General features: G+C 41.3%; 9 protein-coding genes and 1 non-coding gene across 23 annotated transcripts in view; 5 read left to right on the top strand and 5 right to left on the bottom strand.

The window, feature by feature from the left end:
- The window catches only part of zfand2a (zinc finger, AN1-type domain 2A), a 5917-nt gene extending 2241 nt beyond the window's left edge, over positions 1–3676 (top strand). The window contains exons 7-10 of one of the 2 annotated variants that reach the window (XM_053851834.1): positions 353–428; positions 493–560; positions 1696–1823; positions 1969–3676. In XM_053851834.1, coding sequence (XP_053707809.1) covers positions 353–428; positions 493–560; positions 1696–1807 — 256 coding nt within the window. In that variant the 3' untranslated portion in view covers positions 1808–1823; positions 1969–3676. The remainder of the gene's footprint in view (positions 1–352; positions 429–492; positions 561–1695; positions 1824–1968) is intronic. The other variant, XM_053851833.1, reaches the window with a different exon arrangement.
- A 23163-nt stretch (positions 3677–26839) lies between these two features.
- On the top strand, positions 26840–40339 carry galr2b (galanin receptor 2b). The gene is made up of 3 exons (XM_053852842.1): positions 26840–26899; positions 29551–29932; positions 36949–40339. The coding sequence occupies exons 2-3, from the start codon at positions 29559–29561 to the stop codon at positions 37700–37702; spliced, it is 1128 nt and encodes a 375-aa protein (XP_053708817.1). The 5' UTR covers positions 26840–26899; positions 29551–29558; the 3' UTR covers positions 37703–40339.
- Positions 40340–48650: 8311 nt separating this feature from the next.
- On the bottom strand, positions 48651–72195 carry axin1 (axin 1). 2 transcript variants are annotated; one of them, XM_053850819.1, is made up of 12 exons: positions 71960–72195; positions 70409–70567; positions 66423–67361; positions 62322–62450; positions 60302–60398; positions 59631–59762; positions 55262–55764; positions 54714–54857; positions 54410–54649; positions 54243–54350; positions 52051–52200; positions 48651–51563 (listed from the first exon to the last, which is right to left on the bottom strand). In XM_053850819.1, exons 3-12 carry the CDS (start codon positions 67268–67270, stop codon positions 51437–51439), a joined length of 2478 nt encoding a protein of 825 aa, XP_053706794.1. In that variant the 5' UTR covers positions 67271–67361; positions 70409–70567; positions 71960–72195; the 3' UTR covers positions 48651–51436. The 2 variants fall into 2 exon arrangements, with proteins under 2 accessions (XP_053706794.1, XP_053706793.1); XM_053850818.1 differs by lacking the exons at positions 70409–70567; positions 71960–72195 and adding an exon at positions 68807–69118.
- On the top strand, positions 60831–93209 carry zc3h7a (zinc finger CCCH-type containing 7A). 6 transcript variants are annotated; one of them, XM_053850813.1, is made up of 24 exons: positions 60831–61005; positions 72636–72725; positions 82178–82283; positions 83311–83350; positions 83424–83627; positions 85254–85412; positions 85596–85676; positions 85752–85805; positions 85900–85939; positions 86009–86328; positions 86645–86897; positions 86975–87003; positions 87081–87225; positions 87303–87461; positions 87737–87942; positions 88248–88348; positions 88411–88592; positions 90241–90314; positions 90374–90507; positions 90591–90696; positions 90761–90869; positions 90932–91065; positions 92369–92532; positions 92603–93209. In XM_053850813.1, exons 3-24 carry the CDS (start codon positions 82216–82218, stop codon positions 92790–92792), a joined length of 2952 nt encoding a protein of 983 aa, XP_053706788.1. In that variant the 5' UTR covers positions 60831–61005; positions 72636–72725; positions 82178–82215; the 3' UTR covers positions 92793–93209. The 6 variants fall into 6 exon arrangements, with proteins under 6 accessions (XP_053706788.1, XP_053706792.1, XP_053706790.1 ...); XM_053850817.1 differs by having other exon boundaries at positions 72636–72682; XM_053850815.1 differs by having other exon boundaries at positions 72639–72725.
- Positions 74739–74810, top strand: trnat-cgu (transfer RNA threonine (anticodon CGU)). The gene has a single exon. It is a non-coding gene; the product is annotated as a tRNA-Thr (tRNA).
- pla2g10 (phospholipase A2 group X) lies at positions 76855–89792 on the bottom strand. Its single transcript, XM_053850820.1, has 5 exons — positions 89662–89792; positions 79353–79512; positions 78357–78516; positions 77267–77373; positions 76855–77115 (listed from the first exon to the last, which is right to left on the bottom strand). Exons 2-5 carry the CDS (start codon positions 79387–79389, stop codon positions 76967–76969), a joined length of 453 nt encoding a protein of 150 aa, XP_053706795.1. The 5' UTR covers positions 79390–79512; positions 89662–89792; the 3' UTR covers positions 76855–76966.
- A 1424-nt stretch (positions 93210–94633) lies between the features above and the next one.
- rmi2 (RecQ mediated genome instability 2) lies at positions 94634–95291 on the bottom strand. The gene is made up of 2 exons (XM_053852526.1): positions 94940–95291; positions 94634–94874 (listed from the first exon to the last, which is right to left on the bottom strand). The coding sequence occupies exons 1-2, from the start codon at positions 95220–95222 to the stop codon at positions 94720–94722; spliced, it is 438 nt and encodes a 145-aa protein (XP_053708501.1). The 5' UTR covers positions 95223–95291; the 3' UTR covers positions 94634–94719.
- A 1102-nt stretch (positions 95292–96393) lies between these two features.
- Positions 96394–100149, bottom strand: ubfd1 (ubiquitin family domain containing 1). 5 transcript variants are annotated; one of them, XM_053851770.1, is made up of 7 exons: positions 99279–99738; positions 98948–99202; positions 98671–98879; positions 98536–98601; positions 98363–98468; positions 97190–97272; positions 96394–96803 (listed from the first exon to the last, which is right to left on the bottom strand). In XM_053851770.1, exons 1-7 carry the CDS (start codon positions 99319–99321, stop codon positions 96693–96695), a joined length of 873 nt encoding a protein of 290 aa, XP_053707745.1. In that variant the 5' UTR covers positions 99322–99738; the 3' UTR covers positions 96394–96692. The 5 variants fall into 5 exon arrangements, with proteins under 5 accessions (XP_053707745.1, XP_053707746.1, XP_053707748.1 ...); XM_053851771.1 differs by lacking the exon at positions 99279–99738 and adding an exon at positions 100020–100149 and having other exon boundaries at positions 96395–96803; XM_053851773.1 differs by lacking the exon at positions 99279–99738 and adding an exon at positions 99793–99899 and having other exon boundaries at positions 96395–96803.
- Positions 99095–112128, top strand: LOC128751032 (UNC93-like protein MFSD11). Of its 3 annotated transcripts, XM_053851767.1 has the most exons (13): positions 99100–101857; positions 102161–102216; positions 102296–102403; positions 102468–102547; positions 103133–103229; positions 106531–106589; positions 106659–106803; positions 107983–108032; positions 109956–110021; positions 110086–110211; positions 110275–110449; positions 110519–110654; positions 111742–112128. In XM_053851767.1, the coding sequence occupies exons 1-13, from the start codon at positions 101768–101770 to the stop codon at positions 111892–111894; spliced, it is 1341 nt and encodes a 446-aa protein (XP_053707742.1). In that variant the 5' UTR covers positions 99100–101767; the 3' UTR covers positions 111895–112128. The 3 variants fall into 3 exon arrangements, with proteins under 3 accessions (XP_053707744.1, XP_053707741.1, XP_053707742.1); XM_053851769.1 differs by having other exon boundaries at positions 99095–101857; positions 110086–110449; positions 111636–111744; XM_053851766.1 differs by having other exon boundaries at positions 99097–101857; positions 110086–110449.
- Positions 112129–113989: 1861 nt separating this feature from the next.
- kdm8 (lysine (K)-specific demethylase 8) lies at positions 113990–119635 on the bottom strand. Its single transcript, XM_053852028.1, has 8 exons — positions 119602–119635; positions 118623–119074; positions 118261–118433; positions 117608–117740; positions 117478–117543; positions 115532–115681; positions 115347–115439; positions 113990–115269 (listed from the first exon to the last, which is right to left on the bottom strand). Exons 2-8 carry the CDS (start codon positions 119064–119066, stop codon positions 115105–115107), a joined length of 1224 nt encoding a protein of 407 aa, XP_053708003.1. The 5' UTR covers positions 119067–119074; positions 119602–119635; the 3' UTR covers positions 113990–115104.
- Between the last annotated feature and the right edge of the window lie 23702 nt (positions 119636–143337).

Genomic DNA, 143337 nt, shown 5'->3' on the forward strand with positions numbered 1-143337 from the left:
GCACGGTCAGAATCATTGCTTGACACAACCACCATGGACACATGCACATCGCATGCCTCTTAATAATGGAGGCATAACTGGCAACAACAAACACTAACTGAGGTCACAGGCAAACATCAAGATTCTTACTGCGATGCGTAGATGGAAAGATAATCTGCACACGGGTCAAATGCTAGTCTCTTCTGACGACAAGGAAAAACAAGTTTTGCCTTATATGTAATAAGTGCAAACATGGAATTAGGCAAGCTAAACTTGATAGTAAACTAAGTGTGAAGAGGAGTTTTAAGAGGCGCGCACGCCCTCAGACAACTTAAGATGTTCAGTCTCTGTTAATCTGGAGTTTGTTTGCCAGATCTGTCCAGCGGATCCCCACCTCACTTTCAGCACAGAATGTAGTACCTCCTCCAACATCCTTCCAAGCCGGCCTGGTAAGTGGCTTTGTGTGAAGTCCTGATGAAATCCTCATCCTCACAACTGTGTTTCGTCTCTCAGACCGAGGAACAGGCTCTACAACGAGCGCTGGAGATGTCTCTGGCCGAGTCCAGGCAGCCCACTCCGAGGTGAGAAACCACCCCATCACTCTGTCGTTCGTCAGCAAAATAATAATAAAAAAATAATGTTCTAGATCCTGGTGTTATTGTTACTTGACTGCTCTAAGTCAGTTTTCTGCTTTTCCTCATTTTGCAAAGTCAGTGTTATTCACTTTACTTTGACTGTTTGAGTTGTCAATTCTGAATTTCAAACAAAGAACAGATTGTGTCACGAAAAATGATTCCTTCAAGCTTCTACATTTTGTTGATATTGACTCGTGTCAAATCTTGGGGAGCTGTTTATGCATTTGAATGGTTCAGCCAAACCAGTCCAGTTTAGCTGCAGCATCATGGTGTTTGTTTTTCCTTCCTATATACAGTCGTGCACTGAGGTGCAGTCGGTAACAAACTTATTATTGTTTATAACAAGTACTTGAGTCGAGTACTACATAAACAAAGCTAACACTGGAAATATGGTATAAACAGGAGGCTGCCTCATATCACTTTGACAATGACATATTCATGTTGAAAAATATTACTGTTGTTGTCACTGAAATAATCAACTTTACTGTGTCTATTTCAACGAAAATGTGTTCTGCATGTTCAGCAGTTAGAGCTTGTTTGTACAGGGCTGGTCTGCGGCCTGGTGCTTGGCGCCTGTTGTGGTGTAGTGAAACGTTTCAAATGTAATACATGGAAGTGATGAGAGAGGAACTTTAGAAGATAGAAGATAGACGGGCACTTTTCCCATGCAGGGGGAAAGAGCTGTTCTTGTCAGGAGTGCAACCCCATCCTTTTTTTAATGGTGACAGTGGTCTGGATACATAAAGACATTTGGGAGAGGAGTTTGAGATATGACTTACAATTCCCAGTCGTGCGCAGTCATCAAAGAATTTTGTATTTTTTTGCATATTGTATTTAGTATTGTGGAGCTCCAACAGAACGTCTTGATCCACTGTGTGCCTTCACTCCAGTTAGTCAACATCCATCTTGAGTCAGTCCTACATTTATGTGAAGCATCTTTGACAAACAGTTGAAATCCATCGCAGAAATACGTGGCTGAGTGAACAGTGAAAAGTGTTGCGGTCATGTTGAGTGCAGAGAGTGAAGAATGTGGCTCATTTCTCGTGACTTGTACTGATGAACGCCTTGTGTTTGCCACCAGTCCTCAGGAGCAGGAGGATCTGGCTCTGGCTCAGGCTCTCGCTGCTAGTGAGGAAGAATACCGGCGTCAACAGCAGAGACAACAGGTACCCGGAACGCTTAGCCAGCACTAGCATGCTCGCAGTGCAGGTACATATGACCTCATGTCTGTCGACATTTCTTTCAATCTTCCTTTCTCTGAGAGACTGCACGGGAACTTTTCAGATCATTTCAAGTTCTTTTTTCATCTTTTCCTCAACGCTGGACGATAAATTTGTACTTTCTTTTTTTTCAGGGCAGAGAATTCAAACCGTCCAACTGCAGCCTTTGTTAAACCTCATGCTGGATATAACGCTCAGTTACAAACAGCTGCACAACTGTGGGACGTCGACTCTCCGACGCCGCTGTGATCTTACCGCCTTCACAAATACAAGCACACACTTTCCTACCTGGATCATTTTTACTGATCATCTGCTCTGTACATATTTTATAAAATTGTATGCTGATCATGGAAATACATAATTTTGTCATGTACGCATATTCAATAAATTATTTCACAATGGAATTGTGTTTGTATCTAAGATGAACGGCAGAGGGCGCTGTCTGCGCGTGGAATTGACTCCATGGATTACGAACGCGATCAATAGGAGGCAGTGCAACTGCATCTCGTCACGTATAAGCTTCGATAAATGTGTTTTTGTTTTTGTCTTTTTGTTTAGCACCATGTGTTATACAACCAAACAAATCCGGGGGACAGATTTATGGGCGGAAACAAAATCTGTGTTGAGTAAATATTCAGTGCTTTTACCGACTCAGTTGAGCCCAGCTGTGCAAATCTACATCTTAATGAGGCTTTGAACTCTTCAGAAGTGTTTCCTTGTCATTGTTATTCTACTCAGGTTCTGGTTGGGATTCTCATTATTTTCTCTTTCTAGATCTTGTAGTAGCAGTAATGCCCTGTAAACATGAAGGCCAAATCTGCTTGTTGCTGACTGGAAGACTAAAACAGCTGTTTGATGTTTTGACTCTTTGGTTGTGCAGTTGAAATATACTAGTCGGTGTATTCTGAATTATTAGGTATGGAACGTGCTGAGCATCCCTGCAGCTCACTGAACAGACTGCATCTTTGCTTTTAGTACCGATCACCAAAGCAAAGAGTAATGCGGTGATGTGACTTGACTAATAGAAATCCCGTTCAATAGGGCATTTCTTCTTAGCTGGAAGGTTCATCTTATCACTGAGACTGACCATGTAGTTTCTCTATGTGGCTTGCTGCCTTCTCTGAACCTCTCACCACTTGTGTCCTAGAAAGCTTCACTCCTGCTGTTCTTCTGTCTTTCCTTCTCCCTTCATATCTGCAAGGTTGACCTTCACCTCAAGCTCTTGAAGCTCTCTGAACTCTTGTCTTCAGGTGACTTCATGAAGCAACTGGTGCTGGTTTGAAGGTCTGAGGTGATCTCATGACTGGAGGCTCTCTGACAGGTGATTGACCAGCAAGACTCGGTTTCTCTTAGCGTTGGGACTGAATTCCTGTCTGGAGCCAGTTTCTGCTCTGAAACACAAGGTGGTGTTCCACTGTTCTGAGATAAATCTGGTTTTGTCTTGACGGATTTCCAGTTTGTGGTCTGAGAAAGAGATACAGGAAGTGACTGAGGAGTCGAAGCCAGATTTTCCTCTCTAAGCCCCTTTGAGTCAAAAGGTCCAGGGTTTTATTCTTATCAATCCTCAGAATGGAACAGAATCCTCAACCCTTGAGAAGGTAGTTGAAGACCTGCTGGAAAGCGTTGCTTTAAATGTGCTGCCTTTGTGTCAACATGACTGTTGGTTTCTCTGCAGGTTTGCCAGCTTTTACTTTGAAAGCAGGAAGCTGGTCCTGAGAAGAGCCATGGGATTGTTGCCCTGTGAGTATTTTACCGTGATGGCAAATGTGTCCTTGTGTCTGCAGGAGCTTCAGAGCCTGCTTTATTTCTCAACCCCCAAAAGTGACCGTCAGTTGTTTTGGACAGGTGAGTTGGTCCTGTAAATTTGGCAGATGCTTCAGTGTCCATTGTCCCCTCAGCATGACAGGAAGTTCAATTTTGGGTCCTGAAGATTCAGTCTCAGCAGATACTGGTGAGTCAGTCATGTCACTGCATTTTAGTTTGTCTGCAGGAGCACCTGATGTGAAACCCCAGAAGTGAACTTCAGTTTGCACAGGTGAGTTCTTCCCTCTACGTTTTGTGGTTTTATTTGCAGGTTTGTTCATGAGGGAAGACACTGATTCTGTGCGAGTCTTTTATTGACACTTGTCGCTTTGCTGAACAGTTTCCTGTGGAGCAAGGAAGGAAGAGACAACACCTCCAGGATGTCTTCAGCAGCTCAGCTCCTCACTATAACCTTGTATCTCTTGTTTTCAGACGCTGGAGTTTCTGCCTAAAACAAAATAATATTGAAATGGTAATAAAATATTTTTGACCACACTTGCTGAACATAAGGCTGTCCTTCTCACTCCTGCCTGCTCCCTTCTCAGCAAACACCCTGGAGGAGCAGGACTTGCCCGTGACAAGGTATGTGATGGTCCTGCAGGAACAACATGAACATCAATCATCACACACACCATAGCGAGACAAATTCCACACTTGGCGCAACGCAGTCCCAAATGTACCGCAGTCCTGGCAACCTCCAAACCCAGACTGGTCCATCATATTACCAGATGGAAAAGCCTGATTCACCACTCCAGAGAAGGTGTCTCCACTGCTCTATAGTCCAGTGGTGGCTGCTTTACACCACTGCATCCAGCGCTTTGCGTTGCACTTGGTGATGGATGGCTTGGATGCAGCTGCTCAGCCATGGAAACCCATTCCATGAAGCTCTCTGCATCCTGTACTTGGGCTCATCTGAAGGCCCCATGAAGTTTGGAGCTCCGTAGCAACTGACTGTGCAGGAAGTTGGCGACCCCTCTCTGGTGGTTTACATGGCCGACCACTTGGTGGCTGACTTGCTGGACTACTCGACAGTATTTTCATTGTGATATCAAAACAAATATGAGACTTTTTAGGGCATCACAATTCATATTCTTTCCATCCTTTTTTACTCTTCTCTGAAATACCAATCTTATCATTCACATCAGTGTTATCGTGAACTACTTGGTGATGAACACGGTGATCTATTCAAGTTGAAAATAATACCAAGAGTCAACCCTTCCTTCGACTACTCACAGATCACTGTGCCACAAAAACAATTTCATGGAAGCTACGCCATGATTTACGGTACAAAATTGTTTCACTGTAAACGTTCCATTTATTATATTCGTAAAGTTGCGTGGAATTAAAAAAATAACACACCGACTCACAAAAGCAAACAGATAAACAACGTAACTGGTGTTTCGCATTGGTGCTTGAAAGTTTTAAATATACTCACAAGACAGGACGAAATCCTGTTAGCCGACATTAGCAACTCGAACCACTTCTTCGACCATGAACATTCAAGCAGCGATTGTTGGTTAAAATGTTTTTTTTTTTTTTTTTTGCATAAGAGACGTTTAACTTTCTTAGAACTTGATACATGTTGTGGTACATGGATAATTCAGTGAGGACAAGCCAGTTTGAAAGATACGCTCTATTATTGAATCTATATTTGAAATAAATTGATTTTAAATATCAAAATATAAAAGAAACGGAATTTCCTACTTTGTCAAGTCTACATTCATCTCAGTTAAAGGGATGTTGTTGAATGACCAATACTCATTGCAACAGCGCACACGGTCTACTAGCTTTATTGCGTGAAAAAAAAAGTGTTTAAGACTTGTATTTGTGTGTTTGCAAACTGTTCCTGTGGCCAGTTGAAAAGCTTCTGCAATCGCTCATTTCCATCCATGACATTATGGGAGATGAATGTTCCTGCAGGATGGCGGTTAAATCATGCAGCAGTTTGTCTCCTGACAGATGGTGCCAGAACATTGGCCCACGCTCAGCTGGAGCCATAATATTGCAGTTTGAGTTGTTTGCTGAAGGACTAGATCGAGTGTTAGTGAAACATCCAACTGCCGAAGGACAACACACGTGGCAAAGATATTCACAGGCAACTGTTCTTTTACCCTCGACCGTGGAGGAGTGCGATCAAATATGGCTGCATAGATTTTCTCCAAAGACGGTGCCAAGGTCAAAAAAATACTTTTCACCACTGGGACTGCGATGGACAGAGGTCAGCAGGGTCACGAGGAGGCTGCTTTCTGATGCTGTGCGTCTCATAACAGTGGAGTCTTTTAAAGCCAGGAAGGTTTTGTTGCACAGCAGTATGTGTAAAGACACACAGTACTCACTCACACATCTTCTCACAAAGTACAGTGTCTCATTCCTTCAGAGCTCAGTAACCTAGTGCAAGAAACATCATCACAGCCCTGATGTAAACACAAGCTTCAGGAGAAACCCATTGTTTCTTTTATGAAAGCACCTCATTGCGGGAGCAGCGTCTAACAGCAGGAGAGAAAAGACTAGAGGTGAAAAAGTATTGACAGGTTTTGATGGAAGACCAACTCGGGTTCAATAAAGAGGCACAGTCCTTTGGTATCATGGGGAGAGCCATGATTTATGGAAGTGAGGAGTTCATGTTTATTACATTTATTAAAGGGCACCACTCTGAAAAGGTGGAGAAGGTTTCATAAAACTCTGTCAGAGCTCAGTAGGTGGCGCTCTTGCTTTAAAAATGATATGAGGTTTTATTGAAAGCCAAATATTGTATGTTCCAGGAAACCCAGCCATCGGGTCCAAAAACTGAAATATGTATTTAGCAAGATATATTTGGAAGCTAAAAACTGAGAATGTAAGTTGAATTGATAACGTTCATTCGGCTCAGTCTGCTCCAGAGATATTGCGTGTTTAATCATAATGCTGCTGGAGGTTTAGCCACCATCGGCAGAGTTGGAAGAACGGTCCTCCCTTGATCATGGTGCTGACTGCTGACGTGTGCGGCGCTCTCTAACTCCACCTCAGGTCCCAGATAATAACCCGTAATTCAGATGATGCGGCATGATGAGCACCCACAGCAGAGTGATCTCATGTTACGGTGGGAAGGGACCGAGCAGCCGTCAGCAAACACCATAGCTTCAGCTCTATTGTTCAGTATTTTTCAGAGCCATTCAAGCTTTCAACGTTTGAGTCTTGCTCTTCAGATCTACTTGTGTTCAGCCACTCTCTCTGCTGTCAGGCTGCCTTCAACAGACCGAGCTGGGGTACCAACATCAGCCGTGAAAACAACAGTCCTCCTTCCTTCAGTTAAAGCTGGTCTGTAAAAGCAAACCCCAAACAACCTAAACCCCATCCTCCTGTCTGGACTACTGCAGCACGACACCAACATCAGCCGTGAAAACAACAGTCCTCCTTCCTTCAGTTAAAGCTGGTCTGTAAATGCAAACCCCAAACAACCTAAACCCCATCCTCCTGGCTGGACTACTGCAGCACGACACCAACATCAGCCGTGAAAACAACAGTCCTCTTTCCTTCAGTTAAAGCTGGTCTGTAAAAGCAAACCCCAAACAACCTAAGCCCCATCCTCCTGGCTGGACTACTGCAGCAGCACAGCACATCACCTTAGCGTCACATCACTTCAAAATCGACTTGAAATTGAGCTTTTAACGTCTGTCTTGGACTGTAGAAATATGACCTCCACATGAGCCTGCGAGGACCCTCAGATCCTCAGGTGGGTTGAACCAATTGTCCAATAGTAAAATCCTTCTCTTTTTTCTTATTATTATTGTTGTTAATACTCATTTTGCTGTCATTATACTTTCATTTTAATATTGATAAATCTTCATTTTGGGATTTTTTTTATTTTTATTTTTATTTTTATTATTTAAAATAAACACGTACAATAATAATTCTCTTGTTTGTTTCCTAAATAAAATAAAATTAGACAGTTTGAATGCTTTCACTCTTCTAGCTTTATGCTGTTAGCAAAGGCAAATTTTACTTTAGCTTCCAAAAAATGTATTTAGACATGCTTTACAATAAATGTAACTTGCATTGAGACTTGTAATGGTGACAGCTTATGTCTTACACTTGATATCTCATTTGTTCTGGCGTGTTTTTGTGCAAGTAAGGAAAACAATTTGATTCTATTTGGCTCTATGATGCATTTTATGATGCTGGTCTAATCTAGTAGTCTCCCTTTGGTATGAAAAAAAAACAGGCATACTTTAGTATCTCTGGTCACAGAAATTCCTTTGAATCCTTTTTAAATGATTCCCCACACGACATGTTTCCCCTCAGTGCTACGGCAACATTGGAATGAGAATGTGTTCGGTTCCGTTCAGACCGTGGGGCTGCGGCACAAACAAGCCATTCGTATTCTCCGGGAGAGACGAGTGTGCGCTAATGTATTTTATCATTCAGCGGAGGTTTGGACATCGCTATCAATCAACGGTCAGGTGCAGAGGGTCATAAAAAAACATGGTTGCGACGTCGTGCTCGTGTCCACAAGTGCCCACTCCATCGCTCTCTGGGTTACGATTCATAAATATTATTATGTGGTGTTATTGCACTGATACCGTGCTCTTTTATGACCGAGTAAAACCTAGCAAAAATAAATAAATAAAAGCACCGATTGTAAACGTACAAACACTGCTCTTTTATTTGAACCAAAACTGCAAAGCCTCTTTCATGGCGCACCTGGCAAATCCCATTTGAGCTTCTGTTTTTCTGTATCCTGTCATTGTGCTTGGCTCTGTTTCCCAACAACAAACTTTTTAATGTCACCAACTCAGGCCAACAAATCGTAAAACCTCTGTCTCGATATAATTTGAAAGCAGCTGCTGTCACCAATTCTCCTGATTCGTCCTCCCGTGTGCTTCTTCACCACCCGCTGCTGCAACATTGATGTCAGCTAACACTCTACATGAACCCATCTGAGGAAACGTGACACGTTTTCTTCCGTTTTCCTTATTCCTATTGATGAGCTGTTTTCAGAGACCACTTCAGGGGAATCTTTCACATCTTATTTTCACCATGTGCGTTGCATCCAGTACATCATCTTTGGTATTTCCCCCCCCACCTCCTTCCATTAGCCCAGGAAAACTACAGACGTATATCTTCTCCAGTGTTCCCACAGTCTGGTCCAGGACCTACTTCTCACCCATACATGCAGTGTTTACATGGCTTTCAGAGAACCTAAAGATGGTGAGGGCAAGAACGCTGACCAGCCACCTATTCAAGACGTTGCCTTTGATCTTAGCTCTTTCTTCAACATTACGCATCAAGACTACAACCGCCATCTTGGATCTTACGCAGCGGATCATCATAATCTGCTTGTGAAGTGTCAAGTACAAATCTTAGAGGCAACTGAGACACATGCAGCAGCAGTTCAACTGAAACCCTCCTTAACCTGCTGACAACAAAGGACAGGGCCAGGTTCCATCCCACAGCCTTTAAAACCAGAGCACAAGAACCGAATATAAGTGGTACAATGATGTCACCCCTCCTGCTCTGAGTTGGGAACATGAACCTGCAGAGTGGAGGAAGCAGCTCTCTGATAACACCACAATAAATCTCAGCTGAGAAAGGTTTTATGATGGTGCCTTTATTTTCTTTGCTTTTCATCTGAGGGTAAGACTTGGGTGAGACTACTATGGTAAGTCACTGACTCAGTGTGAGAGGTGATGCAACCTCTGCAGGGCAGTTGGGTCATGATGGAGATCCAGGTAAGTTTCTTTAAAATTGCAGTGACTCATCTCCTGAAAAGCATCTTGTGAGGGTGCTGTCCTCAGCTGGAGGAGGGTGTTGACTGGTTCTGACCGGGTCTCTTGATACTGCAGAGCCTGGTGATGAGACCAGGGGCAACTTTTGCAGATTGCATGAAGCATTAAAGACGATGCATTAATAGCTGAGCAGCAGAGCGTCGTAGGAGATGAATCATGAGAGACAGTTTTTCTATCCACTACTGTAGAGCTCCAGTGTGTTGATGTGCTGATCTGTCAGTCAAAGCAGCGCTGCTGTGCTCTTCCCACACACTCACAGCCAAGAAGCCGGTCAAATGCGCAACTTCCAGCTGTTTTTAAACCTGATGCGCCTCTAACCTGACCACACACTTTCACCACAGAACCATGGTGGGAGGGATCCTTGTCGCACCCGCGACGCCAAAGACTGTCTGCAGAGCTAACGGCTAACATGACGTCTCACTTCAAAACTTCGACTGTCAAAGTTTGCTTTGTGGTTTAAAAGATGGCGAAAAACTAAATGAACAACAAAATAAATGTGCTCCAAAATGTGAAGAGAGAAAGAATAATTGTTTTTATGAAGCAAGTTCTGGCAAGGAATGCGAAGAATTTGTCTGGAAACTCAAAACTACAATAAAATCATGCAAAAGAGAAGCAATAAAATCGAAACACTTATTTAAAGTATGTAAATAAACGGACAAATAAATGGTGTGCCCCGGGATTTTCTCAGTGAACCAAGGGTGCTAGAATAACGCTGAAAAACACTGGCTTAAATAACCACTTGTAAATGTCCCAGTTATGAAAGTCAACTGAAATGAAAATGTAAATAAGGAAATGGTTTTCTGTCTCATGAAAGCAATGTGTACTTTTACTGACTGTCATGGTTAGGTTTGGGGTTGATGAGGCTTCGTGAAACAGTGTCACAATTTTCAATGCTCAGTTGGAGGCGCTCCTGGTTTAGAAATGGTGTAAAGTTTCACTGAAATAGTTGTTCAAATCCAAAGATTATACAGCAGGCAGTGCCATCTAGTGGCCTCTGACAATCAGGACACTGTTTCATGAAACCTCATCATCTTAACATCATATGAATTTCAAACATGTTGCATTTCACATTCTGATTGATCTGTCCAATTCTGTCTTGACAGGTGTAGGGGCCGCCACTCTTTGCATCGTCTATATGATGACATCTAATAACTGAGCTGTGAAAGATAACTTGTTTCCGTCTGAACATGAAGCTGTCGACGTCGTGTCTGAGGCGCTGAACGCAGTGCTCCTGGTTCTATTTCCATCCAGCACTCAGCAGAACGGAAATTGCTGGACACGAGAGGCTGAAATGAGTTTTCTCATTTAGGGAAGCAGAGCCGCCTCCCATTGTTCCGCGGACTCAGAGAGCACCTCGCGCTGAAGAGGCCAGAGTGTGCGATTGAGATGCTGCATCTCAACACACAGCATCCACTGTAAATGTAACAGACCTTGTTTAAAAAGGTTCTGGAAAACGGATGAATTAGAATCTAATATTATGACCATTCCTGTTGTTGTTGGCCATATTGAACATTAACTATATTCCGTCTTTATTTACCATGTACTGCATGTGTTACACCTGGGTCCAGTGATTTTAATAAAAAGGAGAAATTCTCTCTTTTTTTTTTTTAAACCATGTGAATTCCACACTTCCCAAAAAATCCTGGCGGTCCCTGAGACAGTTATCTCTCTGACATTACTAACCTAAAAACTACTATTACTTTCATGACTCAAGCACCAGTTCGGTGCTGTCCATGGTCCTAGAATGTGGCAGGTGGCAACCCTCCTCCTTGCTCGTAAAAGTACAGACACCCGAATAAATCTGCCCTATTTATATACAGTGATAAACAAGGAAGGAAAAACAGCCTGAAATAGTGATGGGAAGATGAGGTTCCGTGAAACAGTGTCCAGATTTTCCGGGGCCACCAGATGGCACTGTCTACGGTAAAATGTTTGGACTTGAACAAATGATTCAACGAAACCTCTCATCATTTCGAAACAAGTGCGCCATCTAGTGGCCCCTGAAAATGAGGACACTGTTTCATGAAGCCTCAACAACCCATGACTAGTACTGTCAGCAAATACGCTATTGAATCCTGCAAAAATAAACAGGCTCCAATAATAATGATATTAGGTAGCAATAACAGGTATTATGTTGCTGAAATGTGAATACGTTTTTGTTGACGGCAATATATGCTACAGTTTTAATAGATACAGACACCACATGATCTGTGTGGAACGCCACTTGTCCTACGGTTTCGATAGTAACTAAACATCTGCCATTGTGTCAAAAAACAGCATTTAAAAGCATTTAAACTCTCAGATAATGTCGAAACTCTCCTGCAGTTCCTTTTCTTTTCCTATTTGCTATTGTCATTAGTAACAACTCAAGATCGAAAATACATTTTCAAAAGGCAAAGCCTCAATGGGTCGATACTAAATCAAATCTGATATTCAGTACATGTGCAAGGAGGCATGTTCGCCTCATTCAGCCGCTCCCTTAGCAGTGCTGCCATTACCTTCAACCTTGTCCCAGGCTGCGACTGACTGCAGCCCTGAAGTGTCAAGACTCCACTCTCAAAACATCATTCAAAGCCTTTGGAATCAGCCAGCTGAGGCGACAGATGAACGAGTGCACAGCACCTTTAGAAATCATGAAAGTCAGGCCTTCCTCTGTATGCAGTTCAAATTCACCGACATCATGAGTGGAATGTTGGCTCATCTGAACATGGCGCCGGCTGACAGATGCAGTGTAAATAACACCGATGGTGGAGCGGCAGAAAGACAGATTCAAATACGTCATTCGAACATGTCAAAGGCTGTCGAAAAGGTGGACATTTATTCGATGAAAAATGTGTTTCGAAACCTTGTGGAAGCCAGTGTAGCTCCCTCCCAGTGAGGGAGTGAACAAGTGAATAAGATATCATTAAACTAATAAGCCAAGCACGAAAATAGAAATACTTATCATGCATTATGTATGTTTCAATTAGTCACTCAGAAAGATTGTTGATCCGAAAAGATCAGGCACATGGTGTTCCTCACATGGCCATGATCATAATTATAGAGAGATAATATCTACAGTAGGTGCTTGTGTGAGTGTGTTGCTTTATCAAACAGTAAATACGTGACTGAGACTCACTGACTTTCCTTTTTTGATGTCACACAAGTTAATAAGTCACATGTTTGTGTGGGCTGTTTGATAGTAAAAAAGGAGTTGGAAAACTAGTCCATTGCAGTTAGAAGGCTGTGTTGTTTCATGTTTTTTTCCCCCCCTTAAACTAAACAAATAGAAGTACAGACGTGAAGGTGTGAATATATAGAATAGTTCAGTGTTCAGGCTTCATGAAACAGTGTCGCACTTTTAAGAGACCACTAGGTGTCAGTCTTGGCTCTTACATCTTCAGATATGAATCACCAATTCAGAGAAACCTCAACAGAGAGCGCCATCTCCTGGGCTCTGAAAATAACGACACTGTTTCATGAAGCCTCGTTCTCACCATGCAGCCAAGTAAGAGAGAGCCAAAGTCAAATCATGACTTTGCTGACATACATTTTTATTTGAGCTTGACATTTTGGTCACTGCATGCGCTCACTGAATAGACCATGGTGCTCTGATGTCGCTTTCAACTGAACTATTTCATCTATTTCATACCAAGAGAACAGCATGAGAATGTGTGTGTCTCACTAAGCTGCAGAGTTATGTGATGAAAGACACAAAGTTTTTTATTTGACTGTCATTTAAAGATCATGTCAACAAACTCAAAAGGATTTTCATAAAAGCCGACAAAGCAAGTGTCTTATAAGTGAAAGCTGACTCATAGTTTGCCCTTGATCTAACCTTGAAATGTACTTATTCTATATTTTATTAAGTAGTCTGTGCTGTACAAGCCATATCTGTGTCCATTGATAAGAACTTGGACTGAAAAAAGCTGCTTACTTCTCAAGTAAGTACTTCTAACCCCTAACTCTAACTCTCCAACCCTAACCCTAACATTAACCCTAACCCTAACCCTAACATTAACCCTAACCCTAACCCTAACCCTAACATTAACCCTAACCCTAACCCTAACCCTAACATTAACCCTAACCCTAACCCTAACATTAACCCTAACCCTAACCCTAACCCTAACATTAACCCTAACCCTAACCCTAACCCTAACATTAACCCTAACCCTAACATTAACCCTAACCCTAACCCTAACATTAACCCTAACATTAACCCTAACCCTAACCCTAACATTAACCCTAACCCTAACCCTAACCCTAACATTAACCCTAACCCTAACCCTAACATTAACCCTAACCCTAACCCTAACATTAACCCTAACCCTAACCCTAACATTAACCCTAACATTAACCCTAACCCTAACCCTAACATTAACCCTAACCCTAACCCTAACATTAACCCTAACCCTAACCCTAACCCTAACATTAACCCTAACCCTAACCCTAACCCTAACTCTAACCCTAACCCTAACCCTAACCTAACCCTAACCCTAACCCTAACATTAACCCTAACCCTAACCCTAACCCTAACATTAACCCTAACCCTAACATTAACCCTAACCCTAACCCTAACTCTAACCCTAACCCTAACCTAACCCTAACCCTAACCCTAACCCTAACATTAACCCTAACCCTAACATTAACCCTAACCCTAACCTTAACATTAACCCTAACCCTAACCCTAACATTAACCCTAACCCTAACCTAACCCTAACATTAACCCTAACCCTAACCCTAACATTAACCCTAACCCTAACTCTAACCCTAACCCTAACCCTAACCCTAACATTAACCCTAACCCTAACCTAACCCTAACCCTAACCTTAACCCTAACCCTAACCTAACCCTAACCCTAACATTAACCCTAACCCTAACCCTAACATTAACCCTAACCCTAACCCTAACTCTAACCCTAACCCTAACCCTAACATTAACCCTAACCCTAACATTAACCCTAACCCTAACCCTAACTCTAACCCTAACCCTAACCTAACCCTAACCCTAACCCTAACCCTAACATTAACCCTAACCCTAACATTAACCCTAACCCTAACATTAACCCTAACCCTAACCTTAACATTAACCCTAACCCTAACATTAACCCTAACCCTAACCTAACCCTAACATTAACCCTAACCCTAACCCTAACATTAACCCTAACCCTAACTCTAACCCTAACCCTAACCCTAACATTAACCCTAACCCTAACCCTAACTCTAACCCTAACCCTAACCTAACCCTAACCCTAACCTTAACCCTAACCCTAACCTAACCCTAACCTTAACATTAACCCTAACCCTAACCCTAACATTAACCCTAACCCTAACATTAACCCTAACCCTAACCCTAACTCTAACCCTAACCCTAACCCTAACATTAACCCTAACCCTAACCCTAATCCTAACATTAACCCTAACCCTAACCCTAACTCTGACCCTAACCTTAACCCTAACCTTAACCCTAACCCTAAACCTAACCCTAACCCTAACATTAACCCTAACCTTAACCCTAACCCTAACCCTAACTCTAACCGTGACCCTAACATTAACCCTAACATTAACCCTAACACTAACCCTAACCTAACCCTAACCCTAACATTAACCCTAACCCTAACATTAACCCTAACCCTAACCCTAACTCTAACCCTAACCCTAACATTAACCCTAACCCTAACCCTAACCTAACCCTAACCCTAACCTTAACCCTAACCTTAACCCTAACCCTAACCCTAACGCTAACCCTAACCCTAACTCTAACCCTAACCTTAACCCTAACCCTAACCCCAACCTTCTAAACCTCTAACCCTAACCCTAACCCTAACTCTAAACCTAACCCTAACTCTAACCCTAACCCTAACATTAATCCTAACCCTAACCCTAACCCTAACCCTAACATTAACCCTAACCTTAACCATAACCGTAACTCTAACCCTAACCCCAACCCTAACCCTAACGCTAACCCTAACCCTAACCCTAACATTAACCCTAACCTTAACCCTAACCCTAACCCTAACCTCAACCCTAACTCTAACCCTAATGCTAACCCTAACATTAACCCTAACATTAACCCTAACCTTAACCCTAACCCTAACGCTAACCCTAACTCTAACCCTAATGCTAACCCTAACCCTAACCCTAACCCTAACATTAACCCTAACCCTAACATTAATCCTAATCCTAACTATAAACCTAAACCTAACGCTAACCCTAACCTAACCCTAACCCTAACCCTCCAACCCTAACCCTAAACCTAACCCTAACCTTAACCTTAACCCTAACCCCCTAACCCTAACATTAACCCTAACCCTAACCCTAACCTTAACCTTAACCCTAACCCTAACTCTAACCCTAACTCTACCCTAACCCTAACCCTCTAACCCTAACCCTCTAACCCGAACCCTAAACCTAACCCTAACTCTAACCCTAACCCTCGAACCCTAAACCTAACCCTAACCTTAACCCTAACCCCAACCCTAACCTTAACCCTAACCCTAACCCCCTAACCCTAACTCTAACCCTAACCCTAACCCTAACCTTAACCCTAACTCTACCCTAACCCTAACCCTCTAACTCTAACCCTAACCCTAACTCTACCCTAACCCTCTAACTCTAACCCTAACCCTAACTCTAAACCTAACCCTCTAACTCTAACCCTAATCTTAACCCTAACCCTAACCCTAACCCTTACTCTAAACCTAACCCTAACCCTAATGCTAACCCTAACTTCTAATCCCTAACCCTAACCTAACCCTAACCTTAACATTAACCCTAACCCTAACCCTAACATTAACCCTAACCCTAACATTAACCCTAACCCTAACCCTAACTCTAACCCTAACCCTAACCCTAACATTAACCCTAACCCTAACCCTAATCCTAACATTAACCCTAACCCTAACCCTAACTCTGACCCTAACCTTAACCCTAACCTTAACCCTAACCCTAACCTTAACCCTAACCCTAAACCTAACCCTAACCCTAACATTAACCCTAACCTTAACCCTAACCCTAACCCTAACTCTAACCGTGACCCTAACATTAACCCTAACATTAACCCTAACACTAACCCTAACCTAACCCTAACCCTAACATTAACCCTAACCCTAACATTAACCCTAACCCTAACCCTAACTCTAACCCTAACCCTAACATTAACCCTAACCCTAACCCTAACCTAACCCTAACCCTAACCTTAACCCTAACCTTAACCCTAACCCTAACCCTAACGCTAACCCTAACCCTAACTCTAACCCTAACCTTAACCCTAACCCTAACCCCAACCTTCTAAACCTCTAACCCTAACCCTAACCCTAACTCTAAACCTAACCCTAACTCTAACCCTAACCCTAACATTAATCCTAACCCTAACCCTAACCCTAACCCTAACCCTAACATTAACCCTAACCTTAACCATAACCGTAACTCTAACCCTAACCCCAACCCTAACCCTAACGCTAACCCTAACCCTAACCCTAACATTAACCCTAACCTTAACCCTAACCCTAACCCTAACCTCAACCCTAACTCTAACCCTAATGCTAACCCTAACATTAACCCTAACATTAACCCTAACCTTAACCCTAACCCTAACGCTAACCCTAACTCTAACCCTAATGCTAACCCTAACCCTAACCCTAACCCTAACATTAACCCTAACCCTAACATTAATCCTAATCCTAACTATAAACCTAAACCTAACGCTAACCCTAACCTAACCCTAACCCTAACCCTAACCCTCCAACCCTAACCCTAAACCTAACCCTAACCTTAACCTTAACCCTAACCCCCTAACCCTAACATTAACCCTAACCCTAACCCTAACCTTAACCTTAACCCTAACCCTAACTCTAACCCTAACTCTACCCTAACCCTAACCCTCTAACCCTAACCCTCTAACCCGAACCCTAAACCTAACCCTAACTCTAACCCTAACCCTCGAACCCTAAACCTAACCCTAACCTTAACCCTAACCCCAACCCTAACCTTAACCCTAACCCTAACCCCCTAACCCTAACTCTAACCCTAACCCTAACCCTAACCTTAACCCTAACTCTACCCTAACCCTAACCCTCTAACTCTAACCCTAACCCTAACTCTACCCTAACCCTCTAACTCTAACCCTAACCCTAACTCTAAACCTAACCCTCTAACTCTAACCCTAATCTTAACCCTAACCCTAACCCTAACCCTTACTCTAAACCTAACCCTAACCCTAATGCTAACCCTAACTTCTAATCCCTAACCCTAACCCCAACCCTAACCCTAACCCTCAACCTAACCCTAACCTAACCCAACCCTAACCCCAACCCTAACCCTAACCCTCAACCTAACCCTAACCTAACCCAACCCTAACCCTAACCCTAACCCTAATTTCTAATCCCTAACCCTAACCCTAACCATAACACTAAACCTAACCATAATCTTAACTCTAATCCTAACCCTAACCCTCTAACCCTAACCCTAACCTTAACCCTAACCCTAACTTCTAATCCCTAACCCTAACCCTAACCCTAACCCTAACCCTGACAACCATAATAACCCCATAAAACAACCCCTCACTAAAGTTTATTTCAAACAAACAGACACCCACTCTCTCCTCCATAAAACCAGCTACCATCCAAAACATGCATTCAAAAAATGTAATTCACTCTTCTACCGCTTTCGTCTCGTCAAAAACAGCATGACGTATTGAAGCTAAAATGGATCAAAATGAGGACGCAGTGACGGACAAAGCAGCAAGAAAATTGCTCATCTTGCTCTGCTGACCTGATTTGTATTCAATTAAATGCACTTCTGTAAATTGCTCCTGACATTTGGAATCCCAGTGAATTACCTTATTCCCTACCTTTCAATGCTTCTAACTGTCAGACACTTTTACGGCAGCGGAGGAATAACTGTTGGCCCCAAGATGGCTGAAGACAAGAATGAAGGTCTCATTGTCCCCCGAGAGTCACTAAAGAAAAAACCTCTACGGGAGCTGGCTGTGGTTGAAGGATGGTGGCTGAGATCCGATGCAACAAAATGCAATATTTGGGGTTGAAATCGTCTGCAGTTTCGAGAGCCAGTGAGTCATTTGGCAGCATGGGGAAGGTCTGGCAAACTGAAAGTAGGTCAGCAATGTTCTCCTGAAAACAAGAGGGAGAAGCCTACGGGAAAAACATTGCCCAAAAAAGCTACAGGAAAGAATCCATAAGGTTTTAAATTTCAATAAATGTTTACAATGTTCGATTTTTGGCATGTTGTTGAGCATTCAGTGCCTCTGAGGTAATTCTTAAGAATATTATTGACAGTATCTGCAGTGTTGGGTTGTTGTAGTAAACAAATGTTGCATTGGTGTGTTGGTGAGAACTTCCTTGAAGTTACATTTAGAATAGATGCTAGTTTACTCTGCTTTAGTGTGATTAGTCGAGATAAAAAAAATCTGTTCACAGGCCTTGTATTTGGTGCAAGCCAGAATTTATAGTCTCAAACTGAAGGTTCTAATAGTGATGAGTCGATGAGGTTTCGGCATTTCTGGCTGCCACTAAATGGCACTGTCTGCTCTATAATCCTTGGCTTCAGACAACTATTTCACTGAAACTTCACATCATTTTTAAAGCACCCACTGAGCTCTGAAAGTTAGGACACTGTTTCATGAAGCCTCATCAATCCACCACTAGGACCAAGGTACCAAATATTGGTCCTTGCCTCTGTGAGCCACAAAAACACCAAAGAAAAATCTGAAAACAAAGAGAGCAGGTCCTGGCAAATCCAACAGTCATATTTCTCTTAGTGACCTTTACGCACTAATTGTTTTCTTTATAGCCGTCTGCAAAGGCTATAAAGAAAATATTGAGCGCTTTAGATCCAAGCTTTGTGAAAGGCAGCCATGAAAGGTCCATTTTTCTCCTTTCAGCTTAGTCTGGCTACATTTTTTTTTACATTTTCCTGCTCTTATTTTGATTATTCTCCAGTCTTATTTTGATTTCTCCAGCCACCTTTAATTGAGTCATTTAAGAATAGATATTGAAAAAATATGAAGGTTTTATAGTTTCATCTGATGATTTATTATAGATAAATACGCACAGACTAAAAAAATACTTTTACCGTGACAACAATTTACCTACATTTTCCAGCAGTTCAGAACTAACTGAATACGAGTGCCTGAAATAAATATAGAAATAAAGCAGAGGTTGCCGTCAGGGATCAATAAACCAGCTTGTTTGTGCTTATTTTGTTTTTGTTTTTTTTCTTATGTTCAAAGTTTCAGTGGACAATATATACTTTTCACTGTTTTCACTGTCTTTAAACCCATCTATTCTGTTGTCTCATTTTTGTTTTCCTCTTTCATGCAATGCAAATAGAAGTTGCTGCATCCAACCAGGATCTCAATAGTATATTAAAAAAAAAAAAAAAACCCTCAGCAGACTGTGTGTCACAAACATAACAAAACACACCGGCAGCTGAGAGAGACGTGCATCTGTTCATTCAACAAACACAGCCTCTATATAGAACAACATCCGAAAAAAGGAAAAAAGGAGGGTGAGATGTTCCACAGCAAGAGCGTGACCTCACTGGAATAACATGAGCCGACATGCTCGGGTGGAAATCAGACATTTCGCTGGAAACATTTATGTCAGTAGAATCACCGCCATCCACTCCTACGCATTACAATTAATTGCTCATCAATATCCTTATTCCCATGTGACGGGCCCCGAGGCGAGAGGTGACAGGGCCCCTCCCCCACAGCCAGGGCGTTTTAATTGCATCTTCTGCCGGTGGTGGTGGTGGTGGCGGAGGTGGTGGTGGTCATGCAGATGCTTCCGACGTTCAGCTGCAGACCATTAGAGCCGACACCAGTGAGCAAACTTAGCCAAAAAAAATTCGGATATGACACTTCTAGCGACGCCAGCTTGTCAAGAAATGTGCTGGCAGAAATAACACAGTCTTAGATGTGTTCCAGGGCCACTCCTGGTTCATCGCTCGACTTGGGAGGTGGACATCGCTGCTGTGAACCTGCTTGTTTAAGTGAAGTGGAGTCCTCTTAGGTTCTGTCTGGATGCAGCTCAGCCAAGTCTCCAACACATTCTCACTTCCAAGGTGCTATTTTCAAGTGCTTCCCAGAGTATTGCCGGAGTCACCCTTCCATGTTTTGTGCTGACACATTAGGCTTTCAACTGAAGCACGCACGGGGTGAGTCACCTCACATCAGGTGTTATATTTACCTAGTAACATCTAGAAGTAGTGATGACAGTAAGGCTGCAGGAGACCACCATTATAGTGGTCAACTAGTCACCAACTATCTATAAGATTTTTTAACTTGTCGGCATGATGTGTTCAGGTTGACATGGACATAGACTTATGCGATTATACTGTTGTAAATAGAGTTTAGAAAATGTAAAGTCAAGTAAAGTCCATGTCAAGTCTTGTCTCATCGACAAATCTTTTCAAAAATCTAGTCTTGTTTGTGGTGCGTTTTATGGATTAAACCATGCTGTAACTCTGACTCTGAGATGATGTTTCATGAAAAATTATTTTTAGAAGGCTCTAGATGTCACTGTCTGATGTGTAGTGTGCAATAATAGGTCAGTTATGCTGTATTCATGTTCTTAATAACTGGATTTGAATGGCTTATCCAGTGAAAACATCATCAAATTAGGCCACTGTTTCATCACTGTTTCACCAATCACTACTCAACAATACCTCACACTTCCAATTCTCCTGGTCTGGACAGTTGGATTTAATCCCTGATTTCTCCAGCGAACACTCAGCAGGAGTGTGACAGTCGGCTGGTGCTCCAGCACATATGTTTAAGTTGAATAAGTTGCTCCTGAAAATGATGTGAGGTCGTTCAAATCCAAATATTGTTGATATTAATAAGGACGACACCGTTTCACGAAGCCTCACAAGGCCACCACTAGACAATACAATAATTTTAATAATAATTTACAACTTTATTCATGCAATACGCTACACAAATACTTTGCAAAAAGTGAAGAAATTGAGGAGGCACTTTTTATTTTCTCTGGTCTGCTTCATTGGAAAATAGGAGCGAAATGAATTCTGTTTTTCAGAGCCTCTGCATCATGCCGGAAAAGGCGCTTCTCAGCTTCAGATTTGTATCACTGTCATAACAACGAAATGTCCACTGCGAGTAGAAAATTGTTTGTAGCCTTAAGTGGATTTGTTACTCTATCCGATGCTTCCGATGTGACTATAGTGAGAGAAACCGATCAGAAAGAATAGAGTTTAATGTGAGGCAGAATTTCTTAAATTCCATCGGCACCTCTGCGGTCATAATCCCGGGTTTTGGGCTACAAGGTTGTTTCACTTTTATGTGACGTTTTCTTCAGAGGCAGGAGTCGTGTGTCTTGAATTCAGTGTGAGGAAAGCCTCTCATGGCTCCAGTGTATCCTTTAACCAAGGGTTTCTGTAACGCAGGATCCGCCAGTGTCCTGAGCGCTTCTCAGTGAGGCATGTGCGGAATTCAAAACATGCATCTAGTTCATCGATCTGTTTTTATATTGAACATGTGTTGCTAATGAAGCCGCTCTCGGCTCTTGATCTTTCAAACGTGAACGTTTTTCTCATGTTGCTTTCAGTTTTGCTGTAGGATAAACACTGAATGTCTTTTTTTTATGCAACAAAACTTGTCATCCATCACCTCTGTGTTTCACACCGTGTTGTTTAAAGTAGCCTCTGGCTTGCTCTTCAATTATTCAGCCGTCCTTTGCATTCCTGTGAGGCCCACTTTGCAAACCGCACGTAACTCCCTGAGTTCTGGGTGAATATCAATCCCATGTTTTTCTCCTGCCCCAGGAGAAATCCATCTAGGGTTGCTATGGAAACCAGTGATACGAATCAACACCAAGAAGAGAACATGAGCGTCAATTCACCCAACAAACTGGACTCTTGTACGGAAAGGTTGGCAATTCTTTCTTCCAATTCTACTTGATCCACACCACACATTCACACCAAGTTGTGTACACGTCAGTTGTGTTTCTGAGGGTCCAGAGTGACGCAGTCTGGCAGCTCTCCTGCCTCATTGTCAAAGTACAAATGTTTTCAGGCCATACACCTCCTCACACTGAGAAACACTTCATTCTTGCCGCATTTCTCAGCAATATGTTCTCAGTTTGGATGAAGTAAAGCTGACAATTCTCTCCAGAATGTCAATGCAAGAATTGTCACAAACCCTGACTGCTGTTAGTAAATAATGTTTCAGTACTGACTTTTATTAGCTTTAAAAGGAGATGGAGCTTAAAACAATCTATAGAAAAAAGAAGAAAGAATTTTGGACTCAGATTAAATCAGAGAAAAGACCAGGCAGGATTGTCTGGTGTCATAAAAAGATGCCACCCGGCATTTAACTGGTGTCTTCTGATGGTCAGCACTGGGGTAAATGAGCAGTAACACACTCGAATCACAGAGGAGAAGTTAAACAACTTCAAAGTATGTTGACCTGCATGCATGGCTGCCCACACGACCACTTTCTCTTCTCCAGCTTTGACCACCAGAAACCAAAGTAGCCCAAAACTCATGTGGCAGCTCTCAGAAAAGAACCCTCCTGGTGACCTGGTTGCTATAAATATCGCGGAACACATCCACAAAGTACATCAGACCTGCTACGCAGCAGGTCTCTTATGAAATAAACCACTAAAAGCAAACGCCTTGAATTGTGTCAAGAGTTAAGAGAACGTCGGGGATCTAAATAATCACTTCACTTGTGTCTCGTAATGGACCAGATTAGCCGCATCTTTGAGTGTGTCACTGAGACTCTGGTAAATGGACTGGTGAGACGGCTTGTTTGTCTGTGCGGCTGCCGGTGAATAATAAAGGTCAGGTCTTTCATTTGCTCCCAATATCTCATTAAACCTGCGCACCAGTCTTTATCTCGAATCAGAGCCAGTGGGCTTTTCATTATTGACCCTCCAACAGGTGGATTTATTCTATTCTGGAGGTTACATTTAACTGATTCCAGGGTTGAAGAGAGGGAATGAAAGTCATTTGGCCATTCCGCCTTTTTATTAGTGTCTTCTTTCAAAGGTGGGATTTGTATCATGTGGGTCATTCATTTAATGTCTTGCCCAGCAGACACAAGTCCCACAGTATTCTGATGTTCCTCAGTAAGTCATAATGCATGGTTATGTTCCGGATCCAGGAAGTCTTTTAAGCAGCGAAGGTTGGATGAGGCTTCATGAAACAGTGTCCTAATTTTCAGATGCCACTAGATGGTGCTGTAAAATCGTAGCCTTTGAACAACTATTTCAATGAAACCTCACATAATGTTTTAAACCAACATTACCACCGACTGAGCTCCAGTTTTGGTCCGTGTTGCCATGGTGAAACAACGAAAACAGCCCTCCTCTTTATTAAACCTCAATTTCAACCCAGTTGCCTGACTTTTGATGCAACATTATTGGTTGTATATTTGTCCATTTAAAGTTGCTGCAATCACTTTTTTATGATTTTACATTGAAGCCAATAAAATACCCCACGTTCAACCTCTGTGTTCTTTTTTTCTCAGTCACAGAAGAGGCCGACAAATACACCAGAGGCATCCTGTTTATTCCTACATGGAGTGAAGCCGTTGCAGCAGCACCACACTTTATAAGTGTTTAGCAATGGACTATAAAACCTTGCCTTTACAAGCCTTTTGGGTTCCCTCAATGAGGGAAAATGTCTTCCATAAAATTCAGTTTTATTTATTCACTGACTTAAAGGGGGGAAGCAAACCATTGTAGAATAATTGGTGCAGAAGCTCTTGTGTGGTGAGGTCAGGTTGGTGTCAGCCGACTGGGGTCATATGCTCAGTTTGGTTGCGATTGGTTTCACTTTGTTTTTGACTTGATGTTCGCCCAATCCATGTTCACCACTATGCAAACAACTCAGTGGTAGGTGATAACGCAAAATATGTCTGTGCTTGCTCTGACATTTATGATAACTGGAGTGGCCCTGGTGTTCCACTCGTGTTCTTCAGTGCGTGTCGAATGTCAGCAGATGTGACAGCTACACATGTCGACATGAGGAGTCGGACTCGCCAGAAATCGTGACTGGCTGTTGCGTTTCATGGAGATCCACTGGGAAAGACAGGCAGCTTTTCATTTGAGCGAATAATAGCTTTTGATGCTGGAGAGGACGATCATGCCTCTGAGTTTCAATGACTCATTTAGTTTGTTATCGTCACTGAAGATGAGTGTCAACCTGACTTTTATTAACTGATGCTTGCTGCTAAATAATAACAGACAAGCCAGCTGGTGCTCTGCGTAGATTAGTTACGCGACTGAAACCCCCGCGGGACTGTGGTCCGAGTCACGATGGCTGGATCAATATCTGGTGTGGGCGGCTGCTGGTGGCTCAAGGATGAGGCTGAGACCAGTTGTGTAATGAGCAAGGCGCTTCAATAAGAAGAGTCAAGAACTTTATTTGTTGTGGCTTTTCTTTCGTGCAGGTCATGATCGATTCGAGATCCTGCCTCTTTTCTGTTCAAGTCTTCGGATGAATCACCAGGATGCACTACATTTCAGTTTATACAGCAGAACTACAGGCACCAGCGTCTGGATCTCCTGAGAAATCTGAACAGGAATGAAAGCCTCCTACTGACCTGCTGATTCAGTTGGGCTTGGTCATATTCGATCCTCAAAACCTCATTCTTCTTGAATCTCTTGATGCTGTGTGTTGTATGGAAGCTGTGGTTTATCCAGGGGAACCTGTGTGTGTGGTGTAGATTGTGTACTTATCACTTCCATTGTGAACACAACATCCGACTGCATGCCAGTGATATGACTCACTACATCTTACAGCCAATAAACCCTCCTGAAAAATGAAAGTTGTAACGTTAAAGCCAAAGCAAGTTGTAGTTATGGCTGTAAAATGTCTCATTTTAAATGAAGCTTTCCTGTGGTGGAAACCCTCGACAGCCGCGGAGCAAAGCTTGTGCACACCCCACGCCTGCGGACAGCAGTCTCATGATCCATCGCCAAGTAAACTCGCTCTCCCGAATGAGACGGCAAAGACTTTTAGAATAGAAATGGGTCAGGAGGCGCTGATATCCCACCATCTGTTCCTGTGGTGGTGTCAGTTTCACTTTGATTTGGGAGTTTATGAATATTAATGGAGGCAGCAGTGGTGCTGCAGCATCAGGGAGTCTACAGCTTAGCACTCTGCTTTCCTCCCACAGCTCAAAAACAAAAATCAGTGTGTCTAATGTGACTGGAAAACTACAAGGCTACACGGTGCCTGAATTTACTTCCTTTTACAGTGAATAAGCATTCAGTCCTTGACGTCTCAAAGGAGCGAATTTCTCGCCTCTCGCAGACTGATAAAAGCTCAGAAAAGAAAAGGGCAGCCGTACCTCGCATGTTTGTTTTTCAAGTGATGCACTTTACCTATGCAAATGATGCGCTCCGCAGTTGCCTCTCCGTTCGTGCATTTGTTGGATGAGGAAATCACTTGCCGTGCAGCATGTTTACATTCAAAGGCAGACGATGGTGTTATGATACCGTCAAACTCATGGTTGCGTGGTATGGTGGACTACGGCGGGTTCCTCGCTGAGTTGTGTTGCATTTGAAAGTAGTCTCATCATAATACGTCCCCATTGCTAGTCACAATTCAAACCTGTTTCCTCCAGAGTTGACTGCCACGACTCTCTTTTATGCTCCTTTCACAGCCTTTATTGACAGAATTTCTAGACGCTGTCTTGGATGAAATGGCTTTGAAGTCGACATAGTTTGCAGCCAGGAGGAGGATAGATCCTTTCTTCTCCAAAGATAGGTTTCTTTCTATCTGTGGAGTAAGTCCCCTTTTGGGGGGGTGCACGGTGCGTGCTGTTGACTGAGGCTCGCTTCAGCCTCGTCCAGCCAATGCTTTAAGCCATTCAAGTGCTGTCCACCCTATGATTATTGCCATGTTGAGTAAAGGTGCAGTCTTCGTGTTGAACTCCACCTAAAGACCCCCATCCAAACTGCCAATCCCCCTGACAGCCATATGTTTTGTTGAAGAGAGGGCTCTGACAGAACCTGTAAAATGCTCTTTCTGACGGAAAGATTCTGACGGGACAGAGACAATGTGAATTACACGATAATGACAAAGTTGTCCCTCAAGGTCAAACCAACCAAGAGAGGATATTCCATAACCGATTCATTGTGTTGATCCAATCTTCTCCTCCTGACTGTCTTAAGTGAATCCGGCGACGTCTCGGCACATCATCATTTCCCTCCAGACACGACGACACTGTGCGTCGCCGATGAACAGGTCATCCTGACTTTATCGCTTATCAACTTAAGATATCATGTCGGTTGTGGCTGAAACGTCCAGGCTGTTGCTGCCCTCTGTCATATCTCCGCAGCATATTCCGTCTCCGCAGTGAAGTGTGAATGTTAGATTGGAGGAGGAGGCTGGGAGAGAGAGAGAGAGAGGGAGGGAGCAGCGGCATTGCACTGGCAGCTCTGATCATTATGAGCATCTCGGCGTAGAGTACGCACCACTGGGAGTGATCTGAGCCGAGGATCCCGTCTCCTCATCAACACCCCTCGGTAGGTCCTCGATCATCATCTTCATTCCAGCACTTCATCTGCATGGAAGCCAAATCTGCCTCTTAAAAGCCGCTGATTCGCAAAGTTCTTTTCATGAAGTCAATAAAACAGCCTTATTTGTCGCTCCCTCTGAGAGACGCCGTGTTGCTCTTTCATCCACAGACGTGGGTCTCCAGCACACGGCGGCTCTCCACAATGATTCATTTTCTTTCTTGAGCTATGTTGTCTGCTGCAGCTGGCATCAATAGAGGGATGATAGTTTGAAGTTCTTCCTTCGCACAATTGAATGTAAGGGAATGAAAAAAGGATGAGAGAGGTAGAGTGCAACACAGCGCTTTCATCCCCGGAACTCTCCGGGTGTGTGATCCTCTGTCGTCTGTGCCGTCGAGCCTGACCCAGTAATTAAGTTTGATTTATTATTTGAGGCAGACGAACAAGCAGTGTTCACTTCTGAATCGAGATGAAGATGCTTTAATGTTGGTTTGAGCGCAGCGTTCCAGTGGCGACTTTTCAGGTCGATAATTGGCGGTTCAGCATCTGTTGTGGGGATTCAAAGGAGCGGTGAAACGCTTGACAAAGCCTTCTGTTTTGTTAGATCATGGAGCGAATGAACACTGAAGCGGTGTTTACCTTTCTGTCTGTCTGATTTGCTAAATATACTTGTTTCACAGATCCAATGGGTTTGTATTCCCTTCACTTTATATAGAGATTATGTGTTCCTGAGGGCCCAAACATGACTATATAAAACAGCAGTGCGACAACTCTGCATCAGATATGGAAAATAAAGTCAGTTTTCCAATATACAAAAGACAGAAACAAGAAACAGTCCCATGTTTGATTGAGGCTTGAAATTTAAATATTAAAATACTGTCATGTATATGGAAATTTCAATTGTAATGGTTTGGACATGTAGAGAGAAGATGTTGAGGTTGGAACTGCCAGGCAGAAGGTGGAGAGGAAGGCCAAAGAGGAGATTGATGGAGGTGGTGAAGGAGGACATGAGGTTTGTAGGTTTGAGAGAAGAGGAAGCAGAGGACAGGGTGAGATGGAGGAAGATGATCCACTGTGGCCAAGAAGAAGGAGGAGGAGAAGACGGAGAGGAAGGTGGAGGAGAAGGAGGAGGAGAAGAAGGAGAAGAAGAAGATGTTGAGGTTGGAGCTGCCAGGCAGAAGGTGGAGAGGAAGGCCAAAGAGGAGATTTATGGAGGTGGTGAAGGAGGACATGAGGTTTGTAGGTTTGAGAGAAGAGGAAGCAGAGGAACAGGGTGAGATGGAGGAGGATGATCTGCTGTGGCCGAGAAGAAGGAAGAGGAGGAGAAGAAGAAGGAGGAGGAGAAGAAGAAGGAGGAGGAGGAGAAGAAGGAGAAGAAGAAGATGTTGAGGTTGGAACTGGCAGGCAGAAGGTGGAGAGGAAGGCCAAAGAGGAGATTGATGGAGGTGGTGAAGGAGGACATGAGGTTTGTAGCTTTGAGAGAAGAGGAAGCAGAGGACAGGGAGAGATGGAGGAAGATGATCTGCTGTGGCCACCCCTGAAGGGAGAAGCGGAATGGAAAAGAATTGTGAACAAACAGAAAATATTATTTTTGTAGTCCTTTATGAATAAGAATCAAATCACGTGACAAGAGCCACCTCTTGTTCTATGCTGAGCCTCTCCCAGATGACTGTATCACTCATTTCTAAGGGGAACTCCAGAGTCCCATTTTTCCATCAGGGCGTACCAATGCTGTCCATCTGTCTGTCTCTTACACCCTGTCTTTCCCTCACTCGTGAACAGGACCTCAAGATACTTGACAGAGCAAAAAACAACAACTGTGAAATAGATCTCATGACATCTACAATGATAATAATAATGGGAGAGTTCCCGAAGACGTTGGAGCACAAATGCAGATGTTGAAAGAACAGTCCAGGAAACGCGACGCGCGAGTTTAAAATTTAAGTTAAAAGTCAAAAATTCACATTCACAATTCAAAGTGTACACCAAACTGAGGATGCATTGACGCGGTAGAGAACAACAACCAAAAATACTCAGGCACCAGGTAAAAAAAATAAAAATAAAAAATCTGACACACAAGTCTGGGACCCTGGTGCTTCATGTAGCTGCCAAGGTTGATTGCAGATCGGTACCAGCTGTGCACAATTGCTGGATCTCAGAAACTGAGGAGAAGGAAGGAAGAAATATGGGGCCAAAATAAAAAAAAAATAAAATAAAGTAATAATAAAGTAAGTGGAAATGTATGCATTTGCAACACACTCTTCGATTGCTTTTTTAAAATGATCTTTTAACCAAATTCAGCATATCATCATATATATATGGTCTGGAAAAAGCTCCTTTAACATGCCACCACAGTTTGGTTTCATTGGTCCTGCTGTGAATGTCAATATTCGACAGTGATGCTTGTGTTTCATGTTCTGCCAGAAGTCAAACCCACTTCACCGGCTGGTGAATGGAATATGACATGGTCTGTTGGAGCTTGTTTGAGTGAAGGAACTTTTAAACATGGCTGATTAAATCCCAGTGTGTGTGGGTGTTCTCTAATAACCCGCCGTGTGTCTCAGTCGCTGTTGTTTGCTGAGTAACAGAAATGATTTGCAAGACAGCGAAAAATATCTGCTGAAATTTTCAAAACTAAATCACCGTTTTCTCGCCTCTAGAGTTCACGATGTCCGATTTTGAGGATTTCAGCAGAGTGGGAGTTCAGGCGAACGTGTCGGAGAGCTACCAACTGAACCCCGCCAGCGTGATCGTGTCGGTGGTTTTCTCGCTCATCTTCCTGCTGGGCACGGTGGGCAACAGTCTGGTGCTGGCGGTGCTCCTGCGGAGCGGCCAGGTCGGCTACAACACCACCAACCTGTTCATCCTGAACCTGAGCGTGGCCGACTTCTTCTTCATCATCTTCTGCGTGCCCTTCCAAGCCACCATCTACTCCCTGGAGGGATGGGTGTTCGGCTCCTTCATGTGCAAGGTGGTGCACTTCTTCATCAACCTGACCATGTACGCCAGCAGCTTCACGCTCGCCGCCGTCTCCGTTGACAGGTGAGACCCTCCCACCCTTTAAAGTCAGTCAGTCCGACAGGTCCGAAACAAGATTGTCGTGCTAATAGCTACCTGATAATGACAGTTTGAGCAGCGCTGAGTTCGCTCCAAATGTGACTATAAAACAAATTTTTAAAAACATACACGAATAAAAATGATGGCTAGTTTTCTCTTCACATATGTTCTGGGAGGTTATGATCTTGAGGTGTGACATAGAACACGCTGACTCAGCAGAGTAAGGATTCGCTTCTTCACAGTCTTGGTGTGTTGGTTTTTTTAAGAGCAATTGCTGTGTATATATGAAGCGAGGCCAGACTCATCTATTTCACACAACAGTTGGTGTGTTTCAGGGTTTGGAGAGATGCAAGTGTGCCTACCCCACCAACCAGATCGCTGTCAGATGTTTAGCTTTACAGCTGAAGGTTCAGGACTGCAGGGATTGAGCAGCACAGGAGATCAGTAGATGAAGGAAAAAAGAACGGAAAAAACAATACAACTTTTACAGTGCAACTTTCACAACTTAGATAGATAAAGCAGAACGTAAACAAGAGCATGTTAAGGAATAGAGTCTGCAAAGGCACATTTGGTGCAGAAGTAAGCAGGAAGTTCAGATGACTTTAAAGGTGGATATACATGGATCATGGACATTTGGAGCTCCTTTTGCAGGCTGTTCAATAGGCCAGGAGCCCTGACTGAAGACTATTGCATCCCTTGATTCGAATCATGACTGGTAAGGACTCACCTGAGTCCAGTCCTGGGTGGTAAGGAAAAGACAGTCCAATCGACCACTGAGATTTTGCGCGATATGAGTAATATTTTTTGGTACAAGGGGTTGAGGCTGGTATCAGTGAAGATAAGCCAGATTAGTGAGGCGGGGCCTAGGTCCTTATTCATGTGGTGATATCACCTGCGCCTCCCGCCTCCTTTGGTACGGCGGAGTCACTCCCTGTGCTGAGTTTCAGATTGGTTCAATGGAAGGAACTGTCATCTTGAAGGTGACATCATGAAGACATGTTCGGTCAGCAGTAACAACCTTGAGAATCCGCTATCGATAGGCGTTGAGAGTGGAAAGACACATCGTGCTGCTGATGTAAATGGAAAATAGACTGGGACCTAAAACAGAACCTTGAGGAACGCCACTGAGGATGAAGAGAAGTGCCGTGCCACGATATTGAAAAACAAAGATGTCCACCCTCTGCTGAACAGCTGGTTCAGATCCCAGATCGGTCAACGATCTATGAATGTTTGATGGTCCAAGCATGGGGTCGACCGCCGACAGCTGTGTGCACAAGCACAAATAAAGTTAATGGGCAAAAAAGTAAGACTTCCAGAGAAGCATTTTTTGTTATCAGCCTAACAATCTTTGGGGGCTTTGAACCTGCTGCTGGCTGCTTCCCAATAGTCCCCAGCAGGAGCCAGAATAGCGAACACATTAGTTCTGATCCGAGCCGAGGCGCCCTGCTGATTAAATGGCTGAGCCACCAGCTCATTGGCTCTGTCAATATAGACTTGGTCAGGGAGCCGCTGCCCCCTGTTCCTGATCTCATGGGGCTGTTTACACCGAGGGTGAGTCAATACATCATTTGTCGTATGCATCAGAGCGGAGAAGAACAAGAATGGTGGCTGAGGATCTGGTTAGCAGTCTTGTTTCCTGAAGACAAGACAATGAAGTTTACAGCGCAGACAAAAGCCCCGCAGGAATTAAACCACCGTTCAGCCTCCATGAACAGCAACAGTGACACGTTGAGCTCACAGAGGATCAGTGATGCACCCACAGAGACCAGATTCTGACAGAGACAAGTCCATTTCAACCACAGAGGAGGCGAAAAACATTTTGCGTTTCGTCGGGAAGCATAGATGCAGTGCAGTGATAAGCTAAGGAGGTTTCATGAAACAGTGTCCTCATTTTAGAGGCCACTAGATGGTACTGTATATTTGGCTTTGAACAACTGTTTTAAAGAAACCTCACATTATTTTTAAGCAAAGACTGCTACCACCTACTAAGCTCTGAAACTTGTGACACTGTTTCATGAAACTTCATCAACCCATCACTACATAATTTTCCTGTGGCGTCAGTTAAACATATGTATATCTTTAGGTTTCCAGAATATTCTCTGGATAGTGGAATATTGTTGCGTCTATCATGTACAAACTAAAATGCAGTCTACTTTACTTTCCCTCTTGTCACTGACAAGAGTGTGCCTTTATAAAAGCACTTGAGCATCACGGTGGAGAGCAGGACTTCTGTCTGCACCCTGTCTATGCAGAGGGACTTTTTTTTTTGTTTTTAAACACTTTCATCTTCCAATGTCTTGAAGGCGTGTGCGCCCCCGCCAGACTCTTTCAAGTGTTCACGCTCTCATGTGTGCGGCTCTCTGCCAGTGTCTCCGTGTGACTTCACATATTTTGATGACTCCGTGCAGTCACCAGCTGCCAGGTGTTTGAAAGCTTGATAACATCACATTGATCTCCGGTGCCTTATGAAATGTTTACGCCCAGAAACCCCGTTATAAAGATAAGAGAGGAGAAAACTTCTCAAAATCCAAATTCAGCTGCCTCGGAGTCTTTTGACTTCTACAGCAGAAGGACACATCCTTTTTCTGTTGCGCAGAGAATGACTCAGCAGTTCCCTCATGACTCCTGCCAAGTGGATTTTTAAAGCCAGAAATCAAAAGCCAAGAGATTCACCAAACGTCACTGACACATTTGAGCGAATCTCTTGATTCCGGACCTTCGCAATTCCGTTCCGGAGGAATTGTGAAGTTACGCACTGACGGAGGACCACTTATGCTCCCTTCATGTACAAAATTGTACTTTTTACATTTCAAACAATGTTCCCAGCACTGGTCACATGACTCCATACGTTCTACACGTTGGTGCGTTGGTAACACATTTCAGCAACAGCACAAATGGTCATGGCATACCCACCGAAACAGGAAGTAGAGATAGTCTTTGAAGCTGAAGGTTAGCTTATCTTGTACGTACACATTAGCAGCGAGTGACTATAATTTTTCTGTTACTTCCGTGTACAATCATTTAAGCCATTATCTTGAAATTTAAGAAAAAAGATATACTTTTACTTTTAATACAAATTCTGGATGATAGAGTCGCACTAAATTTAAGAAGGAAAATAGATCTTGTTCATACATAAGCCGCACATGTCTGTAAGCTGCAGGTGCAGTGGTGCTGTCTGCACCGTAGGAAGGTCAGTGGTGCACCCAGCTTTAGTTTTGAAAACAGGGTCCAGCATGGAGACTGACTCATGAAAAAAACTGGGCATTGTCCTGATCTTGAATCATGAACTCCTCACATCTTTTATTGACATGAAAGTGCTCAAAATGTGACGTTTTCGCCCATGTGTCCAAAGATCCGACACCTCAGCCGGTCTCAGCTGCTGCTTCTCGTCTGCGGTCCTCCGGGAGATCCTCTCTGTTGGTGGAGCTGACAAACACGCGGTCGAAAACAGTGCATTTTGAGCGCTTTAAGGTCAATAAAAGGCCTGTGATGCAATAGGGTGCGCTGTCCCATAATCCTATGCCAAGTTGCGTTCATGTGGCACTCGGAAGTTTAAATCCTCCTTCTGAATAGCGTCCAGAGGATTTACTTAGCGAGAACTCAAGATTTTACTGGAGAAATGCATGAGAAAGGAGTGTGACGTGAGTGTGTGAGACCAGCCTCATTTGCGTACATCTCATGTCACTTTTAAAAGGCACCGCATCATTGGTTCCCCTTGAAGCGTCAAACATCCATCACTTCAAAGGTCCATGTTTCCGCTAACAAGAATAGCAGCTAACAATTTAAGAGCAAGACAAATAGAGACACTTCAGAATGTACAAAAAAATCTTGTATCTTTGTGTGACTGTGATCTAAACACAAACCCTTGAGATGAGTTATCCGACTGTAATCTTCATTTTAGCTTATATTTCAATATCTGAGCAGGGCGTTTGTCATTTTTACTGCCGCTTCATGATGACTTAGGGCCAGAGTGAAGCGTGTTAAGGATTCAGTGTTGGAACACTGCAGTATTGTGACGGTGTATCAAAGTGTTTATTGCAGTATCCGAATATAAACAGGCAATAAAGAGAGTCGATCTTTGCATGATAATATTCACGCTGATGTTATTGTTGGTGAGGAGCAGGTGGCATCTCTGAATCAGACCTCATGGTTATCAGTTGAAAAGAGATGTTACGAAGAAAGAGATTTGCTTCCTCATGTGGGTGCTTTGGCTGGATACCAAGAGGGAGCAGAGTTTTCCTACCTTTAATTCGCTAGCCGTATAAATATTTACATTTCTAATGCACTGCAACAAATTGTGCTGTGATTATTGTGCTGCGTGACCTCGCCCTCATTATTAGCTTCCGCGCTTCCGGCAGACTCTAATGTGAGTTATTCACTCAGCTGCTTATTCTCATCGGCGCTACGGCACGTTCCCATGAAGGTCACAGGCGGCTGAAGCCGAAAGGGCAGCTTCATTTGCGAAAAGCAGGGAAGCGGTTCAGAAGGCAGCGGAACCATGAGGCTCCTGCCAAGGAATCCCATCCACCATGCCCCGCCAGGTCCACTGGCAAAAACATGACGTGTGAGTAGTGCTCAAGCCACGCGCAAAACATGACCCCGCCGTGGAACATGATAATGCAAATGCTAAGTGCTTGCTCGCTGTTCTCATTCATGATTTCAGATTCACGGTGCTATTTCCAGGAACGATTTTCATGGATAAAGTAGCGTAAGATGCGCTCGCACATACCCAAATGTGAGTGCTGTTCATGAGCAGTGGGAAATTATTTATGGCAGCCATCACCGTTGCTATGGCGACGTAGACCTGAAAAAATGGGAAGGTCTTCAACTTCGCCCCATTTGAGGACCATCAACATAGTTTCGTGCAGTGGCATCATTGAAAAAATAAAGGTCTTGATTTAGCAAGTGAGTTTGCGCAATGGTTTCTTTGCACATACTGTTTATGTTCACAATGTTCGGAGAGAGCTAGAGTGGCGATGCAACCCTTGTTCAGACATTTTGCATCAAAACGCGGGAAAAGTTTTCTGTTTATTTTTGCAAGGTGCTAGTAAATATTGCTGATGATTTTCTGGCCTTTTTTCTCCTGCCATCTTTTTAAAACTGTCTGTTTATCTTGATATTTTTCGCACTTCAAACGACTCAGTGTCTAAACTGTAGTGCGTGGTATCTTTCAGTAGTGCTCATTGGTCAGTTAGCCTGCTTTCCATTCCATAGAGAGCACTGACTCATGACACTTGAGCGTGATGTCAAACACCATATAAATAAGACATCTGACGCTAATTTCTTATTCTTTTCTTATTTATATTTTTCATGAAGGAAAAAAGCAATATAAGCGACATATTCATAGTTAAAAATATCTAATAATAACAATAATACTCAATAGAAGATCAACATTTTCTCCTATTGAAATGAAAATTAAAGTACGTTTTCTCGATCAAAGTCACACCAAATAACGTGTCCACGCCCACCACTGGGAAATTCTCACCATGTATAGACGCACAATTGCGAAGAGGACACTCATATCAAATGTTATTGGAAATACATGTGATTTTTGTTCACATTTTCTTGATAATCTACTCCTTTTAGATGAATCCGTGTCATTTTCAATTCAGCTGCTCTTCTAGCTTCCAATGAGGGTGTTGTGGACTTCTTTTCAAATGCATTCGAGTGCGTTTTGACGCATTTCTGACAAGCGAGGCTCTTCCTTTGAAAGTTGAGAGCTGGTTGAGAGCAGATGCAGGGATTTGGTGGAATAGGCCACACAGCTTTCCTGCAGAAGCTCCCCGAGTCTCATCCATAAATCATGGGCTGCTCAGTCATACAGATGAATTGCATTTTTAAACGGCAGCGAAAGCATGTCATGTCGCTTCAACTGATGATTTGTCTGCTTTAGCTTTATCACTATCACAGTCACAGACTGTATCTCTGCTGTCTACATGCCGTGAGGAAGAAGATGACTTTAGTGCTCTCTAGCAGTAGACTGTGAGGAAACGGTCAACACAACATTCTTTCAATCCTTCAGTCGTACCTTTACAAAGGAAGAAAAAAAACTCCTGTCCTTCCTCTAAAAGAGAAGCCTTTAAACAAAACTGATTTTTGAGTTTCAAGGTTGCTGTTTTTATTGGCAGCTTAAGGAGAATAAAAGTTTCAGCAAAGTTCTCCTCTGTGTATCCATTCATTCAGTTGTCATTTGTTTTTATTTATCTTATTCTTTTTTTTCTTCTATTCTAACTTAGTCTTGTGTTATTTTGCTTTTGATACTATTTTTTCTTTTGTTTTTTTATGCTTTATTCGTTTTCTGTTTTTAACTGTATTTTTTTTTTACATTTTTTTTACATTTAAAGTCTGTTTATTTACTTATTTTTGTCTTTTTACACTTTTGATGATGATATTTTCAAAATGTCTATATTCCCTGTTTAACTGTTTATTTAGTTTGTTATTCCTGGGGATATTTTTGTTGCAAATATATTTTCGAAAATTGGATTTGCTTTTGCCATTTTGTGTGTGCTATTTTATTATTATTATGCTATTATTAGTCTTTAAAAAATATTGAGCTACTTTTAAAAATTAATTACTGTTGTTTATAAATCTTGTTTTTAATAGTTGAGGGGGTTTTCTGTTTGTTTTTGGAAGGTGCTGGTGAACATTGCTGATGATTTTCTGGTCTTTTTTCTCACCCCACCTTTTTAAAACAGTTTATTCACCGTGTTTTTTTCTGGGGATATTTCTGTTTACAATATATGTCCTTTGTCAACACAAGAGTGATTTATTAATTCTGTTTTTTCCTTAAATATTTTTGACTTGACAGGTGGGCTACTGTCTGTAAGGGGTGATTTTAATCCTCCCTTTTAAACTATTTATGTATCTTATTATATGTGTAGGTATTTCCATCACACGGGTTTCTCTTCAGTTCTGCTCTTCACGAGAGCGGCGGCCATCTTGAAACTCACTACTGCGATTTCACCGCTCCTAACTGCACTGCACCGTGTCTCGTGCTGCAGGTACCTAGCCATCCGCTACCCGCTGCGCTCCAGAGAGCTACGGACGCCCTGCAACGCCGTCGTAGCCATGGTGGTGATCTGGGGTCTCTCTCTGGTCTTCGCCGGTCCATATCTCAGCTACTACGACCTGATCGACTACGCCAACAGCACCGTTTGCATCCCCGGGTGGGAGGAGCACAACCGCAAAGTCCTGGACACCTGCACCTTCATGTTCGGCTACGTCATCCCCGTTCTGATCGTGAGTCTCTCCTACACTCGGACCATCAAGTACCTGTGGACAGCGGTGGACCCTCTGGACGGCATGTCGGAGTCCAAGCGGGCCAAACGCAAAGTGACCAAAATGATCATCATCGTCACCGTGCTCTTCTGCATCTGCTGGCTGCCCTACCACGTGGTGATCCTGTGCTACCTTTATGGAGACTTCCCCTTCAACCAGACCACCTACGCCTTCAGGCTTCTCTCCCACTGCATGGCCTACGCCAACTCCTGCGTCAACCCCATCGTCTACGCGCTGGTATCCAAGCACTTCCGCAAGGGCTTCAAGAAGGTCTTCAGCTGCATCCTCAGTAAACACGGTCGGAACAAGGTCCACGTGGTCCACGTGGCCAACACCGTGCCGGGCTTCGAAGCCGCCTCCACCGAAGTGTCGCACATGAACGAGGAGCACGTGCGGCAGAACGAATGTGAAATGACGAACAGACGGGTGGTGGAGCCGAGAGAGGCTACCGTGTCGCTGAACCTGCGGAACACTTGACTCTCGCCGCGGCTTTTTCGGTGGTGACCTCCGAGTTCCATCCCCTCATGTGTAAAGCAGCAGCTGGAGTGCGCTTTCTTTCTCAGACAGTCAAGAAGCAATTTCTTCTGCCCTGAATCACTTGCTCTATGAGCGTCCCAGAGGATGAGGACCCAGAAAAAAAAAGATACTTTTGAATTAGTTTTGAAACGCCAATTCTCTAAGGAGAGAGAAACAATGCGGTCGCCTTGGAAACACACCAAAGTGTTGAGTAACCTGCCACATATTATTTCTCTCCTCTCTTCATTGAACGCTAAAAGGGACAGAAAATGACTTAAGATATAAATAAATGAATAAATGATTTGAGGAATACTGAAAGAAAAGACGAAATAATTGAATAAATAACTCAACAAATAAATATTTACCTGTCAATAATAACCTAAAATGTCACCATACAATTATTCAGTTATTTATATTTATTTAGAAATGCATTTGCTCATATAAAGATGCATTTTTAAATATGTATATTTTTTATTTATTTATAGTGTTCCATATTCCATTGTATTATTGCATTTCCACAATTATCATTTAAATTCGTTATTTCTATTCTTATTTCAGTCTTCAATATTAAAACCACTTTAACGCACAATATATAAATATGAATATATAAAAACTGCAAGCATAAACGAGAAATACATTTCTAAATTAATTCAAATATTTGGTTTTTTTAACGGCATAATATCAAATATTGTGTTTGTTTATTTATTCCAATATACTTTTATACTTTTTTTTGGATAATTTCTTTTTAAACATAACTTATGCTCTTCTTGCTTCTTGTGTTGTCCTCTCCACCTACGACAGTAAATCACGATACGAGACAGGTTTCAGGTTTATTGGCACAGATGCCATTGATGGAAAAATATTGGACGGTTTAAAAGGTCAAGTTTTTCCCCAGTCCTGCTTCGATCGGTCACTCGAGTTCATCAATGTTTGCATGTCAGCAGTCATCAATAGTTCGAATGGTGACATGAGAACATATCAGTTACTAATGGGTCATGGGTGTCAAAACCCTTGGTCAGGGGGCCAATTGTGGCCATACCAGTTCTTTTTATGTGGCCCTTGTTTGCCTTTAATGTTGATGCTGTTTGTCACCTACCTGTGGGATCAGAATGTCGGCGCCAGCCTTCACTTCAACCGCTTTTCCTTCCTTCAACCACTTTTGAATGGCAGGCTGGAAACACCTCCCAGGAAGTGCAGTATTAGCGGAACTTTACAAAGTGTAAATGGACAGCAGTACATGAACCCACGTCCTGAAAGAACAAGAAGAGAATCTAACACATATCTTTTTAAATACTGTCCATTCTTTTGCCACTTATCTTTCTGCAGGAGGGAGTCATCCTTTCATAGCTTCCTGTAGCAGCAAGTAGCAGACGTAGCTAGGTCTTCTGTCGATGCTATTGATCAAACTTGACTGACTTGACAGGCAGCGAAAAATGATCACGTTTACACTGTAGATGAGACTTTGGTATTTGCAGGAGTTATAATGTAATAATTTACAATCACTTCCGGTGTATATGAAAACAGTACTATTTATGCTAAATTGCAAAACAAAAGATTTCCTTTACCTTTATTGTTACATTTCTTTTGAAGCTAAACGTCAATATTGAATATGAGATATGTTAATGTATCAGATATTTGTATTGTTTTGAAGAACTAAATTAAGTATTTATTATATATGTATGCTATATTTACCTGTACTTCTATCTGTTGTGTCTCCTTTTCAATATTTACTAAGTCGCTGTCAGAATTGTTATTTTTTTTATTTTTGACCTTCTGATTGTATCAGCTATGTAATGCTACGTTAAAATGAAACTGAATCTGAATCATTTTTAATGTTTTGTGTTTTTGCCGCTCCATTCTTTCAAAAGATAGAAGGCGGAAGTTTGAACTGAAAAGATGATATAGAGTCATGGATCACACCAAAAGCATCGCATGCTCATGTTGTTCATCACAATTTAAGTGAGATATTAATTCAGGAAATGGAAACAGGGTTGCTTGTGTTTGGTGTCAGACCACCGATAGTCCTCAGAATTTCATTCCACCATTTGCCTTAATCGCAGCACTTTGACTAGTTAACTTGCCGTATCGGGATCGTTTCAACGCTTCAGCACTTTTTAACGGAACGTCTCAGACGTCGCAACTGTGACGACAGAAACGTTGCTCTTCTATTGCATGCAGATGCTCTTCTATTGTAAAATGTGATGACTCCGCTAAAGCAGAAATGATGCTGCTGTTTGACGCTAAAACGTAGTGGATATTGGATGAACTCACCTGCTGCTGTACTGTTTGGAAAAGACTCCTCTCATGGCATGTTTCTTCCGTCTGTTCCACACCGCGCTTTTAAGCATCTATTGTAGATGTTTTCTGTGCTTCGAGTTAAAAGCTTTTTCTGTCCATCTCTGTTGCAGTGTCGTGCTCTACCTCAGACGTGTGAAACATGAAGTTGTGATTTTCCACCTGAAGCTGCTCCTTTTTAACAAACTGCATCCCTTGCCTCCTTCATGTTTCGATGGTAGCTCAGTTTATGGAGCTGTAAAGTGTTAACTGTCCAAAATATGTATTTATTTCCGTATTTCGGCTATTCATCGGATGTTAAAAATGCCGAATAAATTATTTATTGCAGCGAACTGTGCTTCAATGGTGGTGCACAGTATGGATGTCCCACTCCCATCACCCAAGTGTGTATATATATATATATATATATATATATATATATAGTTTCTCATTGAGTTGAAGCCCACCTTTCTTTTCGAAGATTATTCAGATTACACTTTTGTTTGTTTTCACTTTTTGTTGCGCAAGAAAGACAGCTGCCTACTAAGTAACCGACAACTGAAAAAGGACAAACCAAAAGCATCAGCTTTATCTACCTCCCTTTTTACCTTCACTTCACTTTATTATGTCTTCTTTATTATGTCTTCACTTTATATAGTGATGGACAGACAAGGCTTCATGAAACAGTGTCCTCATTTTCAGGAGATCTTGGTTTAAAATGATGAGGTTTTTCTGAACCTTGTTGGCTCTGAAAATGAGGACACTGTTTCGTGAAGCTTCACCAGCCGATCACTGGCTGCAGGCAACATTGATCTGAGAAGTTTAACTTGGGATTTGAACCTATGTGGTTCACATGGGGTGAAAAGTCTTTTACTTGTTGTGTATTTATGCGTGAAATATCCTCCATCTGAGGATTAAGAGTGGAAAATGGATTCATTTAGTATAGCTCTTTTCAGAAGGGACTTGAACCCACCCCATCTATTTTTTTCTACCTGATCCAAACAAACATTTCTGAGGAGCCATTAAGAACCAATGCAGACAAACTGAGAGCAACATCTTGATCTTTACATCTACACTGTAAAAAACTCTTTGACTGTCAGGGATTCAAACCCATGCTGTTTTACTCCAGTATTCCCTTGCACCTGTTGCTCACCTCCAGGTACATATATTGTCCTCTTATGTGAAAGCTTGTTTGAAGGTTAATACACAAGAGTCTTGGTCAAGTCTGGGGCTCGAACCCATGCCCTGATTTGGAGGTCTGGCCTTTATTATATCCAGGGAACTATTCTCAGACCACACCACATTTTTTCCAAGTGCAAGACAGAGAACTATTTTAACTCTCTTGCACCAGACAAGACAGCGATATCAATAAAACCAACCTATTTGTTCCCAGATTATATTTATTCATTTTATTTTATTTTTTGAGTTTTTATGCTGAATGAATCTGAAATTTTAATGACTATGGTGCATTTTTCTGAACATTACTGCACGTTTTTTTTAGTGACAAGGGGGTCATAAAGCTTGTGAATGAGCCCCTCACACATAAATGGAAGACTGTCACTATCTGTCAAAGCTCTTCTCTGTGTTTTTTTTTTTATTTTGACACTACTTCTGAGGAAAGTACAGCTCCAAATAGAAAGCTCTTTGCCAAGCAGTCGTTGGATGCGTGCTGTTCCTGCCACTCTATGGCTCAGTTGGGAAAAGCCTTCTGCTATTTTTTCCAATTTTACAGAATGACGAACATTCAAGAAAATGTCAACAATGCCATTTTCAGTTAGAAGGTGGTGAAACCGAACATTTTAAGAGCGTTGTCAGCACATGCTCTCTCTATAATCCTTATTTAAACTCGGATCAACCAGCACTCAGCTCTATATTTGCTCTGGAGAGATTAGAAAAAGATAGATATCTTCCCGCTGTGGCTTTATTAAGTGCCATATGATAGCTGCTGCAACGTGCCGCGGGACTCACTGATGTTGTTACTGAGCACACCTGAGCAGATTGCTTCCTCCTGGGACTTTTACTGTTGAGGGGGCGGTGAAAACAAAACATTGGTGAGTGGTGGGCCGAGTGACAGTTACACTGCGGGTGAAATCCATTAACCTTTCTTCGCACTGATAAAATAAAATAAGTGAATCTTCTGAAAAAAACTTCTTTAAATGAAAGTTCTCACCGTCGCACATGTCTGGGCTGAATATCATTCCTCCCTAAATATTCTGAACTGAACTTCATTATCAATAAGTTTCAATCAAAGGATTAGTTAAGAGGACAGTGGCTCCACTAAGCCAGACTCTGGGTAAGAACCTGCTCTCATGCTCCTGCTGCTGAGCAAAGTTAAACAGTGAAAGCAAAAAGTGACTCTGCAGCAGCCATATAAACAAAGAAGAGAGGATGTTGAGGTGATGACTCACCTCCTCCTCAGGATGTGGCTTCGTACCAGACACGGCTCGGAAGATGACATTCTGTCTCTATCCCAACACAGATCCGCTGTTACTAGGGTCTAAAAACAGGAATACAGGACGGACAGGAGCCAGAGCACAAAATAGTGCCATGTGAATACCTTTAAAACTGGTCACATTTTCTGTTTGCTTCGTAATGTGATCGCTTTTCAGTGATCAAAATAAGCTCACCCAAGTCCAAGACACAAGACAGATGTTCAATACAGTTTCATCCAAAACAAAGAACTAAAGGAGCCTGGACAATGGAATAATAGTCCAAACAAAAGTCACAACAAAAGGCTCTTCACTGAGGAAGGATGTCTGACTTCAGAACAAAACAGACAACATGGACTTGACTTGACTTGGTTCTCTAGACTGGACTGAACCTGCTCAAATGCTCAAATGGGAGCCAACCATCATGTCCCTCATCAGGAAGGCCCAGCAGAGGCAGCTACAAAAACTATGACTGCCGACAAAGTTGCTGGTGGAGTTCTACGCAGCCATCATGCAGTCCATCCTCACCTCCTCTATCACCGTCTAGTACAGCAGCGCCACCTCCAGGGACAAGAGCAGACTGCAGCGCATCGTACGTTCAGCTGAGAAGGTGATCGGTTGCAGCCTGCCACCTCTTCAGGACCTGTATGCCTCCAGGACCCAGAGACGTGCAGGTGGGATCAGAGCCGACCCTTCTCACCCTGGACATAGACTGTTTGTTCCTCTTCCCTCTGGCAGGAGGCTACGGTCCATCCAGACCAGAACCTCCCGTCACAGGAACAGCTTCTTTCCCTCGGCCATCAGACTGTTTTGATTTGTGATCAGCCTTTGTTATTTTATTTTATTTTATTTTATTTTATTTTATTTTATTTACAGCACTTTATTTCAAAGCACTTTCCTAGTTGGTGGAACCCCCACTGACCATAATTCTGATTCTGATTCTGGTGTGACACACTCAGAGGACACATGAAAGGGACTTAAATGAAAAAAAAAAAAGATTGACATAATGATAGTGAAATCATGAATGAAATGAGATTTTAGTTTTTAGTTTGAAAAAAGTGTTTATGTGAAATAATTTCCAGAGACCACCAGGTGGTCTGCTGTATAGTCTTTGTCTTCGGATAAATATTTCAGTGAAAACATCATTTTTATACCAAGAGCATCACCTACTGAGCTCTGAAAATCATGACACTGTTTCATGAAGCCTCATAAACCCTTCACGTCTGAAGAATAGCGGCTGCTGGAGGCTGAATTGGTTTCAGTTTCTGGTCAAAGCTTCAAAAGGATTCCTTTACCGCTGACTTTCCAAAACAGTCTGACTGATCCAACCACGCGACTGTTGCCACTGAGTGTCCCTGCGAGTGAAGGTGGTCTGCGTTCCACCATGTTTACATCCTGGTCTCTGATGGAGACAGAATTCCTCTCCCTCCAGCGCTCTCACTTTTTCATTACTTCTTCATCTGTCGACTGCTGTTCACTGGAAAGCAAATATTCAAATGATTTGCTGATCGAAAAAGCCGTTATAAGGACCGGTGAACTACGACATGTGAGCGTCACTTCCCTGGAGGAACAAATGTGACAAGCTGACTTGAAGACGATGGACGTGATGACAGCTCAAACTAGCTCCTCATTTGCACAAATATAGATGACTGTGATATTTACATACGTCTGTGGGCGAGCAGCCCATCTAGATACGAACACAGCTGATCAATTAAAAGGAGAAATACAGATGCGTGGACGTGATTTACGTAATGTAATGTCTGGGGACGCTCTGTAATAGCCATGTTGTATCATGTTCCTGCTGGCTTTCCAACACCGTCATTTGTTTCCTAGAAAAAAAACCTTTTTTTGTCACCGTTTACGTTTGAGGCAAATGCATGCTGGCGTCACAGAGAGCCTTGACAGTTGCTGCTGCTGTTGCCTCGGCAACGGCGCGCCGGTTCATCCTCTGAGAGTTTTGGTTTAAGGGAACTCTGCTTTTATATCTTAAATAAATGGATTCTATCTCGATATAATTCATGACGAATATCAGATCCAATGTTTGTTTCTCATTCAGTTGAAGCCCACCTTTCTTTTCTAAGATTATTCAGATTACATTTTAGCCTTAGCTTCGTGCACCGTCCCGTATGACTCAGCAAAAAGAGCTGGTGATATGAAACTGGGAAGACAGTTTGTGCTCAAGAAAGCTTGACTAAGTTGGTCCATGCCATTCTATATGAGACTCACATATGATGCCACAACAGTGCCTAGCCTCTTTGTTTGAAGGACGAATAATATACATGTAACTACCTCCTATTGTGCAATAACCTTCCCAGCTGCTACGATGTTTCTGTTTTTGTTTGTTGGTACAGTTTTCTGTTTCGCCCTTTACTTACTTGCACTTACTTTGTAAGTAATAATAGTAAGCTTTTCATAATATTGAAAACTTACTATTAGCAAGTTTTCCATAACTTAGTAGTCTTATTACTACTATTTGTTCATAATAATAGTAGTAATAATAGTTTTGTTGGTATTTTATTATTATTTGATTTTGAAGCCAAGCAATGACCTTCCGTTGCCAAGGTCTCACTGCTGTGTTTTCTTTGTGCAATGACACATAAAGGAAGTCTAAAAAACATAATCGTCTCCTCTTGAATTCCACCTCCACGGCTGAAGGGATGCAATCAGTAACATCCATTCAGAGGCTGAAAGAATGTGACCTGTGGAGGAGTAGAAATGCCATCAGCTACGCCCGACCCCGAGTCGATGACAGAGACTTATTGTGTTGTCGTTCCGCTCAAAGATCGGACAAACTTCAGCAACGGAGAAAGAATTTAAATGTGTTCTTCCTGAGTGAGTTTCAGCACCATGGACAGTTCATCCCACATTTGACTCGTAGACTAGAAATGCCAATTTCGACACTGAGCCGCTGCAGGAGAGGCTTCATTGTGAGAGCCTGCCTGCACTGAGAGCACCTGCTGACCTTTCCCCATCATCTCCATCACACATAGCTTCAGCACAGCTCAAAAGAGACGCTGCGTCTCCAGGGAGGACTGAAGGCAGAAGGACTGGGATCAAGACCGGCTTCACTGTAGTGCCCTCCATGTCCTCTTCAGCACCTCAATGTATTCTGATGCCGGTTTACGCCTCAGATTTGCAACACATAGAAACCCTGTATTAGTAAAAGTATCAGAAACAGCCTGCTGAAGCACTCCTGTCTATTTATGTAACATCAGAGGTCTCTTGTGAAACTAGTTGTAACAGTTAAGGCTGCCACCACCGAACAAAATGCATGGTATCTCCGAGATATATGCATCAAAGTCAAGGCCAGGGGGCCAACTTTGGACAGCTATTTCATTTCATGCGGCCCAAAAGACTCATAATAGATCAAGACTTCGATGTGGACTGTAACCCATGAAGTTCAGCTCAGAAATTCCCGACAAATGTGGGAGAACTCTGGTTTCCTCCCACAGTCTGTCTCTGTATGACTTGAAGAGGAGACTACTCGGTGAGCTTGGACCTTGAATGATTTTTGAATGACAATGGAGGATAAGAATCCTCCTCAATTTACCACTTCCAGGTCACATGGGAAACATCTCAGCTCAAGATCCAACCTAACTTCAGTCCCACCTACTGGATCTGCCAGTACTCGTTCAAAGCCACAGTTGGATCATCAGTTTATTTCCAATATCCTCACCATAAAGTTCGGCTGTCTCTTGAGCACATCTCGCAAAGATTCTGAGAATAAAACATCCTTTTAGAGATAGTAGAAAACGCTACACAGAATTTCAGTTTAGATAACAATCCTCATTGAAGATAAAGGTAGACATTGATAATGTTTAACCACAGCAACCGCAGAATCCAATACAGTGGGGAATAGACTCTTTAGTAATAAATCTCTACACCAACCAGCTGTGCATCTAAAACTCTTCATCTTTCTCTCGAGTCTGATACCCTTAGCACCTCTGTCTTTTAAATGCAGTCCCTCTGCGCCTGGGCCAAGAGGTGTAATATCTTTTCTCCTGTTCCTGATGGCTCAGCGTGGAGGCAGAGAATTCAAGTCCATAATGCTGGCAGCTGTCAGTGGGGATGGCAGTCAGCAGCTAGCCCTGTGGGGCTATGCTTCAGATGTGAGTCGGTGTAAGTGACAGGTCAGGTACAGTGACTTGTAGAGTCTGCTGCAGGCACAATGGAAAAGTAGTTCACCAGAAGTCAGGGCATCACCAAGACAAGTTTGGAAATCCAATACAGGCTTTTAAGAGTTAGCACCACCCAGGGTCTATTGAGTGGTGTTGCAGTCGAGACCATCCAACATGAGGTCGAGACCAGACCTAACCCGGTCTCAGGTTAGGTGAGCTGAAGTACACTACTACCAATGAGAACTTTATAGCATGTGCTTTGCCTATACAGTTACTGAAGGCTAATCTTAGCATAGAGCAACTCAGTAGTCTCCCACTCTAGATACTGTGACGTTCGGCCATCTATGCCACACTATCAACGTATGATTCGGATTTTGAGAACCATTTAAAGCACTTGCTGGCCACATGAAATGAAACAGTGATCCAGATTAGGCCCCCGGGCCTCAAGTTGGTGCTGTAGAGTGAACTCCTTCAGGTGCTTGGTGAAGGAAAACAGGAAGGATAAAAACCTCCCCACAACTTCTCAGACTATTTCAATCCTACAGCCGCATTCCTGCACAGTTGGCTGTTGAGCCTGTGTTGATTCTGGGTGAGTTCCTGCTGGGATGTGTAGTTTGAACCTGCGGTTAGCTGCAGACTCAACAGAGCGAGGTGCATCCTGTTGTCTAGTCTGTGTTTGCAGTCTGGAGTCTCATCCAGCATTAGCAGGGATTGGGCGTCTTGCCATCTGCAGCCCTGCTCAAGGGAACTGCAGTAAATACCATCAGAAACCTGTGCAAAGCTGATCAAATGGAATGGTTGTATGACGTTTAACATTCTCAGCATGATGTTGCACGAGTGTGCTTCAGTTGTATGAACCTCACTTGTCTTGACAACTGGACATTAGACTTCAAACTTTGAACAAATGCAGACAGAAATAAGAATAAATTAAGGGGTGCCATGTGTGTGTTTTCATTGAAACATATTTACATCAGTCTACGTTTACCCATTTATTCCTGAATTCATTTTTGCACTTCCATGCATAATACACTTCACTCGGGGAAAACAACGTTGAAACAACGAAAAATTACAAGTATTGTTAGCTAAGACTTGAAATTGAAAGTTGCATAGTGGTGATATTTGGAGCATCAACGCCCCCTACAGTTCAACTATATATTCTACTCATCCATTGGTTGTATCATTGTACTATTATTTTACTTGTTTCAAATGTAGTATTATATTAAACTGCAATTATAAGTCTATATTAGAGCGATAGACGCTCGGACAATTCTAGTGTTTATATGTATATTTGTATTATATGTGTGCTACTAAACCAAACAGGTACATTCGATCTACTACATTTGATAAAATTTGCCGAAAAAACAACTACAAGAATTAGCACATCAGTATTCAAAACTATAGTTTCTACATTTAAAGAAAACATTACCGTATATTGCATATTGAAGTAAGCTGAGTACCGTAGTTTAACGCATTAATATAAGTCAAATGCCATTCTTGCCATAATGAAAATGTGAATGATGTATCATATTCATTTCAGGCTTTTCAAAAAGCCTGGCTGAAGTACTTCCTCTTCAGCAGTCTATTCTTCTAGGGGGAAAAAAAACTCCAGGTGGATGATGGATGGATGCATAATACACAAACATGACACTTCATCTGCTTGGTGGCTCTTGAAAGTGATAAAACAAATGTAGCTTTTCATTGAAACCCCATTGAATAACATTAAACTAGACTAAAACAATAGTGCTGCATTAAAAGTCCATGACCTTGAGTGGCGGAGTTGAGACCAAGACCGAACCAAACTCAATAAACTCAATCATGTCTTGTTCCAGTGAAAGCATCTGACTTCAATTTATTGTGGAAAAAAAAAAAAGAAAAAAAGAAAAGTATGTGCCTGTATGACTAATAAACTCGTGCACAGTGTGAACTCGTGTTCAGTTCAGTCTCAGTCTCCACTCAGGTTAGGAGGTGGACTCTCCACTGCAACACTATGAAACCAAACTACTGTCAGTCGCACAATAATCTGGGCCAACACAACACTCTTCTCCGCCTCATGTCCAACATGGATCACACAGCACAGACCACAGTTGGTTTATTGCATGATTTATTGTCCAGGTCACCATCACACTGGCCGCCATGCTCTGGAGTGGAAGTGCATCAGCTCATGGCCCGTGTTGTTGCTCGTATTTACACAGAATGTAAAACACGTCATGGAAAGGAAAAGCAGCAGCGTGTGGACTGCAGACATCATTAGCATCATTGGAAAGGCACTAATGTCTCTCTTTGCTAACACAACAGAAACTCATATCAAAAATGAAATGAAAGTGATGAGTCCACCGAGCCAGAGAGAGAAACAATAGCAATGGTTCTGTTATTGTTAGGACAGTCAAGAGCATTCATCGTCGCAACAAAGAGTCTTGCATCCAAAAGGTCACATTCAGGAGAAGCATGACTGCAATAACAGCAGAGCATCACACTCATGTATTGATCCCAGGATGCTTGTGAGCGCCGAGCCCAAGGCAGAAGCCATGTTTTTCTATATCAGCCCTTCATGGAAAGTCAGGTTGAAATATCCATCTGATGAACCAGAGGCGACTGACTATGAAACAGCACCGTTAATCAAAGACAACGCAGGGAAAACTACAAAATGCATGATTTAGTTATTCACTATTATGTATTCAGCGGTCCACAGCTATGATGAATAAATCATGTGAGGCTGATTCTAATGCAGGAATTCTCAGTATGTTGGTGTGAACAAGGTTTTCTCTTGAGCTTTAGAAAGTAAACAGGGCGACATCTGAATTAAATTCAAACAATAATAAAGATATAAAAGTCCAGAATCGCAGTTTTTGTATTGCAGTTGGTCTCTGTGAGAGACTAGCAAGGCAAACCAATCCATAAAAATAATATATTGGACATTTTATTACAATAAAAAAAATGTGTCTTCATCCTTTGCTGCAATTATTTTGCATATAGGTAGGTGACTGTTCTGCTATGAAAACTTTTTAAAGTATTTCAATGAGCCCAATGAAAAGGCTACAGTGGAAATAATGGTGTTTAGAGGGAAACTTACTGGGTAAAAATACAGTGGTGCCGAAGAAGACGCCAATAAATAAGTAGTTTATAATAATTTCTGGATAATACATGTGAATAAGTGGCCTATTAACGGTAATACACCTTCCCCAATCTAAAGTGCAACCATTTTAAGAAATAGAAATGATTTTTCCCGATAATAAAGCGCATTTTAAAATGGGACAATGTGCTTATGTTAGTTTGGAAATGTAATGCAATACACTGATATTCAGAAAAGTCAGTCCAGAGTGAATATAACATACAGCATAAGCCCAAAAGCAGAAGCTCAGTGTGTCAAATTTGCAAAAAAAAAAAAAAAAGTTAAATGAATGATTATGCTATGATCAAATTGAATCTGACTAGTTAATTCATTACAGAAATTATTCATTTTATTTTGATGCACATGAAAATATGTAGCCATGAATTCAATAATCGCAACTACCGATACATTAACTTGAAGCGTCTTCACTTTATCAATGATCTGTCGTCACATTTCAATAAATCCAAGTGAATGAAATGTGTATAAAACTGTCGGTGTATAAAAAGTATTGAATTATTAAGAAATGAGTCTGAATCAATTTGTGACATAATACAAGCGTATTGTCTATTTTTCCATAGTGCAAGTCTGATGGTATTTTAAAGACATTAATTTAGGCATTTGTTTGGAGAGTTTGGAACTCTTTTCTGTCAAAAAAACAACATTTTAGTGAAAGTGTTCTCCACTGTAGGACAAATAAAATCTTAATGAGTGAAGTTGTTTAAAGAAAATATAAATTTAAATAAAGTAACAGAGATGTCACATGACCTTTGGAATAACAGTGAACCTTAAACCTTGACATGTGGAACCAATGACAAAAAATACATTTTAAAAAATCATTCACATATAAAATGTCATTTCTTCATGCTTCTTAGCTTCAAGTATGTTTTAGCATACACTTCTTTTCATCAATGCTCCATGCTAACGTCTTAGAATACAAAAAAATATCGGCCTTTAACACGCTTTTTTTGGATTAATATAAGTGTTAACTTGCCATTTATTGGGATATTTATTTTCACTTGAAATGCTCACAAAGCTCCGCTGAAGTGCTACATAGTAGGAATGCTAATGGGCTACTGGGTCATCATTGCGCTCAGCAATATTTAGATTTATGCACTTAAAATCATGGTCATAAGGTGATTCAAAATGTTCAAAATTCAATCATTAATTGGGATTTAGCTCCTTCTATACTGCTAACTGAACATATAATGGTTACATTCCAAAACCTTTGTGTTAAATAACATGTTCCAGTCACATTCAATAAAGTAAAATGTTAAAGCATGAAGCAACACCAGGACAACCTTCTGCTCCGTCACTAAAATCAGCACTTTATATATATATATATATATATATATATAGCAAGTGCAGGCATTCAGGATGGAAAATAACTTGACATACTCATCACGCTTTCAATAAATTAGCATCCCTAAGAAAATCAAAAACTGGATTGTTGTCTTCAACAGGATTGTAAATGAGCATTTTAAATACTTAAATAGATATAAAATTTGTAATTCAACACAAACTGTACACATCTGTTATAATATAAAAAGGTGTGTTCACACATGGAGGCATCATATCAAAAATAATCGGCTTTAATAGCACTTTTTTTTTCCCCCCCAAGAGTCTAGTCACGTAAGTAGGCTACATCTCACTCTCAAGTTAGTGAATGAGGTCTTGAGTTCGCGTCCCTGCTTGGCTTTAAACTCCAAACTCAGCCCTCAACTTTCTCTTCACTCCAACTTACACTTGCTTTTCTCCAACGTCCACTTCAGTCGATCTTCTCCACTTTCCCGACAATCTTTTCCTCAAAGACGGGCAAGATGGCGTCATCTTCTCGCACCTCCTGGAACACCACTCCGCACTTGAACTCGTCGCTCGCCCTCTTGAAAAAGTACCTGCAGACAGAGGCGTTTTTAGCAACTGAAAATCCAGAACGAACGCCCCGTCTCCATAATATTCCCTTTGATTTTTTATAATTTATAATTGATAAATGATATTCATCATCCATCCATATTTTGGATACTTTTGAAAGAGCTTATGAACCATGTCATCAGTTTGAGTGAACACACCTTGCAAAATCACCTTGAAAGTTTCAGGAAAAACCAAACAAACCATAAGTAACTAACAAAAAATTCTACCCAGTGATAATTTTTTTTGTTTTTAAATCAAACATTACACACATTTTCTGATAAAAATGACCTGAATAAAAACCAAAACATATTATTTAATGTGCAAATAATCCACCCCAAAACTACTGAAGGGACAGAAGACATCATTAGAACTGGATGACAGCAGACAGTAGTGGTCTGCCATCACGGAACAACCAGATTCATAATAATAATAAATCAAACATGCATTCATTTTCAGGGAATTAAAACCCACCTGTAGTTTCCTTTCTTCGTGAGCAGCTCCTTAAACTGACCCAGAGTGACAATCTTCCCTTTCACAGAAGTTCTGTACGGTATGGGCTCGCCGCAGAAGTAATACGCGACTGTGATGTTTTCACATGGCAGCTTTTTAATGGTCTTGAGTCTGAAAGCAAGGAACAACAGAGTGGAGATTGAGTCATCTGACATTTATGTTGGAAAACAGCAATATTTTGTGGCAGTTTTAAGCAACTGTATAGAAGGAACCAGAACCACGCATTACCACATAAGAACCAGAGGACCGCTGTGTTGTTGTAGGAACTAAAATGGAGCCAAAAAAATTTGGAGAAAGGTGCTTCTGCACTGGAAATCGCATGATATAATTCAATCATTTCTGAATTCAACATGATGTCATCTCCTGAGCTCTGAAAATGAGGACACTGTTTCATGAAGCCTCATCTGCCCATCGCTACTATTTAAAGAAAAAGATTAAAATAATTTCTTTTGTGTATTTTTTTTTTTAATAATTTCATTTTATTTTCACTGTATTTCTTTGTAATGTTCACATTTTGCAAACAGAAATGATCATTGAGTCATGAATGACAAGTCTAATTGAAAGGAAATCCATAAAACATGTGCAAGAATAATCAGAATCAGAAAGAGAAATGTAAAAACAATTTTTGTTTTTTTTTTGTATATTCATTTTGGGGGTGTTGGGTACCAACAGTATCAAATAAAATAAAATGTTAAGATATTGTGTCTTGCTAATATGTGGTTTAATCGCAAAAAATATTACCAATAAAATAAGAAAAACTACTATGAAAAGGTTTTTACTATTTCAGTTTGAAAAGAATCACATCAGCATAATGAACTAGCCGCAATGAGCCGGCAGAGGAAAGCAAGCTCCTCAACAAAGCCTGTCTATTCCCCGACCTTTCCTGCGGTATCCTGCCCCGACCTCGACAGAAAGTGCCGCCCTGTGACGCAAACCTTCTGTCGGGATGATCTGAGGTCAGTCAGCTGACCTCTCTAATTGATCTCAGGGTGTGAGGAAAGCAAGTGAGGATATGAACTCATGTCCTCTTGTTTTCTGGTTCATGGCGCCGCTTTAATACTTGGCTTTGATCAGAATGGACATCGTGGATTATGACAGACCAGTGAGCAGACCAGTGAGCAAACCAGCTCACGATCGTTGGCCTTGGACAAAACAACTCACTAGGGATCTAAGGACAGCGGTGAATTCTGTATTGTCATCAGTGTTGACTGTAAAGAAATCAGATATTATGAGTTGATGTTTAGTTGGTGTTTGCAGGGGAGGTTTGGGGGGGATAATAAATGCTTTGTCAAAGGCACATCTCACGTGCGCGCACCAGAAAAGGATGAAAACTGACAGCTTCTCAGTGTTGTTACACAGAAGAATTCAGCTAAACCTGAGGCCGCCGACACACTGCTTAACGTCCGTCCCTGTGGTCTTTGCTTTCATGTTGCATTACACGTGAACCCACTGGACCTTTTGCTAGGCTTCCCCCAGCAATGGAGACTATCTTCAAATACACTTCTGATATCATAAAAAAGCCCTTCCCTCTCAAACTCCACTGAGAGGAGCCAGAAAGCCCATGAACTCGCTGGCAGGCTCTTTGAAGCTGTGACGAGAAAGACACGAGACCAAGAAAAAAAAGTTTTGCACAATACTTGTTGAAACGATATTGAAGTGTTTTTGCTTTTTTTTTTTAACTGGGAGGCACTTTTCGGGAGGTTGTTTCTGATTTGTGTACCCAGAATAAAAGCAAACTTTTACCTGCCTCACACATCAAAGCTCCACAGTTGTGTAACTTGACGGTGGCAAAATCTACTCACTGCCTGCAGCACACTTCTGAGCATTAGAGGAGAGAACAATTTACCACAGGAGGGGAGCAGAAGTGACAGTCTGATGTCAAAGACATTTCTAACTGTCTGATGTGAGCCTGACGCTGTTGTTTTGTGATGTCATGTCAAACTTGTTTCTCTTTCAAAGTGCAAAAATAGGACTTTAAAATAACAAACTTTGTCATTGACGCGCTGGATGTGACAGGCTCTCGATGCTGACTGACGTTGTTTTATTGTTGCGGCAGTAGTTTATGGAACACAACTGCAGTCACGTTTTATCACACAGAATCACTAGTTCATCTTTAACAAAAAAAAAGAAACAGCCAAGTATTTTGGACTTACTCAGACTCAGAGAACTCGCTGTCAGAAACACCAGGCACCACAGAGTGCAGGGGGATAAGGGGAGGCCGGACTGCAGTGCGCCCCCTCTGGATAACTTCCATCACGTACCTGACAGGAATCCCATAGTTAGACCTCAAGCTAGGTACAATAATAATGGACGGACTCACCTTTGCTTGTGCCCACTTTGGATCTGCTCCTCCTCCAGGCGTCGGCGCACCTCCTCCAGCTGGATGAGAGGGTTGGGGGCTGGGTTGGGAGGCATGGTGGGATCCTGGATGAATGGATGAGAGGGCTGCACGATGTTCCGTGAGTGAGAGCCGGCCCCAAGGACATGTGAGCCGGGCCTCTCGGCAGAACCAAGGCCGCTCCCCTCATGACCTGTGACCTTCTTGGGCCCAGTGGTACTTCTGAGAAACAAATCCAGAGTAAAACCAGGCCTCATGGCGGAGTTAGAAAATTCAAATTACTGACCCGTTCCTCTTGTGTCGGACCATCTCCTTCTGTCCTTCCATCAGCCACAGGAGAATCTTGTGGTTTTTCTCCAGCTCCTCTGCAGGCGTCGGAACATCGTCACCCTTCCTCAATGTTCTTTTACACTGTGTGCCGCCTTTAATGCTGCAACACGAATGACGTATGAGTGAGAAATTACAGCGAACATGTTGGTGGCATTAGTCCGAATATTGTGGAGATTCTGAGCCCAATACTGGTGTTTCCATTGGCTACTTAGGAAAAGGGAATAAGTGTCAGGAAGAAGAGTGAGATGGGTGCAAAAGACAAGTTAAATAAAGAAATAAGGAGCAGAGTGAAGTGAAATTATTCGGTAAAAAATAACCTTATAGTGGGTTAGGAAGCATTGAAGAATCGCCCTGGGGCACTTGTTCGGGTGCACGAGTCGTGTTGACTTCATATGTTTTGTACATATTCCGCTAATGTAAATCAGATGTATAGCTCCTGAATGTCCCTTGATGATAGACAGGCACTCTGCAGCTTGTGTGGAATTCATTCCCAGCAGAACTCACCCATAATTTGAGTGTTCATTGACATCAGATCCCATTCCATCAGCATAGGAGCGAGTCTTAGACCCATGTTGACCTGTCTCCCATGAGAAACTGCCTTGAATCCAACCGGCTCTGTCACCCTCCACCAGCTCTTTGGGCTTCACAGATGCAGCGTGGTGACTGCGGTGTGGCTGTTTGTGATGGTGGCCGCCCTCGCGCTTCAGACCCAACCATGACTGGTGTTTGGCCTGGCTCCAGGATTGAGACACATCCGGGCCCCCGCAGACACCATCAGGGGAGCGGGAGTGACGGCCGGTCCCTGGGGACTGGCAGACGGGAGACTTCATGACACGCTGCACGTGGTCATCCAGGATGTTCTCAGGGTTCTCCTCGTGACTGTCTTTCAGAAAGGGGCTGATGTCCTCGAAGTTGGAGTTGTAATTCAGAGGGTTAGCACTAGAGGGAGACCTGCTGTAGGGCAGTAACGACCCAGTGGGCAAGATGATGTCATCCCCTTTATCGTCCTGTAACACAACAAAGGGCTCTTATTTCATTAAAGAACAATAATGATGAACAATTTAAGTAACCTTATTCAGTAAAAAATAACTGATGAGAGATGAAACATCAATCCATATCTTTCTCTTTAGTGTAAATATACAGTATGACATCAATACCTGGTCATACGAAACTGTCTTCTGTTACTGACTATATGTGAGAATTTCGACATATATATATATATATATATATATATACATATTATTTTTGTTTAATTGCACCAATCAATACTAACCTGTAGATGGCGGCATTTTTCACATTATGTGGATCTGAGCATTTTCCATTTTACAAACAAAGCCTTACAATTTTAAGCTTAACTTCATGTCTTAATACACACATGCATTAGGAACATCAGGACAGATGATTGAAACGTTTAATACAAAGCATCTCTCAGCTCAAAATTTCTTAGTTTGTCGGTCACAATCAGACGGTAGTTTATGATGGATACTAATAATACAGTCTCCGAGCTTCTCTGCTTTGCCTTCATCTCTTAACCATACATCAATGGCAATGCTGCCCTTTAAAGCTTCCCTTTCATTCTAGCTGCGACTCAGCTGTCACAGATCACACCTGGCAGTTGTTTCCACTCTTCTCTTCACCTCTCTTGAATTTGACAACCAGCTTTTAAAACGGCCCTTCCCTAATACATAACTAGTCGAACTAAATCTGAACTAATCTAAGGCAGTGATGTGGAAGCCTTACACTCGCACTGAGCAAACAAACTCAGCAACTGTCCTTAAAGTCCAAACTCTATCCACCATCATCTTCCGCCCGGTTATAAAAAGCTTCTCATCGCAGCGGGGTGTTTCCCTCTTCACTGAGTGAAAAGCCAGAACAACTTTTGTGAGAGAAACAACAGAGACAGAGATTTGGTCGAAAGACAACAGTAGGAATCCAGCTTTTGTTTCTTGCCAGCGGATTCCTTTAAAGTGTGCGTTAATAATGAAATAAACTCGCCCTCATGAGCTGCCAATCTCTTGCAACTTTCTCTCCGCCGCGCGCTCATCGTTTATTTGCTTCAGTCGTGTCAAAAAAGCATCACACAGCTTCTCTGTCTGTTCCAAAATTCCCGCTGCCTCCTTTAATTGACAACACTGAGAAGTGCAGCTTTTAATATTTCATGCGTTTTTGGGTGGATTGAGGGGAGGTACTGAGAAAAAAAAATAGTTCACTATATTGCAGTCAAGCATTGATCTCATGAGGCCTTTCAAAGCAGCCACAAGGGGGAGTATTTTTATCTAGCCAATTCAAATTCCCAATAAGTGATGCTTCATTATGGTTGAAACCTGACCAACATCCTTTCTAACGTTTAACAGGTATACCTTTGTAACTGAAATTGCTTTTGCCATAATAGTCTATATTTAACTGTTTTACGATAAAGGCTTTACAATTTTTCGTGTTTCTCCAGCATACAATAATATATATGCTACTCCACAACCGCAGTAAAGTTATGCAAGGCAATGAATCAAGATTATGAACTCTGACTTTCTTGAACAGAGATTCACGCAGTGTAAGTCCTTAGAAACACATCTCCGGATCACCTGACTTGGAAAAAGTCTAACTCCTTTGGATTCATACCAGTTATACCAGTTTAATGGTACAAGAATATTTGCTACAACAAGCCTCATTTTTCAATTTGAATGAATTTGGTATATTACATTATACATTTAAACAACAAAATATTGTTTATTTTGCATCAGTTTGACAATAGCACAATAATATTCAAGTTTTTATATCACCTTATTGAAACTAAAGCTCTTTTAATGCCTTGAAAATATTTGTATAAGGATTTCAATTGTATAAGAATTTCAAGTACATTCAGAGTAGTGGAAACCCTGGAACATTGTGTAGAGAAAAACATCCCTGAACAAAAGCAAACATGCCTTCGTTTGCTTTTGTTCAGGGATTCCTCCATGTTTGTTGTTGTTGTTCTCATCCTAGCTGCCACGTGTCTTGTGCATCAGTGTGATCAGTGGACCAGGAACTCCTGCACTTACAAAGGTTCCCTGTTGTCTGGAGAGCAGACTGTTAAATAAAATTAAAATTCAATTATTTTAACATGCTTTTTTGTTGTCATGAATGAAATGAATAACTCTGTTGCCACCACTAATATATATTATATAATAATATATATCAAATATAATATATATAAATAATAAAATAACAAATAAATAATACGTCGATATCTGAACAATACACATTCTTCAGATATCCAAGTACAGACCGTCTAAAGCATATTGAAATAAATATTTGGTCTGATATTTGACCCTGAGTGGGTTAAGAAAGACAAGAGAAGAGAACAAGAGAACTATTCTCTCCCAGTGGTGTCTGCTCTGACTGCTTGCTCTGTAATCTTGTTTACACCAAATAAGCATTCAATTCAGACAAGTGATGACCATCCAGCTGACATGAGAATTTCTGCCGTGAATTTACTTTTATGAATAGCTAGCTGCAGCTCCTCTGTATTCAGATTAATCTGTTGGTAACTGGGCCACAATGCCTTTTGTTCCAAAGGAGAGAAGCCACATTTCTAGTCTCAGCAGGAAGTGTGGCAGAGCTGTGACCACAAGTGAACTCATACAACCAGCTTGTTTTGACACACCGAACAGTTTAAGTGTTCAATAAAACTAGTATTCTAGTTAGTAACACTTTGCAACTGGCTCATGCTTCTGATTTATATGGTTTAAAATGATTTTTTTGTCCTTTTTTTTAAGCGAGCCGTCTCCCTGGAGACTTCAAGCTTGGCTTGGTGTTCTGCGGTTGATTTTATCTATGATGGCAGTTATCGCTTCATCACCATTCAAGTGGCATCAAAGCGGCGTCACACTGTTCTCGGCTTTCAAACGCCCGAGTGTGCAGGTGCGCCATCTGATTCATGGACAAAGCCAGATCGCAGTCGCGCCAAACGTCAGAGTTCTCCAAACGATTCATAATAGTTTTGTTGTGGCTTTTTTTCATTCCAGACTAAAATGGCGGGGCAGGTTCATTTCATTGAGGGCAGGAAGATACAAGTCTCATTTGTTATTGTAATCTTTAATCCTGTGTTTATAGACCAGAGTTTAAATACCACAGTGAACTTTGACGCTTGAGACCCGAATCGCTTGATCACGGCCCAGATTAAAGGCAGTGCTGCCGGCCCCTACCTCACTCTCTACCACACTCAACAGCCAATGAGCTTCATCTAAAAAAAATAAAATAACATGGCTAACAAAGAAGCAGAATTTTGAACTGTGTTTTTGGTGAAACCCCGGAAACTACTATCACAACAAAAAAGCTACTAATGCAATTTTTAGAATTTGCGTGTTACAGGAAGACGTCCCCTTGTTAGCCACGTCTAGGAGAGAGTCCACTTCACCAGTACGTGGACCGCCTGTCCGACGCAGTTACACTGGTGGAACTCTGATATCAAGCCTTGGTGTCGTGTGCACCAAATTATTTTTGCTAACATACAGGTCTCACCTATGACTGACCAAACACCTCTAAAAAAAATTTCTCCATATTCAGCGGCTCAAAAAAAATACAGGAAAAAAATCCAACTCAAACCCTGAGTAATGATGCATAGTTAAACCCAGCAACAATCAATTACAAAAAATACTAAAAACTAAATAAATAAAAAAGAATAAACACCCGGGCTCAGACCTAAGACCCTCCCAGTTGCTGCTGCTCACATCCAAAAAAAAATGAGAGAAGGAGAGGAGTGAGGAGGAGGGCAGAGGAGAAAAGAGAGGCATCTATTACAGAATGATATAAATGATCATTTGTTTCATCAATATATCAGAAGACTGGGATGAAATGCTGAGATATAAGTACATAACAGAGAAGAATATGAACCTACCAGCTGGCTCTGCAGTCCCTCCTCCAGTTTCTCCTCATGCTCTCTCTCCCTCAAAACCCCCTCCAGTCTGCTGATGAGCTCTGCGGCAAACCTTTCCGGCTCCACATGGATGTTCTTAGGAATTCTTTCTTTCTGTTGGTAACAGATCAAAATAAAACATCTTTTGTTCTCAGGACTGTTTAAAAAGACGAGGGAAAAACCACATGAAACGGATTTAATCCGACAGATTTTTTGCAGCGCTCAATCTGACTCCCGATGATTTGAAAAGCAAAATATAGCGGGGGCAGAGTCGGATTAGCCCATGCTACTGAAGCGAGGTCATGATTCATTTGTCAGGGCAGGGAATCGCTCGGGTTGTACTCCTGAGATTTGTGCAGTCAATTCCTGCATCCTAATAGGAGGCTGCATGTGGAGTTCTAATTTGACTCCCAGGCCTAATTAGAGCCGGGGGTTTCCTACAGCAGGCAGCTTCAGAGGGAGGCTGTCACAGGGGAGGTTTTGTGTCTGCTCACCTTCACCACTCACAGCTTAGCTGATATTTCGACAGCCCCCGCCAGCACCTATTCTTGCGCTCGCTCGCACACTAAAGCCAAAATATGCTCATCTCCGACAGTACAACACAAGCCAGAGACTTGTGGAGCAGAAACAGAGAAAGGGGGAATTCAACTCACTGGCATTGGAGGTAGTCGCAGTCGCCCATTGGCTTTGGCGCCTTCCTGCATCTCCCGGCGATGCTGTTTGTGGCTTCTGTAGGGTGGAACCCCATCTCTGGAATTGACAACAGAGACGGTTACTGAACCATCCCCATGAATAATCATCACAGGCCGCTTTTGTTCTTCAAGGCTTTCGATCCCTTTTTAATATCAAAAATGAATCTTTTAAGTCTTGATTAGTCAGAGAAGCAGGGATAGGAATTCTCACAGGAGGTCTGTTTACGCTGCGCCACATGTAGTCTTAACCATTTTAGTCAGAGATTATCTCAGAGTTCTGGATTGTACTCGATCCCTATGTGCATGACATTTTGGCAAGAGCAGCGCCCGCTTATTGTGTTGTGTCCGTTTACCGACTATTTATTGATCTTCCAACAAAGGCGACACACGCGCATTAAAGCCAATATTCCAAACAGTATATGACGTCACAGAAGCAACAACGTAAAGGTGGTCAGATTCAATAAAAACACGGCACGGACCAAATGGAAATGTGGGGCATGCTCTCTCCCTCAGTCTCACAGAGGCCACCTGTTTGGATGATCTTTGAAACTAGGCGCCTGAATGGAGGCAGACACAATCCACTTTAAGTGCTCGCCTTTTGTTTTGCATTCAGGGCAGTGAGATTCAGTTGCAGGCTGCAAGGAAACGTCAGGCGGAATATCCAGGTGAGGGAAGAAAAAACACTAAAATACACTCACAGATAGCGATGAGTCCGCATTAATACCAACAACAATATACGTGTAAATATAAGCAACAGTATAGACTATTGGGGCATCCTTTCCTTCTACCATTTTGCAGAGATAGTATGCACATACAGAGGAGTTTGAACTTTGAGTTTTGTTGGTTGTTTTTTGCTGCTATGGAGTAAAGCACTGTCACATCAAACATCTTCCATTACTAGCAAGCTGTCAAAACATGACATATCACAGGAGTGTCAACTTAATAACGTGAGGAGGTCAAATTTAAAACGCAGTCCACCTGTATGTTTAGAGTTCAGAGTTTTAAAAGTCTCCAAATTCATTACAAGGCTAAGGCTAATTTCAGCATTAAACCTATTGAAACACAAACATCATCAGTTTTGCAAATTGTATTTAACCTCTTCGGACCTGAGCCATTGTCTTGTAAGGAAAGTTGAAGTTGAAAGTGATGAAGGCCCCACCTGGTCGTTTCTTTATGTGAAATGGCCACACTAACTGGTACATTTCTGTATTTTCTTGAATTGCATGTGAAGTGAAAAATGTAAAAGACAATATATGAATATCTTGTCGGACCATTAGTGAGCACTCAGTGGGTCCAATATTGTTTTTGTTTATTCTGACATTGTATTTTTCTGAATGGTTCGGCAGAAACGTGGGTGGTAGCCCACATAGCTCCCAAGGCAGCAACTGTGGTTGTGCGGCAGGTCAAATGCTACCAGTGAGAAAAATACTACTAGGATACTCGCTGAGATTGCGGATCCTAGCCTTAGGATAGACTTCACTTTTTGTGGATTATATTATTAAATTATTAAACCACACTTCTAGTTTCGGAATTATTCAAGAACTGTGGGACTTACTTTAGTTGACATATTTGCATTATACGATTTTCGATTGTACTTTTGATGGCAAGTGTGGTTTTGATCACGAAGGCTCGAATTTTTTGAACCCCCTTCCCCCTTTATCAATGTATAAACGGATAGTTCGCGACTGTCATCCACTATGAGAAGAAATCCACAAGGGCATTTGACTCAATGGCTCTGTCTAAATGGCTTTGAGTCTTCGTAACAAACCTAATTTATCTTTTTATTTGGGCCGCATTTAAGCATGAAAAGTGGCAACAGCATGTGTGTTTTCCAGCCAAAATATTATTTGGAATATACGAGCGTAGCTAGATACAAGTCATGTTTGTTAACTGAAGGTTTACCTCCCTTTTGCCTGCATTTTAAACCTATTCACAGCACCTGAAAATATGAGCTGATTTGTGTTGGATGAGGAAGACTTACGCGCTGCTGTCAGGGAGGGAGAGAGTGTCTGCATCACTGGACATGCTCTGTTGCTCGCTGTCATTGGTGCTGGTGGTTGGAGCAGGGACGCAGAACGGGTGAATGGGTTCTGAGCATGACGACGCCTGTCTGGATAAATAGAAATGTGAAAACAAAGATTGTGTTTTTATAAAGCCACCATTAACCACTTGAGGAAACAGAAAGGACTTAAGGATTCTGCTGTAATGACCTTAGAAAGGCCACCACAACAAAGATTTCAAATCAGAATAGATGTAGTGTATACAAAAATAAGGTGTGATGAACAAGCTAAAAGTAAAAAGGAGCGTGCGAAGCAGGGAGACGAAGAACTGTTGCTTTACAAGTTCCCTGATATATAAGATTAACAGGCAAATAAGTGAGAGAAAGTGCCCATGTAACTAAATATTTGTGTAAAGAAAAGCAGAAAACAGATGAATGTTTAGGTTCAAATTTAAGTGGGAGAATTGTATCCACAACAGTTGAATTGTTGTGTCAAAATCTACTCTCAATAGTGCACTAATAAGACCTAGGACCCTCCTTGATCTAACTCGATTAAAAAGAACCACGGACGACTAAATGGACCTTCAACGGTATATATGTGTTTTCAGTGTGTTTTCAATAGACAATAACGATAATCTTCTGCTGCTTCTTCACTCTATTGTGCCACATTCCGCAATTCATTCGCCTCATTTCATCATCCTCTTAAGATACACACATCCTTCACAGAAGACCGACAACATTATTTTCCAGTCTTATCACGCCCGTCTTTCCTGACCCACATCTGTGGCACGCAGGAGCGGAATGATGGAGCAGCCATTTACACTGTCAGTCATTGACATTGCTGATCACACTTCACACACATGAATTATAGATGTGAGGCATATTCAAATCAGAGTTCCCTAAAGCATTTATCCCCAGCGTGTTCCTTGTTTAGAATGCAGAAGCCCTATGTGACCGTATTAGCATTCAACAGTATTCCAATCTTCTACAGGCAGCTAAATATTAGGCAGATATTGGAAGTATCATACATGACTATTCAGAGCAATATTTCCTTCATAGTTTTTATTGGAGGTTTTATTAGATCAGTACTATTCAGGCCAGAAAAAAACACAGAAAAGCAAACAGAGATGCGAATGTCAATCAGCTAGCGTAGCTAAAATAATTACTTCATTCAGTTTCCTGTGTAAAAATAGAAAGCTGAAGTGCTAACATCGCTGAATTAGCAATGCAGCTGTAACTTCAGTTGTAATTCATTCAAAGCATTTCCTATGTAGAAGCGCTACCATGCATTATTGCGTCCGCATGATTCGACGTAGTCTACGCACAAGTGCTGCTAATGATGTAGCTGTACTGCTTTGTATACATGGCAAAATATGAATATTAATTCGGGGTGAAAAACTTGCTTACATTTGCTAAAGGAAAAAGACGAACTAGTGGATTACCGGTATCTTGTGTTTAGATTCAATCAGTTGCTTTTTATGACTGAACTTAAACAACAGACAAATAAAGAGACGAAACCAACAAATCCGTCTTCCAAATCCAGTCAAGCTGTCCAGGATGTACCTGCATTTAAAAATGTATTGTGACTTTTCTAGGCCCTGTACTATTTCGGCGCAGACTAAAACAATGTTATCAGCACAAAAATTTGGACCGGCAAGATGGCAAAAGATCAGCAGACTTGATCACTGGGTAAAAGTCCAGATTTTATCTCACTGGTATCTCTAACTGGTAGAAGATAGGTACCAGAATGTCACGGTTTGCCTCTCGCCCGGTGTAGCTGAAGCGAAATGCATCCAATAAAGACGCGACAAAGAAACAATGACTCAGAGAGAAACGTTTTGACATTTACAGCACTGGTGACAACAAAAATCTTCTTCAAGCAATGGACTTCAGTCATTGTGATGTTTCTTTGGGGATTTTTCCTCGAAAAACAAACCATTTACCATTATGTCCAAGTCCTCCTTCACAATGAGTTATGTGCTGTCAGTTTGTTTTAATGTTTTCACTTTGGTTCAATACGTTTGATCACATGACAGTTTATCTCACGCTTGTTAACATGTAGCAGAAACCCAATGCTTTCCCATTTCCATGAGCCTTTCACACCACCCAGCAACGTGCAGCAACTTCAGGAATAAATGGAAAACGTACTTCACAGTCCATCATAATATTTTGGTAACCAAAAGAGCAAAGTCTAGTAGCATGATTAAACCCGTCTCAATTCATTCATTCACAATTATAGTTTAGACAACACTTTAGAACAGAAACAAATGAAGTTTGCTTCAACAACTTCAATTCCTTCGACCCAATGAACATTAAATCACCCCGTGTAGAATGTTCAATAGTCCGTTAGGTTTGTTGATGCCACAGAATCTGCAGAAAGCTCAGAATTTAAATGCATTATTACACAATAAGAGTATGGTGAATTATACATTATAGAGATAGTTCTAATTAATCAACATACATACATGCTAAAACAAATGGGCAAAGTATACCTGAGTTGCATAAGAATAACAGGTTTTTACTTGTAATTTAAATCACTTTTTATAAGTAAAGGTTGTCATTTTTGTAACCTTCTTCCAAGGCAGCAGTTTCATTTACTTTTCTGAATATTGCAAAGAACTTTTTATTACATTGTTTTTGACCTAGAGCTGCACAAGTGATGGAAGTTTCCTCCTGATCACAACACTGGCTGCCAACTCAAATTTTTACCATGCATTTACAAGGCTTCAGACAGTGACCCAGATGCTCACATCTTGCCACTGAATTTGGTGACAGCCTTAGTAGGTCTCAGACCTGCTCTTCTACTCTACAGCCAACCAGTATGATCGTATAAATTACTCTCAAAATAAGTAAATAAAAAAGATATACATAATCAATTTGTCTTATTTAAAAGTCCAACCAATAAATGTGAGTAATTATCTCGTACATCTTAAGTCAATGAAATAAAGTTCATTTGCATGTTTTGAGTGCAGCACGGCTTCAGTTTTTAAAGTGCAAAATGGGAAAAATAAATATGAATCCTGGCAGATGAGAGTACTAAACCCACCGGTACTGATGTTGCGACACATTATAAACCAATTTTCTGCTCACAAATTAGCATGCTAAATCGACATGCAGGCACAAAAAATGTCGACAGGAAATGGAGAGGAACATTAAAAGAATCTTAATCTTAAAAGAATACAGCTTTAATACAGGGTAGTCTGTAATTGTTCCCATGAAGTTTAACCTCAGTGGTAAGTCATTGGTGAATCCTAAATTCTTGGGTAGTTTTACTTACATTTTTCAAATTGTCATTCATTGATATTTTACGTATCATTTCAGGACATTTTTTTGGGCTACTCGAAATACAAATACAGACATTTTCCCTCAGGGATGTCACCTGGCATGGCACTTGTATTTCGTCTTTTCATGACTCAAGGGCTGCTCGGCTTTTATGTAGCCGTGTTAGTACTAAACATAGTTCTGTCCTAACTATGGCTTGACTGAGGAGCATATGTATGGAAACAGTCTTGTACTTGGGGAAAGGTGGATAATGAATGAAGGTGAATCGAAATCCGAACCCAATCCCAGCTGACCATTTCAAAAGTTTTCGTCATCAAGATACAACCATCTGATCCTTAGTATTTTAAGAACACTACTTTAACCTTTTCAAAGCTCCCAGAAATAGAGACAGGAATATTAAACAGAGAAAGGCAAAGGCCTTAATTAACTATTCGACAGGAAATGAATTGGCTTCCCTTGTGAAAACCAAGTTAAAGCTCTTTTATTACAACACCCAGTCCAACGGGAGAGTTTCTGAGAGAACCGACAGCGGCAACCTTGTAAAATACGTGGGAAAAGTCGTTGCAGCCTCTAACACTTTCTCAGCACCTCCGCTGCAACTTCTTAGAACTACTTCAGACACCTTCTTCCTCTCATCTCAGCTGTCTCTCTTGCTGCACTTATTTCAGTTTAAACTTCAGGCAGCGTTTCATGCTGGTGTAGAGGAGTCAGGTTTATTTCTAATTCAGCAGCTTGCAGCTACAAGTTATGAAGCGCGAGAGCGACTGATGAAGTTTCCTAAACCTTGCCTGGAGAATTTACCTGAACTCTGGTCTCTCCTGCAATCTCGCGCTGTTGGCACCATGCTGAGATGTCGTCTCCATGAGCAGCTTCTGAGTGAGCCGGTGGCTCGGTGTGGGTTCATGTTGGGGCTGCTTAACTGGCTCTCGGTCACATTTCCAATCCTCCTCTAGAGGTGAAAAATAGCCCGAGAGACCAGCTTCAGACGCAGAGACGTGGCTTTCCTCATTGTACAGTTTCGGACTCTCCCCTCCAGTTTGCGCATATTCCAAATAAATATCAGACTTCAGAAACATAGGATAGGTGTTCTCCTCAATCAGAGCTTGTATCTCCGTCTGAGCCTGGTCGAACATCGCAGGATCGATATGAAGTTTGAGCACACAGTCTTTAATGAAGGACTTGGTGGCCGGTTTGATCCACCTGGACACAATACAACTGTTGTCCAAGATGTATTTCTTATAAATAGCCTTAGCCAGTTTGACCCGTTTCTCCTCATCGCTGTCATAGGCCTCCAGCTTGAATCCACTGCAAAGAAACCAGAAGTCCAAAATGTCCGCACACCTTTCCTGTTTGAGGAAAGTCTGAAAAAGTGGGATGCCATCTCGGTCATCAAGTAGGGAGTGGAGAGATTCCGCCCACTTTACGTAAGGTGGTGTAGGGGAAGCGCTTCCCTCAGGCTCATACCCCAAGTCCAAGTCGGGCCTCCTGGGCGTCGCGATGGAGGCCTCGCATTTAAGGCTCTCGGTTTTCAATGAGAAGCTAATGTTGCTCGGCTGCTGTCCATCGCTGCACACCAGCACACCTTCTTCACCGGGGACTGGAGGTCTGGGAGCATGCTCAGTGAAGCCCCCTTTGTCGCTGATGCTCATAGTCCCAGCATCCAAGTACCACGACCCCAAAAAGGCCAAACGCTTTAAGTAATAGATGTTGACCTGGACTCACGCCACAGCACATGAACCCCTGTGAACAGAGAACATGAATAATTAACAAAAACAAGTGGTTAAAAATTCATTTCCCAGGGAACATTACATAATATAATTGGTAATTACCAGTAGCAGCACGCTATGAACTGGATATTTATGGCATTCATAAAAGAGGCAACTACATAGAGATCATATTAAGATCAAATTTCTAGCAAAATCAATACTTAAGCGGGTCACTGAGGAAATAAATAGCCCACACAACACACGCACCAGATGTGGAACAATATATATGTGGCTCTTGGGTCGGGGATTCGACACACAACCCAGATAGCAAAAGAGTTAACGTTTACATTTTTGGTCAGAATTGAAATAAATTTCAGCGTTCAATGCTTCATAATGAGCACTTTCAACATTGAATCACTGTTGCCAATACTGTACCCTGATATTACTTCAATGTTGATTCAACGTCTTTTTATTATCTAGTTAGGTTTACCTCAGTGTGCTCAACAAATATTAGCTAAATAAAACAAGCATGTCATGGTTAAAATAAAAGCATCCAAACCAATAGAAGGTACTTAAAAATAAGTCTGTTATACATGGAAATGTGTAATTTTTATACTTCTATTCTGTGCAAGACCTAACAATGCCCTTCAGGTTTATATGTATCCACGAAAAAAACATGGAAAAATGTTGTGTTATTCTTTGAAAATCACATAAACAATGAGGAGCCCTGCTTGTCTTTGCTGTTGATGTTTGCTTCCACTGTCCCTTCAGGGCACACCCACTCTCTTGTCTTGTCCAATACAGATAAAACATTTTTTCCTGACTGAACAAAGACAGCAAACACAACATTGGCAACCACTGCTCTTTTCTGCGCAGTCCTGAAGTGTGAGCGGCACGTGCACTGCGCGAGGTCGCCATTAAACGTCAGAAATACTGATATTTTCTTTGGTTTACATCGTCTCATAACTGTAGTTTTATTGGTGTAAATACGTACAATACAGTACGGAAAGCACAATGGGACGTGCAGCTGGCGCAGTGATATGTCAGCGACGGTAGTGCGGTCACAGGTGTGCGCGCGGAGGGACTCGCTAAGTAAAGGACGGGTCAGCGGTGAAAGTGGACCTTTCATCCCGGTCGTGTCTTGCCCGCACCAGAAAGAACAGCGGTGGGGGAGGGGAGACCGCAACAAACTCCGTCCGGACACACACTCTCACGGCCAGGCCGCAGCAAGTGCACAACTTTGTCACACTATTCACCTATTAATATCCGCGCTGCCTCCGCGTTCTGCTCACGGACTAACCCGCGCAGACGGACGAGCCAAAACATTCCCCGAATGAAGCACATTGAAACACACAATCGTAAGGCGCCGACTAATAACCGATGCTAGATATATATATGTATATATGTATATCTCCCCGTCACCGCGATCTCTGAGCCGTCAGACACGGAGGTCGGGGGAAAAAGTGACCAATACTTCACCGGTGGGAACCTCCTCGCCGCTTCTGGAGCTCGGCACAGGTCGCTGCGGTTTGGGTCATGGTCCCGAAACGACTGGACTATGAAAATAACAAAAGAAGACCGTCGGTCCCCTCCGCTTCTTCATGACTGACTGACTGTTCGCAGCTGAGGCTGCTAACCGAGGATGCACAGCGCCTCGCCCGTTCAGCCCTCACATTACCGCTGGTGCTCAGTCGCCGCGCACCTCCCGAGCCCTCCCTGCTCCATCACTGGTGAGAAGCCCGTTCTGCCGAACTAAGACTTGAGATTGAGGGCTCGATAACGCGTCTGTTTTATCAGAGACATGCCATATAATAATAACAACAATAAGGTCGCATTCTATATCGCTCACCCGCCCTCTTTCTCTCTCTCTCTCCGTCGCTCTCACACACACTCTCTCACTCAGTAGCACACATTCCACTTTCACGCCTAACATTGCTGATCAAAGTCTGGCTCGGGGGCCATTTCGAATTCATGTTTAGTTCAATCTCCAATACATTGTAAATGCCTTACATGAAAAGTCATATGGCACTTGTTTAACTATTATATTACATGGCTTCTGAAGTGTTACATTGCACACACTTCTTATGAGACAGAAGAGAGCGGAGTAGAGAACAGTTTTTAGCATGTGCATGTTCAGGTTCTTCTATCTATGTGAGAGCTAGTATGCGTTTTTAACCATTTTGGTCTCTCCTCACTTCGTTTAGCCTGATTTTGAGGGTTAAAACTTCAAAACAACTAGGTACTTAATTGAGTTTTAGTTTGGTTAAGAGTAAAGATTAAGGTTTGCCCTTTGTTTCGGATGGTTAGGTTTTGGGCGAGACGCTAGGGAAAGCATTATGGCAATGACGGTTCTCCGACAAACACCACTCAGTGAATCAGAATTTATGTGCAGTTCTCTCTGAGAACTCACCATAACCACGCCTCCTTTGTTGTGATTGGTCAGAGGCAGAGGCTAGCGGCTACAAACGCAGTGGCGCGTTACTTCATGGCACCATACAGTACTGATATTTTAAGATTGCTGTATTGATATTTAATAAATAAATACTCTAATACATTGGTTGCGTTTCAGTCGGGTTAACCAATAGCAGCCATTCAACTTCCCTCTATTTCCCTCTATAGCAACATATTGTGAACATTCACCGTCTGCTAAGCTAACCATTAAGATGGTTGAATCTGAAAAGATAAGACCATCATCTGCAGTGTTCAAAGGGTACCAATAGGAGCCTTGTGATTTGTAAGATGTGCCACTCTAAATTCAAATACTCTATGATCTATGAATGCTCAATTATTACAATACGACAACACTGTAAATACTGTATGTTGCATTGTCACTCGAGTAGCGGGATATATATTCCATTGCCAGTACACTGCCCTTCTCTTCAGAGTCATTAAGGTACTTTCTCAATTTATATGAACATGTAATTCCATTGTTGTTGTTCTCAAATCCTGTGATAGAGGGCTGTATATATCCGGTACACTTAAAAAAATAATAATACTTTGATGGCGCCCATAATAAAATGGGCTTCATGTTTGTTATGTTTACACACTTCAATAGATGAATTTGGCCAAAATTAGGTTTACCTGAACTTTAGATGCCTTGCATTTCGTCGCAGAACATCGAGTCTCTGATGGATCCATTGCAGAGTTTGGAAGCAAGAGTAGCGACTTGGACGTCAAATCAACGCTCTTCGCAGAATCAACAAATCTGCTGAGTAATTTATCCTTTCCATACATTTGATGCTGAAAGAGACAAGATAGTGAGTTAGACTTTAAACTATAACTTGAACATTTCAGAATAAAATATTCAAGTATGGATGTTAACATGATGTAATGTAGATTTACGGTAGAAGGAGCTGGTCTACTGACTTAAAGTTCTGCATTTCCCTCGTCATGATTGAAGCACTGCCATACCATGAAGCTGGGTTCAACCAGAAAGAACACACCTCAAGACAATGCCCATGCGGTGCAATTTCGCAAGGAATGTTCAGAGTCACATTTGTCCGTCAGCGTTTCACAAGTGCATGACTTCGCTTCATCCTGGCCTTAAGTCCAGGAATGCCTCCTCACTAAGTGTCTTAGAGTCGAGATGCCTGATTTATGACATAAAGTTTTGGCCATACTAGATGGATTTGACATTATTTCTGTCACTGTTTTCAGTTGAGTTGCATGCTCAGTTGATAAATCAAGATAATTCTTTATGACACCATTGTCTGCGTGCAACATTCTCCAAAAAACGTGATATTTGGGCAATCTTTGTCATTTTCTTTCGACTCAGAACACGTGTCTAGAACAAGCACTGAAGATTTGATGCCAAATTTAGGGGGTTTTATGGCATTCTCATTCACATTCTCAAAAGTCTAGGTGGGGGTGAAGCGCACTGGTAGATAGTTGAGTCTGAGTATCATCAGATTTCGTCTTCCAGTCGTGCTCAGGACATTGGAGGCTTAAAAAATTTCTGGTCGCGTCTTTGTGTTTGCCCTTCATGAGTGTGAAAATGCCCTTGTTTCTCTGATATTATCTTAAATAGGCAACATCTGTTTACACCCATGTATATTTGGATCATCCCGCTACTGCTACAGACAATGTTTTGGCTCCAAATGGAGGCGTTTCTCTGCTCTTTTGTTCCACCTGTCAGTGAAGATCTCTCTTAGGCCACGGACCAAATAGGCTTATGTCTGCTCTGATCAACAAAAGAATATTAAGATGTCGCAGCTTGATTCACACGTCTAAAAGCGTGTTTGTTTTATACCTTGCAAGTTTTTTATAGTTTGATAAATATACTGGAAAATATATTCCCCTAGTCCTGCTATGACTAACAAACATTAGATTGGTTTGTGTGCACGATATTGAGTCCCAATTTATCATTCAGCTGGACCTAAATGTTTAGAGGAACGAAAACATAAAAGCTACTTGAATGGAGGTGGCATTGCACCGAGAAGTACGACATCTTCATAACATCGTCTTTGAAATAGAGGTCGTGAGATTAAAGGTCAACTATAGTGATTCGGTTTGCTTCTGATGAGACAACAAAACAGCCGGAAAAGAAAATGATAATGACAAAACAGATGGATGAATAACACAATGGAAGCTGCTAGCAGCAGCGTTCGCGCCGACGGACTCGTCTCATCATACCTGCTGGGTTACCTCGCTGTGTTCTTGGTTTTGTGGTTCATCGTTGTAGACTACTCCCACCGCTGTGTTATGGATCCAAATTGTTCCTTCGTAGTCTGCAGTGAAGAATGCCGCCATCTTTAATCACAACAGAGTCCATCTGTCGATGCTTCTTTCCTTTCTAGCCTCTTTCTGTGTTCCAGCCCTCTCTGTGTTTGTTGTGGGGGGTTCTTTTTCTCCTTCCAACATCAAACCACCATATCGACGGGCTCATGGGCCGCCCAGCAGGGGGGGTGTTTTGAACATGCCGCATTGGCTGGTGTCCTTTTCCGAGCTCACTTCACTGACCACATTTATTTCCCTCAAAATGTTAGCCCACAAAAAAACATTTCAACTCGCAGGCCTTTGATTTTAACAAGTCTGGATTTTCTGATGTATCATTAATGGGATTGGGAGCACTTCTTGATGGCCAGCACGTGTGCTATGTTTATATTTAGAACTGGGACTTCTCATTATCATATAAGCTTTGAGGCAAGTTTTGGAAAGCTATCACTCCAGCCAGCATCAGAGCTTTTCGTTTAACAAGAAAGTTCATCCTCAATTTGACCTCTTTATCTTTAGCACGATAGCCGCCTTCTACTTGTTTTATTTACAAGTACTAAGTCTAATTTTTCATACCACATTTCTGAATTTCTAGCAGACCTCACCGTCCTGTCCCGCTGGAAGTCGAGTCCTGTACCAGAGGTGACTGGATGAGTTCCCGCCCGTCTACCTTCTCACACTCTTGGTACTGTTCCGTACTCCTCCGGGTGTGTTACTGAAAGACTATCATCTTCATGGCCGAGCAATGTAGCTATGGCAACAGACCAATGAACTACTCAGTAAAAGAGAAAGTTTAAAAGAAAGGCAGATTAATCCAAAAAGAAGGAGAGATGATGTTTTCTTTTGTGAAGAGGCTTTATCATCTGCTTACCTTTCAAATGAATTTCACACTCAGCCGTCTGCCCGTGAGCAGGGTCAGATCCCACACCCCTCTCACAATAACCAATTTTCTCCCCACACTGCACCCACTCATACCCACTGTGTTGGCCGCCATGACACTGTGGAACATTCTAAAGCCCACCCCCCCAAACAAGCATGACTTCTTCCCAAACATTAGTCTGGGATTTGGGGTTCATACTGAAATCTCAGATCTTTGTATGTCATTAGCCACATTGCATTTTGTGAAGTATGTTCAAAGGAAATAAATAATAAAATAATAATAATGTTAAAACATAAACTAAAATAAAAAATATATATTGTTTTGCTTCTATTCTAAATTATTTTAATAAGAAATTGGTGTCATGAGTTTTGTGAAATATAAAGTGATGACATTACTCTTCCAGATTTTGGAAAAAAAAAAAAAAAAAAAAAAAAAAAAATATATATATATATATATATATATATATATATATATATATATATATATATATATATATATATATATATATATATATATACTACACTTGTGCATTTTGGTTTGTCATTTAACATAAATGATAACCATTCTTCAGTGTACAAAAATATTACGCTTAAAAATGTATCTACCAAAGAAAGATTATGTTATTATGAACATTTATAACGTGATGCAATGCTGCTGGAAGTTTTAAGTTCCATACATGGGCCAAATAGCTGAGGATTCGCTTGTCTCAATTGACTGAGTTGCCCCTCAAATACCTTTGAAACCGTTCACCATTTTTGGGACTTTTTTGGTGTTAATTGTGAGTTCTGATTCAAAGTTTTGGTCGTGATACAATGTTGTTGTCAGGTCCAGGGTGATATACAACAGTTGACCTGCCTCCCTGCGTCAGTGACTTCAATTTTTTTTCAGAATACTTTTGCATTTTTGGTTGGCAATGAGGATGGATGTTCAAGCCGGCGTCCAGGCCTCAGAAGAATATCTGTTGGGCGATTATTATGGGGTGAAACTCCACGTTGATGATGCTCTTCTGTAAACACACTCCCACTGCAGTCTTATTTATTTTTCAAACAGTCTGTAGGAAAACTGATCTCCCCCTTTTCTCCACAAAAAAAATGCTCACATGCTGACAAGAGTTTGTCATTGGTCTTCTTAAAAAAAAAAAAAAAAAAAAGTACAGGAAAGAAGTATTGATCTCATCCATTCTCCATGGCGTTGAGAAAGATTAAAAAATCAGATGGTTTGAGTTACAGCGCTCATATGAAAATACTGAAATGCAGTATTTTAAATGAAGGATCATGTGTGCAATAATAGTGGTAAACTTACTAGAGGAACCAAACCAGCTTCGTGGAAGTTCTACTCCAACACATCTTTAATGGAAATTCGGGCCATTCTTGTGAAGAAAACAGCATTTGGGTTATACACTTCCTTTGTGGACATAAAACAAACAATACTTTATTTATATTTATTTTTGGAGAAATCCAAAGTATTTCAGCTTTTTCGACATTTCTGAACGAATATGACTAATTCATTTTCGCCAATGGTTGCGCATCCGCCGGGACTCGAACTCACATCCTCAAGTGAGCAACCAACGAGACTGTGAGCGCGACTCTAGCTAGCAGCACCCTCGCGTGGATCGGTCACGTCGCTACCATTAAACTCAACGGCATCCACACACTGCGCTTCCCACGTTCACGCCAGCTGTTAGATCTGTCATTGTAAGAAGCTTACGTTGCAAACAGCTGACAACAATGAGCTCCCAATGTGAAACTAAGACAGGCCTTTTAGCATGTTTATGTAGCACCTGGCGACATAAACTGTGATGGCTTCAAATTTGGCGCAGGCGCGGTGGCCAAGTGGTAAGGCGTCGGTCTCGTAAACCGAAGATCGCGGGTTCGAACCCCGTCCGTGCCTTTTGTTGACAACCGACATCTAAGGTTTAAACCAGTTGTGATGAGCCCGACTTGATCCCAAGTGCGTTATAAGTCACGGCTGAAAAACGCTTGAATTATCTGCTTTTGTAACCTCAAACAAATATTTAAATGAATGCCTTTAAATGAAGACCAGTTTTAAACAGTCGATAACATCTACACATTTATCACATATTTCATATGTGGTTGTTTAGAAGAGTGTGAAGTCAGGTAAAACGGTTCCAGGAAGAAGTGATGAAGTCTCACTATATAGTGAAAAAGAAGGGTGTTGACTTTTCACTCTACATTGTGAAGATTAGCGTCATCAGTTTCCAGTACCCTTTTTGTTTAAATTCACGTTAATTTTACACTTTGCCAGCGAGTTTATTCCACTCAATATTTGAGCTCTCGCACACACTTAAATGGCTAGAAGGCAAATAACACATTCATTTAACTAATATTGCGTGAGGAATCGAATCAAAGTGATGCGTAGTGTACCGTCCCACTGGCAGAACAGGTTCTGAATGCCAAGCGATCGACTCATGAAAGCGCAAGCACACATACTAAACCAGCAATGAATAGAAAAAGAGAACATTTACAATCATTTTATCATAATGTATTTAAAATAAATACATAAAACATATAAACTCATTAATTTAAAGATAGAATAAAACTATAGTGTGAGTATCCTGGACCAATGTGAGTATGAACTAAGTATTTTATTATTTAATATTCATCTTGAATGAGGGCTTTATTGGGGGTAAAAACACATTGCTGTAAAAACACAAACGTAATCTAGTCAATAACCGATTAGTCAGTCAAAAATATGTTCTGTTATTTCACAAAGTTAGTGTAATAGTTAGTGAAATATTCCTTTTGAAAAATGATAAGGGAGCTTTTCCCTGATGAGAAATATTATTTATTTATTAATTAAAATAACCAAAGCACTTCACTTTGTCCTGAAATGATAGTAACACACTCCATGATTCAAAAACAAGTGGTCCACCAAACTAAACATCTGAGGAGGAACCTTTCTATCTTTCGAAAAAGGTCCCTGTTTTATCCACTTCTAGTGTATTTAACTTGAGCGACAAGGACGTCACCAGCTGCTATATAGACTGGCCGACTGCTGTGACTACCAAGCTTCTGTACACTGAAGGTCGCGGACAATCGGGCAAGTGTTTGTGGGCCATGACCCAGATACTTATTTGCAGGACTTTGGACCACTGCATCATCTCCCATTTCAGTCCACACATGAGCTTGGTCAACAAAGAGGCTGTGTGTTTCTTCTGCCGAATCATGGGAGGGCAGGAACTGAACGGCAGATACATTTCGGGTGCGTTGGAGACTTTGATTACAGAGAGAGGAAAGTGACTTTGCCAAGTGTTTCAAATGTGTGGATTTATTTCATCTTTTATACCAAAGAATTCAAGCTTTCAGTGTGCACTGTGCAATGTTACTTGTATGAACGACTTTCACCTTTAGTGTGTTTTCCCAAGGCTTTTGAAGTGAGTAATATTTTTGTAATTACAGCTAATTTTAATAAAGCTACTTTTAGAAAGGTAAGTAAAAGAAACCCCCAAAAGGCTTTTTAAAGGCAAATACTAAAGAAATATTTACACAAGAGTTGCACTTACATGAGAAACCCCTGGACATATTCAGGCGTAAATGTTTTGGGTGCACCTATTTAATGTAAGTCCCATAGAAACTATAGTAAAACTAATATATTTACAGATCTTAAAATGAAATGTATGCATTGAATGACTCAAGCAGCTTGACATAACAAACCAGATGGATCACATATTGACTTATTTATCTAACGTCAGGGTTAATTGCTCACAAACCCGGGGGTTACTGCCGCCTTTAAGAAACAGGAAAAATATAGAATGTATAAGACAACTGTATCTTAAATTTCAGGTGTGACCTTGAGTACTTGAACGCATCTGTTTTTACAAACTCTACTCAGTGGAGCTTTGCTATGCCATCGCTTAAATCCAGAGAAAACCATTTATATTACTTCAGCATTCAAACAAAACACAATTTCCTTTCACTTTTTATTACGTGCCTCTCATGGAAAATGCTGTTACAATGTCTTTGGTCAAGCTTCATTTTTAAAAACACATAATATAAAATTGTTCAGTGTTCTGAAGTGAAAAGACATCAGTATATGTTACAGTTCACCTCTTCGTCCCTGCACAAGACGTCTGGCCAGAGAACATATTTCTTGTTGAGGGGGGCTTTTTGCAAGCACTTGGCAGCTTCCCTGTCGCACTGGCACAGGAGCTTTTCACATCTGTCCTCCAAATCATCTGCAGTGGAAATGAACCGACGCTGATGTTTATAACCATGGCTGTTACATGTTTCAAGCATTTACAAATGTTTCACTAATTGTTAGCGTTACTATTATTATAGTAATATATTCAAAATCCTAGGAAATTAAAAGTGTAATGATTGAAGTACCACACTCTGCTTTCTGGTCGTCACATTTCCACTGATATCGGTCAGTTTTGGTTTTGCAGCCAAGAGCGTCAGCGTCTCCATAGCAACAGTCATGTTTGTGGCAGCACCTGTTCACAAGAGAAAGTTTCATGTACATAAACTACTTCAATCCTCTTGACATATTCGAATCAGATAAAAAAAATTCAATCAAGTTCAAATTTTGAAGTTTCTGCAGTTAAACTAAATTTTGGACTTTTTTTTACTTAAACTTTCCATCCATCAGCATTTATTACTTGAAATAAAGTCCCAACCTTAATTTTAACCCGGCCAAATTCGGTCCCTGCGCTTTGAGTTTGACACATGTCGACAAAATACTTACGGAAAAACAAATCCAAACAGATTTATCAGCAAGTCTTGTCGTGTTTTTTCCCCATAGTGAAGCACACATGAAGTAGAAACCCATTGTTTCCGGATGTGAGCCTGGTTCTACGAATGATAGGAAGTCATACTGCCCCTGCTTGGTGGCAAGTGCGTTTTTCTTTCACGGTGCCAAGACAATGCCTCGGAGGTAATGCCCTTAGTGAAGCCTGTTGCATTCTTATACAAGCAAGGGAAAAAAAAACACATTCATAGAACCAAGGTTACATCCAATAAGTTTTTCTCTTCATTTTGTGTGAGCACATCAATATAAAAGTTGGGACTTCTGGAGGAAACTAACTTTAGCCAGACATCGTAGGAGGCTGCGGTCAGAGTTGCCCAGCGACTATTTTAAAACAAGAGCAACTGATAGTTAAAACTTAAGTGGTTTGCGGGGGCTTGACATGTTGAGGTTAGCGGGGAAATTAGAATTTAGGTGTGGAATCTTTAAAGCATTCATTAGATCACGGAAGCCTGTGGACTTTCCCCATCATTTTCTCCAGCAGGCCTCTTTTGGGGTTTCAATGAAAAACCAGCAGGAACCAGAGACGAGGAAGTGAAATGCTTCAGGCTGGTTCAATAAGATCCTTTGCACCATGTAATGCATAGGTGGGTCACATATAGGGTGTCAAGTTTTCCTTGTAATTGGAGGGTCGGGGTGAAAACCAACATGGGGTTGCATTCTGTCCCTCACCAGTCGGCCCGATCCAGGGGCCGGCCCCGACCTCCCAGGCCACAGTAGCAGCCGTAAAAGGCGTACACCAGCGGAAATCGTCCCGTGCTGCATTTGATGGCTCCTGCCAGCTCCAGCAGTCCTCTTTTGGAACGATGAGGCCGCTGAGCCGCCGCAGACACTGCAGTAAACAACAATACAGAGTGAAGTCAAGTGAAGTCAAGTGAAGTGGAGTTTCAGGTTCAACAATCAAGAAGAGGATCAGATGGAGGTGTGCCTCGAGATATAGGATGTCATGCCACCACTCGGCATAGTTTGAATTGTTTAGGTTAAACAAGAATAAGACCAACACCCTCTGCATTGTTCTAATGGACTGTTTTTATTTATAATAAACCAACAAAAGGTTCATATTAATAGGTGTTTTAAGGCAATGTTATTAAGAAGCATTGATTTCCAAAATGAGTCATTATTTCAATTTAGTAATATGTCATATGGCAAACGTTAACTTGAAATAACTATAAGGTCCATTTGGACGGCAGCTAAACCTGGTATGTTATAAATTATGGCATATGTAATTGTTTATGTAAGGAAAAGAAACGGGAACGTTTATTTATTTATTTCGTTTTTTAAAATCAGCATTATTCAAAATTACTGAACTCGACACTGATGAGATAATTCTGTATGATACTTAAACATTTAGATTTTAAAAGGAACGTCGCCACTCTGTTAACATGTGGTCATGTGATCATTTATGTCTGAGTTGATGACTTTCTGAAACAAGGCAGAGAGGTTTCGGTGCAAAGTTCGGAAAGATGGACGTGTTAAAGTATAGAGATGGAAAAGTCAAGTTCACTTTTTCTCAGGAAAATAGTTGCTGGAGTATTTCAGCTGAACTTCTCAAACACCATACTATCATCATGAATGGCTCATGCACTCCTCCCAATAAGTTATTTTCCCATTATTTTGTCATGCATGACAAGTATTTAAGTCTCCTGTTTATTCTATTAAAACACATACCTGATAAGATCAGCAGCATCCAGTGAAACATGGTCATCTCATCCAGCTGCTCTTGTCTTCACGTGTTGCCACTCTGCTCTGAAGTGTGTGAGTTGTTGGCTTTTTTTAGAGGGCGCCTAAATAATCTCCCTGGGAGCTAATCCAGTGTAGTTAACTCCCCCTGGAGGAAGCAGACAGGAGGAGTACAGCCTGTGATTCACTTCAATGGGGAGATAAGTTTAATGACGGGTAATTTCAGGTTTGAAAGGGTTTCGTAATGAGTGTTTATAGCTTAAATCAGATGTGAGTCAAGTCAGAATCATTCAGACAGGTAGGTAAGGTTATTGGAATGAATCGATTATGTGCCGCCATCTAGTGGTTTAATAGGGACAATACAATACTCCTGCAGGTATTGTGATGGCTGTTTTTCTTTCCGTTGTTAATAATAATAATATAAAAATAAGAATATTGAGACAGAAGCAGTAGTCTTAGAATGATAACTGTGATAGGGCATTTTTAAATAGCAATTTCCTTTGCCAGGAGAAATGCAAGCGTTGCTGATTGAATATTTCAGTCATGGAATGGGATCACTTTCGATGACTTATTATTAATTTTACTATTAAACGTCTTACCATAATAACCATTTATCATTTTAATTGTAACAACAATGTTCAACCTGAATTGTTCCATATAATTTTAGTTGTTTCCGTTTCAGTTGCAATATTTAGGGAGAAGAAAATGGGTTTCTGTTATGATGACATTTATGTGTTTGTAAATGTTATTATGAGGCTTTCAGTGCTGGGCTTTTTACTAATATGCCCCGGTCTGCCCTTCAGGGAGGGCTGGCCCCACTTCGTCACAGTCAATATTTGCACACCATGAGGTCATTTAAAGAACAGGAAAAAAAAATGTTGTAGTAATATATGGCAATACGTTTTATTCAGAGAGTATTGAAACTAAGAGGAGAGTAGTTAGTGCAGTGGTTTCTGGTAAAAACAAAAAGGAGGTGCTGTGCCTTTGGAAATAGCAGTTTCAATTCTGGAGTTAGAAGACAATCTAGAAGAGGATCAGATGGAGGCATCATGACTATGAAGTCTGACTCACCACGACTTTGCATAGTTTGAATTGTTTATGTGAAACGAAAATAAGACCAATGTCCTGTTCTATTCTTTCTATTATATATATATATATATATATATATATATATATATATATATATATATATATATATATATATATATACGTTTTATACATTGTTTTCCAAAATGAGTCATTATTTAATTTAAGTCCATTTAGTCCAAGTCCATGAGTCCATTTAGAAATATGTCAAATGGAAAAGTTCACATGAAATAACAACTAAAACGTCAACTAAACCTGTTAAATATGTCATATGAAATTGTTTATGCGAATTGAATTACCAAAGAATACAAAAGAAACTGGAACGTTTTCGCATTTTACAGTCGGTGTTTCGAATATTTTCATTGTTGTATACCACTGTTGCCTGTAGGTGGCAGCACTATTGCATTCCGTCGTGTACAGTTGCCACCACAGAAGAAGTAATAATGGGCGGCCTTTAGCGATACAGCACATTCAGTTATTGTAGCAAAAACGAAAAGACACTTTCCCTCCATTTATACACGTCAAGACGGGTTTGTTTGGAATAAAGACCTGTTTATGTGAGTATGCGAAACCTCAACTGTGGCAGCATCACTGTGATATTATCGCGTGTAAGGCAAAATATTGTTGTGAGCGGCTCGCTATTGTTTTCTTGGGGAACTAGTTTAACTTGGACATGCTTTGTTAGGCTCTGCGCTTCTTGAAATCACCTGGTCTCCATTCATGTCCGGTCTTCAGTGTCGCTGTGGCATGTCAAGTTTGCCACGCGTTTGTTGTCAGCGCTGTAAAATCGTGCCGTTGGCACACTGATAATAATAATAATAATAATAGTAATAATAACAAGCGGTGGTACCCGGCCGTGGGTTGCACACGTGCGCTATATGTCATTCATCTTATATTCGGGCGAGTATGTCAATGTTTTAGATTTTATGGGATCATAACTTCTCCGGTCTGCCCGATTATTTATTCAGCGCAAGAGCTCAACTTCAAATGGACACATGAATAAAGCCAGTGTTGTAGGCATGTTCAAAAATCTCCCTGTCCGAATACAGCCACGGGTCCTGTCGTCATGGCCCGCTTTAATACATCACAGATTTATATTATAAATTCAAACTTCGGAGAAATCTACGCGAGAAATGTGCGATCAAATCCGCCACAGGCCGGGTCGCCGAGTGTATTTTTAAATTGCGTTACTTGTCTAAAGATTAAAACCTGTTTGATATTGTATTGTGAAAATATTGTTTTTAAATATCTCCTCGACTCCATGAAGCTGAGTTTCCTCCTGAAGTCAACACAGTACATTACATTTCCTCTATCGAATTTGTTGCCTTTTTTGTCCTGAAGCCAATCTTTCTGAATCACTTGTTAGTACTATGATTTACTTGAGTAACTGTTTTGATCGTCTGCTGTAGTTTAGGTGAACGACACATAGCTTTGTTGACGTTTTTAGCACGCAAGCTAATGAGAGATAGCGCAACTTTTATTTCCGGAACTACACGTTTGTCGTCACGTCTACATGCGGAAGATGTACGCAATGAAGTCCAGGCGAATGGAACTCATGATGATTTTTAACGAAATAAAGGCTTTTAATTTGAATAATCACTCTGTAAACCGGTTGAACAATTTTCAGATTCACATCAACGACACTGAAGGTGTGTTTCATTGTTGCATTCGTGTACATTGTAGTGTCTGAAGTCAGGGAATAAGCGGTGTGTAATGTTCCATGTCAGGCACTGAAATTCAGGAGTGGACATCACAACACGGCAACATGTCTGGAGCATGTCAGGACAGGAGTCGTCGCTGGCAGGACATTCAAAATGGTCTCCAGTTTCTTCAGTAAGTGTTTGAAATTTAAGCAAATCATTTTTATCCACTACATAACATGAATATTGTATTGTAATAAAGTTAGGTAAAGCACACCAGTGAATCAGGGTGAAGTTTCACTGCTATGTGTTTACATGTCATAACAGCATCATAACACGTCATAGTTCATTTGTAACAATTTTAAAAGGCAGTTGTGAATTTTCAGTTTCATTATTGTGTCACAACACAACAAGGGCTGCTCAGTTTCAGTTGTGCTTCCATGAAAATATTCTGAAAAGTGAGTGTATTTTAGTTCTGTTGGCTTATTTGGCATTTCAAATTTCATATTAATAAAACAATCATAAAACAGAGTTTGCAAAGAAATGTGTTGATACATGAACAAAAATGTATTGTAATTAGTAATGACAGTTAAGGACACTTGTTTCCTTTTTTGCCCACAACTGTACGCAACATTAATTTCACTGTTTATTTTGCATGCTATGTGAATGTGAACGTCATCTTCTCTAAAGTGGTAGCAGTGAATGACTTGACACAAAAGCTTCTGATAGCTGTGCCCAAGTGCTTTCAGAAGAAACAAAAGTGAGAGGAGGAAAGCTGCTGTGCCACCTGACTTGTAAACACTTTAATTCAATTTAGCAGAACTTCCGCTGAGATGAACAGACGTGTAAGCTGAAACTACAGCCCTTAAGTGTGATGTATTATCTCTAGTCATGGCATCGATGTTACAGTCACAAACATTCAATCTAAAAAGATGTGGTTTGATGCCCGAAATGTAACTTTTCATGAGTTATGAATTTGATTGTGTTGTTACCGGATTCTGCAGATCAGCAACACACACATCAGTTTGTTGCTAACAAAAATGTTTCCCGGATAGTGTGTTAAAAATTGATGTATATACTTATATTACTTGTATTTTAAAAAAAATCCTAGCTTCCCACTCAGCCTTCCATAGTTAAACCCTGTATAAAAATACATTCTAGCTTCTTGCTTGTTTTGTCATCTGCTTGTGTCTCATTTCTCTCTTGCTTTGTTTTTCTAGATCAACTCTTCCTTTTCCAGGAAGTCAAGAACAGTACGAGGTAGGTGCCTACCATCGAGCCTCAAGAAATTTTACGTCATCCCTCACCCTCATGGTTTTTTGAACGTCCTCAGGTGTTCATTAAGGAGCTTGTATGGAATCTATTTGGTGAGGGAAACGATGTTTTTAAAGAAGGGGAGTGGACGAAGTCCATAGAGCTGTATACAGAATCCCTGAGCATAGCAGACTACGCAGATTCAGAAGACATCGACGTAGACCGAAGTTTGCTGGAAAAGCTGTACGCCAATCGAGCTGCCGCCTACCTTAACATTGTTCCGGTGAGTAAGACCTCTGCTTTAATGTGCTTATGGTATATGTGATTAAAAATGTGCCAACTTGTGTAGCTGCAAGTGCTGAGTCGTGTTCTGAACGATGTTTGTAGGGGACACTCAAGCGTGTGCTGGAGATTCAGAGTAGAGTTGTTGACAACCTAGTCAGTTCAGTCAGTGCGAGCATATTTCAAAGCCTTTTTCCAGAGGTTTTCCAGGTATGTAAATCTGGTGGCAGGAGATGGATTGCTTGTATTTTCGCTCTAGTTTTGGTTATGATGCAAATATTGTTTTCTCAGGTATGTTTACGCCCTGATGCAGGGTTTCAGGTTAAATGTGGAACAGACTGTTCACGTGTCCACAACTGAATGCTCGTAGTGAATGTAAATAAGTCTGTTTTGACCCATTGAAATAATGCAAATGAAGAAATAGACCTTGATATGATATTTGTGTGGAGTCGTTGAATTGCATCAGTACCACGTCATGTACGAGAACGACTGACTCACTAATGGAATGTCTTGTTGTTGTTTGTATGCCTCATTACAACAACTCCATTGTCAATGCTTGCCATGAATGAATGCATTATATTTTAAATAACACCCGGTGCAGTTCTATGACAGTGTACTCCTGGCACATTTTGCACTTCCAGTTTGACAATGAGTCAGGCAGGGCAGTTCTTACAGGACTGGACACTATGTCATAGGTGGGCGTGGCTCTCGTAAGTCCTGCAAAAACACTTGTTTTGTGACCCCTTTATTATTGGTAAAACTGCAGAAATAAGGCTGTATGTTTTTTTTTTAACTCTATAATAGTAGCGCTAAGGGTGCGCCAATCGCCATTTATTTGGCTGATACCCATTTTTTGTTGTTGTTGAAAGTTCAATTTTTGCCCTTGTTTTATATTTTTTTATCTTCTTGGTAGCGCTGTGTCTGAGACTGTAGGTGCACATGTTGCGAACTTTTTGGGGCTGGTTGCTGCAGCATCACAAGTTGTGTGATGGAATAATATCTTTAAAAGTTAAAATCGAATCATCAGTTCTGATGATCAACTTCCGATGTTATTTCAGTGATTTCCATCCACATTTCGGCTGCTTCAAAATATAATTAACAGTAGATGAATTTTATTTCATAGTAAGCTCTCAAGATGATTTTGAATTGACAGCTGGATCACTAGTTGCTACCTACTCAACCTACTAGTACCGACTACTCTTAGGATCACTAGCTGAGCAGAAAAGATTATTCTTGGTTAACATTCATTCATTCAACATAACATTCTTGGTTGGTCTGTGTTCAAAAGAACCTGTTTCATGTTTGTTTTAACAATGTACTTCCTTTTCCTCTTCAACTTAAAAGAGTGACTCATGAGACTGATGAACGCCACAGCCGTGTTTTCTGAAACCACAAAACACAATAGACTTTAGTAAACGTCAAGTAGTATGATAGGAATGAAACAGATTTGCCTGTTTCGTCGGTCCAAACCAAAACCAAACCTGTCTCCATGCAGGAAATGACTTGTCCTAATCAGCTGTTATCTTATGTGAAGCTTCCCTCCTCAATCATGCGCGATAAAAAAGGTCATCCACATAGGCCATTTGTGAAATCTGCATCTCCTTCTCAGACTGTGTTTTCTTCACAGGGACTCTATGATCAAGCACTAGAAGACAGCGAGAAGGCTCTCCAACTGAATGATGGGAACTACAAAGCGCTGTACCGAAAAGCTAAATCGTTGAAGGAGCTGGGGAAACATCAAGAGGCCTACGAGGCTGTTGCCAAATGCTCTCTAGCGGTGCCTCAGGTAAGACTGAAACCACTCACTGAAGAACGTGGCTAGAAGACCATTCAGATGTGATGTCAAAGTAAATTCAAGACAAGAATTGGATCAGTCAGATCCATTCATCCTTCAACTGCTGTGACTAGCTGACACTGTTCTGTTATTTTCAAGTGCGCTTCATGTGTTTTTATTGCCGTCTCTCTGCAGGACCCAAGTGTTATACAGCTCACTCAGGATCTTGCCAAAACTTTAGGATTAAAAATTCGTAAAGCTTATGTGAGGAGCAAGGTATGTCTGTGTTCTGTCAGTACATTTAAGACATGGCAGAAACCTTTGTTGATGTATGTTACCGGTCCTTTGCAGCCAGTCTTGAATGTTTCAAGAGGACCTAGTTATCAAGATGCCTCCTGTGATAAGGTAACGACACATAGCACTTTCTTGGATTGAATAATCCAGGCCGTCGAAAATATAGCTTCACTAGATCCATTTCTCCTGTGTCCCTTTTGTTTAGTTTCCTTTTGGCTTGTCTTCAGTTGAAGAAATAGAAACAGGTATTTGATGCAAGAATGCGAGCTGATGGATGAAGAATTTTCTGCTAAACAATGTGTCTTGTGTGTCAGGTGTTGCAGAAGTGCCTCAGATCCAGGAAAGCAGTGTTCCAGTGTCAGTCCCAGCTCCAATCCAGCCTCCGCCATTAGTGCACCCGCCATTGAATGACCTTGCGTTGGACGAGCTCCCTACAAAGAACAGTGTCCCCTCCGAGCCACCAGGGTTCGAGTCAGTTCCCACTTCAGTCCCTCTCCCAGTACCCACATTTGTTAATGGGTGCAGGACTGTTAAGCCTAGTTCTTTACTCGAATCCAGTCCAAGTTTTGACGCGGACATCATTGGGGATGACCTTGATGACCTCCTGGACCAAACTGGGCCTGATGCCTCCATGGTAACTTGATTTTTTTTCAACCATAAATCGTGTCCTGTATTTTTCAACATTTTCCAAAGGAAAAAAATAGTAACACTAATGTAATTTCCGGACTGTAAGATGCTACTTTTTTTCTGGCTTGATTTTATTTGATAACACAGTCACAGTCATGCAATGAAAAGTGTCTCTCAAAGTTACATTTCACTATTGGAGTGGACAAATATTTCAGGTAGTGGGGCACAGTCTTTATTGTGGCTGCATCCTCAGACTTGCTGGTAGACAGAACCTATATTGTGAAATCGCTCCTCATGTAATCTGTGTGTCTTGTGTCTTTCAGGTCATACCCACAGTCAAGGGACCTCTCCCTTTGCCAACCAGTATTTCATCTAACAGTTCCCTGTCAAGTCCATTCCTCATGCCGTCTCACATCAGCCCCTTCCTCCACAACAGCTCCCCACAGTGCACTGTAAACCTGCCCCCTCTGTATCACCAGTCAGGATCCAGCCAGTATTTTGGATTGGACACTTTTGACACGTTACCAGCAAATATGGACTCACTGGATAGTCTCTCCATCACTGACTATAGACCAGGTTGGTAGGATTCAAAATGAGTGTGTGAGCATCAGCCAAGTCGCGCTAACAATCTGCCGCTTCTTTTTAAATTTCAGATTATTCTAGAACCTCCTTCATTCCTCAGGTAATTCATACTTTTAACTGTTAAATTGAGCTGTATTTGCCTCCATTTAAAAAATTTTTTCAATTCAATCCTTCCAGTTAAATCACAAAGAAAGTCCGATGGGCATGGCAGTGGGTATGCCCGATCTGAAGTGCTTGCCTGTTGCTGTGGATCTATCCAAAAACCCTTTAGCCGATACACATGACTTCAAACAAGCATGTAATATCTGCTACGTCAAAACCGGTAAGCGTGGTGGAGGATTTCAGCGTCTGCTTTCCAAGTAAGGAAGCACATCTCAAGTTTTGTTTTGACGTCCTCAGGGCCTGGAGTGTTGGATTACACGCTCCATACTGAGGAGCATAAATGCAAAAAAGACATTTTACTGGGCCGCCTCAAACATTCGCCAGACAAAACTTGGAAAATGATTCGGCCAAGACCCACGAAAACCCAATATGTAGGACCATATTACATTTGCAAAGGTAAAGTAGTGGAATTGCTGTGCTATTTCCTTTAAAAAATGTTTAATAAAGTTAGAAAAATGTTTATTTTTTATTTTATTATTGCCTGCATTTTTTTTAAAACATGCTAAAATGTAATTTTGACCTTTTATTTGAAGACATGGAATGTAATTAATCTATGTCCCAATGTTCATTATGAGATGCATTTGTCATCATTTAGTTCATACGGTCTATTTCGTCCTCACGCTCATGAATCACCATCGGGTGGCTCTGAAATGTCAACATTGTTGTTTCAGAGGTGGCGGTGGGGAAAGAGTGCCTGTATCCTGGCCACTGCACATTTGCATACTGTCAAGAAGAGATTGACGTTTGGACTCTGGAGCGGAAAGGTTTTATCTCTCGAGAGCTCCTCTTCGATCCCTTCGGCGCACACTCCAACGTCAGGCTAACAGTTCCAAAGATCCTATTGGAGCATAGAGGGATGTTCATGTTTCTTTGTGGGGTACGTATCTGGCTACTGATAATTTTTGGTGTTACTGTATATGACTGTTTGGAATACATAGTTATATCAGGGAACATACGTCCCCCTTAGGAAGTCCTTACCTCAGACACCACTGTAACCACGAGGCATTAGGCGAGATCTTGAGTGAGAGTCACTGAAAATTGTGCTTGTAACAAGCGGTAATATGTTACTAGCAAGATGTTACTGCTTGCTAGTTGTTACTTGCTTGTTACTCTTGGCTTCCACGGCAGCTGCCCCCTCCCTGACAGTGTTTTTTGATAGCCGCCGAATGTGTCTATTTACAGATTTGTTTTGACCACAAACCACGAATCATCAGCAAAACCAACAACAACGACCCTTCGCTTTGCTCTCATCCGGTCACCAAGCACGACTTTGAGGAGCACAAGTACGTCCTTCTTTCTCTGAGCTGAGCGATCACATTCGCTCACAGACGCTCCTGCCTTTCAGGTGCCTGGTCCACATTTTGAAGGAGAATGCAGTCCACTATTCCAAAATCCGACCCCTGACGCCGATGTGCCAACTGGACATTTGCCGCCATGAAGTCCGATATGGCTGCGTGAGAGAAGATGAGTGTTTTTATGCCCACAGTCTCATCGAGCTGAAGGTGTGGATGCTGCAGCATGAGCTGGGTAAGGTTCCTCTGACAGATATAAGAATGAGTGATGAAGTTTTAGGAAACCGTGTCGTAGTTTTCAGAGGCCACTAGATGGCACTGTCTACTGTATAATCTTTGAACAGCATTGAAACCTCAGATAGTTTTTAAACCAAGACCTATGAGCTTTGAAAGTGACATGGTTTCATGAAGCTTCTTTGAGTCAACTGCCTGTTCATAACATGTACAGTGACTGCAGGTACAGTGTCCTCTATATCTCTAGCTGCATCCAGCCCACCAACTGATTATTTATGGCAGCCTCATAAAGTGGGTCACCACATGTATATGATCACTTGGTTACACAGGTACACAGAGAGCCTATTTCTGAGCAACATCAGATCCTTAATATTGGGTGACGGATTGAGTACTGGTTTGAGAAACAAGCAAGAAGGTCGCAGACAACATCAGTGCCTGAGGTGTCACTTGCACGTCCAGTTAAAATATCAATATTCAGGAGCAATATTTGTATTATTGATCCACACTTCCACTCAGCCACACCTCCACACTTTCAAAGCTCCAAACCTCCACTCCTCCTCCACAGCTCAAGACCACCACATCTCCTCTCCTCCACATCTCCAAGTGACCACACCTCCATGCACCACACCTCCCAGCCACCACACCTTCACACTTCAACATCTCCACACCTAGCAATAACACAAAGGGTTGCTCAATCTGTATTAAAACACAGATAGTGCTGCTAAAAGCCAAATAAAAGAGAAAATAAAGAACACTGAAGGCATGTCGGAGGGGCTTTAGGATGAGATGGACAGATATGCAGATCTGTGTCAGGAGAAGAACATGGAGCTAAATAGAATGATGAGAGGAGTAAGGACTTGGACGGGAATGCAGCCAGACAGATATGCAACTTTCTGGAGTCTGTGAGGGAAATGAAGGAGGTTGCAATGCTCACTCTGCTTAGCCAACAGGAGCACCGTCTAGAAGGGAGGCTCTTTCGGTTGAAAGAGGTAGGAGTCAGCAGCTTTATGGACAGTAGTAGACTATGGGGAGCGCTAGAAAGAAACTGCACAAGAAGGACATCTACTCACATGTTGGCGTCCCTGCCGTGCCCCTAGTGAGGGCAATGAAGCTCAAGAGGTTTTAGAAGACCCAGTGGGACTGACAAGGGTGAGAAAGAAGTGAGTACTCCATAAACCGTCAAAGGGAAGGGTGAAGAAGGTGTCGACCCAATAAAACTCAAATATAAGGAACAAGAAGCTGAACAGGAACAAAGCAAATGGCTCTATAAAGGTTAGAAAGCAACACTGATGCTCTCGCTACACTCTTTGAAGATGAAAGCAGGTCACAAATGATGATCATGACACGAGTGAGGTCAAGTTGGAGACTGTACTTGAAGTCAAAAAAAGAAAAAAGAAAATTTGTTTCCTTCAAATGGTCCTGACCCAGACAGAAGAAAAAGGGACAATTCACAATAGCAGAGGTCTTACAGTATATAGGGAGCTAGTCCTTCCCCCAGTTGGGCGCAGATATATGAAAGGTCTATCAGGGCAAAGTCAATGCCTTATAAGTGATAAACCAATAGCAAACTCCTTAAGAGGGAGTCACATGTCCTCATAGAACTGGAGTCACATCCAGGTAACTAATATTTTTCCTTCATGATCTTGCAGGTATCACTCATGAAGGCATAGTGCAGGAAGCCAAAAAGGTTTGGAATGGAGCGTCCTCGTTGCCCGGAGCTCCGGTGAGTCGACGATTATGGCCTGGGATTATTAGTCATCTAAATACTATGTACTTCGGCAGCTTGCCAACACGCAGAGAAGGTTCGGCCCTCCACACCTGAAGATGATGTTTGTTTGCGGTCAGTGCTGGAGAAACGGGCAACTGACAGAAGCTGACAAGAGTAAGAAGTTCTGTTCAGCGAAGGCCAGGCACACGTAAGTACTGCACGGATGAAGACCTGACTGTGCAGCAGACTTTAGAGGACAGCGTGGCCAATTGTTCTCTCTGCCACCCGCAGGTGGGCCAAGGACAGACGGGTGGTGCTTGTAAGTTCCCACGAGAGGAAAAAGTGGATCGCCATGAGACCGCTCCCCACAAAGAAGCCCATCCCATCTCAATTTGAGGTCAGTTCATCATTGGCCCTGTCGTGTTTTCAAGCGCCTTGGCTAAACATGTTCTTCAATCCAGATCTGCATGCACGTGACTGCCGGCAAGAAGTGCCAGTACATTGGGAATTGTACGTTCGCTCATAGTGTGGAGGAGCGAGACCTTTGGACCTTCATGAAGGATAGCAACAGTGAGTCAGCTCAGGATTTGAATTTGAATACAGGGAGCTCACGGTGATTCTGCTTGGTTTAGTTCCAGATATGGAAGTGCTGTATGAGCAGTGGCTGCTGTCCCAGAAGCCTGGCTGGAGCGACGAAACCTCCAATAGCTCTGTCAGGGAGAACGGGAAGCAGATCCACATGCCCACCGATTATGCAGAGGAAGTGGTAAGTGAATGCAGTGAGCACTGGAAAATGCTGTTCACCAGCTCAGTGAATTTGAGTCGTACTAGTTATCTAATTCATGGCTGTAATTTCTGGACTGTAAGCCGCTACTTTTTTCTCACGGTCTGAACCCTGCAGCTTATACAGCAACGCGGCTAATATATGGATTTTTCACAGGCTAAAAAGCATCATGCTTCCCAAATATTGAGCCTGGTCACATCAAACTGATGACATCACAGGTGCTTTATTGACCTTGAAGCGTTCAAAATAAGCTGTTTTCGCCCGCGTGTCCGCAGCATAGAGCTGATGTCCCGGTGGACCGGAGACGAGAAGTAGCAGCTGAGACCGGCTGTGGTGTCTTTGGAAACGCGGGTGAAAACAGCTAATTTTGAGCGCTTAATGTCAATAAAAAATGTGACAGAACGATTCAAGTTCAGAACATTGCTGAGTTTGTTGAGTTTGAGTCCGTCTGGATGCTTTTTAAGCACCACTGACCTTTCCACGGTTCCACCACTGCATCCGTGGCTTATGTATGAACAAGATCTGTTTTCTGTCTTGCATTTAGCGGGTGCAGCTAACTTTCCGGTGCTCTCTATAGTCTGGAATTTATGGTATTTAGCAGTATTTTTTTGTGAATTTTCATCATGGTCGACATGAGGTGTAGCTCAGTAGATGAGCAGTTATTGGATTTCTGGTCATTACACTCTATAAATATTATAGATATTTGTCATACTTACTTAAAAAAATAATAAATGCTTTATATTTATTTAAAATCACAACATTATGTATTGAAAATGATAGATGTGTATGAAAATAGGAGGAGGAAAAAATTAAATATTTGAATATGAAAAGGAACTGAAATGAAAATATTCCAAAAAATCTTAAAAATTTACCGGTGCAATCTAATAAGAATATTTTTACCTGAGGATTTTGTACAAATACAGATACAAAAGTCGCTAGTTTAAAAAAGAAAACTCAACATTACGATTTAACAATTTGAATAAATGAATAGATTCAAAGATGTTGAACTATGAGAGAAAATGAAACAATGGGAATATAAATAAAAACTTAATTTGTGCTTTCATTTGTCTTTGAGAATAGAAGAAATCGCTTGAGCATTTCTACACGCTGAGTGTTACACTGACTAACATATTACAACAGTTATTTTGAATGAGGTGTGCTTTTATTTTTAAATGCTGATCTTAAGGTTTTATTATGAACTACAACAAGAAAACGAAAAATGTTCTCAGGTGAGAACTGTGTGAGGGAGTCGGCGAGCATGTAACAGTTTGCTGTGTTCCGTCAGGCCGGTAATCACTGCTGGCTGTGCGGTAAGAACTGCAACAGTGAGAAGCAGTGGCAGCAGCACATCACTTCAGAGAAACACAAAGACCGTGTCTTCAACTCGGAGGACGACCAGAACTGCTGGCAGTATCGCTTCCCCACCGGCACTTTCAAAGTTTGCGAGAGGTAAGCCCGACCGGGCGTCCGTCTCGACGAGGGATTTCCTGACTTGACGGTCGCCGGCGTGTTTTCACAGGTTCCTCAAAGGGACGTGCACCGAGGACGACTTGTGTAAGCTGGCTCACGGCGAGCAGGAGCTCAAGGAGTGGATGGAGCGCCGGGAGTTCCTTTTGATGAAACTTGCCAAAGCCAGAAAAGATCACCTTATAGCCCCCAATGACAATGATTTTGGAAAATACAGTTTTCTCCTTAGAGACATTAAATAATTAAGCCACAATGATCCTGTATTGAAGATAAAAGAGAAGAAAGTTTGGTTCAAACACAAGTTGATCCCAGAGGTTTTCGGGGAGAGGGAAGGCCTCCAGATCTAAAGCATGCTTGTAAAAGCAGGGGTCTGCGTGCGACTGGTGGCTGGCTTCCTCTCATCTGAACGGCAGGAGTCCTTCCTAACAGTTCAAGTTCATACTTAGACACTGGTACTCACCGCTCCGTAGGAACGGTGTACAAACTAGCATGAGGCCGACAGAACCCGATCGTCTCCAGATGGACACTTCATATCTTAACATTTTGTCCCTGTCACTAGGTTTTATGTTTGAAATGAGTTATTCTTTGTTGTCCTCATCCTCCAGGTATCTGTATAACCAAGTTAATCGACACCACACCAAATAAAAACGTTTTTGGAATCCACGTCTTGATGTTTGCTGTCGTATGGGCATGTAATATTTGTGCTATATTCGATGACACCACCTGAGGGAGCAGTCTGAACCTCAGGTCTCAAGCAAGTCATTCGGTCATTCAACTGGAAGATGCCATTTCTTGCGGGGGAAAAAACAGCATCTCTGAGACACAACTACTTTGTTGAATTAAAACTACTACTAAACTACTAAAAAAGTTTGCTAGAATTTCGGCCGCTTGGCCTCAAAAGATCGATTCCCGTATAGTTTCAAGGGCAAATTATTCTAGACGAACTTCCCAGTTGAAGTAATTTGTAAGAATATACTCTTCAACTTGAGTAATAGTTAAGCCGAAAGTCTGTTGTACAAATACAGAAGTCTTCATGGGACGTTCCTGACTGTCCGGATTCACACATTTCAACATTTCCTTGAGAGAAAATCCTTAACAGTAGACAGAAGTCCGACATTACTCTCATGTTCAGCAGGTTTTTGACTATTAGGGAGTAAAGTTAGTACATTTTTACCAGTGAACTATGTATGCAGCATATTTTAACGATTTAAAAAATGTATAGTTCAAATAGTTCAGAAGAATCTGGCTTAATATTCATGCTCTGCAGGTGTTTAACCATAATTGAACAAAGTTCTGTACACCTTTACTGTAGAAATATTGTCTAATAAGTGCAGTGTACCAATATTTTCATTTCTTTAAAGGAAACCTTAGTTGACTTCATATTTGTATTCATCATGACTGCCAGTGAGCAAAGTTTCATACACTTTTACCGTACAAATATTGATTTGTCACAAGTCTGGTGTATCAACAAATAAATAAAAACAAACAAAAACGTTTTTAAATTTCTTTTTAAAAAATGTCAAAAAATCTGACTTTATATTCAGCATGACCTGAACTGCGAAGTGAGAAGGTTCAAGCATGTGTGTGTGTGAGACACACCGTAATAAATAAACGATGGTAAATGTGCTTCATTGAATATACGTTTATTTGGAATAAGTATGGAATATGTTGAAGATAATTTTTAGAATGTGTAATGTAACTGATCAGATGAACGTGGAGGAGCAGGAGGAAGGAAATGGCAGGCACAAACAAGTCCAACAACACTGGAAGGAGGGGGAAAAAAACCCCACAGGACCAGGAAGTGACTGAACAAAATAAAAGCAGAGGTGGAAGAGGCCGTGACAGATCATCTTCACGCTTGGAAAGAATATTTTTCACCATTCAAGTAACTAAGAAAGCAACGGCTTGTCGAGTCATTGCATGCGAGTCCAAGTCGAGTATCAAGTCATGACTAGTAATGTCAAGTCGAGTCTTTTATCACAAGCAAGTCCTCGATCTGGCGACGCGCTGAGTCAAGTCACTCAACTTGAGTCCCGTTTAAGACACAACACGTTTGTAATATCAATACGGTTTAATGAAATTAAATAAACACATTAAGAATGAAAATAAAAACATAAATGGTGCAGACAGTGATCATTAAAATAAATCATCTCGACGCTTCCGGCTCCATCATGACGTCAGAATGCGCTGCAGCTCCTCCACCTCCAGCTTCCACATGTGTCGGTGCAGAGCAGCGAGGTCCGACAGATCTGCCATCTTCACCGCGTGGATGAGCGGCACCGGGGAGACGCTCTGCACGGTCCCCATCACCATGACGTATTTACCTGCGCGTCGACGTCCATTTACAAAACAGTACAAGCCAAAAGGGTTCTTTGTTTTTTTGGGTTACCTTGCGACAAACACGGTTTCCCTTTCGGCACATTCCTCACTCCCTCGATCACAAACGTCCCGGTCTCATCCATCAGCAGCAGGGTGTTCTGATCCGACTGGACCTCCACCACCGTCCCCTGCAGCCACACCAGCGACACCCGGAGGTGTTGACCGCGACTCACTTTGAGCACACATCCGTCCACCTTGTCACCGCGAGTCTCTGCGTTCCTCAGCTGCGAGGAGAGGACCTTCACAGGCGGAGGATGCCTTGTTTCTCCGGGCTGTTTGTCCGCTTTCTGCATGACTGCAGGGCGCCATTGAGCGTCACTCCCGACACCGGAAGAGAAGCGACACCAGCCGTTTGACTTCCCGCCATAACACCAAAACCGGAAGTTGTCAAAGCGCCGCGGCATAATAGAATAAAGGCATTTCCGCCTCGTCACACGTAGGCAAATAACTTTCAGATGCGCTTGCACAACGAATTATTTGGAAACACTTATGTGTGAAACATCAAGTATAGTAGGCATCGCTCTTTTTTAAGATTAATATTTTGCATAACTATTGAGCGACAGATTTTTCTTGCAAAATTTTAGAAAATTTCGAGTGTATTTATAATAATAATATTCATAAGAATAACGAACAAAAGCAAATACTGTTGTACTTTCATGCCGTTCGAGAAGCGATTTGTTCAAAATCTGAATCGATTTTTCCCATTACAATGAATGGAAAACGAAATAATGCGTTCCAAGCCTTAAAATAGTCTTTTGTAGGAGTGAATGTAGAGTGTCTGCTGCAGGTGCGCTGTTCCTCTATGTGTGTGGCCGCTGCATGTGGGAGGGGTTGCCGAGTGAGTGACGTCTCTCCAGAAGTGAAGAGGTGCCCGGTGCGTGTCCAGCTCTGAATGTGCGCTTCTGTGCAGTTTGGCTGTGACAAAGTCATAAACCAAGTCACGCTCTGTCCCAGACTCGCCTCATCCCTGTCCCAGCTCCAGCCCACAACAGGACATCAAACCCTGGAGTGAGCGCTCCAGCACCTCCCCTGTGACACTCTACCACGGTCCAGTGCTGAGACAGGAAAGGTTTTACACCTCAATATGAAGAAAAAACAGTCAGTAAATGTAGCTAACGGGACACGTCTGCATACAGAGGCTGCGTCATACACAATAACAAAGTGCGTCGTGGGTCAGCTGATCGGTCTCCACACGTTATGGTTTTCTGGCTTTTTTCGAGGGCGTTCCAGTTCTGGATTTTCGTTCGAAATCTGAAGCAAAAAAATGTAGAAATTTCTGTTTGAATTCCAAGACGTTCGAAAGCCGAGGCACCACTGTAAAAGCTGCAGTGTAAAATCATGAGAAGAAAATATGTGACAAAAAAAAAAAAACAGGAATAGAAACAGGAAGCATTTCTGTGGATTATGTTGACTTCTTTCAAACTAGATGAGAATCAGTACTCATTGGCATGTTCCTCAAAACAACTCAGTATCTGTTTCATTAAATAAGTTTTATTTCTTTAAGAATAACTGAGGAAAAATGTTAGCAATTTCTGTACAATTGTTTCATATTTTTCACTTGGATTGGCTGAAAACCTTGGATGGTCAGGGCTGAGACATGGTACGCTGCCACTTAGTGCACTTTGAACCTTAAAAACAATACTATTAGTCCACAGGCGTCAGTCCATCTTCTTCCACCATAATCTGAGAAGTTCCTTTAAGCCTTTCTTCTGTGGCTCCACCGCTACATCCCAGTTCATCGTTGTCACAAAAAAAGAGGCACATTAGAAATACTGCCATTTCCCCAGCACTGTGTCTTTGATTGCATCGACAAACTGAACAGGCACCCAGTAGACCCAGTATTGAGACGCTTCAGTCGGACCCAACTGAAAGGCCTGTGGGTGGAGAGGAGGTGATCAGAGTTTATCTGTCAAAAATACACGTGTAAGATGTCAAATGATGCTCTTTTATAGGCCTCCATTTATGCATTGATACTTCTCTATCGGAGCAAAAACAAACAACACAATACACCGTAAATATAAAATCCCTTCCTTTGTAATAAGGATGCTATTATCCAGTCAAAAGCCTTTCTAATAAAACCATGATTTTGACACATTTTAAATGAGAACACACTTCCATCCACTCTCCACTTTATACATCTCTACAGACTGACACTGACACTTCAACTGTTTGAAGTCTTCACATACAAGTGGTGATGAAATGTTGGCTTCAACGCACAGTCACACTGTCTGACAAAAGTGGAGTTGAGAGAAACAATTACCATCATGTGATAGTCCTCGTGATCCTCGATGGGTTCAGACACAACATTTTTGATGGAGCCCATTGGGACCTTCTCTGTTCTCTCTGTAGAAAACCAAAAAAAAACAACATGACTTCCTTGTCTGTCCGTGACAAACATGTTTCATTATTCACATCGGGACCTTTAGCACCACTAACTGGGGACTTTCAGTTTCCATTTGACACAAGAACGCCAACATTGTTTTAGGTGAGTTTCCATTCTAAATATAGATGGAGACAAAGATGGTGACTCCACACCTGTGCACAAGGTCACTTCTTACACTGCACGTTTTTAATCTAAGATTTACATCCAATCTCGAAGACCAGAGCTTTTGTATGTGGTTTGTTTTATGTATTAATTTTATGTTTATTTAAAAAAAATCCAAAAACTATTGTCATCAATTACTACTTGTTAAAAAGTTGGGAACCGTGTTGTTGACATTGCTTATTTGTTTTTACTAAAAAAAATAGGTATTATGGTGCTAAAAAACATTAAAAGCAACATGCTTCCATGAGGACGAATGGGCACGGGAGGATAAGGACAGAATTCATTGAGGCATAAAAATAGATTCTTGACATTCAGTCGAATGAATTGGGTTTCAAAGATAACGTCTTTAAACATCCAGACCACGTTCTCTCTTCTTTCCGACCTCATGACGGTGTGTATTCTCATTTGGCTTGTTGCTTACGCACAGTGCCTCAACACTTCGGGAATGCTACCAAAACACAACATTGCAGAGCAAAACTCCACATGCAAGCAGCACAGGAGACTGAAAGCTGAGCCAGTGGCTCGCTGGTGGCTACTTCTGTGCCCAGTACATAGAACATTGAGCTCCAATTATGTTGGATGAAACTAGCAGCTGAAGCTTATAAATAAAATAAGTCCTCTATATAATGAAAAATCTATATTAAACATTTACATGACAGAAAAAAAGTCCGCAAAAACTCACCTCCAAGAGGGCGAGGTGTTTGCATTTTAAATCAGACAATAACAAATATACATGTGCTGGGTACAGGACAATCCATCCTTAAAATAAAACAGCTGCCCTTGCAGTTATTTCCAGACATCACCTCTGTTCACTTCCAGCCAAACATGGCTTAATTCAAGAGCGTGATGAGTTTGGACAGGAATATCTCATGCAAGACATGATCTCACCCTTTGTTCCGATCCACAGTTGATCCTGTTCCAGTTTAAATGTGAGTCTAACTTTTCCTCCGGACTTGTTGAACATTCCGGATAAAGGCACTGTCGGTAATCGCTCCTGTCGGGTTAGATGGAGTGGTTAGTATGAATCCTGAAGGTGGCGCACCGAACCACAAAGCTCTCACCTTTGCTCCTTTAATAGCTGGCATTATATCATCCGGTTTACCTTTGTCTAAAACTTTCCTGTGTTGCTGAAATTCAAGCGTCAAATATCAAACGTCATGAAGCTTCACGTTCATATTTGAAGTGATTCACCGTACCTTTTGTCTGCATAAAGGCTCCTTCTTGTTTTCTTCGGCCTTCACCTCCTGCTGAATGACCTCTTTGGGGGTGTTTACTGCTAAAACGTCATTTATTGTCGAACCTACCACCATGATTTTCGCCCCGCTTGTTATTTTAATGTCACGCAGCATCTTGTCCTCTGGAAGTAAACCTTTGTACATCACTTTCTGCATTGCCGGTGGAAGACCTGCGAGTGGGAGGACAGAAAAACAGTCTCAATGATGAAGATGACAGTCGATACGGACGCCACCTCACCAGTGAGAGAATGGATCTGCTCCTTTAGCTGCGCTCCGGTGCTGTTAACCGGAATTTTCAGGTCGTACTTATTCTTGTTCCAGATAATCTTCAAGTCCACCGTCTCCTGCTTGTCCTGCGCCTCGTCTCCATTGCTTAACTTAGAGTCCTGAGTTGTGGCGTCACCTGGATCCGACAGCGTCTTCTTGTGGATGCTCTCGGCAAACTCCGCTCCTTTTGGCTTTGCTTCGGTTTCCATCATAACCTCGTCACCTCCTGAAGGACACGGTGATGTTCAGTGTAAACACCTCACGGCGGTTTGTCACAACCATGCGCCTCACAAATGACCAACCTACATATCCAGGTTTTGATGCAATTTTACAATGTCCAGTCATTTTTAGATATATATTCTAGACACATATATTCTAGATACATATTCACCTCCAACTTAAAACAGATACTTCAAAAAAAAAACAATAAAAATCACCCCTTTATAGCTCGACATATGGCAACGTCACCCATCGTTTTATGACGCCAAAAAGGTACTTCTTTGTAAGTAAGGTTCGCGTAATATACACCACGCATTCGGTTTATTAAGAACACACTGTAACAGGTTAGAAGCAAACTCTCATGTTTGAGGCATTCACTGCCAGTTCCTTTAGGTTTAACACGTTTAACAGTGCGCTTCAGCGACGTGTTGTCATCGAATGACAAAGGGAAAATATGTTTTATGGTCGAATATGCGTCGTCATTTCAGTATTACAGTCATAAAACGAGTCATGGAATCCCGCCACGACCATTTACACTCCGACTACATTTGTGAATCAAGCTAAAAGTGCCCGGTTCTTTTACGAACGAACACTCACAGCGTTTCTGAATTTGTCTGACGTTAGCAACGGTGTCGTTAGCTCGCTACCACACTGGGGAGCGTTCTCAGAAAAACGCTGACTAAAGGAGACAGTTTCAAACCTTACGGCTGTACCAACATCGCGAATCTACTCGTCACTTTAATAGATGTGATATTTCATAAACGAGAATCGCGACAACGGGCGCCGATGTGGAGGAATTACAGGAAGATCTTGCCAGTACCCACCATCCTGGGTCGCCATGATGATTGTGTACAATCTGCTGGGTTTTCGCTGAGAGATTATATGAGCAGGATGGACTCTGTAGTCCAGGAAGCGCTCCTCTACAAGGACTACAGCTGTTTTTTCTGCCAAATATATACACTTTACATGCTATAGTATCGAAACGCCACAGTGTTTGTAACGTACTGTGACATTTTTACACACTTACAAAGCGGGCCAAAGTTTCAGCTTTTTGACAGTCAAACAGCATTCGGGCGTTCGTGCGGTCATATTACACATAAAGTCGTTTGGACTTTTAATATGTTCAGTTGTAGAAAGTGTTCTGCTATCGTTATTAGGAGCCAGTCATTTTTGCTGAGTCAAATCTAAGACTCGTTCCAAAAACGAACTTGTTCGGAAGGACGTGAACCATCTCAAGCTAAACATCATCTTTGTCAGCGTGGTGAGCGGAAACGACGGTGGCAGTTTCCTGTCAAATGTGTGGTATTTGTGTGTGTTTCCCTTATGAGCTTCTCCGAGTTATAGACTTATATAAATCAGTAAACTAAAATTATACAAACGTGGGTAAACAGGGTGTAAAAATACATGAGATTAGAGGTGAACTTCGAGTAGTTTAGAAGCAGTTTATCTATTCCAATCCATTACAAAGTAAAGTTGCGGGGAAAAAAAATTAAATTAGAAAAAATAAATGAAACAGCCTTATTTTATTTCACAATTTTATTTATTTAACTGACTCGCTGTATTTTATCTATCTATCCATCTATATAATAAAATGAAATAAAATGCAGTGTATACAGTGAAAAACATTTCACTTAAAAGAAAATAAGGCAGGTTTTGTAACCATCTTGTGCCCTCGATTTAATGCTGTTTACACCTTGACTGACACCTTCTAATCTACCTTGAAGCACTGTAATTTAGAGACATACTCCTGTAAACCCCAAATAAGTCAAGCAAAACTGGTTATGCCTGTAGATTCCGCCTTTTCTTTGTGCACGCAAAATGATTACTTGCTTCGAAGTAAGCATCGGTCTGCTGTTTTGCAGTATGTATCAGTGTAAACAGGCTGTCTGCGTTACCTTCACTTCACTGACAACTGCTCTGTCACACAATTTTGGGGGTGACCTATAAGCAGGGATTCACTTGTCGATAGCAGTGGTTCTTATATGACCTGTTTTTTTTTTTTGTTTTTTTTTGTAATTTAAATTATTAAAAACATTGAAGAAGAGTCTCTTCAATACCAACAGATATATTTTCCTGAAAGTCAATATGATAAAGAGTGAGTCATTCGTTTTAAATTTAAATTCCAATTCATATTATTTAAAAAAAATGAAAATATGAGTTGTAAGCCATGAATAGTCGCAGTACCTGCACATGACCGCTTGTCGGCAGCACAGCCTTTACAAACGCACCAAACCACGGCCACACGAAGAAGAGAACGAAGTCAGCCGAAGACCGCGAGAAGTATTTTTTAATTAAAGTCACAAGTTGTCATGGGTTGGTTGTATGACAGAAGAGGAGTGATATGAGAACTGTGCCGCACTTATTCTCCGCTGCTTTCACTTTCCTCTGCGGAGCTCCCGCTGCTCCCAGCGCACCGAGCTGTAACTACACAGAAACTACTCAGAAGACACCTTATTTTCTGGGACATGACTGATGCGGAATTGGAAAAAGCAGCGCATTTGTTGAGCAACTGTGTCGAGAAAACCGAGAAACTATTTTTAATATGCTTCTTTAAGCGTTAAAGGGAGTCACCATGGCAGACAGACGGACTTTCAATGTCGTTATTTTGGGTGTTGGGTTCCTCTTTGTTTTTACAGCCTTCACAACATGCGGGAACATTGAAGTAAGTCAACAACTCTTTGTTTTCTAACGCTCGAGCGACTTAAAAACACATTGTAGCTCAATACCAGGCTTCCAATTTTTAACTACATTCATTTAATACCACTGCAAACGCAGTGAAATACATGGCTTTTGCTCATGAACTTGCCACAAAAGCTCAAGTTCATCTCAACATCACATGTCTGCCGTGCAAGCCAATAAGAAAGAGGCGAAGCAACTTGTGATTCCAATTGCCTCTAATAGCCACCAACTTGAGGAGCAAGTCCTCTAGGAGACATTAATGCATTTTATGTGGTGTGATTCGCAGCAAACTATTGTGAAGAGCCTGCAGAATGAGACTTTCAATGGGAGCGGATACCACAGGCAGGTTTTCACTTTAGTGGACGTCCTCTCATGTGTCAATAAGAATGTGGAGAAAAGTAACGCTGTCTTTAATCCACAGTCTGGGCATCATCTATGGGGTGTTCTCCTTCTCAAATCTACTGGCACCTATGTTCGTCTCCATCGTTGGACCTAAGTTGACCATGTTTTTGAGCGGCCTCCTTTACAGGTATCACAGGAGCGATCGATAAGCTGTACCTCCCTCTAACTTAATCCCTATCTTCTCTGTCTAGCGGTTACATCGCCGTGTTCATCGTCCCCTACACGTGGTCATTTTACTTCACCTCTGTACTGATTGGCATTGGAGCGGCAAGTAAGTCCACCAACTTTTCACATGCAGATTTTTGGACTGAAACTCACCCAAGGCAGCAAATGAATCTATCATTCTACCCACTTAAACGGATTAGGATACGGCTTGATCAGCTAGCACACCCCGATTCTATGACCGTATGAATCAGCTTCCAATTACAAAAGTGCACGTGTCAACATTTTATTCATACATTATGTATTCATAAAAAAGATACTGCACTCACAGACTGACTGCTGTTAAAATGCGGTTTAATGGTGCATACCGACTCGGGGATCATGCATATGAAGAGGTTTTTCCTAAACCACTTGCTTAAAATTAAGAACCGCTTCTGCCAGTAAGAAGTAAATACTCAACATTCCTCTGTTGACTGTTTACTCAAATAAACTATGAGTGAAAGTGACTCTGGACCGTTTTTATCGCAGCGTGATGAATTTTGATCGTGCCCCCGGGCTCCCGCTCCGTTAGATATATTTCTGAGGCATCGCAGAAAAGATGATTTTTCACTCCACACTGGCAATTAACTGCTGCTTATTCATTTCATTAAAATCTCTCCCTCAAATGACCGCTTTTCTCATGGCTCTCCTGCAGTGCTCTGGACGGCACAAGGACAGTTCTTGGTGGAGAACTCCGAGGCCTCCACCATCAATAGGAACACGGGGGTGTTCTGGGCTCTGTTGCAGTGCAGGTACACCAGCATGTCGCCTGTTATTAAGACTTGTTTTGAACCTCCCCTGAAATCACTTTTCTTTTTTTATAACCAGGTGAGGCACATCTGTGAATGAATCATCTTCATGCAGTCGTAATGTTTTTTTCAAATATAATGGGGCAAAGCTAAATGTAACACACAGAACTCACAGACAAGCTGTATACCATAGTGATGGGTGGATGAGGCTTCATGAAACAGTTTTGCAGGTCACTAGGTGGCGCTCTTTGTTTAGAAATGATGTGAGGTTACAGTTAACTAGTGCAATTTACAGAAGACAGTGCCATATAGAGGCCTTTGAAAATGAACCTCAATCCTCGATCTTAACCCTCAACCTCATTCCTCAAAACCAAGAGCTTAGGAGGATTTTGTTCCCAAGAAATGGGACACTCCTTAATGTAGGTTCAGGTAAATGCATATAGGCTGCAATCTCGAGAAAACAACATTACAGCTGATATAACTTAACCAATATTGACATAGTTCGTCCGCACCAGCCGCTTATTACAGAACGTCATAAAATAAAAATAAATATTATGCAATGATGAGAAAAAAGAAAAATCCATAAAATGGACATGAACTAAGATAATTTTCCATCACTATTGATGAAGAAAATATTTACATTTGTAGCTTGGCCTCTTTGTTTTCAGCTCCATTAAAGATACTTCGCAAAGGATTCCTCAATACTGACCTCCCTCAAGATTGAGGAAGCTATGTTCCTCAATCCTGTTCCTCAGTTGAGCTTCCTAAGAAAAGAGAACAGTCCTTGCTCCTTGCGAGAATGTGCATTTTTGAGGATTAAGTTTGAGGTTAAGGAAGGAATAGGAACTCACCCTAACTCACAGACTGGTGGCTTCTAGCCAAAAAGGATTTCATCACACTGTCTGCTCTAAACTGTTTGGACTAGAGCAAGTAATTCAATGAAACATCACAGCATTTCTAAACAATAAGCAAAAACAAGGACACTGTTTTAAAAACCCGACAATTCTGTTTCATGATACCTCATCTACCCATGGCTAGTAAATGCTAGTTATAGGTTGATGAGGCTTCATGAAACCGTACCCTATTTTTCAAATATCAGTAGGTGGCGCTCTTGATTCAAAAAATAATGTGAAGATTCACTGAAATGGTTGATCTGTGAAAAATAGGACAGTGTTTCATGAAACCTCATCTATGCATCACTGGTTTAAAGAGCACAATCACAAGAGAGTTAGATAAACACAAAAATGGACCTAATTCAGTCGGTCAGAATAAACACAAAATTGTCTATGGCATTAATACTACAAAAGCTCTCCATTGCTCCAGTAACAAAGACACATATACTGTATGTAAAACACTGTAGCAAGCACAGGTACATCAAACACACTACTCCAGTCTCATCACATTCATTCAACACATAAAGATTCATCATAAACTTGTCATATTGTCAAAGAAACACACAGCCAAACACACTCTAGACAGGTAGAGACAAATCCAACATCAAAGACACATTGTCTTTGTCACATATGTGCTCTAACAAAGGATCATCGTGGACTCTACTCATCCCCACTATGCACTGTTCTCCCTCCTGCCATCCGGCAGACGGTTCTGTAGCATCCGATGCAGAACCACCAGATTCAGGAACAGTTTCGTTCCTGGTGCTGTCAGGCTGCTGAACGTTGGACAGTACCTGCAATACTGTTTATTTGTACATCTTCTTCACTAGTATTTATCTCATATTTATTTATTTTTGGACATATAGTTTTGTTTTTGGAAACCGGAGGCCTCAGACCCAAATTTTGTTGCCATAATATAGTGATATGTTTTTGTGCAATGACAAGTCTAAGTCGAAGTCTAACAGATGCATGGGAAACACACGTCCTCTTGTCTTGTATACACAATGTAAAATAGGCACATAACATTTCCATTGTCAATCATATAGACCAATAAAACATAGCTAAACACGTACAACTCAAAATGTATTTTCATAAGTAACACACTCACTTAGTCATATAAACACTGCATCACACACAACAGTGAAAAACCCCCCCACAAAACAGAGAGTAGTTTAATTCATTACACCATAAAACGGGAGTGTTCAGGTTAGACATTGCGGTCTCATAGCTCCACGTCCTACACAACAAATCGCGGCTCAGTGTTTGTAAATTCACTTTGGTTCAAACAGCTTTATTATTTCCCGACACCGTGTCATTACAACTTTGTTATTCATTTGTCAGCCGACAGCAAGCCCGCCCACCTCCTCCAAACAGGTGACTTATGTTCCCCTCACAAACTTGGCTCGCTGCTGTCGCGCTCCGGCTCGGACAGCTAATTACTTTTGGTTAAATTATGCAAATTAAATTAGCGTAATAATTACATTGGCTGTCATATCTGCCGAAGCTCACAAAAGGGCAGCGTTAATCTGAGTGTGCAGCGGGGGAATCCTGCCACGGCAAACTTCTTTCTTCACACACACACACACACTCCGTCGACCGAGGCCCTAATATTCCTCCGCGGGCCGCGCTAATTGCTCATCTGCATCTTTTACTTTAGGTGATATTTCATTAATAACCAACAGATCACAGACGTTGCCTGCATTGCCGGCGCCGGATTAAGAGACGCGGCTGGACTGGACTTCTTAATAATCGTCCTCAGACATCTGTTTTAAAAGGTCGGGCTGGTGGGACCCACCAACTAAAAGGTCAATATTTAAAACCCTAAAAGGCCCGCAGAGTTTCTGAGGATCTCCAAAGCAATTAAATGTTAACTTCATAAATCTCAAACATAGCCGCTCGGATTATGGGAAAACAATTCGGAATGACTTATCTTGTTGTGGCGTTTCACAGAAACAAAGGGTCAGTTTTAAAAAATTAATCCCTCCACTTATTCCCAGTATAATTTGGATTACAGTATTTACACACACAACGTAGCGGCAGCTTTTTGTTTTATTTATCATCTGGAACATGGATTAAAATTAATTATTTTGAGGGAGCAATAAAACATGTCTGCGGGGATTTGAGCTGCTACAGTGTGCCGTGAAATTCAAGTCATTTTAGGAGGAAAACTAATGTCTTGGGACAAAATAGATTGTTGTGTTTATTGTTGATATGCGTGTTGACTTGACGGGTTACGTTTTATGCAAACTTTCAACTCTCAAGTGTGTTAAGGGATTTTGTATCCTCCCTGATATGTGTGAATATGTGCTGCTGTCCTAATAATGTTTTGTTTATAACAAACACAGAGACCCAAAATGTACTGCAACACATCAAACTCATATTTCAAACCATATTTACATGTTATTCTGCAGCATGCTGTTTGGAAATCTTTACATTTACTTGGACTGGAATGGAAAGTCTGAAATATCAGGTAAGAAATATCATTTTTGTTTGAATAAAAATGATAGATGTGTTGATCTTTTGACCTTTTTTTTGTTAGAGTCCAGCAGGAAAAACATCTTCCTCTCCCTCCTGGTGGCCTCCATCCTCGGGACGCTGAGCTTCTTGATCCTGAAGAAGGATTTTCATGAGGAGGACATACTCACAGAGGACGAGGGGCAGTCCCTTCTCTCTGGGCCAGTCATGTAAGTAAAAAAAAAATGCTCATATTCAAAGTAGCTGTGGGATTTGCACACAACCTGAAGGTTGAGAAGATAGAAGGGTAGTTATTATGAGTAGCACTCAAAACCATGCTGTCAGTGAAAGAGAAACCACTCGGCTGCTCAAATAGTCACAGTTATGTTGTATAACTACCAGATATAGTGTGTATCTTTCATTTCTCCAGCTGTAAAAATCAATCGAAACCCGTGCAACTTGTGAATGACTGTAGCCATGAAGGAGTTTCCAGTGTGGAGCTTGTAAAGATGGACTGTATATAATGGAGGGATCACCTCAGACGACTTATATATGTGTAGCTACAAAAAATTGGTTTTCTATTCACATGCTATGATGTTATCATCCGACTCCGATTCCTGTTCATGTTTTTTTTTTTTTTACTGATAAGCAAATAACACGTGTTGTTGTTGAGATCAATTTGAGTTCCAGTTTTCTTTGCAAAGGAACCACTGTGACTTTATTTTTCCAGATTTAACTGTAATTTTTTGTTAGCATTTTCATTTGATTTGTCATGTCCATTTAGAAATGACATTTTTCCTTTTTTTTTTTTTTCTAGGTAAAAATGTATCATAATCAATTAAAAATGTAGAGTTTCAAAGTTAATATTAGGGAATATAATTCACAAAATTATTGAAAAACCAATGTAGATTTTGATATTTGAAGTATAACTCGTGTTATGAATTAGATAATGGAATTTCAGAATTAAAAAAGCTTAAATGTTGTTCACATTGAATATAAAATCAATGGCATTGATTTTAAGTGGAGCTCTGAAAAGTTAAACTATCTGTGCAACTAGTGTAAGAGACTTTAGTCTGCTATTTCTGCAGGTAAATGTTCATAGGAACATCATTTCTCTGAATTATTTGCTGCTATGAGCAGATTGTGTTTTTGGCTCCTAGACAAGGTTTGATCCACTTTTGTTCCCCGACGTGTGTGCAAGTGTTAGCAAGCAATTCCATGGGGAAGCACACTTAAGTTGAAAAACGCTGCACTGCAGGCGTTCAGGATTTGGAGGATTGCTACTAATCTACAACTTCCATCTCTAAATGTGTCTTTTACTCCGCCAGCCTTTTCACTTAAAGGCAAAAAAAACACTCTTGTTTGTGTCTGCACTTTCCTTTAATGGATGTGTTTCGTCTGTTGTGCAGGTATAAACACCGAGCAAATACCGCCCTGCAAGATGCCAAGTTGGAATTCAGTAAGTTCCATCACACTTCAGGGTATACTCAGCATTATATCAACCATATTTCCGTGGTGGTTAGTGGCAGATGTCACGATGATAAATACAAGAGGTGACTTTCTCACTTTCACCGACTCTTTTCCTCTTTCCTGTGACAGCTGTTGCCAATCTGGAGTGCAATTTGGCTCCACATCTTGTTGTGTAAATGAATATATATTCTTGGAGAAGAGTTCATAAGCATGACATGAAAACATACATTAAATTCTTAACATATTTTATTAAATTTCTTTAAATAAAACAGTCATTTTTTTATACTTAAAATACTTATAAAATCTAAAGTAATGCAGTAACACTTATAATATTGGCACCTCTGATTCTGTTGGGCAGCTTTTAGCAACTTCAACTAAGCCAAATCCTGATTTAAACCAGGACTGATTTGTCAGTGAAGAATCAGTAAAGCTTGTAAACAGGCTCCAGTGAAAGAGCAATATCCTTCCTGATTGTTTTGTGTCCTGTGAAGCTTTATGTCTTTGTCTTCCCATGTTTCCCTTCGAAGGGCGACAACTTTTGTTTTTTCTAATTCAACAAAGAAGCCAGCTCTGATTCTGAGTACGGTAAATTCTGGAAAATGGAGCGCAGTAAATATTTTACTGCTTGAATATAGTGACATTGAGGTAATTCGGACGGGGCGAAGAAGAGAGTGCAGTCTAGGTGGAACGGGTGGAGACCACTGACAGGAGTGATATGTGACTGAAGAGTTGCAACAGGAGAGACAGGAAAGTAAGTGCCATGAATATGGTTTCGAGACTCTGAAGACAAGATGTAGAGTTAGAAGTGTCCTCAATGAGAGTGACTTATCGAGTAAGAAGGCCAGGCTGAGATGGTTTCAACGTGTGGAGAAGAGAGACATGGGAGTAAAGAAGGACATGGAGATGGTTGGTGGAACTAGTCACACACAAGATGTCAGCATTTTCTATCCTGTGAGGTCTTTGTTTCTGGGGCAGCATTCCTGCCACCCTTGATTTTCTCTGGATTTTTCTATTTTATCTGGACATCTACAGATTGACCACATGACCTTTGCAAAGGCCTGAGCGAAGCGTACTGTTTTTTTATACTTAACACCAGAAGAAGATCCATTGATGCAGTCAAACCCACTCTCGCCCAAACAGAATATCTCACGGTCAGCACTGTAGTCAGTAACCATTTATTCAGCAAATATATTTTGCTGATAGATTAATAATTGTGTGTAAGTGGTAAACTCCAACTCAAACGTGCAACTGTATGGTGGAAATATGGATTTTAAAGCTAAACAAAATGACAGAAAATGGAAGTTGCAGAGGAGCAAAAAATATATTTGATACTTGGGAAAAAATTGAGAACATTTCTATGAATTCATATTAAACATATGTCAATACTCAATACCTGAATTATCTAACATAAGTGGAATATGTACACATAAGTGATAGACATGCTCAATTAGTGATAGGCAGATGAGGCTTCATGAAACAGTGTCATCATTTTCAGAGCCCAGTAGATGGCACTCTCGGTTTAAAAATGACGTGAGGTTTCTCTGAAATGGTTGTTCAAATCCAAAGATGTTAGAGCAAAGAGCGCCATCTAGTGGTCCCTGAAAATGAGGACACTGTTTCATGAAGCCTCGCGATACTCTATCTCATTTCATCATGGATGTTATGGTTATGGCATCACACTCATAATGTACTGCACCTGCAATTGGTGTTAAGTTTCTGTGTTTTTTTTTTGCATCAATTATTATTATAATTCTCTGCTAATAAATGAACGTGTTGAAGCCCACAATAATAAACACAGAAAACATAGTTCTTGTCTATGATACTCTTGAATTTCCCACTTTCACCTCACTAACTGCGTCTTTTCGATCGCCAATATAAAATATGGCGGTAATGAGAGTTGACTGTTTCCCAGGAACGATCCTGCAGCTGGTCAACACCAGGACCATCTTCCTGCTGAGCCCCTGCATGGCCTACAGCGGTGAGTCCAAAGAAAACCTGTCTGTTTTCGCTGTTAGCACCACCCCTCTTTCACCCCCCTCCAGGTCTCGAGCTGTCGTTCTACAGCGGCGTGTACGGGACTTGCATCGGAGCGACGACGCAGTTTGGGAATAAAGCAAAAGGTTTGATTGGGATCTCTGGGATCGTGGTGGGCATCGGCGAGATCGTGGGTGAGTTTGAGGAGGCGCAGTCTGGGGGTGGATGTTCTGGTACTGATGCCAGGTGCCCACCAGGTGGAGGATTATTTGGACTGCTGTGTAAGAACAGCCACTTCAGACGGACCTCAGTGGTCTTCCTGGGGATGGTCGTTCATTTCATCGCCTTCTACCTGATCTTCCTCAACATCCCCGGCGACGCCCCGGTTGTGTTCTCCACCACAACACAGACGACTCCGTTCCTGACTCCCAGGTAGCTGCCAGCAACTTTGTCAACTGTAATTCCTGCTTTGATCTCCCTGACAATGACTCTCCTCCTCAGTGCTTCCGTCGCCCTGCTGTGCAGCTTCCTGCTCGGACTGGGCGACAGCTGCTTCAACACACAGCTCTACAGCATATTAGGCTGTGTTTACGCCGAACAAAGCACGCCTGCATTTGCCATCTTCAAATTCATCCAGGTAATCCCCAGTCGCCAATTTACAGACATTGTTAGCGGAGCAGAGCAAAGCCGGTCTCAACATTCTTGTGTGGCGGAGTGTGAAATAAATTCACCTGAAACTCCATTAAAATAAAAACAAGCACACACTTTCAAATTGATGCTTCCTTCACTCTTGTTTTGGGGAGAAGTGTACGAATAAAGTTCCATAAGTCTAGTGTCATTACAAAGCAGTTGCAGTAGCAAGTGTAAAAGCGGTTTAATAAGTTACACATTTGTGCATTATAAAAGTAAAACAAGTGAATAGTACTATTGATGGGGTGGAGGTCAAAGTACGAGTAGAGATGAGATCATAATAAAATGAGGAAATTGCAGATGAAGATAAGGTAGCTAGAAAGGGTTTGTAAAAGAAGCATTGTAGGAATGGAGGTAGTTGTAGTTGAGTTTACTGTATAAGATGCAGAAGTTGTGGTGCTTGTAGGCAGTAGGAGTATAGCAAGTGGTCGTGCTGAAACTTGGTACATGGTGGCGAAGTTGGTACATGGAAATTCTCAGTAGCGCCCCCTGTAGTGTTGCTAGTTGAAGTCAATGACTTACACTAAAAGAAAGAATGGCGCTTCATCTGGCGGGTTTCTAGGGTTCATTTATGACTGATGGCTAGATGAGGTTTCATGAAACAGTGTCCTGGTTGTGATTTTGAGAGGTCTGCCATCTAGTGGGCTCTGAAAATGAGGACACTGTTTCATGAAGCCTCACAAGCCCATCACTACTTTCAGCACCACTGAGAATAGCTTTTGTGGACGTTGCCATCTTATTTTCCCACTGAAACACGCTGAACTTGACTGTCATGGTGCCGACGCTCCACGTCTGAGCTGAACAATTTCAAGAAGTTCCGGATGCCTCGCAAAATGGAATCATTTGTTCCTTTGAGGTTATTTTGAACACAGACAAACCAACGGCCTCGAAAACATGACACACATTAACACTCACCTTGTCTCCGCAGTGTTTGTCAGGGTCGCGTCTTCTTTTGAAGATAACTTAATTCAGAAGGTCCAACTCAAAGGTGCTCCATCCTGATGTTGAGCTCCGAATCTCCTGTCCTCTCACAGTCGGTGTTTGCGGCCGTGGCGTTCTTCTACAGCGGCTACCTGCTGCTGATGTGGCAGCTCCTGCTGATGGTGGTGCTGGGCTTCACCGGAACGCTGTGCTTCTTCATCGTGGAGCGGATGCAGAACGGAGCCACGGACGTGCAGGAGTACTGACGTTTAGGAAAGAAATGTTTTTATGCAAAGTCAAATACATTCCAATAACAACATTGAGATGGAAATCGAAGGCACTGAAGCAGTTTTTCGCACTTATTTTTGCTGTAATCGATCAGTATCTGCTGAAACATTTCATTTCCTTTTTGCTGGAATATTAATGTCTGTATTAACACTGCTTTTTAAAACACATTTTCAATTTTAATGTATTAGCAACACATGCTATGACTAATAAAGTTTTTTTTTAACGTTTTTACATGTACTTCTGAGTGTTGCTTTCATGGACCTGAATCCACTTTCAACCCGCTTGTGTCTGTCTGACTTAAATACCCCCAAACAATGATTAATCCACTGGCTGTATGTGTGCTTTGCTAAAGAGCAGCCGGGCAATTCATCAAAAATAGAGGTGTCGCGGCCCGAAAGGTTCCACTTTACCACGCAGGTAATTGAGTATTGATCACATTCTAATGAGAATAAGCACTTGCCGGTGTGATGAGGAGTCAGATAACAGTGAGTCTAAGTGAACAGGAGTGACAGGAACAGTTGGGCCGGGAAGATTCTGAGTAGGAAAAACCTTCACTTATGAGAGGAGTGAGTCATCATTTGATGCACTGCCTCATGGCTGAACATGAAGTTCAATATGACCCTGAAACACTATACAAAAACCTGCAGTTCAGACCACAGCAGCGAACATTTCTAAAGCCAGAGACAATTCAGTTGGTGTTTGAATTATAGAGGGACAATTTTCACACAAAGCGTCTTTGTCGATAGTCAAAAACAAATCTCTCCTATCACTAACATGCAACTTTTATGTTTATTATAGCACAGCAAAGTAGTGAAGGGCTGATACGGTCTCATGAAACAGTGTCCTCATTTTCAAAGAGCAGTAGGTGGCGCTCTTGGTTTGTAAATGATGTGTGTGTGTCATGTGATGTCATACAAAGCTGACAGTGCCATCTTGTGCTCGCTGAAAATTAGGTCACTGTTTCATGAAGTCTCATCGACTCATCACTTACAATTGAAAGCATAAAATGAGTTTTTTTAACCACCAGAACAACTATGTCAAAGACACCTCCACATTATTTTTAAACCGCCACTATGTAGCCCTGAAAATTAGGACACTGTTTCATGAAACATTATCAACTCAACACAACTGATTTATCTCCAAAATATTCCCCTTTTTCCCCATTAAATTCATGATGGGCTAATGAAGCTTCGTGAAACAGTGTCCTCATTTTCAGGTTCAAACATTTTTTTTTTCCAACGCCATATATTACAGTATATCTTAGAGTACCATCTTGTGGAATTTAAAGAACAGTGGCAGGGTTTCATGAAGCTTCATCCACCAGATTTAAATTGATGTTAACGCTGCATAAGTATCAGTATTTGAGAAAGCTGGCTATATATCCATTGGTTTTATTATTTTTTCTGCTTCACGTCTTCTGCCGACATGACCATGCGACATTACGGAATTTGACAAGAGTTGTCGTGTCAGAGTAAAGAAAAGACAGTGTGAAAGTCAGTGAGAGCTGGGGGGGCGGAGGATACTCCTCCCTCACACTGTCAGAAAAACCAAATGTGTGTTTTGTACCTGAATTCCAGCGGCTTATTAAACCCGAAGACTCATTTCCATGATTTATGCTAATCACTCATCTGAGAACGTTTGCACGAATAGCATTGAAAATTAAATACGCCAATTTGTCCCGAAAAAAAAAGCTTCTTATTGACTAACAAAGCTCTAAGTAAATGATATGCAGGCAGAAATGAACACAAATCCACTTAACCGCTGGTTTGTTTGGATCCCCCTGAAGATATCTCCACGCTCACAATAAACGCCGCCGCCATCATCAGCAGTGCAATGAAACCAATCATTTGGCGGTGTGCGTTCGCCATTCATGGATCAAAGAGCTCCTGTGATCCGCCGTGACATTTATTCTTTCATTAGTTCAGCAGGATCAATGACGGACTCCGGAGCTGCAGAAAACAATAATAATCCAAATACATTTTTAGAACTTTATTATATATATATATATATATATATATATATATATATATATATATATATATATATATATATATATATATATGTGTGTGTGTGTGTGTGTGTGTGTGTGTGTATTGGAAGAAGGTCATGAATTGAGGATCCTTATTTTCAGAGCCTAGTAGGTGGCGCTCGCAGTTTTAAAATGATATGAGTTTGTCTTGAAGTAGTTGTTCAAATCCAAATATTTTTGTGCCAAAATGAGAACAGTGTTTCATGAAACTATTATGAGGTGTGAGGCTTCATGAAACAGTGTCATCTATTCGGAGCCCACTAGATGGCGCTGTCTGCTCTAAAAATCTTAGGATTTGAACAACCAATTCAGAGAAACCTCACGTCATTTCTAAACCTGGAGTGTCATCTTCTAGGCTCAGAAAATAAAGACACTGTTTCATGAAGCCTCGTGAAATACTGGTCGCCTAAACCTGGGTGATCTGTGCATCAATCTTGACCAATGGTGAAGCTTGTTAGGAAGACAGAAGCACAATTCCGCAAAGTACAACGTCCTTTTACATCAGATATAATGACTTAAATATCAAAGTCCGAATTCCAAATTCTGGCTTTTCAAGTCCTTCAAACCAGACAGTCTGACTCACAAACTCAAGGTCTGCCCTTAGAAACCTACATTATTTTCAATTTGGAAATTATTTTCAGACAATTGATCAGATTGTTGACTTGAAAATAGAAAATGACTCGTATTACATAAAAAAGTATCAATAGTTTTAGGGCTATTACAACCAATATAAACCTAGGTTTCTTGTTTATCCTTATAAATTCTGGCTTTTAAGTGCTAAAGTTATGATTTTCAACCTCAGAAATCAGTAATTGGTAGATGAGGCATCATGAAACAGTAGTGCAGGGTCCTTCTTCACTAGATGGCGTTCTTAGTTTAGAAATGATGTGAGGTTTCAATGAATTAGTTGCAGTAGACAGTGCCATCTGGTGGCCTTTAAAAATCAGGACACTGTTTCATGAAACCTCAGACTTTTTACATTGGAAACATTTTTCAACTCAAAGCTTCTAACTTCATGATCTGGAGGACAGAGCAGTCCAAGTCCAACACATGTGTGTAAAGGGCACAGCATGTTCTGCCAGGGAACAGGAATAAAGTTGATATAATGAAACAACAGTGCATTCAGATAAGAAACAGTCCTTGGAGAGTCAAGGGTTCATCACGACCACCAGAAGCTGACGGAGAAGCTGAGCTGCAGAGCCCGGACGTAGTGCCAGTGCTGCACTGGGATAAAGACCATGTCTCCGGGCTGCAACACGCACTCCAAATAGGGCGCTTTGGAAAACTCGGGGAACCTCACAACGTCAGGTTTCTCCACCTCCACCTGTGCAGAAGGAGACGTAAATTAAAAGCAGCATGCACGCGGACTGATGTTCCGTCTCCGCGGAGCGTCGGCATCACCTGACTGGTGTTGTGCAGCAGCGGTGACGGATGAGGGTAAAGCTTGTCGGTGTCGTCTGGAGAATACAGACGGATATATTTGCTCCCCACCACCTGACGTACACACAGAGAGAGAGAGAGAGAGTCGCACTGCAGATTCCCCCGCACTAACCCGATTCATAAAACACTGCCGACGCCGTCCTCACCTGCGCCAAGAAGTTCTGTTGTGGGTCTTGATGGAGTGGTGACACGGTACCTCCGGGTCCAAACCAGGCATTTACTGTAATATCGTCCTCCTCTCCCTCGCCGAGGCAGCAGTATTCAGGGAGACGGATGTCTTCCTTCAGCTCCGGTATCTAATGTGAGCATAAATAAACAAAACCACATCAAGGGGCCGTTTCACAGGAAATATCATCTCCATGCTTCTCCTCAGAGGAGCGCTCGCCGGCCGCCGCTTCTGTCTTCCCCCAGCTCTTCCTTTTGAATGTTTATCAGAAAACCTCTCGCAATAACTTGAGGTTGGTTTCCTGCGGCAACTCCTGGCCACATATTACACTTTTGTGAGGAGTCGACAAGAAAGTCACGACCACAAACCACATCGTGCTACTTCCACGGACACTCCTGTTGATTCTATTGATTTTTTAATGGTATTTTTCTTTTTATTTGCATATGGAAAAAATAAATAGATAAATAAATAAAGAACACACCACATAAAAATAAAACTGGCATTAAAGCACATAGTGATGTCACTTATACCACAAGCATATTTAAAGCATCCTTGAGTTATATATATATATATATAGCACAAAAAACAAAAAGATGACATTCAGCTGTTATTCACCGCTAATGTCTGAGCTAAGTCAGAACCACATATAAATGAAAGTTTTTTTGCTTGTTTTTAAGCTTCTTCTGGATGATTTTGTGAATTCAATGGACTCCTGACACAAAATAAAATAAATAGAATAAAACATTATCATTATTTTTCTTAATATTATATTATTATATATAAATATAGATATATAGATATATATATTATGTTGACTTTCGATAAAAAAAGAAAAATACGTTGTTAATAATATATATGTATATATATATAGTTCATCAGCGACATTAAGAGAGGATATATTGATATTATATATTTTTTGATATTACTATTTAAATTACAGTTCAGCATATATTTCATTACCCTAAGATCACTTTCACTACTTTAGAACGTCTTAGAGCTTCATTTAAAAATTGATAAAAAAAGTGATAAGTCTGTGATAAGTGAACATTAAGTTAATTCGGAAGGGGACACTAGTGTGTTACTGCCATAATGCTGGTGGAGAGGACAACAAGTTAAAAGATGGAAATAAATCATGTAAAAATGATCTTTGACTGAACGCTTCGATGGTCCATAAACAAGACAGCGAAAGACATTTTTCAATGAATTTCATATGCTTTATCTTGAATATGTCAGTATTAAGCAGTTTAAAAATAATGTATTCAAAAATGTTAACATTTTGATTTACACCTTTCAATGATAACATCTATCTATATATTAAAAAATAATTCTTACATTGATTTATTATTACTATCAATATTTAGTGCGAAGATTTGACATATCCCTATTAAAATTCACATGCAAACTATTGTTTGCTGCCAGTCTAGGATTATAAAAAATATGCTTACCATAGTAAAGACAAATTAAATAAACTAACAGAATATATATATTTTTAAGGCACTGATGATATACATTTACCAATAAAATATCAAATTCAGTTTTGTTTGAATGCATATGATTTTATTTTACTTTATTTTGTGGCTCTATAATAATTTTATGTTACTACTACTACTACTACTACTACTACTAATAATAATAATAATAATAATTCAAACATCATCAAATCAGTCCAACAAAATGTTTAAAAAAAAGAAAAAAAAACAAACAAAAAAAGAAAAACAAACACCTAAAAATATGACGCGACGTCCAAGTTGACAAGTTGCCCTTTCACTCAAGTTCAGTCGGACAGTTCAGTCTGTTGACTTCTGAAATGTCAGCTCAGTGGACAGAAGCGCGGCCAGAGGGAAGCAGCTAATGGAGATCTCAGTCTCCAAAAACAAGGTTCTTATGTGCTTGTTATACAATACACTGACGTCTTTGTCAACTCACCTGATCAAAGAGCTGGTGCTGAGCGAGGTAGCCGGAATTCCTCTCCTCTCCTGGCGAGGCTTCGTTCTGCAGACAGTGACAGAGTCGTGAGAGGAGGGACAGATGTCGACCGTCAGGAGCGGCCACTCACTTTGTTTACAATGAATCGGTCGATGAATTGGTTGACCGTGAGCAGCGTCTGAGACCAGGACTCGTCCGTGTACCTGGAGCCCACCTCGACAGGAACAGTCCGGCAACCAGCAACAGACCTCAGGTATTTTATGCTTCGCAGAGTTGGAAGAAGAACAATCACTGCACTACACTGACACGTATAAGAATTAATCTCACATGTGACTGAGATCCCAGGACAGCCGAAGACATGACATGACATCCGACTCAGACTAGCTTCTTTTCACTATGATTTGAAATGCTATTTAATAAAAAATCAACTGTTAATAAGTTCAAATTGTGAAACAAAAAAAAACAAAAAAAAGATAAATGAGTAAATAAATAAATGTTGTTCAATGTTGAAATATATTTCTATATACTTCTTCTTATTATTTTATTTTTTATTTCCTGATTCTCTTGTAGCCAACATTAACGTCTCTTTTAAATACCCAACTTTTTTGCTGGGATTTTTAACTTTTTAGTGTGACATTAATTCGTTCACTTGTGTTTCAAGGGTGAAAGTGAGATTCATTCAGCAAACAAAATCTCAACTTATCCAACTAAGAGCTGGGAAACTGGAATGTTGTTCAGCGAAGCCTCAGAAGTCAGTGAATTCAAAGACATCAGTGAACAAACCTCCAAGGGTGCTGGTTCAGGGCGGGCCAGTGATCGATGACGCACTCCAAAATAACTGGTTTGAGTGGCAACAGGTAGTTCCTCCTGAAGGTTTCCAGAGACGGACAGTTGATCCTGGGAACTGACAAGTTCTCTGGGATGACAGGGATGCTAGCACACTCCAACTTTACTCTCTGTGGATGAGTCGAATGACAAATAAGTTCAATAATAAAAACAATCATGTGGGTTTGTTTGCTAAAACCATTCAAAAGATACTGTATGCGAATGAAATCAAACATGTTCCATTCCATAGTTTCATGTGTGTGAAGACAAATCCAAGTTTCAAAACACTGATATCCATTTATATAACTGTACAGTTTCACCTTTGCCTTCACAGCCTCTTCTGTCGAACACTTTGGGAGCTCTTTGTTCAGGATCCGAACCAGAGCTTGGAGCACATCGTCCATGATGGCTGCACCCATGAGTAAGCCCATGTCACAAGCTCGAATCGCCTGACGGACAGTTTCTTCCGTGGAATCCTCTCGACACAGAGCGGCTACTTTAAACAAGCAGCCATAAGAGTAAACGCGCCTCCACTCCTTGTCAATATCTCGCCATGTTCCAGTGTTCAGCTTCTCCCAGGATATATCCAGAACGATCTGAGCGTGAAGTGAGAGGCCTGTGGTCCTCTTGTCGTTGTAAAGCTGCTGCCTGCATTGGCTCAGGACTTCCACCACGCTCGGATCCACAGAGTCACGGAACTGCAGAGGGAACTTTCCTTCATCAAGAGGCAGAACTGAAGAGATCTTTGACCACAGAGTAGCCATGGATGAGACTGTGGAGGACATAGAAGACATAAATAAGAAACACGCAAATGTGCAAGTCAATACAAATATTGGCAAATCCGGTGCTCGGGACAACCACACTTCCTCTCTAGGAATTCTGCCACAGCCTTTCTTCAGATCTACAAAGACACAGTGCAACTCCTGCTGACCTGATTTCTCTATTTACATCCTCAGTAAACAACGGATGTGCACCGCTCTTTCTCAGCATGAAACCATAGCGCTGAAGCAGACCTCTCCTCTAAACCCGACTCTTTCCCACCCTTCATGATATGACTCGGCAACTTCATTCTTCTTATTTTTGTCGTTCATATAGTTTAGTATTTTCACATTCTGGTTACGGTAAATGTAGAATTACACTGAAGACAACAACAGCTAAATATTAAGTTCAGCCACAAACACGAATCACATGAGGGTATTTACAGTGAAACTCTCGATATATATCCTGACTATACTATATATATTCTGAAAACCAATTTATAGAATGATTAAAAACCGCATGGAAATATTTCAACTACACCTTCGAAACGCTCTTTCCAAACTGTGTCTCGGAAAAAAACACACCGGCTGGAAACAGCAGCACAAAACTATAGTTCCTAGTACGACAAACGAAACGGTTCCAAACACACAAACCGAGTGAAAAACAAAGCAAAAGATGGTATGAAATCAGAATCGGAATCAGAATAGAATTTATTGCCATGATCAGTGATGCTTCCACCAACTAGGAAAGTGCTTCGAAATAAAGTGCTGTTGATAAAATAAAATAAAATAAAATATTGTTCAAAAGAGAATGCGTGGTATACTGTATGTATTTATTTATTTTATTTTTTGTGTGTGTCGCCCTGGTATCTTAACCACTATAATAAAAACCTATGGAACAATTCTACACCCAAGAGATAAGAAACTTCCTCAAACTTGCTCAAAAATTACTTTTTGAATATTAAAAATTACTACATTTGAATATTTTATTCATAAATGTTTTATTTTTTGTTTTTAAAGTAGAGAAATTCATTATATTTAGCTATAATGGGCCATCGAAACGCTAAAAGCCACATTAATATTGTATTGAGGAGGAAACAGTGACAACTCCGACAGTCTCTTTTTCCTCTGTTTCGCTGCTGATGTTGACAAATCTCAAACCGGAGGAAAGTTGAGTTTGTTTATAAGTGTGTGAGCAGTCGGGGTCCCAGCAGGAACCTCTGATATATTATTCTCCTGTGACTGTCAGGCAACAGTGACATGTCAAAAGACCTGCATTATTCATGGGAAGATCTTCCCAACTCAACAACCGGCAACTTTTTGTGACATAGCCTCCAGAGCTCATACAAGACTTCGCCTCCTGCATGTCACATTACTCCACATCGCCCATAAAAAAATATAATATAACTGTCCATGTCGTAACTTTGACTAACTATTCATAGCAAGACATATTTCAAATGGTCAACTGGCCACAACGGACATCAATATCCAAAATATTCAATTACTGCTGCTGTAAAATGTCAATAACTAAACCCTCACTCTCACTACACTCTTGTTAAGTTTTGGATAAATCTGAGTGAATCTGAATCTGAATTCCTTCTCTTTTACGTTATTTTTTATTTTGAAAATATGTGGACTTTAAATAAGGTTTCCAGTAAGTTTATTTAAACTTGCCCGTATTGCAGCATTTCCAGTTTTATGCAAAAATATTTGCACCTTTTGCATGAAGTCCAAGTAATGTACCACCATTTTGTATTTTTTTTGTTCATAACACCTTTTTTGTATTTACTTCATATATCAGTTTCGTTGTGACACATTTGTCAGACTGTTTTTAGTAGTTAACGTCCCGTAGTAAACATGAAAATCTGCTGTGTAATGTTAAGCCTTATTGCAGCTCTCTATCTGGTGCAGTTCATCGGTTCGGTGTGATGCTCTCAGTTTTCCTCGTGATTTATTGCCATTGTCTGACACCTAAAGTGCTTCACCCCTCCAGATATATTTAATTCTCTTTTAAGTAGGATTTCATTTAGTCTTTTTCTGATGACTGAAATTGAAATCCATTTGAGGCCGAGGCAGTTCAGAAAATGAATCACCCGCTTTCAATGAAAAACACAACCTTGTTTCATTCTACGCTTTCATTTTTTTCCCCCATTCTTGTTAGGTCTTTTATTCACGGTGCTAATGTGCTGTTGCTGTTCGGGAGAGTGAAGAATCTCAGCTGTTCTGTACACAATTAATTAGGATGTGTTACCTCAGCTCCCATTGAACCCGCAATGAAAAAAACAACAACTTTGGTGAGGTTTGCTCAGAGGCATGCAGCGTGAGAACATGGGCAGTGGCTGTCAGCGGCATATTCCTGATCCCCCGCAGGAGGGATGTAATCGTCACCATTATGCTCCAGGTGCTGCGGCAATAAAAGATGGAAACAAGCCTCCAGTGGCGTTGCCATGGATCAGAATCCAATTAAATAGTGTTTAGCTCAGCTCAAAGTGCCGGCTGGAGCCTGTTGACTCTTGAAATGAATGCATTGTCGCAACACAAAGAAAGTGTCGCGACGAGGCGGCGATGCAGCCTGACCTCCGGCTGCACCCTTCACTCCAGATTCAATTTGGGTTGATGGGCTTTTTAACAGGCAATCGACGGGTCGGAAAGTCGGCGCTCTTGTACTGCCAAAGACACCGGGCCTTTTTTTTTTAAGAAGAAAAAAATGTGCTCAACAATAAGGGCACGTTTCTCTTGCTGGTGAAGAGGCTGTTGCTTGAGCACTGCTAGAGTTCTACTGTATATGTACCAGCCTGAAAGACAAGACCACAAACATGAGTTTAATTCAATGTTTTCATCCTGCATTTTCATTCAACACACACTATTCTACATGAGGTTTCTTAGCTTGGCCATTGAATCCTTGTTCTAAACCACTTTTCATACTGTTCCCCATCAAATAAGACAAACTGAAATGGTATTTTTGGGACCCCGTATTGCTGGCTTCAAGCCAGGAATTTGGATATAAGCTGACACAATTTCACACAAAAACATCTAACATAATTTCCAGAATTCATTTGTAGCATCATCCTTAAATAATCCTGTGATAATTTTAAACCTAGGAATGATCCATTTTTGGTTTAATCTGGACAAAAAAGCATAAACATCAGGGTGAAACTGCTCCAGTTAGGCACAAATAAACATCATTTTATTGTGCTTCTTCCCTGTGGTGGAAGTTTTTTCTTTACTTTCTAAGGCTTCTAAAACTTTCTAAAGCGATGAATCAATGCTTATTTTTGCCTGTAATGAATAAATCTCTTTAATTTGAAACATGTTGGTGTCACTTGAAATCATATCAAACTTGCTTATTTACTGCTAATAATCGAAAGATACTATTCTTGGAATTATGAGCAGCATATTCCACCATCTCAGGTTTTCACTCTCCTGCCGACACTTATCTGACTCAGCTCCCAAAACACACTCTCCCAAATGAGAAGCTGAGGCTGTTTTTTTTCTTTTCTTTTCCATCTCCTGGTTTTTCAAGGGCACTTGTTTGCACACAAACACGCGGCGTGTCAATACTTTTAAAGGCAGAATCACTTTTGTCCCCGGGAGAATTTATGTACATATAAATTCCGCCGGGTGGGTGGGTGGCTGAGGGGACGCGGAGGGGTGCTGTTGGAAACCTGGTAATGGATATTTGGAAATACCCTGAAGAGGTAACAAATGAGAGGTGTAAAGTTAAATGTCCTGTGAAATCATCAGGAGATCTGGAACAAGCTGCTTTTGCAGCCTTGGGGAGGATTTTCACACACAATTATCTTGGGCACAGCTAAGTGTGACTACAGGTCTGACGGTGAGTCAGAGTCCGGGTGGACGCTGAGCCTCGGCTGGCCTTGGCGCTCCTCCACAGAGCCGCTTGTTAGTGGGGGGGCGCCCTGCTCGGAGCAGGTGCTCGCATCCAGCAGCTTAATGTGTGAAGCCCGAGTTCAGGCAGTCGCTCCAGAGCACTTTGGATCAGATGAATGTGGCCAGATGTGGCCAGATGTGGGGCTCAGGTGACACCTGCTTCTGCCTTAATTAGAACCCAAACAGCTGCACCGCGATACATGCAGGGGTTTAGGCTTCATTTTAGGGTCAGCGCTCGGCTCATTTCATCTTATTTGCTTTATGGCATAGGTCGAGGGAATCTACTGCAACATTGTCTCGCTCTCACAGACATACACGCGGGTTTGTTTCGCCATCTTTGTGAGGACTGCTCACTGAAATACTGCCTCTCGCCCTTAATGTGACCGTCCTAAACAAGTGGCTGAACCAGGACTCATGTGATGACTCATGATATTTTGAAGTCCTCGTCCTCAAACTGAGGCTGAACCTTGTGGAGTTTGGCCAAAGGGCCACGGCCACATTAGGAAAGATATGCTTAAAACACACACACACACACGTTTGTATTGCTATGTTGCTACGCTGTGGGGACATTGTGAGGTTTCTCATTGCCATAACCCTTTCCCCAGCCTCTCACTCTAAACCTAACCACCCAACACTCATGACTAACCTTAACCAGGACTCTGAACCAAACTTAAACCCAATTGCAATGACCCAGCAATCTGGAAGTCTTCATCTTCAAATTGAGGTTTGGACCCATTGGGAGCGGCCAAAGGTCCCCACGAAGAGTTCTCCATGAGGATAGTGTGTTGTGAAGAACTGGTCCCCATGAGGTCGTATAAACAAGCTATAACCCAGTTATATTAACCTAGGTATTTTGTAGTTCTAACCCTCAGAATGAGACTTGACAAAGTGAGGACCGGCCAAAATGTCCTCACTCTTTTGATAAAAAACACATACAGGCACACATCTCTGTCTTTGTGGGGACCGCTCACTGACATAATGCCTTTCCCAGCCACAAAACACATGGCTGAGCTTAACCAGGACTCCGAACTAAACTGAAACTTCATCATAATGACCCTGTTATCTCGATGTGTTCGTCCTAAAATTCAAAATGGTCCCCACATTGGCATAAGGTCCTCAAATATAGTAGTGTTTTGTCAAGAATCAAGGATCAACCAGACACACACACCAGGCTTTGTACAATAGACACAACCAGTGTTTAGATTCACCGCATCGATTTGGAGACCAGAACAGACAGAGGCAAGTCATGGCCAGTGGCACTCATTTGCTGTCATCAGGTGAGAGGCAAGGGACACCCTGGACAGCATTGGAAGTCTGGATGATGTGGACAACTAAGGAGCGAAACAGAACAGAAGCTGATCGTAACTGAAAGATCTGTTAACGGTGACGTCTCACTCTGTTGTTTGCTTTTAGGAGTCACTTTGGTCGCATGAAACCACCACAAAACCAGTAGCGCCACAGGTGTAGCAAAGTCACGTTGCGCGTGAGCTCACCATCATGAGAAGTGACGTTACGGGGTGCATCAAAAATGACGCTTGGGCCTCCCTCAAAAAATATAATAGCAAAGGGGATTACATGTATAAGGTGGGAAAACATGTATTGTTAGCTCGTGGGTCATTGAAATAAAGTGGCATCGGTCTTCTAAACAAACAAGATGGCGGTGGAGTCGATCGGTACCGTAGACAGATGACCGGTTACTATCATTATTACTGAAGAGTCATCATGAAGGTGAATGTCTTTTTCACTCAAAATAATGGTCACAGATCGTGTTTTTATTTATGCTGGCGCTTGACTTCTCTTGTTGTCGACTTGATCCCCGGGTTGAAAAAAGAAAAAAAAAACTCACTTCAGAAGAGAGAACTCTTACTCCTGACACCTATGACTCACTTTTTAAGAAGTGTTAAGAAGAACGTGGAGGCAGCGTTCACCTTGTTATTCCTGAACTGTGAAGAATCCGCTGCCAGCGCCGCGGCTACTTTAGTCAGCTTTGATCTCGCTTGGATGCAGTAATAAGCAGAGTGCAGATGAAAAGACAGGGAATCCATCTTGAGGTATGATTTCCCTTCGGTTCTTTAACCAGGCTAAAAAGAGGTGGGTGGTCAGCTCTAAGGGGCTGTAAAGGAAATTGTTACCTCCTGACATGAGATGAGAGTGCCGCTCAAATGACAGGAAAATGTGCGGTTTCTGAGGTTGTATCGGGGGGCGGCGGAATCATCGATGCACTCCTGAAATGCAGGTTTATGAAGCTCTGCAGCAGAGGTCCTGAACTCCAGTGAAATATTGAGCGTCCATGTGTGTCAGATAACTGAACGACAGTAACATCACCCTTCATGAAAAACATGGAGTTGCACAAACAACATTATTTCAGAGGCTTTTCCTGTGAAGCATCTTGCAGAGACAGCGCCCTGCTACAGACGACCACTGCAGTGTGTTTTCCCTCCATAATTATTTTGTATTTAATGCAGCATAATAATACAACTTCACATCCTTTACTTTGCTCTAGGAAAACAAAACAAAACAATTCAGCTTTAAAAAACAAACATATATTTTTGAAGTTTTGAAGCCAACACTTTTATAGTACAAGTCAAATGCATTAAACTAAAAAAATAATGCAATCCTTTTTCTTTAAATCATTCATTTTGACATCCAAAAAAATAAAATATATGAATCGAAAATTTGTAATATTTCTACACAAAATCTCATACTTTTTATTATATATTTCCATATATACCAATCGATTATGCAGCATGTTTAAATGTCAACATTGCAAATGTTGATTTAAAAAATATATTTTTATACATTGATACTTATCTTTGTGTATTTTTTATCCTTCTCTACAAATCCCTGAATATTTTAGTATGTATTCAACATTTATTACAGCAGTTTATGTATGAAAAACATTGTTATTATTATTTAATAATAATACGATCAAGAACAACAACAATAATAATACTTTATTATTTTGTCATATAATGAAAATGGTTTTCAACAACATTATTTCACTCCCATTTTTCCTCTTATTCACTTGGAGCTGGAACCACCAGGAGAGGACAGTGTTGAGGCGGCAAAATCTTCATTGTTCCCGCAAAAGCTGGAGCGAAAGATGGAGAGAAAGAGAGTGAAAATGTGAATCTTCCTCCCATTGTTTCGACTCCAAAGGCTTTTCACCGGGTCAGACTTATGAATGACAAACCTGACACCGCAGTCCGACGCTGCAGAAAGGCGATTAACGCTTGAAAAGCTTTTCAAAGGAATTTCAATGATTATTAGCCTTGTACGCTTTTCCTGAGTCCGAAAGCTCACATTTTAGCATTAGAGGTTTCACTAAGTATTTTCCTATAAACTAGCAGGAGAGAACACAGCTGCCGCTCGGCAAGGCTTTTACAGGTCACAGCAAAATGGGTGAAATTGAGGAAAAAACAACCGAAATTTCTCGTACACATTTACCTGAGTCAAACGTGCCTCTCAGAAAATGGAGGAGAAATCAAAGCCGTGGGTTTGAGGCGAGACCTTGGCAAACACTTCCAGCTTCCAACAGGGTCAGCACTCACCTCCACTCGCGGAGAGGATTCTTTTCTTCACTTTTCAAGTTGAAACTGCTTTGGTCGAGTGCTTGCGTAGTTGAGGGAGAGGTGGTCGGCGTGTGAGGGGTAAATGTTTGTGCTTGTTTGTGACGGAGGAGGAAGAGGACGGCGCATTTCCATAGTGACCTGCCGGCGCTTCTGGAACAAACAACGGCCTCCGTAAACACAGACAGGAGCGAAGCCTGGCTTCTGTTCCATCTATCATACGCAAATTGTAATGACATGTTATTGATTTTGAACACTGAGGAGCTGATTGATGGGTTTGGCTCCACAATAGGCTATAATGAGCTCACGAATCCGGGCTCTCAACTTGCTCCCACCGGCGTGAAAAAGAAGTGGCCACACTTTTTTAATGCATGCTGAGCTGCGATTCTTAGCGACCGAAACCAAACAACACATTTTTTTGAAGTTTACTTTTGAACCGTAACTCATTGTTCAACACCTTTCAGTTGCTATTTAGGTTCGTAGCTTTGTCTGTCTTGCATTTTACAAGGATTCCGGCTCAGATTTGAGGTGCCAAGTCGGGTTAAGAAAAAGTCTTTCATTTTAGGGGTAAACAACAGTGATGGGCTCATGAGGCTTCATGAAACAGTGTCGTCCTTGAAGCAGCCTGCTAGATGTCACTCTTCGCTGTCTCTTTTGGATTTGAACAAACATTTCAGAGAAACCTCACATCATTTTTAAACCGAGAGCGCCATCTCCTGGACATTGAAAATGAGGACACTGTTTCATGAAGCTTCATCTGTTCCTCACTAGTAAACAACATCTCAGCCAGCCATATTTACCCCCCTATTCCTGTCATACCACAAGCTTGGTGACATGTCAACGAATGAGTAAAACAGATGCAACTTGTTTTTCTTGACAATCTTTTTAAATTTTGATTTTATTTTTTACAAGCGACTTTGGTTTACAGCGTTGTTCAGTTTTTGGTTCAGTCTCATGTATGATTCAAATCATTCAGTGCAGACTCGAGTCAAGCATAATCTCATGAACTATGATGCAGTGGATTATGGAGTCAGTTTTACTTTAATGTGCTTGAGCCTAACTCACTTTGGCTTTTAAAGATTTACTGTTTTAAATATTGCCTGAGCCAGACTCGAGCAATGGCCGAGTCGACGTGATGAATTATCTTCAGATGAATCAGTCCAGACTTTGACATAGCTCCATCAACTGGTCATCATTTAAAACACTACTTTTATAACTTTGTTGTTGTAAACTAAAACACGATTAAAACAGACGTGATGGGTTGAGGAGGTTTCACAAAACAGTGTCATAATTGTCAGTGGCCACTAGATGGCACTGTCTTACGTGGCAACAATTTCAATAATAATAATTAAAAAAAAAAAAAAAAAAAAAAAAAAAAAATATATATATATATATATATATATATATATATAAATAAAGAGCGTCACCTACCGAGGTATGAAAATTAGGACATTGTTTCATGAAACCCCATCAACATCGCACAGTTTGGCAGTTCAGAACGCACAGAAACAATAGAAAAGCTGAAAGCATCCAGTCTTCAACTCTCCAGTGAAGAGACATCTCCAAAAACAAGCCTGCGGGGCTCCCACCACATCCAGCTGTCAAATGTGCGCACAGTTGTCACCCGAGTTCCGTGTTCATGTTTGACATTTGACCCCTTCAAATAAATGTTCGGCGTGTCAGAGGAAGTTAAATGTCATCAGTTATCTGGATGCATTTACACGGGTGTATGGACATAAAGTCAAGGAAACAGAAAAGGCAGTTTGGTGACTCTCATGTGCTTTAAGAACTGAACAAATGTAATTTTAATAACTTAGATCAGATGTTCTTCATTTGTCCCACAGTGGGGAAATTCAACATTTATTTTCATTTATTTTGCATTTATTATCAAGAGAAAATTTGGTCACAAGTGTCAGTGAACTGTCAAATTCCACTCTTTTATTATATTTACAGAGGAACTTGGTACAATATAAATAACAATAAGAATCACACCTGTTTCTTAGACTATGATTTGTAATAAATAAATAATGAAAATAATTTGTCATTTGATATGTGTAAGCAAATTTATTGCCTTTAAAAAAAGAAAAAAACAACAACATATGGAACTCAATTAATGCGAAATAATATATCAAATAAGTATTGAAAATAAACAGTTAACAGAAAGTAAAAAAAAAAAATCTTATAAAAAGAAAACCATGCCATTAAAAAGCTTGCAAAAATAGCTTTAAATATTGATATAAATACTTTTTATTTATTTATTTTTTAAATGATGAAATGGTTTCAGGACAGAACACTGAAATAACACAACATTATTCACAGATACCAAAATATCTAAATGTTTGTAAATGTTAACAAACAAAATTCAATGCGTTTAGAGTGTGGATTTATTGTTAGCCTCATTTCCACTTAACATGATCTGGAAAAATCACATTTGATAATGTAGCCAGACGAATCTCGATGTGAATGACATGTTTGACAATTCCCGTCTCCTGTCTTCAAGGGTGTAATCTTTGCGAGAAGACTGTGAGTGGGAAGGAAGTTGGATCCTCTGTCTGGCGTCCAAAAAACATTTCCAGCAGGAACATCGACACAAATCCTTCACTTGTTAGATCTGGCAGTCGACTGGCTCCCGGCGAAGTTGGCAAACCCCACAAGTTCGCGTTTTATTCCGGATAAATTGTCTCGCTGCGCCAATCTCATCTCAGCGCTAATGCTGGGTAAAAGCAGCAATATTGTGGTTCATTATGATAATATTTTTTTTACATGTCAGCCGTGCGAACTCGTGACAAAAATGAAAGCGGCTCACCTTTTGATAATTCAAGTCTGCCTGTCTAATTACGGGCAGAAAAATGGAAATAAGGGAAAAGTGTTTTGTCAGTTAAGAGATTTAATTGCTAAACTTCACGTCAGTGATGGTCAGAACTTTATAAAACTAATGGTGAAGCAGGTCATAAGTCACGCTAAAAACTGCTTTTCAGAGTTTTGAGGATGGTTGGTAACAGTGTATTGTTCAACAACTTTATATATATATACAATATTTTCAGGACTAATAATGTCAATCTGATGCGTTCAACACGTACTAGTGATCGGCTTATGAGGCTTCATGACACAGTGTTCTTTTTTCAGAGACCACTAGATGGCACTCTCTGAAATCTTTGGATTTGAACAACCATCATTTTTAAACTGAGAGCGCCATCTCCTGGGCTCTGAGAATGAGCACACTGTTTCATGAAGCCTCACAAGTACATTGTAACTATTGCAGTGCCACAAACACAAAAATAGTAGGCGGCGCAATTGTTTCAATGAAATTGTTGGTCAAAGCCTAATAATGTACAGCAGGAAATTGGGACACTGTTTCATGAAACCTCATTGACTCATCACTCTTGGGCAGTGAGTTTTGGTTATATTTAATTATCAATTTAATGATATTTCTGAACTGAAAAGGACTACAAAGCTACAACCTTCTTGAATCCAGAAGACACTTCAGGAATTCAAAGTGGCAATGGAAAAAAATAAGCGCTGAATTACTTCTTGTTTGGAGAGGACAGCAACTAGTCCCTAGAGCAGGGGTCACCAACCTTATAGCAACCGTATCCATATTGTATCCAAGGGCACGGTGAAATCACTTTTGAAATCACTTTATACAATGATATTCCACTCAAGTACTAATACCACTCATTGCTGAGTTTTACACAAAAAAACCCCACAAATTCAAACATAATAACATGGTTATAACAATGAAAATGTAAATTATCATTATTTTTAACGGCCACTCCCTTGGTCTCTACAGGCTACATTTTGCTGACCCGTGTCCTAGCGCATCCACTCAAAGCCACGCCCAGGCCGAACAGCCACAATATCAAACATGATGCACATCACCACAACCAGAGCTCCACACAGAATGGAGAGGAAGATGTTGCATAATCCTCCTGTTACAACCACAAGGCAAATTAACATATGCAAAACTGATCATGCAAACAGTGGGAAAAGAAAAATGCTAATGTTATAATAAATAAGTCATGACAGTATCTGTCTGGACAGGAGTGTTTTTTTTTTCTTTTATAAATGTAAAACTTAAAACTAAACACAAGAATATAATTCATAGCTCGGTCGCCCAAGAATCCCACTGGACTCATCCGCATATAATGTATATTTTACACACCAGTGAAGTTTCATATATACACATACATACATACATATATATATATATATATATATATATATATATATATATATATATATATATATATATATATATATATATATATATATATATATATATTTATATATATATATATATATATATATATATATATATATATATATATATATATATATATATACATCGACCACAGTCAATAACCCTGGAATCTCCCCCATGGCAGACACACTCCCCTCTGGAGCAGTGATAATGCGATGGAGACGTCACCTCCCCGACTCCGGGTTCCTTCATGATTTCATCCCAACATCCCCATACATCTTCCGTGTATCTTGATCGGGCGTGAGAGCAGCCACCTGGGGAGGCAGGCAGACATCCAGCACTGCATCATCATCTGTAGTGAGCCATCAGCACCAGCCTCACCTTTTTAATTCAGATTTCGAGCGCGGCGTCGGCCGTAGGAGCGCGGATGACGCCGCCCCCTTCACACCAGGTCTGCGCAACAAAAGAGACCGCAGAGACGGCCTCTTCTCCTGGAGACACATGAATCATCGCTGACAAGGCTCCTCCTCGCACCGCGCTGCCCCTATGAATTATCCAGCCCCTCGAAGGCCTTGATCAATTAGTCAATCTCCCGACTGCGCCCCTCAATTAACAAGGTAATTCCCGATGCTGCGTCTGGCTTCATGCATTACTTGACACCACCAATTACACAAGTGTCCACCACCGATACCACTGATATGTGTAAGTATACGGAGGGACTCATCTATAACCAGCCGGCGTCTGTGAAGCTGGAAAATGAAGGGGTAGCAGGCGTCTCTCAGATTGATGTGTTCTGGGATGCTGTTAGAGAATCGATTTTCTTATAAATTCAGAGAGAAAGTGCCGATCACCTGTGTGGGCAGCCGAAAACACCCGGCTTGTGGAGAGTCTGAAAGAAAGCCGGGCTAAAAGGAGACGTCTGCGGTTCAAACGGAATACCGATTGGCCGTGGGATGTGAGGCGCCCCCGGTGCTTCTGAGCAACACGCCAGTACCCTTAGTCCACTCCAGCAGACCGTTGCATGTGTCAAGAGGACTCTGGTGCGTGAGCGTTGCTGTAATTGGAACGATCTGTTCCTGCAGCCGGGAGCAGCTGAGGCGGCTGCATGTTTGAAGTCGTAACCCGAGCAAGATGTCCTCCATTTCCCGCCACTGCCGAGCTGAGAGACCGCTCAGTCAAGAAGCCGCGGCCTCTGTTGCTGGCCACTGCTCCGAAACGGCCTTTGACATTTCCGATCTCAGACTGCTGGACTGCTGTCTTCACTTTCTGAATGTTGAATCGGCTCACAAACAATACTTTTTAAACATGTGCTTACATTGTGGGATGTGTAGCTTTCAGCATAAGCAGAAAAGATTCACTCAGAGAGTGCAGAGATCTCCACTTACAATACAATTTTTAGTTCCAAAATCACTAAATATTATATTTATTAGTGCTGCATTGATGAGGTTTCATGAAACAGTGTTTTTTGTTTCAGAGCTCAGTAGGTGGTGCTATTGGTTTAAGAACAATGTGAGGTTTCATTTCAATAGTTATGCAAAGTCAACTATTTTACAGTAGACAGTGCCATCTTCTGGTCAACGAAAAGTAGAACACTGCTTTATGAAACCGCATCAGACTGTCACCAATATATTTGGAATATGAAATATCATTGATGGTCAAATTTCAGAGTGACAGCAGGTGGCGGAGGTGTTCAGGAACTCGCACAAACACACGCATAAGGAAGTGAAGAAGAAAGTTGGCGGAGCTGGTGACTGTCATTGACAGAGAGACCACCAAGCTGCTCTGTCCCACCCAGACATGATATTTAAACTGTCATGTTATAACTGACACGTAATGAGAATGCATCAACACACACTTACCTAGCATTCATGCTGAATATTGATGTTCCAGTCAGAAAAATGGACAGTGAAAATCTGTGATTCAAAGGAGAATGGAAGAGGAAGAAGAATGGAAGAAGAATTGACTGTTGCACTATAGCATGTCACCTGACCAACCTCACTGAGTGGCCTTTTTGAGTTTTGAAAACAATCTTTGCGATCTTTGTCAGACTTATATTTGAGCACATCTGCTTTTAACCTTTCAATGGAGGCACCACTATTCAGCCGACATTGCACATTTATATGTAGCGTTAAAAATACAGGGCTGCAGTCACGACACAGAAGAGCCAAACACCTCCTTTGCTCTCTGACCTCCACCACTGTGTATTGTTTCACTGTAAAAGTACTCTTTTTGTATCATTTACTGAGAGCAAAGAACAGTCTGGCGTGGTCTAGTAGTAGTGCGCTCAGGACTACAGTGGTTAATGGCCTTTCTTTCTCCTCTGTCATGGCACTGAATCTACAATATTAACATCTTGACTGGTGCAAATAATACAAGGAGGACTTAAAGTTTGATGTGATATGACAACTTTATACTACAAAAAATGACATTGTTACTCCCAAAAGATGAAAAAAATGTTCTAGTTTCCTCAACCAAAAAAAAAAAAAATGTATTGACTTTTGAATGAATTTAATGGAAACATTTGAGTTTCTGGAAAAGAAAAGGGCGTCTTCATGTGATGTGCTCCCCGCATCCTGTTGACAAGCTCTCTAGTGTAGCATAAAATGGCCACCCACATTTAAAAAATGTCTGCTAGGAAGAGACCCACGAATATTTTAAAAGCAAGAGTCATATCGTATTCATATACCGGTGCACATTGCTATTAGCAGAAAGTGGTGATGAATGGATGAGGCATCATGAAACAGTACTGAAGGGTGAGAGAAACAGTGTCCTCATTTTCAGAGGCCAGCAGATGGCACTCTTTGCTTAGAAATGATGCAGTGTTGAACTGAATTACTTGTTCAAGTCCGCAGATTTTACAGCAGACAGTGCCATCTGGTGGCCGCTGAAAATCAGGACACTGTTTCATAAAACTTCATCTACACATTACGAGTAGAAATGAAAGATATAGTAAACGGTCTAGAAATGAAGTCTAAATATTTCACATTGTGGATCAATGGAACGACAACTGTTCGGTCCAGAACACCTGCTCTTGTCGTCGGTTCAAAACCATGCTCACAGGTTAATTCAACACTCATGTGAGCGGTTGTTTGTCATGTGTTAGCAGTTGACATGTTGAGGTTGTATTCCGCCTTTCACCAAATGTCAGCCAAATGAATTCCAGCCCCGTGCCGCCCTTCCCAAGATCAAAGAGCAGTTTAAGAAGTGGAAAATGAATAAAGAAATAGCTTTAGTAAGTCCCCACTGACTGTCTTTTATTCTCCAAAAATCAGTAGTTTCGCTCAAACCTCCCGTTCGCAGCTATAATGTAAATAAAAAACAGCAAGACTAAATGTTTGACTTCATCACAGCGGCGACACCCAGGACAGGAAATGTGCAACAGGCGAAGTGTGCAGAGGTGCTCACCCTTGTAATAGAACACGACACATCTCTCTGCAGGGGAGCTCGACTCATGAATGCGGGTTCAATATCTATGCATTCATTTGTAGGTTGACGGACTCGCATTTCCTGCCTCATTGAAATAACCTTTTGTCACTTAGAGTGTTGAATGAGAGCAGTCTTTCATATATATATATATAGCTTTGTATGTTATGTTGCGAACCAGGAGTCAAAGGAGGCTGAATTTCCCAGCTGAACGGGAGGACAGTTGGTGGATTAAGGCCCAGATTTGGAAACAAGATCACCACTGGATGTAGAGTGCACAGTCCAAAGTCCAATTCAAAAACATTGTTGAATGGAGCCAAATAAGGAAGTCCCGAAGCACAAGACAGGAGGCTGGAGACAGGACTCACACTTAAAGGGGAACAAAAATTCAACTCAAAAAACTGACGTCAGAAGATGTCCACAGGGTTCAGAGTGAGATCAGGAGCAAACGTTACCAGTGATGGGTAGATGAGGTATCATAAAACACTATTGCAGGGTTGATGACACAGTGTCCACATTTTTGGAGGCCACTAGATGGCGCTCTTGTTTAGAAATGATGTGAGGTTTCATTGAATTAGTCGTTCACACGCATTTCTACATTTCTACAGAAAATAGTGCCATCTGAAAATCAGGTCGCTGTTTCACGAAACATCATCAGCCCTTCAACACTGTCATGAAACCTCATCTACCAACCCATCCTCACTCCCATGGCCGAATATGTTGATGTTGGGAAAGTGCACTTTTACGTCCTGCGATTACGTTAGGCGGGGTAAGCACAAGGGTTGGGCAGACATACAGAAGCTGCCTTCACTGAATCACACTGGATGTCAGTTGCTGAATTTAACCGAAAGTAGCCGTGACTAGAATGAAGCTAACTCCAATGTCTGCCTGTTTTTAATGCGCTGGGGAAGGTGGAACATGTGCTTCAATTGGAAACCGAATGCGTCAACATGCAACGCAGAAGGCTGGCTTTGGCGTCAGTATAGTACGCAGAAGTCCACTTTGCCAACGTCAGTATATTACGCTATGAGAGTGAGGACGGGTTGCATATACCCATTGATAAAGGTAACCTTGTGTTGGAATCTGATACTCTGGCGGCTTGTTCTGGGTTGAGGTGCGCATAAATAGGGAGAGAAGCCGCCGCTTACACCTACTCTGTCGAAAAACAAGAATAGAAATGAATAAAAGCTGGAAATACTAAGACAAAATAAAACAGTACCATGACATGTCTATGTTTTGAACTGGTTAAATTCATGAAGTCATGGTTCAAAGTTTGCCGAATACAATAGTCCACTGTTTTGTTGAGCCCTAAAACAGGCACCCAGTCATATCTTGTCATTTTACCCCCATGCAATATTTTGGGAAAGAGCCAAACTTGGAGTGCCCTCAGGAACAAATGAACGTTAAGTACCAGTTACATCATCAGATTTGAGGATTCTGGCGGTTAACCAAATCGCTATGTTTATGAAGCAGACGATAACACAAGTGACTGTCAGACTGAACGCATCATGTTAACAAACGGCGGCACGTGTCTTCTGTTTAGCGCATAAATGCTACGATTTGCATGTGATGGCTAAACAGAGCCGTTTCCAGGGTTGACAGTTGGAAACCAGAACAAAACAGAAAACCACATCTGCCTGCTTTAATGCAGCGTGAAACATCGTTTCTCAAGGTTTGGACCAAAACCAGAGGATGTCGTGCGCCCGATATCTGGAAGGGCACTTCAAGTATTTACAGCGGTAACAAGTCGTGTCATGTGTGGCATTTTAAGAATGCACGCAAAGCAAATTCAATTAAACTGCTGCGAAGAGTCGAGCGGGAGACATTCGCTGGGTTTGGCCGCTTGTGGAACGTTTGCAGCGACGAGATGAAAATTCATGTCGCATTAGCACATACCAGGCTGAAAATGACGCAATGAAGTGTCCCTCGCTTTTTTAATATGTGTGTTTATGCTCATTAATTCTGCTTTCGTTCCCATTTGAAATGTGGGAATTAGATTAGAGACGTATAAGTCAAGCCGGCAGGAAGCACTGAATGTTTTATCAGCTTGTTTCCTGAAGTTTCTGACTCTGAATGAAGATGATCTGCGAGACAATTGCAGTTTCATTCTTCTCTGGTCATTAACGCTTCTGTTAAACTACATAATGGATGTTTAGCAGCCTTTGTCGCCTGCGCTTCCATTTATTTCCAATCCATCAACTGACTTCTCTATTTGCCTTCTATCAATCTGGTCATCTATCACTCTTCTATCCGGATCTCTGGAATTCAGACCAGACCACACCTACGTCTTCCTCCTGAAGAAAACAAGTGTCCAAAGTATTTTTCTTATTTAAAACTGACACACTAGATCGTGCATGTCGGCAACAGGACTTGGCTTGAACCAGGAATGTTGGCGCAGTTCGGAACATTTCAACCGCAGTCTGATAATATCTGATGTGTTCGGGTGCTGTTTATAAGACTGCCATGATCATTCTGCCTACAGAGCCTCCCATCACAGCTGGACCTTCTCTGTTACTCTGTTAACATGGTTCTGTCATTGAGAGGAACCTTATCAGAATTACACATCATTTAAAAAATGTATGGTAATAACTGTATAATGCCGTCATAATAATAATATGGTACGCTTCGATAAAAGCAAGTTCATGTGTGGGAAATAAATTATACCAAAGGGGAGAAAAACTGTATTGTTACTTTTTTAAAAAGTGAAGTGAAAGTGAAAAGTGAGGAAGATTTAGAGTCATTGAAAGAAAAAAAATGAATGAAAGACACACACACAAACATTTGCATTCCTATCTTAGTGAGGAACGCTCTTGACATAATGCTTTCCCCAGCCTTTCACCCTAAACCTAAAAAAGCCAATATGGCTTAAACCGCGACTGTTAACCAGAATTAAAACCAGCTTTTTTGACCCTCAAAATGAGGCCTGCAGAAGTGAGGACGGGCCATTATGTTGTTAAATGTCCTCAATCTGTAGGTTAAAAACTCGTCCTCACAAGTAGAAGTACAAGAACACACACAAAAGCAAATGCCATTTTTACATCTTGCAACTATGCCAAAGAAACCTCACATCATTTTTAAATCAGGAGCGCCATCTGCTGAACTCTGATGAGTAGGATACTGTTTCATGAAGTGTCATTGACCCACGACAACTAAATGAACCGATAGGCCACCACCAATGTTCCATGTGTGTGTATATATATATATAGATATATATATATATAGACACACAGATACACACACACACACACGATTCATTTGAACACATGTAATATAGAATTCAAACACAATTTCATTTTAAATTTCACACAAGGTGAATTATGCAAATTGTAAATAATTTTAAAAAACATTTCAAACGCTATTCGAAACTATTACAGCAGTCACGACAGGCGACAATGACAGATCGCTCACAGTGGCCCAGGTGACCACTCAGAGTTTGTGTGCTTGCTCAAACACATTTGAGGGAACATTGGCCACCACTGAAATGAATCACTTCAAAGTTACGAACCGATCCTGAAAGTCACACTGAAATTTCATTTGTCCCTCACAATGTTTAACCTGTGGATCATCCACACGTGTGTTTTATGTGGCTCTGGGAGGAAATTGGAGTGCTCAGAAGAAACCCAAAAAAGCAACATCCAAACTCCAGGGTTGCTTGTGTTCAAGAGTTGCTTCCAGAGAAACTTTATTGTATTAGAAACGTGCTACCAGCGGGGGGCGACAGATCATCCCCCACCTGATCATTTTCAGTACAATATAGTGAACAGGAGGTTGCTTCCAAAACATGTTACATATTTAAAATGGATGGTTTTGAAAATCAGATGTGAGCTCAATTAAATCTGTTTACCTGCCTGACAGAACTCATTTTATTGTTTTGCTTGCTTCCCCAACGGAAATTCCCTCGCCATATCATCTCTATTGATATTTCTTTCCAGATTCTCTTTTGATGCCTGAGCTTTTGTTGTGTGACCCAAATAAAAAAGGGCCTTTTTGGGATGTTTCTTTCAGCATTTGGGGTGTAACAAATAAAGCTGACCCGACTTCACAGGGCCGTTCCTGTGGGCGCTTCAGTGAAGGGGCACGGAAGTGTGTCATTGCACACAGCTACACTTTCTTCTCTGAAGCGGATTGGTTTCTGCTCAGGTGCAGAGGGACGGAGATGAACACGAAGGATGAAACACTCTGACATCAGCTGTGTTGTTGATCCAGCAGAATGCGAGGGATAAGTGGGCTGAAATGCGAAATGTGCTTCAAGATGACTCCACTGGTCACCCACTGGTTTGGGTGGCTTCCCGCTCACAAGTCTTGGACAAGCTTTTTATGACACACGAAACAAAAAAATTCTCTCTTCAAAAAAGTCATTTGAACTACAAGCACACTTTCAGTCTATTTAACCAGTTTTTCTTTGCTTCGATTATTTGCCCTTCTAAACAAGGCGGCTTGTTTTATTTACAAACAATAGATTCCTATATTTCTGACTCACAGTTTGTAGAATACAAGACTTGCTTGAACATTTATGTTGCATCCAAACATCCCAAAACTATCTTCAAAAGGATGAAATATTCTCTGAATATTCATGTGAGTGACTGAAGGATGGACTTGTGCTCATCATCATTCTAGTGACGGGCATATGAGGCTTCATGAAACAGTGTTCTCCTTGACAGAGCCCTGGAGATGGCGCTCTTGGGTTAAAAATCGTGTGAGGTTTCGATTAATGGGTTGTTCGAATGTAAAGATTTTAGAGCAGACAGCGCCATCTACTGGGCTCTGAAAATGAGGACACTGTTTCATGAAGCCTCACGAGCCATTCGAGAACATCATTCTCACCGGGTGAAGGAGGAGCTGATTTAAGTGGCAAAAATCTCTGAAACACTATTTGCTCGGGTTGAAGCTGACATGAGGCCTAAAAGTGGAAGTGAACGAAAACACAAGTGAGTCTGAATAAATGGTCCCACCTCAAAGCAATGCACAAATCTGGAAGCACAGACAGAACAAATAAATGAATCAATAAAAATGTAATGTAATCTACTTACACGTAAACAAACCAAAACCCTGTGAAATGACATGAAACCATTTTATTGCGAAGATATTTATTTGTCATGGAAAAGTCCAACCAGCAGCAGAACCAGGTACAAGTCATGTTCAACAAGTTTACGAAAGAAGAAAAAGAAGAAAAGCAAACTGAATATAATTCTGAATAAAATAAATATAACAAAACCAGGTGTAAATATCCTAAAATTAAAATTATATGTTTTATTTAAACTTCAAAGAAGATATAAGTAAAGTGTAAATGAAAGCATCACCACAAAATGTCATTTTCAAAACTACTTCAACAGGTGGTTTCATGAACAGTTTCAATGATCTAAAGGAAGTTGATGTTGAGTATGTGATGGTTGGCCCAGCGTAAGACAAAGAGTCGTGAATATTGTAGCAGTAATATCAGGATAAATACAATGTCAACTGCTGAAGTGAAGAGACCAGCGTACTGGTGGTGAACGCTGAAGCCAATAAACTTCAGAAACATCTGTCTACTTGTCATTCTTTGGCCCCACGGACCAAGAAACACAAGACGAGAAGAGAGCTGCGACACTGGTTATAAAAACGATCAGCACCACTATAAAACTTAATCCCGAATGAGCCAGACCGGGTCATTTCATTCAGAGAACACATTTTCATTCAGATCAGACATTTATTCCGACTCGAGCGGCCCACAGCAAATGATATCGCTTCCGATCCAAACATCGCTATGATTGTTTTCCTTGCGTGAACCTCTTGACTGAAAGAATTCTGAACCATTTCCCAGCTCAACATTGTATTTTAAAGCCAGTGTAGCTACTGTAAGAAAAAAAGGGTGAGTTTGCGAGAATGTACAGTAGAGTTGAGGATACCAAAAGTGCGTTCTATTGTATCTTCAAATATTATATCTCACATAAATGTATCTCAAAGGATGAGTCGCTGCAGGAGTTCAAGCGCAGGATCAGTCAGGATCAGCGGCTCTCCTTCTGATTCAGGAGGTGTAAAGCTACTCTAATAGCCAGCCTCACTATACCTGCATACTAAAAAGAGCCTTTTATTCATCCACTGTGCCGCGGAGAGAAATCCGAGAATATCAGTGGCACAGCTGAAATTTGCCATCGGCGATAAGCTAAACACGCCACGGAAAACATCACTGATTTATCAGTAATCCTTTTAACAGTCCAGACAAGGTGGTAGCAGACTGCATGACCAACCGGCGCTGATAAGAACTGAGAGCAGATTCTCAATGTTAATCCTCTTCGGGAAATATCCAAATATGCAGACTGAGTCCATCAAAACAACACTGTGTCGTTTTCAGCCCATGTCCTATTTTTGTTCCCCAAATAAAGTAAATCCTAGGATTTATGAGGGGATTTATATCAGGGTACGTGACTCTATTCCGGGCCAGAAAAAGATGAGATGCCGTATTACATGCACTTTTTTTCAGCCTTTATATTGTCTCCGAGTGAAATGGTCCATTTCTGGTGGCATTTTTGCGACTACTGTAATATGTCAAGCGCCGCCATATTTTCAGATATTAAAAGACTTAATGGTCGTCTTAAAGCAGATATTGCCAAAGTAAAAGCACTTTCATTCTGGCACGGCAGATTTATTTTACACCGAACTGAACAGGAGGAGCAGGATGTGGTTGTGATGAAACACACTGTTTTGATTGAAATGGTGTATGAAATACAGACACATTTTAGCGTCTGTACCACGTCTTGAGTAGTAGAAAATTATCCAGTTTCACCTCCTTTGTTCTGAGATAGAGGTGCGTGATATAAGACAACCATTAAGTCTTTTAATATCGGAAAATATGGCGGCGCTTGACATATTACAGTGGTCACAAAAAGCAACCAACTTGAGGAGATCACATGGATTCAGTCACATTTTATATATATATATATATATATATATATATATATATATATATATATATATATATATATACACACACAGTGTGTTTAAGACAACCATTAAGTCTTTTAATATCTGAAAATATGGCAGCGCTTGACATATTACAGTGGTCACAAAAAGCAACCAACGTGAGGAGATCACATGGATTCTTATATATATTCTTACCAAAGTCGCTCAGAGAAACACACACTCACACACACACTACGACCAATGGTCCCTCAAATTTTTCATGCGTCTGAGCAAACACACAAACTCTCTGAGCAGTCACCTAGACCAAGTTGAGCGATATATATATATATATATATATATATATATATATATATATATATATATATATATATATATCTAACCATCAATAACAAATGGCGAACATTAACCAGGACTCTTAACTGAACTTATATATTGAGATATATATATATATATATATATATATATATATATATATATATATATATATATATATAAATGGCGTAAGTTTTAACAGAGTCATTTTTTTATGCATGTATTGACTAGTAAACCAGTGGAGGATGAGTGAAGAGTCTTGAAGAGTGCACAGATATAAACAGTAAGTGGGTGGCTGTGTGGTGTGAAGTCAGCAGGAATGGGCATCATTTGAAAGAATGGTCCATTTTACTGCCGACACCATCCTCCACGCCATGCCAGCGTGTGTGCCACCATCTTTGTGCTGGACACTTGCCTCCTGCTGAGTTGTGAGTCCCATCTCTGCACTGTTAAGCTGGCGCTCAACCTTTTCTACCTCTACAAATCATTCTGTGATGTTCTGTGGACCAATGTAAAAGTTATGAGATGCTGTTGTTGCTTGGCGTTGTTACCACCAGGTGTTTTTCAGTCAGCAAGTTCGGTGATTTCCGAACTTGTGCAGCTAATTCGACCGAAGTCTGTTCAGAAGAGCGCTGTGAAACGCATCATCATGGCATATACAAACACAGTTTGCGGCGGAGTGACACCGCGATGGTGCTTTAGAGCACGCCCGTGAAAATGTGACACTTGGGAGCACGGCAAAGCAGGATAGCAAGCTATGAGAACGCCATCCGTTCGATTGCTATTTACAGGTCACGGAGCCTGGAACAATGAGCGTGAATAATAAACAACCGACGCCATCTGGAAAAGCTCAAAGTTTGACATTAGCCGCTAATCAACACGAGTGTTACGTAGAGGGTCACTGAGCAAATCTAGCTCACAAACACAGCTCCTTTCATTTCGTTTAACCTTCCAGGAGGCAGTGAGCGCGGCAATAAAACAGCCTCTCTTGGTTTTATTGTGTGTGGAGGAACCTGGCGGCACCGTGAACTCAGTCTTCCTGGCCTGAGCCTGTTCTTCAGTGACTCCACGACGGGTGTCTGTTGGCTTCTGGGACGATGAAGCGTTTCAGCTTCAACATGTTTATTATAAAATTGAAGGAGAAATGATGTATTCAAACACACCGTATTCCAGGTATTGTCAAAAAATCATAATCCTGGGCAAATTGATTGGCAATGATGCCACAAATATTTATATTACATTGGTTAAAAGTGCCTTACTACAGGTGTGAAATGTGTGTTGATGCAACACTTACGGGCCAAATGCACCTCAAGGCATACAATCAGTATTGTGCCTTTTAAGTCCAGTGAAATTATTGAGTGTGAGTACCTGTTCTATACGTTGGCATGCACTTGTTTTATATGTCTATATTATCATTTATAAGGGTCAAAATAACATTATAAATGTTTCTGTACGCCGGGTTTTTGCGGAGCTAAAGTCGACATAACTAGATAAATATGGCTGAATTCCAGTTACCTTGGACGTTGGAAGTCCGAGCAGGGAAAGACGTGACAGCCGAGGGCAGTGCGTACCAGTTATCGAGGTCGGACAAGAAGATGGCGACATCCATGTAAACTATTCTCAAGCGACCGCAATATGTTTCCTTTGGTGCCTTTCATTTATTTTGAACTACTATGTCCTTTTTACGTTTGGGAAGCCATCTTGGATTGGGAACTCGGGGTGATGATAACTCTACCACCCGCCGACTGGGAGTCATGAGTAGCTTCAGGGGAAAAAAAGAACAAATAAAAAAAAAAAAACATGGTCAATGGAAATGTTTAATAATGAACAAGCACATGTTGTTCGCCGATCCACGTGGTTGTTGTTTTGCCTCCCGCCGTGGTCTGATGAGGTCATCAAATGTGCCAGTTAACATCGTAGTGTACTGATCACAGTGCGTAAAGACTTTTGATCATCACACATGAGGCTTCATGAAACAGTGTCA

Source organism: Synchiropus splendidus, chromosome 19 (assembly GCF_027744825.2).
Source record: "Synchiropus splendidus isolate RoL2022-P1 chromosome 19, RoL_Sspl_1.0, whole genome shotgun sequence".
NCBI lineage: Eukaryota > Metazoa > Chordata > Actinopteri > Syngnathiformes > Callionymidae > Synchiropus > Synchiropus splendidus.

Excerpts from the sequence above, each read along its gene's own strand:
- galr2b (XM_053852842.1), top strand. The coding sequence starts at position 29,559 with ATGTCCGATTTTGAGGATTTCAGCAGAGTGGGAGTTCAGGCGAACGTG. Across the intron at positions 29,933-36,948 it reads GCCGCCGTCTCCGTTGACAG|GTACCTAGCCATCCGCTACC; the intron begins GTGAGACCCTCC and ends CTCGTGCTGCAG.
- axin1 (XM_053850819.1), bottom strand. The coding sequence starts at position 67,270 with ATGAGCATCAGCGACAAAGGGGGCTTCACTGAGCATGCTCCCAGACCT. Across the intron at positions 54,650-54,713 it reads GTCCGACACAAGAGGAACGG|AAGTACCACTGGGCCCAAGA; the intron begins GTCAGTAATTTG and ends TTTGTTTCTCAG. Across the intron at positions 51,564-52,050 it reads ACGAAGAAAGGAAACTACAG|GTACTTTTTCAAGAGGGCGA; the intron begins GTGGGTTTTAAT and ends CTCTGTCTGCAG.
- pla2g10 (XM_053850820.1), bottom strand. The coding sequence starts at position 79,389 with ATGACCATGTTTCACTGGATGCTGCTGATCTTATCAG. Across the intron at positions 78,517-79,352 it reads GATGCTGCTGATCTTATCAG|TGTCTGCGGCGGCTCAGCGG; the intron begins GTATGTGTTTTA and ends TGTTTACTGCAG. Across the intron at positions 77,116-77,266 it reads CGACCAGAAAGCAGAGTGTG|ATGATTTGGAGGACAGATGT; the intron begins GTACTTCAATCA and ends TTTCCACTGCAG.
- zc3h7a (XM_053850811.1), top strand. The coding sequence starts at position 81,964 with ATGCGGAAGATGTACGCAATGAAGTCCAGGCGAATGGAACTCATGATG. Across the intron at positions 86,898-86,974 it reads CATCACTGACTATAGACCAG|ATTATTCTAGAACCTCCTTC; the intron begins GTTGGTAGGATT and ends TTTAAATTTCAG. Across the intron at positions 92,533-92,602 it reads ACTTTCAAAGTTTGCGAGAG|GTTCCTCAAAGGGACGTGCA; the intron begins GTAAGCCCGACC and ends GTGTTTTCACAG.
- rmi2 (XM_053852526.1), bottom strand. The coding sequence starts at position 95,222 with ATGCAGAAAGCGGACAAACAGCCCGGAGAAACAAGGCATCCTCCGCCT. Across the intron at positions 94,875-94,939 it reads GAAACCGTGTTTGTCGCAAG|GTAAATACGTCATGGTGATG; the intron begins GTAACCCAAAAA and ends GTCGACGCGCAG.
- ubfd1 (XM_053851770.1), bottom strand. The coding sequence starts at position 99,321 with ATGACTGGACATTGTAAAATTGCATCAAAACCTGGATATGTAG. Across the intron at positions 99,203-99,278 it reads ATCAAAACCTGGATATGTAG|GAGGTGACGAGGTTATGATG; the intron begins GTTGGTCATTTG and ends CGTGTCCTTCAG. Across the intron at positions 97,273-98,362 it reads ACTGTGGATCGGAACAAAGG|AGAGAACAGAGAAGGTCCCA; the intron begins GTGAGATCATGT and ends GGTTTTCTACAG.
- LOC128751032 (XM_053851766.1), top strand. The coding sequence starts at position 101,768 with ATGGCAGACAGACGGACTTTCAATGTCGTTATTTTGGGTGTTGGGTTC. Across the intron at positions 102,548-103,132 it reads GATTGGCATTGGAGCGGCAA|TGCTCTGGACGGCACAAGGA; the intron begins GTAAGTCCACCA and ends GCTCTCCTGCAG. Across the intron at positions 110,450-110,518 it reads ACTCCGTTCCTGACTCCCAG|TGCTTCCGTCGCCCTGCTGT; the intron begins GTAGCTGCCAGC and ends TCTCCTCCTCAG.
- kdm8 (XM_053852028.1), bottom strand. The coding sequence starts at position 119,066 with ATGGCTACTCTGTGGTCAAAGATCTCTTCAGTTCTGCCTCTTGATGAA. Across the intron at positions 118,434-118,622 it reads AAGAGGCTGTGAAGGCAAAG|AGAGTAAAGTTGGAGTGTGC; the intron begins GTGAAACTGTAC and ends ACTCATCCACAG. Across the intron at positions 115,440-115,531 it reads AACAGAACTTCTTGGCGCAG|GTGGTGGGGAGCAAATATAT; the intron begins GTGAGGACGGCG and ends TGTGTACGTCAG.